Source organism: Hyperoodon ampullatus (assembly GCF_949752795.1).
Source record: "Hyperoodon ampullatus genome assembly, chromosome: 14".
Lineage (NCBI taxonomy): Eukaryota > Metazoa > Chordata > Mammalia > Artiodactyla > Ziphiidae > Hyperoodon > Hyperoodon ampullatus.
In genome coordinates this window covers 1,838,754-1,978,343 of record NC_136927.1, presented here as the reverse complement: position 1 = coordinate 1,978,343, position 139,590 = coordinate 1,838,754, and the positions used below count along the sequence as shown (strand labels likewise).

Below are 139,590 nucleotides of genomic sequence, written 5' to 3'. Positions count from 1 at the left end.
TGCTGGGCTTCCCCGTCGCACAGAAGGCCCTCCAGCACCACTGGAGTTAGACACACAAGTGGTTATTCTTTTCTTTTCTAGCCCAAGAGACACGTTGCAAAATTCCCACCATCACAAAACAAGCGGGACCTTGATGGCGTGGGGTGGAGGTGGGGTCATTTAATGGACAGTCTTGGTTTTGGGTAGAAAACACCACGACCCCTCTCCGGGATGTGTGGGCTGGTGGCACCCCAGACCCTGCAGAGTCCTGACCCTGACCTTACCTTGCAGACCCCAGAGCAGCCCACAGCTGCCCACCTCCCCATGTGCCCACACGGGCCCCCACCGCGTCCAGGTGGCCTCCGGCGGGCTCCACCTGCTCTGGCCTCAGTCTTCCACCGAGACTGTTCCCCGCACCCCCCGCGGCCGGCCGGCTCCCCACACAATGAGCGTGTACTAAATGTTTGTTGAATGAAGGATGGATGGATGGATGGATGGATGGATGGATGGATGGATGGACCTTGCGGACCGGGCTGGGGTCTTGCAGTAAAGGCCCTTTAATGTCAAGAAACCACCCCGCAGTTCCCACTTCCCAGAATTCCAGGCTGTGCCCTGGGGTGGGGAGGGCTGGGCTCCCTAGGCAGCCCCTCTCGGCCACAGGTTCTCCCCCGCCCCCGGGTGCCGGCCCACTGTGGCTCTCGCCTGCCCTGCTGCTCCTCGGGCTGGGGAATTCCACAGGTTCGGCTAGTGCTGGCCACGCTGCTCAGGGGACAGTTCCCAACCCCGGGTGACCCAGGGCAGGGGAAGCTTGCCAGCTGGGGGAGTGGGGAGCAAGTACGTGAAGGACACGGGGGACAGAGTCCTCGCCTGCCGCTCGCGTGCTGTGGTCCTCAGACAAGATACTCGGCCTCTCTGAGCCTCCGTCTCCCCCTGGGAAAATAGAGAGCCTAAGAGAGGATTCCTTCCGAGCCTCTGAGGCCCTGTGGAGCCCAACCCGGTCAGATGGGGTGCTGTGAGGGCCCCGCTCCTGACACCGATTATCCGTCCAACGCCCACCTTCTGCTCAGCTGCCCACCCAGCCAGACCTCATCTCAGGGGTGCAGCCCGCTCCCTCCTCTGGAGGCCCACCTGGCCCGCCCTTCTAAAGGGGCTGGGGGCTGCCCAGCCTGAGACGAGTGCTGGCCGGTGCCCCACGCTCCACGCATCGCCCCTGCCCCCTTCCCTGGCCCCGTTTCTCCATGCGCCTCTACTGGTCTCTGTCCATCTCATCTTCTCTCCCTGTCCCTCTCTCTCCCTCCCTGCCCCCCACCCGTGTCCCCATTCCCAGCCTCCACCCTGAACGGGGCTCTCAGCTTGGGGTTCTGAGACTCCGCCCCCCACAGATGTTCTGGAACTGGTGGGAGGTTATTTTGGGAGCTGGCGGCTCCCCTGGGCCCTTCCCAATGATCTTGGCGAGAGCGTTCGAGGGGGTCAGCCTGAGCGGGTGGGGGGCATGTGGCGGCTGGCCCGGAGGGGGCTGCAGCGAGCGTGGTGTGGGGACACAGTGACCACACTGACCTCCCGGTGTCCTGGGCGGGGGCATTGGCTGGGCCTCCCTGGCTGTGCTGGGCCAGAGCTGCCCCAGGAGGATTCTAGGGAGGGGGCAGACCCGGACCAGCTCATTCCCCACACTGTTGCCCCCAGCATTTAGGGGGACGCCAGAGGTTCCTCACGTGGTCCAGCCCCAGCCTGTCCCTCTCACAGGTGTAGCCTTAGCTCATCTCCACAATGTTACCTCACACCGCCCCAGCCCCCAACACCCCAGCCATGCCAGCCCCCTTGCTGCTCTGACCTCAGGGCCTTTGCACCTACAGTTCTCTCTGCCTGGGTCATTCTTTCTGGGTCTCCCAGGCTGGGTCTTTCTCAACGTGAGGTCTCAAGGCAGTGGTTACCTCCCCTGAGAGTCTCCTTCCTGCTCCAGCTGAAATAGCCCCCACCCCTCCCCTCCTACCATCTCAGCCTGCGCCATCCCAGAGAAGCAGAATGCTGGCACAGATGCAACTTAAAAATTTTCTAGTGGCCACGTTAAAAAAGAGTTTTTAAAACAGGTAGAGGGCTTCCCTGGTGGCGCAGTGGTTGAGAGTCCGCCTGCTGATGCAGGGGACACGGGTTCGTGCCCCGGTCCGGGAGGATCCCACATGCCGCGGAGCGGCTGGGCCCGTGAGCCATGGCCGCTGAGCCTGCGCGTCCGGGGCCTGTGCTCCGCAATGGGAGAGGCCACAACAGTGAGAGGCCCGCATAATGCAAAATAAATAAAAAAAAAAAAAAAATAAAACAGGTAGAATTGGGGCTTCCCTGGTGGCACAGTGGTTGGGAGTCCGCCTGCCGATGCAGGGGACACGGGTTCGTGCCCCGGTCTGGGAGGATCCTACATGCCGTGGAGCGGCTGGGCCCGTGAGCCATGGCCGCTGAGCCCGTGCGTCTGGAGCCTGTGCTCCGCAACGGGAGAGGCCACAACAGTGAGAGGCCCTCGTACTGCAAACAAAAACAAAAAACAGGTAGAATTAATTTTAATAGTATCTTATATATTTAACCCAGTATATACAAAATAGTATCATTTTAACAAGTAATCAATATGAGATTATTAATGAGATATTTTACATCATTTTTCTGCACTGTCTTGTAAATCTAGTGGGGTTTTTTGTTTTCTGGGGTTTTTTGGCCGTGCCGCACGGGTTGCCGGATCTCTGTTCCCCAACCAGGGACTGAAGCCCGGGCCATGACAGTGAAAGTCCGGAATCCTAACCACTAGGCCACCAGGGAACTCCCAATCTATTTTTTTTTTAACACTCACATCTCAATTCACACATCTCAGGTGCTCATCATCTAAGTGCAGTCAGGGGCTAGTGAACTGGATGGTACAGCTTTTTTTTTTTAATGCTACTGTCCTATTTTACTTTCTTCCTAGCACAAATCACCATCTAGAATATTCCACGTATAATATTTGTTGGGCTGTTTATCATCCGTCTCTCCCACCGCAATGCATGCTCTGTCGTTCTCCCCACAACTCCACGCAGCAGGCGCTCTGTAAATGTCTGGGAGCGAGTGATGGAGGGCTGCCTGGGGCTGGTTCCCCTCCTCTTACCTCACCCCTCACCGGGGACAGGTCATGGCCCCAGGTCACAGAGCAGCACATGGAGGCCCACTCTCTACAGAGTGGGGCCTGAACCCACGCCTGCTGTCCTGTGTCCCCACGTCTGGCCCGGTGCTGGGGGCGGGGCTCTCTGGGTCCTCGAGGCTCTGGCAGCCCCATCTTCAGGCCACCTCTAGGATCCCCCAGCCACCGTCTCATCTAATAGGATTCCCAGCCCCTCCGCCCTCAGATCCGGGCTGCTGCTGCATGTGTTTATAAACCTGGTGCAGGCTGCTTCCCTGGACGCTGCCGGAGCACAGAGCCCATCTGGAGGAACTCTTACAGTCTCCCCTCAAGGCCAGATGTCAGCCAGGCTGCTCCACCCTGCCCTGACCAGCCCGGCTGGCCCCCAGACCCTCTCATTGGCTGTTGTGCCCAGCCAGTGGCCCCCTTTCTGATAGGCCTGCCTGGGCTAGTTGAGCTTCCTCCACGATGGCTACCACCATGGGATAACTCATGGCTGGTACTGGCCCAAGGCCCGAGAGGTCCCACAGTCCATCCAGGTCCCAACCCACCAGGGCCATTAGGGAGCCCTCTCCCCCATCCCCCCCAGAGCAGCACCACCAAGGGCTTTTGGAGTCTCTCAAGCACATCCTTTTGAAGGGCTCCGAGTGACCCCTTGAGGGTCATTCACAGCAACGCCTCACCAGGGAAACTGGTGGTCACACTGCCCACAGTGGCCTCGGTCCCTCCATCTGTAAAGTGGGAAGGGAAGCCCTCACCCAGCAGGGCTACGAGCAGACATGAACTCACTTGGAGGACTGCAAAGGGAGGGGCTCTTGCTAACACATGCTGAGCCAAGGAGCGTAGCTGTGGGAGCTTGGAAATGACAGAGGGAAGCTGGGGGGCCTCTATCCTGCCCCCCAAACCCTGGCCCCACTTCTGCAGGGTTGTGACTAAGAACGGCAGCTCCACCAGCGACTGGCTGCCTGCACCTGGGCCAGCTCTAACTCCCCGTGAGCCTTGGTTGCCGCATCTATAACATGCCTGGTAAAATAGAATGGGGGTGGAGCGCTCCCCCTACCCAACCGGAGCTAAGGCCTGGCCCTGGGGTAGGTTCTGCACTCCCTCGGGGCTCCTGCCTCTGTCTGGGCAGGAGCCCCATTTGATGCCTTAGGCCCAGGCCTGCCAGGGAGGGAGAAACACCAGCCTTACCCCCACCTGCGTGGCATCTCCGTGGCCCGGTCCACCCAGAGCCCCATCTCCATGTCCCTCCTTTGGGCCAAGTCCAACTTTGCTTCTGTCCCCAGCTGAGCTCACAGGCAATGCCCATTGTCCCACTTGGCGACCTCAGAGGGAGAAACTGCAGCCCAGGGAGGGGCAAGGGTGCTCTGCCTGTCAGGGGCGGGTGGGCCTGCTCTGGTTTGCAGGGGCACGGAGGGAAAGGTGTAGAGCAGGGGGGGCAGCCCCAGAGGTGGGCCCTGCGGGGTCCGCGTGGGAGGGAGGCCAGGCCGACGCTGAGGGTCCTTTGGGCCGCCACTGGCCCCCCCTGCCTGGGAGGGGGGCGGCATCAGATCTGGCAGCACCTGCTTAGCACTGGCTCCAGTGAAATCTTATCAGCCCCCATGTGTCCCCAAGTGAGCAGATTCTCTGGATGATAAGAGATGCGGGGGCAGAAAGAATGAGACGCGGACAATGGCCAGGCATTGGGTGGGCAGCTTGGCCAGGAACAATGCCGGGCCAAATTAGGGAGGGGACGGTGGTGCCTGGCAGGGAAGGCCAGGAAGGGCTGGACTTCAGCCAGGCCTCAGAGGTCGGCTGGGGAGTTGTCTTTCCCATCCTGGCCTTTCCCTCCCCAGGGCCTTAGCACATGCTGTTTCCTTTGCCAGCAACACTCTTCCCCCCACCCCTTCTTCTGGCTAGTTCCTTCTCTTCTGGGCTCAGCTCCAATGTCACCTCCTCCAGGAAGTCTCCCCTGACCAGCTCATATCATATACAAGTCCCCCCCTGTACACGATCATCACTCCCCATATTTTCCCTTCAGAGCTTTTATCGTAATAATAACTCAGTAACGTGATGTTGGATTTGTCATTTAATGTTTGCTCCCTTCCTCAGACACTGGAAGCTCCATGAGTGCAAAGACTGTTTGTCTGTCTGTCTGTCTTGTGATCCATAGCACAGGGCCTGGCAGACAGCAGGATTCAGCTAACATTAGCTCCGTAACTGAACGGGCAGCTGGTTGTGATGTGGAGATGGTAACCCACCCAGCAGACGAATTCATGACAAGCACCTGGCATAGCACTGAGCACATAGTAGGGGCTCAGCTGATAAGTGGTAGCGATCGTGGCCAGGATGAGCTGAGTTCCCTTGGTCTTTCTGATATCTCCCTTCCCTGAGCCTGGGGCCTCTGTCTGCCCCAAGTGGCATGGTCATGGCATTTTCTTGAGCACCTACCGTGTGCCAGGAGCTGCATGGGCACCGGCAGGCGGGTGGGAGGAGGTGGGAGAGGAGGTGCCCCCATGTATCAGGCTCAGACCTGCCTCCTTCCCTATAGATCTCTGAGGGTCCGAGGCAGCTCCTGGCATGCAGTAGGGCCTCAGTGAATGGCTTGGATTGAAAATGACTTCTGTCCTGAGTGAGCGAGTGCAATTCAGAGGAGGGAGAGACCCAAGAAGCTTTTATGAGCAACTCAACTAAGCTTTGAGAGAATGGGACTGGGGACAGGTGGTGGCTGGGAAGCTGTTAGAGGATTCAGAGGGGACAGGGGAGGGAGCATCAGGAGTGCGGGACCTTGCTGCCCTCTCCCAGAAGCAGCCCTGGCAGCTCCAGCCTTTAACAGGCCTTACAGCCAAGGTCCTACGAGGGGCCTCAAAGGGGCAGCAGAGGCCAGAGCTCAGTGGCCCTGCTGCTGCCCAGGCTGCCTCTCAGCAGGCCCTCGCCTCCTGGGCCTCGGTTTCCCCACCTGTGTGGGACGGTGTTTTCAAACTGCCCTCACTCTCCCTGTTGACCCAGAGGGCACACTCACGCCGTGGCCCCAGCAGGGGGGAGAAGAGGTGAACCACTAAGTGCAAAGGCCACCAAGCACCCATCCAGGGGGAGAGCCGGCCCGAAGCTGTGTGTCCCGGGCCAGGCGTGGCCCCTGCCTGGAAGCTGCTGGTGCCTCCCTGCCAAGTGGGGGCTGGGAATCTCCATGCTGACCTGTCAGCAAGTGGTTCCAGATGTGGGCTGGGGACGGGGCGGGGGACCGGTCCTGGGAGGGTCTTGGAATCTGAAGAGGGCTCCTAGGGCAGCCTGGCCTGGCCTGAGACCCCCCAGACCTGGAATCGGTCATTGGTGGGCCAGGCTGGTCGCTCACGACAAGAGAGGATGGGGGCTGGGAGTCCGGAGGCGGCCCTCGCGTCCTGATGCTGCCACCCTTTGCCATGGGGCTCTGGGAAGGTTTCCCCTGTCTGTTTCCTCATTGCTCAAGTCGGCGCAATGACGCCTGACTCCACCAAGCCCATGAAAGCTGGGCTGGCCTCCCCAAAAGATGAGGCAGTCCTCGTCAAAGTGTCCTGGGGGACTTGTGCCCAAGGTCTGTGGGGCACTGAGGTGTGTGAGACCCTGCCTGGCGCTGACAGGCCTCCTGCACAGCCCTGCCTCCCGGTGCTCCGCTCTCACTCTTCACTACCACCTTCTAACTCTGACTCATTCTCTAAGACCCGCTTTAGCTGCCTCCTCCTCCAGGAAGCCAACCCTGATAACCTCCCATCCTGGTCTGGTGAAGGGCTTCACATCCAGGGGCAGACTGCTGGGTTCAAAATCTGGCTTTGTCACTCCATAGCTGTGTGACCTTGGGCAAGTTGCTTAACTTCTCTGTGCCCTTATATCCGGTGCAGGACATGTGATGCTGCACGTAAAGAGCTTAGCTGAGTGCCTGGCAGCGTGAGCCCCGGGTAGACGGTGGTTATCACTGTGCCATGGGGCAGGACTTCTCTTCCGGGTGTCTCTGAGCACCAGCCCCATGCCTGGCGCCACCTGGCGATGGTGGCCCCAGGGCTGAGGGCGGGCCTCTGAGCCCAGGCCGCCATTCTGGTGGAGATCCTCTGTGGAGCTGGGTGGAGACCCTGCTACCTCCTCTGGAGCCTATGGAAACCAACAGTCCAGGGCAAAATCGCACATCCGGGAGGAAGAGGGGCATGATCTGGCTGGGCAAGTCTGTTTGCTCCCAGGCCCCAAGCCATAGCACCCAGCCCTGGCTGGCCAGCTATTCCAGGTGGGGGCACTGCCCACTGCCCCCGCCTCAGGGGCCCCTGAGGACTGCCTGGGGTGTGCCTGCAGGGCTGGGCCAGCCACGAGCGGCCTAGGTGTCCCTCTCTCCATCCCCCCAGCCCCGCTGGGGCCTTCTGGGCCCTTGGCCATCCCCATTGCTGAGAGCTTCGGTTGCTCCTGGCTCCCGCCCCATGTAGGAGAGGTTCCAAAGCCACAGCCAGTGGGTGGTGAGACCACAGCCCTGGCCAGGTGTAGGCTCATGCCAGGCACAGGTGTCACGGGGTGGGCAGAGGCCCAGAGCTGCATCATCCCAGTTGGGCTTTCTGAGGTCTCCAGGCTGGAGTGAACAGGCAGGCTCACACACCGGCCCCCTTCAGGCCTAGTGGGCTACCTCAACACAGCTCCCATTGTCCCCCATTGATGGGGAGGCTGAGGCTTAGAGCGGGACAGGCCTGCCCAAATCAGGGGTCCTCGGGCTCCTCCCCCCAGGCCAGGGCCCGCCCCCGATGCCCAGCTGGGGCTGCAAGCCACTGACTCCCAAGGACTCTCCACCAGAACCCCTGCTGACCTCAAAGCCAGGAGACCACAGCCCAGGTTGCTGCATCCAGCCAGGGCTGTGGCCACCCCGGGCCACCCTCCCCTGCCCAGGAGACAGGCACAGGGAACAGAACCGCCGCGTGCAGCTGGGAGGACTGCGGCCCAGAGGCTCCAGGTCGCCCAGCCGGTCGGAGGCCTGCTCTGCTCTCTGACTGTGCCCTGCCCCTCACTGGGCCCTGGGCACCGGCCAGTGCTGTACCCAGAGTCCAGGCTCCACGTCCCCACCGAGCAGCGGGACAGGAGACGGTACAGGGAGGTGCAGAGGCAGCAAGGGGCCTCACCCTCCTGCTGGGCCACTGTGGCAGGGGCTCCCCTCTCTGTGATCCTTGGGGGGAGGCAGGGGGGAGGGGTCTGCAGCCTTCAGTCCCCAGGATGGCCACGCTGGGTTGGGACAGGGACGTGCACGCAGGCCGGCTGGTGTCTGAGGCTGGAAGCCATAGCAGGCAGCCTCACCTCCGCTGCCCAGGGCTGCCCCCTGCAGGTCCGGCCAGCCCTGTCCCGTGCCTGCCGGGGAGGACGAAACTGCCCTTCCCGGCCTTGGCCTTCGCATCACCCCCCTCATCAAAAATGACAGGCACACGCCTGTCACCAGCACAGGTGGAGAGGCCAGGCGGCACGCACCAGGGGCTGGAGGGAAGAATGGCCCGAGGGGAGTGGTGGGGTTACGCAGGGCTGGCAATCCTGGCCGAGCACCCCTCAGGCCCCGGGGGGCCAGATGCATGCCCACCCCGCCGAGGCTCGCTGGGCAGGGAAAGAGCAGTGGCACCTGCAGCGCACGCGCTTACCTCGGACGTGACCCCTCCCACGGCCGTGGGCGCGCTTCCCACACACCGCGTTTCCCCAGCCGCCCGGTCCCACGCTCACCAGCCCCGCGGCCCCCCGTCACCTGCACCCTTACACACTCACCCACCTGCTCACCGCACACGCTCGCCGCGCACAGCAGCCCCGGTGCTCCCTGAGCCGCCCTGGCTCCTCTCTGGGTCGGCCCCCCCGACAGTCCAGCCAAGAGGCCCCCACGGCTGCCCCCAAAGCCTGGGGAGACTCTGCCTGTCTCCGCCACACGCTCCCCGAGGGCCCCAGCCTGGCCCCCTCCCCCGCGCCGGGGCCCAGGAGCCAGGCCAGGAGAGAAGAGGGGCTGTGGGAAAGGCCCTCCCCCATCTTGTCCACCCGCCAGCGTCCTGGAATGCGCTGACCGCAGCGGCCCGGCCTAATCCCAGCTCTGCCCCTTGGGGCCAGCTGAGCCTCTAGAGCAGGGCAGCAGGGGGAGGCTGGGCTGCGCTGGGCCGGGGGCACAGGCTGGAGGCACCAGGTGGTCTGACAGCCCCGAAGGCCAGGCAGGCCTGGTAGGCCTCCCCCAACACCGCACCTCCTCGCTTGACCACATGGGAGGGCGTGGGTCCCTGAGATCCTGGAGGCGGGGGGGGGCTGCCTTGGCCACGCCCTTCCCTCAAGAATGGGGGAGAAGCTGCTTTCCCAGGTGCCTGAAGGATCCTAAGAAGTGAGGTGAACTTTGAGAGGCAGACAGGCCCCGAGGCAATGGGGGTGGGGAGGCGGCCACCCTGTCCCTGGAGCAAGAATGGAGGACCTGCTGGTGGGGGAGGGCGAGAGGCTGAGGATGGAGGGAGAGGTGGGGGCAGGGAAAGGCACGGTGACCTCATCAGCCACCCCTGGGGTGCGGCTCCCGAGCCCCCGCCCAGCCCGGCCCGCCTATATCCCCAGGCTCGTGCTGCTCCCAGCAGAAGCTGGAGAGATGGCGCTGCAGGTGGGTGAGACCCGGACTTGGGGAGGAGGGAGCGGGGCCAGCGAGGAGGGTCCCCCAGTCAGCTGTGCCCCTCCCCACAGAGCTGCCCTCCCACGAGACCCCCAGGCTGAGAGGGAATGCTGCTCAGAGGGCCAGGGTCCGGGCAAAGCGCGTGCACTTTGGGGGACTCCTGGGCAAGTGGGGAACCAGAGGGGGAGGACGCCACAGACACAGGGCCCTCTATCCGTCTTTTGCCTGCAGTTTGAAGCCTTCTATGCAGGGGGCCTGGCCCCGGGCTGGAACCTGCTAGTCCAGGGACACTCTGACTCTGGAGAGGACAAGTAAGGGACATCGCCCTCCCCAGGGTCCCCTCCTTGGCCTTGGGTGGGTGACCGCCCAGCTGTCTGCTGCTCTCACGAACCTCATGATGCCCCCAGGTTTGAGATCAACTTCCTGTCTGAGACAGGGGACATCGTCTTCCACATCAAGCCCCGGTTCTCCAGTGCCACCATCGTGGCCAACACCTTCCAGGGCGGCCACTGGGGCCAGGAGGAGGTGTCCAAAATCTTCCCGCTGGTGCTCGGGGAGCCCTTTGAGGTGACGGGAGTGGGGCAAGGCCCTTGGGGGAGGGGCAGGGAGGCGGGGGTTGGGGTGCCTGTGGACACATCAGGGCCACCTGCTGCTTTGTGGGAAGGATGCTGTGTAGCATCTAGGGCTCCCTGTATCCCTGGCTTCCAGCAGCACTGCTGTCCCCACCCGGAGCCCCTGGGGGAGGGGGCTTATTAGAGATGCTTACGGGTAAAAGGGCCAGTGCGGGAGTCTCACTGCTGGGCCTGGGGGGTGCCACAGGATGCCCACCCCCTGGCCGCCAGCCACCCCTCTGAGCAGAGAGGGAGGGACTCCCAGCTGGGGACTCAGAACTCCCAGGGGGCGGGCCTGCATGACGGGGGTTCCACGTGCTGAGGGAACCCTGGGCCCCCGGCTATGCTTCCTGGACTCAGAGCTCTTGGAGCTCAGTGCAGGGGCAGGTCGCAGGCCCAGTGGGCCGTGGGTCACTGGCCTCCCGCCCACAGATGGAGGTCAGCTCGGATGCGGAGCACTTCCACGTCCACGCCCAGGAGCACAAGGTGCTGCAGTTCTCCCACCGCCACAGGCCGCTGGCCGCCATCACCCGGGTGCAGGTGCTGAGTGACCACCGCCTGGCCCAGGTGGAGCTGGCCAGGAGAGGCCTGAGCTGGGGGTAATGTTCCCGCCCCACCCACAGAGCATCTTTATCCCGGGACCCCATTTGCCTGGGAGGGGGCTGTGGGCTTGCCCTGTCCCCATCTGCTGAGTCTGTGCAGGGGTGGGGCTGGAGCTGAGGCGGGTGTCTTGGATGCTTGCAGGGATGCGGGCTACTGAGCTGTGTCCGAAGTCCCAGGATCGAGCCTTGGCCATTGGCCATCCCACATGCAGTGAAACCCACGCTGGGGAAGCTGGGGGGAGGGCCCTGTGGTTCTGGGCCCCCCCACTCCAGCTCCACCTTCAATAAAATTTAAGCAGGCCGCAGGGGCTTGGCTACTTGGAGAGGGGGATGGGCTGGGGTGGGGTGGGGCCATTCGAAGCAGCCCTGGACACCCTCCCCAGGGCTAGGGGTCAGGGGCCCCTGAGACCTATGTCCTGGGGGTGGTCCAGCCCCTTACCTCACCCCCAAGACACTGAGGGTCTGGGGGGGTGCTGGGATGGACACAGGCTCGTGGGGAGGCCCCTATCTGGGGGTGGGGAGTGGTGATGAGATCCAAGGAGGGGAGGGCTCCTGGCCATGGGCCAGAAGGTCCCAACTGGTCCTCACCCAGGACACTCACACCCTCCGGCTCCGCCCTCAGCCCCCAGCCCAGGGCAGTCTACAGAGAGGTCCCAAAGCTTCCTCTTTGCCCTACTTCCCGTAGGGTGCACGGAAGGGTCCCTCCTGCAAGTCCTGTCCCTGCCCCCTTCTGCCCTGGAGAGTGAGCACAGCTGGGAGTCCCCCGGCCCCTGGCTCCGAGCCCAGCTCACCGATCCATCTCTCTGTCCATATCAATTAAAATACTGACGTCACAGTTTAGGATGAGGCTTAGCCGGTGTTCACCCTTTACAAGTGAATTATTTAAAGAAAAGTCGCAGGTCAGTGATATCACAGACAGAAGGGTGGGGTGTAGAACCGGCTGTCTGGGTCTGAGTTGCAGCTCTGCTGCCCCGATGTGCGGCCTTGGCCAAGTTCCTGAACTTCTCGGCACGAAGAGAGCCCTCGAGTCATCGGGAATGGTGAGGCTCCATGAGCTGATTCAGGAGAAGCACTAGAGAAATGGCTGGCACTCGTCATGACATCACCTGCTGTGGGAGTCCTGGCAGGACACAGATCTGCCCCAAGCATCTTGCCCTCTAAGCTTTACAGCTGGGGAAACTGAGGCGGGGTCCGGGAAGAAGTCAGCAGCAGGGTGGGGCCCACAGAGGGGAGGGCCCAGCGACCCAGTGCCCTCTGGAGCTGAGGAACCATCCAGAGTGGGCGGCAGCTGAGCAGGGCAGAGGGGAGACGGCAGTGCCCCCGCCCCCAGGTGAGACAATGGTGGCCCCAGACTCCAGCAGTGCAGCTTCCTTCCTGTCTCCGCTCACTTCCCCGTCTGTGTCCGTGGCCCAGCTGGCCCAGGAGCCCCTTCCCGCCCCCTCCTGCAGGAGGCCTGGCCTTTTGTGTCAACCGGGAGGGGCTGGGGGCTGGTGGGCTGGTGGATGGGTAGCCAACCAGGCCCTGGGAAGGACTGGGTTGGCAGGGAAGGGGCGAGGCTTCTCCTGCCCCTGGGGACGCCGAGCCCACCGACGGGGCTTCCCTGCTCATGGTGCAGGCCCCCTGCTTTGCGACCTGAGCTGGCTGCTCACCCTCTCTGGGCCCGGTCTCCCTGCAGACAAAAGGCTCCCCTTCTGGTGAAACTCCGCCTCCCCAATAGCAGTGCAAGGTGGGAGCGGGGGAAGGACAGAATACGCCAGGTTTTATCTTCTTCAGTTTGGGGCGGCTGCTGCTGAGCCTGCGGACAGCCTGGGCTCAGAGGCAGACACACGGACTCCGAATTTTGCTGGGCTCCACCCAAGGGCCAGGTCAACACCATCTCCCAAGAACTTAGCCAGGTATGGAGAGCCACGCTCCTTTTACCGATGTGAAACAGGCTTAGAGAGGTTAAGTGACTTGCCTAGCATTGCTCAGCAGATGAGGGACGGAGCTCAAATATCCAGATCTGACAGGCTTCAAGCACACACACACACACACACACACACACACACACACACACACACACACACCATCCCTTGACGTTGGCTCTGAGCTGAGTCAGCTTCGAATCAGCCCTTCTGTGGGGCAAATCAGACCTCAGGGGCCGCAGACCCACTGCGTCCTTGAGCCTCAGTCTCCCCAGCTACGAAATGGGGTTCAGGCAGCTACGGTCTCAGAAGGTCCTGCTGCAGGGGCTACGCACCATGTGGTAACCCTTCCGTGACCCCACTGCTCTCAGCGCACAGTGGAGGTGCCCATCTGTAACTGTGCCCCGTCTCAGCACCACAGCCCCTTGGACAGAACCATCGGCTCCTCCCTCGGCTCAGAGGACACCTTCTCTGGGAAGCCCTCCTTGACCTCTGCTTCCCTCTACCTCCTGCCCTCAGCACACTGCCTCTTCTGGAAGTCGGGGACCAGGTCTCACTCCAGCCCCCCGGCCCCAGCTGCTCCAGAGCACATCTAGCTCTGTAAATGTTTGCTGAATGAGTAAGTGAATAAATGAATGATTGACGTGGAAAAAACCACTTACAGCCTTGAACAAGTAAGCGATGGCCCTCCCAACAGGGGATGTGGACCGATAAGGCCTCTACTGCAGGCTCCCGTCTTGTTTAAGGTGGTCCCCACACTTGGGAGATGAGAACAAACCCAACCCCTCCCCTCCATGCCTGAAGGCCTCGCACCTCCGGCTCCGTCTCTCCCCGTTTGTCCGCCTCCTTCCAATCCTGGAACACACTGAGCCGTCTCTGCCCCAGGGCCTTTGCACTGGCACCTCCCCCAGACACTCTTCCCCAGCGCTCAGCCTGGCCGGTTCCTTCTCATTACACAGGCCTCTCTTCTAGATGCTGCCTCCTCAGAGGGACCTCTAGCATCTGGCTGAATTTATTCTCCATCGCTGTTGCATTTGCTCCCAAGCAGCAAATTATGGTTCACAGGTCTACCTGCTCACAGGTTTGCCAGCTGGACAGTCAGCTCCTGGACATGGGCCGGCCGGCCTATGTGCTCACCATTGGATTTCTCATGCCTGGAACAGAGCCTGGCACACTGGAGGCACCAATAAATATCTATTAAATTAATGGAACCACACCCTGCTTGAACCCTTCTAGGGACAGGCAGCTCACTACCTACCATAGTAGCCCATTTCCCTGCTGACTGGAAGCAAATTCTCCTCCTACCCCCATGCATTCCCATCCCTCCCCTGTGCCATGGCAGAGGCCCCTCGGAAGGAGCCCACACATTCCTTGACACCCTACAGAGATCCAAGGACATCATCAGGGTGCTGTGTTCTAGCAAAAGGAGCTGTAAGAGGTGAACCCAGGCAGCCCCTGCTCCTGGCAAGCCAAATAAAATCTCTCAGAGGACCTGTCCTTCCCTCAGTTCTCTGGGTGGTGTCTGTGAGGGGCAGATCCACTGGGCTGGGCCTGTCTGAGGAGACACAGCTGCCTTGGTGAGAAGGCTTGGGCCTTGGAGAGTTAGGTCTACAGGCTTCCAACACCACTGACTGGCCAAAGGAGCCAGGCTCTCTGATGGTCAAGGAGAGAGTTCAAATGCCCATGGGGCCACGTGACTAAATGAGGCAGATACGGCAATAGCGACTGGTGGGGCCTGTGGCTAATAGGAAAGGACTTACCCCATCGTGTTCAGCTCCTTACAATTACGCACAGGAAAACGTGGGTCCAGAGTGGGCAGATATTCTGATTTTTAAAAAACCTGAAGTTAAGTTGCTGTCCGATAACCTCTTGTTTCTAAATACTGGCCACTATGTATACTAAACAAGGTATCAACCTCCGAGCTGCCCTGGGGGTGACTAGTTCAACACTTTTGCCCTGTCTCGTCCCATCAGGACGGGGTTACGGGTCACCCTGGGTGGGGAGCTGCCTTCCTGCCGTCCCTCCGCACATTCTTAAGGTCTCTCCACCCCGTGAGGAACACACAGACCAGCAGAGGGCGCCAGGCATGGGTTTGCCTCAACCCCAGCTGCAGGTTGCAGAGTCCCACTTCCAGGGCCGGGACAGGGTGGGGTCTGCATTCCTGGGCTCAACGTTTGAGTTCCTGCAGAATGACAGCCTGGGCCCGAGGCCAGATGCTGAGACAGGGAGAATCAGGTCTGGCCAGGCCCTCCCTGTCCTATTGACTGTAGAACCCAGGCCCTGGTCCTGGGCTGAATGATGGACTTGAGCAAATTACAATTCCTCTGAGCCTCAGTTTCCAATTCTGCATAGTGGGTGGGGCCTCCCAAGTGCAGCAGGATGCGGTCAGCGTGGCCCCTGGCCCTCCCATGGAGGAGAACAGGGTCGGCTGGAGCTGCTCCCTGCCAGGGCCCGTGGACGTCTCCAGCCTGGCCTGGCACAGCTGAGGGCTCCTCCCACACCACACCCCAGAATTCCTGTACCTTGGCTCACCTGACTCCTGCTTCTGGCTGAGGAATGGCTGCCACGGCTCCTTCATGGCCACCATGAGCGCGGGGGCTGCCGGGAGAAGCTGACACTGAGCTCCAAGTGTGTCTCAGCCTGACCCAGGAGGGCTGGGGGCCACCAGGGCAATATGCTTAGGGGGCTACAGTGACACCCTTAGCGTGGCTCCTCTCTGCTTGGGGCAGAAGCCGAGCTTGAGTGGCAAAAGCTGTCACCACCTTGGACCCTCAGGGCAGCTCCCAGGAGGAGGGAAGTGACTCGTAGGTCCCAGTGGTGTGGGTGCTGCCTGTCACTGGGGGCCCTGCAGGCCTCTGTGGCCAGAGGTCCCACGCAGGGACTCGCCTACAGTGTGAGGGTCCCACGGGGTTCCTGGCTGCAGCAGTGAGGGGAGCAGCCCATATGCGGCAAGGTCTGCTCCACCAGTGAAACAAAAAGAATAGCTAAGTAGATGCTCGACATGCACTGACCGTCTCTGGAAGGATTTGGGAAACCTGGTTGCAGGTGACCGGGACCTGCTGGGCTGTAGTAGGCTGGAGCACCCGTCTTAAATATTCATTTTTAATTCCCCCCAACATTTTGTTGTGAAAATTTTCAAACGCGGGGAAAAGTTGAAATGATTTTCGGCAAACACCCAAGTACCCACTATCTGGAATCAACAGTTAACGTTTTGTTCCATGGCTCTATCGCATATGGATCCGTCCCGGATTCGCATACATTTCAAAGTAAGGGGTGACATCAGCCCTTCACCCCGGATACTTCAGCACGAACATCCTTAACTAAAGTTCACTACTTGTTTAGGGCTCTTCTCTTTTGAAGTCTCAGTTTTGCCTTCTGCAAAATGGGGTAACCCCCATCCCTGTATGCCTGTGGGGGCCCCAGGGCTGCTGGGCAGAGGACGCTTGGCCCGTGGAGAGCCGCGAAGCAGGGCCAGGTATTAACACTAGTGAGAGGCTGTGGTCAGACCTGTTGTTTGTCCCAGCTCCCCTCCCCACCCTGGCTGGGGCCCCTGGCGCCCTCAGTCCCCGTGTATCACAGCCTTGGGTAAGGGGCGTGTCCCTCCCGTGCTTGCCCCCTCCCCACCCCGTGGGCTGGAGCTGTCTTTTCAGTACCAAGGGCCCCTCGGCTCCAGCCCCCTGGGTGAGGGTCCCAGGCAAGGTCAAGCCCCCACCCCAGCCCCACGAGCAGCAGCCCTTCCTTGAAGGGTGTCCCATGAACGTCAGCTGACTCGTAGGAGGTGGGGCTCCTCAAGTGGGCATTGAGCCCACAGCTCTGTCTCCCGGGTCCACTGGTGCTCCTGTGGGAGGTTGAGCAGGTGCTGGTGTGGGTGCCTGACCCTGGGAGAGTCCACTCTGGCAGGTAGCCCGGCATGTCCTGGGGGCATGGCTTGTCCAGGCCTGGGAGGCCCATGGTGGGTGGGGTCCTACAGAGAAGGGGGCTCAGGCTCCCGTCTGGGTCGTGGCCTAGGTTTTGGGTGGCGGTCAGTGCCTCTGTTTTGCAGATGGGGGTCCTGCTGGCCCCAATGTGCTGCAGCCCTCACTCCGCAGCCCCATTTTCGGTGCCCGTGGGTAGGGAGATCAGATGGGAGGAAAGTCCCCTCCCCAGACCCCCCTGGCCCTCCGGCAGGGCCTGGGTCCCAGCCCTCCTCCCCAGGAGGGGCAAAGCAGCCCAGAGCACCTGGGTGGGGGGCTGAGAAGGCTCCAAGTAGAGGAGAGAACAGCTGGGAGCAGATAAACTGGGACAGGCAAGGGCCACCCCCCAACCCTCCCCCTGAGGCCCTCCCTCCCCCCTCCTCGGGGGCCCCTCCAGTGGGCAGGGTCCCATTCCCAGCTTGGGGGGGTGGGTAGCACCTCTGACAGTTACGTCCTCTCCCTGGGGGAGGGGCAGCTCTCCTCCAGAGTCTGGGCCACTCTCCCAACCCCCACACTCTTTCCCTCTCTGTTCACTGTCCCTCCCCACTTGGGGTCTTAGCGATGATTTCAGGGGTTAAAGGAAGCCCAGCTCTGGGGGCTCACCTTGCTGAGAGGGGGCTCACTCATGAAAAATATGAGAACTGTGCAGGTTGGGTCATGGGGCCAGGCCTCCAGGGACTCAGCAGAGCAGATGTTCTTTCTAAACGCTTAGAGGTTGACCTCTCTTATCTTCACAAGAGCCCTATCAGGTTGGTCCCATTGTTGATTTTGATAGATGAGGGATCTCAGACACAGAGAGGGGAAGACATCGGCCTGAGGTCACACAGCATGTCCTTGGCAGAGCTGGGATTTGAACCCAGGCAATCTGGTCCCCGAGTCTTTTAGATATTTGTGTGGGCGTGGTTGGGAAAAATATATATATATATTCAGTGCTATTTGTATTGCTTTTCTCCTTACTCCTTTTTTAAAAATGAGGCCTCGAGTTTGCAAACGTGGGTTTTGTAAACACAGTTTGGGGAGGGTGACTCTGACCACACACTCATGCCCAGTTCCTGCCAGGCTGAGAGGGGAGCCACTGGGACAGGCAGGTAGTGGGAAGCGGGCAGAGCCAGTGGCCGTGACGCATCCAGGCTGTGAAGGCGCCCAGGGGAAGGCTGGAGGGGACCCTGCGTACTCTGGCCAGCTGCCTGGCACATCCCGGAATTTGGAGAAGGGGGCAGCCTCCTTCCGGGGGCACCAGGCTCTGTGCCTGTGGAGGGGGCAGCACAGAGGGTGGCGGCGGGGGAGGGGTGGAGGTGTTCCTGGGGCCTGTGGGAAGGCACTGCCCGCAGCACGGTGACCCGGCCGTGCTCCGACCTGAACCTGGCTGTGGTCTCAGGACCCTGGAGGCAGCTCAGCTACCCTCACCTCAAGCCCAACCCTCTCTCCAGCCAAGAGCTTCGTTCCCTGCAGTAAGCATTGCCCTCCCTGACAGCCAGCTATTCAGAGCCTGCTAGCCGGGACCAGTTCCAGCCTGTGGGACAAAGCGGTAACCAGGGCCACAGGCCCGGCTGACCCTGGACGGGCAGTTGGCTCTGCTGCTTGGCAGGGCCCTTGCCATGGTTACGGCCCACCCATGGCTCTGCTCAGAGGCTGGCATTGTTTGGGAGTCAGAGTGTGGCGAGCACGCAAGGGCCAGGGCTGGCACAATGACAAGTGCTTTCCCACGCTGCCGCCTCTCAGCAGCCCTGCGGCGGTGAGCGGGCCCTGGCTTTGGTAGACGGGGAGACTGAGGCCTGGAGAAGAAGGGCACTGGGGAGTCAGGGCCGGCCTTGGCTGAGGCTCTGAGTCAGGGCTTGAGGCAATCAGACACTGCGCGGGGTGCCCCGGCTTTGCAAGGGAGCGTCAGCAAAATGACGGTATTACCATGACTTGGACCACGAACACATCCAAGCCAACGCCGGCGGCTTCACCAGTTCCTGTTCCCCGGCGGACAGGAGTACGCGCTGCTCACACATCCTCAAGTCTCCAAGCTTGTGCTCCCACTGACCACTCTGCCTAAATGTCCTTCTACCAGTTCTATCCCTCGGCACAAATCTTCCCTGTAAGTTGTCGCCTTCCTTAACTCCTGCTTGTGCAGCGGGAAGGGACAAAGCTTCACTAGTCCCTTTCCAAACACACACCAACTTCTCTTTGGAGGCTTGTCCCTCCCCTTTGCAATGTGGTCTTGGGGTGCAGAAGATCCCACCTCAGAGGCTGAAGGTATCTCGAGGGTCTTCTGGCTGGACCCCTCTCCATCCCTTGGATCAGCCAAGGATGGGCCATTTGGCACTGTCCGCTGGGACTTGGGTCTTGAACGAAGGATGCGAGGACGGGTCTGCTGCTTGCACTGGCCATCCTGTGGTGGCCACAAGGTTAAATCAAACACAAAGAGAAAAATAGGAAAGCAGGGAGTTCCCTGGCGGTCCAGTGGTTAAGACTCTGAGCTTCTACTGCAGGGGGCACGGGTTGGGTCCCTGGTCAGGGAACTAAGATGCCACATGCTGTGTGGTGTGGCCCAAAAATAAAATAAAATAAAAATAAAATCCAATGTCTAATTGTTTTTTAAAAATCTTTAAAAAAGATATGAAAGCAGCAAGAGAAAAACAACTCTTGCATATACAGGAGCAACAGCAGGATGATGGCTCACTGCTTAACAGAAACAAGGGAAGCCAGTGGAAGGACATGTTCAAAGTGGTAAAAGGAAAAGAAATCAACCCAGAATCCTATATCCAGCAAAACAATAAAAAATGAAGGTGCAATAAAAACATTTCTAGGTTTAAAAAGCCTTAGGAAAAGCATTGCTAGCAGACCTGTCTTACAATAAATACTAAAAGAAGTCCTTCAGGGTGAGAAGAAATGACAAAAGATGGTAACTCGAATCTATAGAAATAAATGAAAAGCACTGGGATGGTAAATATGTGTATTAAGGTAAAAGACCATGTAAATATATTTTGATTTCTTAACTTATTTAAAAGACATAAGATTGTATAACTAAATAAGTATAACGCTATTTTTTAATATAATAAATAATTTTATCACTGTACTTATGACGTATATAGATGTAACACATATGACAATAATAGCACAAAAAATGGGGCAAGATAGAGTTATAAGTTTTATGGAATTAAGTCTGTATTAATCAGAAGGAGATGCTGATAAGATGCATATGTAATCCCTAGGGCAACCACTAAGAAAATAACTAAACATCTAGTTTAAAAAAATCAACAGGGCTTCCCTGGTGGCGCAGTGGTTGAGAGTCCGCCTGCCGATGCAGGGGATACGGGTGGGTTCGTGCCCTGGTCCGGGAAGATCCCACATGCCGCAGAGCAGCTGGGCCTGTGAGCCATGGCCGCTGAGCCTGCGCGTCTGGAACGGGAGAGGCCACAACAGTGAGAGGCCCGCGTACCGCAAAAAAAAAAAAAAAAAAAAAAAAAAATCAACAGAGAAATTAAAGTGGTGCACTAAAAGAATATTTATTTAACATAAAAGAAGTTAATAAGGGAGGAACCGAAGAAGAAAAAAGTCAGGAAAATATAGAAAATAAATAGCAAAATTAAAAATGTAAACCTAATTGTAGAATACTAAAACACAAACTTGTTTTGTGTCCCTGGTTCCTGGCACTGAGCTCCTAAAACCCTCGGAATTTCCTGAGTGTTAAGGGTGCCTTTTGTTATTCATAATAAGCTCTCTGGGGCCAGATCTGAGTTTATGCTAATGAGGTGGATCTTGATGGGGCGGCGCCCTGGACAGCTCCAGGATGGGGGCTGGGCGCCCAAGGAACCAACCGCATGACCAGAGAGCTGGAACTTTCAGCCGCCTCCCCACAACCTCCAGGGAGGGGAAAAGAGCCGCAGATTGAGTTCAGTCACTGATGGCCAATGATTTAATCAACCACGCCTAGGTAATGGAACACCATCTAAAAAGCCCAAACAGCAGGGTTTGGGAGCTTGCAGGCTGGTGAGCACACCGGTGTGCCCGGAGGACGGTGCACCCAGAGAAGGCATGAAGCTCCGCACCCCCATCCCCACTCTTTTTGTATGTTGTCCTGTGTATCCTTCCATCTGGCTGTTCCTGAGTTGCAGCCTCTGTAGTATAACCGTAATCCTCAGTGTTGTACTTTTTTGAGTACTGTGAGTCATTCTCGTGAATTACTGAGCCTGAGACAGGGGTTGTGGGAACCTCTGAACGTGCAGCTAAGTCAGACGGAAGTGAGGGCAGCCTGGGGACCCAGAGCTTGCAACTGGTGTCTGAAGTGGGGGCAGCCTCATGGGATGGAGTCTGCTTCACCTCTGGGTCTGTGACTCCAGGTGGTTTGGGTCAGGATCGAACTGAATTTGGTACACCCAATTGGAGTAGGAGAATCAGAGAATTAGGTTGATAGATACTAAATATGTCAATAATTACATTAAATGTGAATTTGGGTCTAAACACCCCAATCAAAAGGCAGATGCTTCCCCCTCCCCATATCCTCAAGTCCATAAAGACATAAGATGTCTTTATTCCCATCTTACCCCTAGGTTCTTCATGACCTTTTTTTTTTTTTTTAATTCCATATATATGTGTTAGCATACGGTATTTGTCTTTCTCTTTCTGACTTACTTCACTCTGTATGACAGACTCTAGGTCCATCCACCTCACTACAAATAACTCAATTTCGTTTCTTTTTATGGCTCAGTAATATTCCATTGTATATATGTGCCACATCTTCTTTATCCATTCATCTGATGATGGACACTTAGGTTGCTTCCATCTCCTGGCTATTGTAAATAGAGCTGCAATGAACATTTTGGTACATGACTCTTCTTGAATTATGGTTTTCTCAGGGTATATGCCCAGTAGTGGGATTGCTGGGTCGTATGGTAGTTCTATTTGTAGTTGAGGGTAAGCTGGGGCAAAGTGAGAGAGTGGCATGGACATATATACACTACCAAACATAAAATAGATAGCTAGTGGGAAGCAGCCGCATAGCACAGGGAGATCAGCTCGGTGCTTTGTGACCACCTAGAGGGGTGGGATAGAGAGTGTGGGAGGGAAGGAGACGCAAGAGAGAAGAGATATGGGAACATATGTATATGTATAACTGATTCACTTTGTTACAAAGCAGAAACTAACACACCATTGTAAAGCAATTATACTCCAGTAAAGGTGTTAAAAATAAAAAAATTAAAAAATTAAAAAAGGCAGATGCTTTCAGGGACTTCCCTGGTGGTCCAGTGGCTAAGACTCCGCACTCCCAATGCAGGGGGCCCGGGTTCGATCCCTGGTCAGGGAACTAGATCCCACACGCCACAACTAAAGGTCCCACATGCCACGACTAAAGGTCCCACATGTCAAAACTAAGACCTGGCTCAGCCAAATAAATAATTTTTTAAAAGGCAGATGTTTTCAGACTGTATTACAAAAAAAAGTTTTTTTAAATCAAGATTCAACCCTATGCTGTCTAAACCTTAGATTCACAGACACAAATAGATGAAAGAAAATGGACAGAAAAAGGTACACACGCAAACTTCTGGCCATAAAAGAGCTGGGGTGGCTGTATTAATATCAGACAAAATAGACATTAAGATAAGACATACTACTAGAGACATTTCATAATAATATAGCAATTAAAAGTGCATGCATCTCTAACACAAGAGCCTCAAAATTCATGAAGCCAAAACTGACAGAACGGGAAGGAAAAAATTAAAACAATGCAGTTGGAGATTTCAATACCCTACACTTGATAACCGATAGAACAACTAGTCAGAAAATCAGGAAGGGCGGAGAAGACTTGAACAACACGGCAGCCAACTAGACCTGACACGTACAGACACTCCACCCAGCAATGGCAGAAGCACATCTCTCCCAAGAACACCTGGAACAGTCTCAGGATAGACTATGTGCTTGGCCACAAATCAAGTCTCAATATACTTAAGAGGAGTGAAAACACACAAAGCGTATTCTCCAGCCACAGTGGAATTAAGTTAGAAACAAACAACAGAAAACAATCTGGGAAATCCTCAAATATTTGGAAAATAAACAACATGTTTCAAGAAAACATAGTCAAAGAAGAAATCGCTAGAGAAAACAGGGAATATTTTAAACCGAATATCAACCACTGCAACTAAAGCAGTGCTTAGAGGGAAATTATAGCTCTGAACACCTAGATCAGAAAACACCTTAAAAGCTGGAGAGAGAAGAGTAAATTAAACCCAAAGTAAAAGCAGAAGAAAGGAAATAATAAAGACTAATGCAGAAATCAATGATAGAAAGCAGAAAAACAGAAGAGAAAATCAATGAAGGGACTTCCCTGGTGGTCCATTGGTTGAGAATCCACCTTCCAATGCAGGGGACGCGGGTTCGATCCCTGGTTAAGGAACTGAGATCCCACATGCCGCGGGGCAACTAAGCCCGCGCCCCGCAACTACTGACCCCTCACGCCACAGCTAGAGAGAAGCCCACGCGCCACAACTGGACAGCCTGCACACCACAACTAGAGAGAAGCCCGCACACCACAACGGAAGATCCCGTGTGCCACAACTAAGACCTGACACAGCCATAAATAAATAAACAAATAAACAAACAAATAAATAAATAAATATTTAAAAAAAAAATTTTTTTAAAAAAGAAAAGCAATGAAGCCAAAATTGATTCTTTGAAAATATCAATTAAAAAAATAAACCTCCAGCTGGACTGACCAAAAAAAAGGACAGAAGACATAAACTATCAAATTCAGGAATAAAAGAGGAGATATCACCAATCCTACAGAAATACAGGCTTATCAGAGAATATTATGAACAACTTTATGATAACAAAATAAACAACTTAATGAAATGGACAAATTCTCATAAAGGCTAGAAATTTTTAAACTGACAAGAATAAACTGAAAATTGGAAAAGACCTGCAGCAAGGAAATTGAATTAGTAACTTAAAATCTTCCCACAAATAAAAGTCCATCCCAGATGGCCTTACTGATAAATTCTACCAAACATTTAAAGAAGAAATAAAACCAAATCTTTCACAATATAAAGAAGGAGCAAACATTTTCCAACTCATTCTATGAGGACAGCATTACCCTATACCAAAGCAAAGGCATCACAAGAAAACTACAGACCGATATCCTCATGGACACAGATGCAAAAATTCTTAACAAAATATTGCAAACTGAATACAGTGCCATGTAAAAAGGATCATGCACCACGACCAAGTGGGATTTATTCCAGGAATGCAAAGTTGGTTTAACATTCACAAATCAATTAATGTAATATACCACATTAACAGAATAAAAGACAAAAACCACAGGATGGCCTCAATAGATACAGGAAAAGCATTTGACAGAGTCTAACATCTAACATAAAAACTCACAACAGACTAGAAATAGAAGGGAATTTCCTCAAACTGATAAAGGCATCTATGAAAAGCTACAGCTAATACCATGCTTAATGATGAAAGACTACATTTCCCCTCTAACGCCGAGAACAAAAGAAGGATATCTGCTCTTGCCACTGTTATTCAACATTACACTGAAGGCTCTAGCCAGTGGAATAAGCAAAAATAAAATGAGATAAAACAAAAGAAATAAATGAAAGGCATTCAGGTTGCAAAGGAAGAAGCAAAACTATCATTGTTCACAGATGACAGAGTCCTATATGTATAAAATCCTAAGGAATCTCCCTCCAAAGCTATTAGAACTAATAACTGAGTTTAGTAAGGTAGCAGGATTTAAGATACAAAAATCAGTTGTAGTTCTATATACTAGCAATGAACACACTGAAAATGAAATTCAGAAAACAATTCCATTCACAGTAGCATAAAGAATAACAAAATGCTTAAGAATATATGTAACAAAAGAAGTGCAAGGCTTGTATATTGAAAATGACAAAACATTGTTGAGACAAATTAAAGAAGATTTAAGTAAATGGAGAGACAGTCCACGTTCAACTCTACCCAAATTGATCTGTGTATTCAATACAATCTCTATCAAAATCCCGGTAGGCTCTTTTGGGTAGAAATTGACAGTCCCAAATTTATATGGAAAGTCAAAGGACCTAGAATAGCCAAAACAGTTTTGAAAGAGAAGAACAAAAGAACATATACGACCCAATTTCAAACTTACTATAAAGCCACAGTAATTAAGACAGTGGCATATAGGAATAGAGATCAACGGAACAGAACTGAGAATCCAGAAATCAGCATTGTGTTTATGGTCGAATGATTTTCAATGAAAGTACAAAGACAGTTCAATGGTGAAGGGATAGTCTTCAACAAATGGTGCTAGGACAATTGGATTTTGCAAAAATGAACAAACAATAAAACCTCACACCATGTATTGCGCTGGCCAAAAACCTCGTTTGGTTTTAAGTAAAAATAAAAGATATTTTTCGTTTTCACCAAGAACTGTATTGAACAAGGTATTCACTAACTGAACGAACTTTTTGGCCAACCCAATACAAAAATCAACTCAAAATGCATCAGAGGACTCTCTGTAACAGCTAAAACTATAAGAAAACATAGGAGAAAATCCCTGTGATCTTGGGTTAGATATGACACCAAAAGCACAATCCATAACAGAAAAATTGAAAACTGGACTTCATCATAAATAAAAACTTCTCTTCAAAAGACACCATTAAGGGCTTCCCTGGTGGCACAGTGGTTGGGAGTCCGCCTGCTGATGCGGGGGATGCGGGTTCGTGCCCCGGTCCGGGAGGATCCCGCGTGCCGCGGAGCGGCTGGGCCCGTGAGCCATGGCCGCTGAGCCTGCGCGGCCAGAGCCTGTGCTCCGCAACGGGAGAGGCCGCAGCGGTGAGAGGCCCGTGTACCGCAAAAAAAAAAAAAGACACCATTAAGAAAACGAGAAGACAAGCCATAGACTGGGAAAAAAGTATTTGCAGAGCGTATATCTGATAAAGGTCGAGTATCCAGAATATATAACAAACACAATTCAATAAGAAGACAACCTAATTTTAAAATGGACAAAAGATCTGCATAGACAGTTCATCAAAGATATATGAATTGATAATAGGTACATAAAAGGTTGCTCAACATCATTAGTCATTAGGAAAATGCAAATTAAAGCCACACTGAGATACCATTTCACACCTACTAGGCTGGCTAGAATCAGAAAGACAACAACAAGTGTAGGTGAGGATGCGGGGAAATTGAAACCCTCATGCATAGCTGCAGACAATGCAAAATGGTGCAGCCACTTTGTAAAACAGTCTGGCAGTTTCTTTAAAAAGTTTAAACATAAACTCCCATACGACCCAGAATTTTCACTCTCAGGAATCTACCCAAGAGAAATGAAAACATATGTCCACACACAGAGGTCCATCAATGTTCAGAGCAGTATCTCCATTATAGTCTCCAACTGGAAACCATCTAAATGTCCAGCAGCTGGGGAATGGCTAAGCAAGACGAGGTCCATCCAGACAATGGAATAAAAGAACGAATCTCAAAAACATGATGCTAAGTGGAGCCGGACACACAGGACTACATACTGCATGATTTCGTCTATGTAAGTGTTCAGAAAAGGTAGATGAATAGAGAGAGAAAGCGGGCCAGTAGTTAGTTGCCTGGGGCTCCAGTGGAAGCAGGGATTGGCTAAATGGGCTCGAGGGAACTTTTGGCATGATGGAAATGTTCTAAAATTGGATTGCGGTGATGGTGGCATAACCCTGTAAATTTACTAGAAATCACTTATAAAGGGTAAATTTTTCTGCAATGTTAATTTTACTTCATCAACAAAGCTGTTTTTAAAGAAAAAACATTTATTATTTTTGTGGTATTATTGTATCTGTGTTTGTTGTATTATTTTATTGTGTTAAAAACACAATACCACTTATAATCACTAAAAACAAAAAAATCTAGGTGCAAATCAACAAAACATGTATGGGACTTTTATACTGCAAACTACAAAACGCCAAAGAAAGAAATCAAAGACTTAAATAATGGAGAGATAGACCTTGTTCGTGGATTATAAACCTCAACATAGTAAAGATGTCATTTCTCCCCAAACTGATATACAAACTTAATCCAATTCCTGTAAAAATCCCAGCAATATTTTTTGTAGAAATAGACAAGATTATGCTAAAATTTATGTGGAAAGACAAACTCAAATTTTAAAGAAGAATAAAGCGAGAAGAATTACTCACTAATTTTGAAGAATAAAAAACAATTTTAAGAAGAATAAAGTGAGAAGAATTACTCTGCTCAGTTTCAAGCCTTATTAGACAGCAACAGTGATCAGTGCTATAGGGTGTGGGCGTAGGGTAGACACACAGATTGAGGGAGCTACAGAGAACTTGGAAAAAGCCCTGCCTGAGAACCGCCAGCTTTGACAAGAGTGCAAAAGCAATTCAGTGGAAGAAAGATCGCCTTTTCAATAAACAACGTTGGAACAATTGAATATCCACAGGCAAAAAAGTAAACTTCAATCTAAACGTCACAACTTATTTATTTATTTATTTATTTTGCGGAACACGGGCCTCTCACTGTTGTGGCCTCTCCCGTTGCGGGGCACAGGCTCTGGACGCGCAGGCTCAGCGGCCATGGCTCACGGGCCCAGCCGCTCCACGGCATGTGGGATCTTCCCGGACCGGGGCACGAACCCGTGTCCCCCTGCATCGGCAGGCGGACTCTCAACCACTGCGCCACCAGGGAAGCCCCCACAACGTATTTTTTTAAATCAACTCAAAATTAATCATGGATTTAAATGTAAAATACAAAACTTTTAGAAGATAGTTTAGGAGAAAATCTTCGGGACCCAGGGCTTGGTGAAGAGTTCTTAGACTGGACACCAAAGTCATGGTCTCTAAAAGCAAAAAAATCAGTAAGTTGAATCTCATCAAAATAAAGAAACTTCTGCTCTGTAAAAGACCCTCTTAAAGGACAAAAAGACAAGCTGCAGAATAGGAGCAAATATTTGCAAACCACATATCTGACAAAGGACTCATGTCTAGAGTGTGCAAGAACTCTCAAAGCTCTACGTGAAAAAATCTACTTAGAAGTTGGGCAAAAGACACAAAGAGATGCTTCTCTTGAGGCCCCACAAGTGGACAAGTGTGTGCTGGAGGATGGCCCCAGTCCCCCAACCCAGGGTGGGATGGAGCCCCGTCCTGCCCCACCCCGGCAGCATCGTGTACATGTGCGCACGTCTGTATTCTGGGTCACCCCTAGAATAGAGGAGGCCCAAGGACAGGCTTGGGCCTGGTGGTCCTGGGGACATGTCAGGCCAAGCCACACATCTCCAGGATCCCCGAAGAGGGGCCCAGGGTGAGGAGTGACCTTCCTCAGAGAGACAAGTAATGGAGCTGAACGTGAACTTGGGCCTGGTGAGGGCCACCCCACCCTCCAGCCAGCCTGGGGGAGGCCACCTCCTGCCAGCTTCTGCTCTGGGTGTGGGGGACCCCGGAGCATCCACCGTGAAGATGGGGGATGTATGGGCATCAGAGGCCTGGGCGACTAGCCCCCTACCCCTCAATGGGGCCACTGGATCCCTGCGGGCTTTCGTGGCAAAGCCAGCCAGGGCTCTTAGCTTCCTGTGCCCACTACCGGCCAGTTCCTTACCCGGCTTCTGGGCAGGGCACATCCCACCCACCCCTGATAGAGACTTGGCCAATCAGAGGACTTCAAGATCGTCTGCTCATCCCGGGCGGCCTAAGGCCTGGGCACATCACTGCAGGAAGATTGACCAGGCCGTGGAATTGCCCATGCCCTTTGACCAGTGAGTCCTGGGCACAGACAGCTTGTGGAAAGGCCCTAGGATTCCCGAGCAAAGGCCCCGCCCATAGGCGGTATTCCTGACCCGAGGCTGCCCCCTGGTGGGAGGCGCCGAGCACCAGGCAAGACCAGCCCCGTGCTGACCCTCCGGGAACCCCAGCTGCCTTGGCTGCTGCCCCGAGTTAGAACTGGACCCCTCCCCAGAGGGCATCTTCCTTGTGCCCATGGCAGCGGGACAGGGGGCACCAGCCCGGTCCCCACCCCAGGGGCAGGGAAAGCACTGGGGGCCACTCCCAGGGCTGCAGGGCAGGCTCAGCATCCGGCCCCAAATCAAAGGGGCCAGGACAGTGCCCCTGGGAAGGCCCCTGCCTGGGACAGAGCCAAGATCCTGGAGTAGGTGCTGGGCAAAGTCCTCGAGGACGTGCGACCTTGGTCAAACCTCTCTCTAGCCTGTTTCCTTATCTGAAAAAGTAAAACTGGAATAGCTACGGAACCCACTCCTCAAAGTTATGTGGCCCATTATGGCGGCCACTGGCCAATTGTGGCTATTTGAGCACTGGAAAGGTGGCTAGTCGGAACTGGGATGTGCTGTAAGTGTAAAATATACCCTGGAGGGCTTCCCTGGTGGCGCAGTGGTTGAGAGCCCGCCTGCCGATGCAGCGGACACGGGTTCGTGCCTCGGTCTGCGAGGATCCCACATGCCGCGGAGCGGCTGGGCCCGTGAGCCATGGCCGCTGAGCCTGCGCGTCCGGAGCCTGTGCTCCGCAACGGGAGAGGCCACAAATGTGAGAGGCCCGCGCACCGCAAAAAAAAAAAAAAAAAAAAAAAAAAACCCACTGGATTTTGAAGTCTTAGTACAAAAAAAAGAAAACCCAAAAAAACAAACACCCAGTCACTCAGACTGTAAAGTATCTTACAAGTAATTTTTATATGATTCACAAGTTGAAATGATAATATTTTGGATATATTGAGTCAAACATATTATTAAAATTAATTAAATAAATTAAAATTAATTTCATTTCTTATTTGTTTAGTTTTTAGGGAGGTTACCAGAAAATTTTAAATTAACATGAGGCCCAAAGGGTTGTTGGGAAGATTCAACGAGATGGCACCTGGTGACCAGTAAACCTTGATAAAAGGTGGCCAATCCTGTTCCTATTAGCACAGAGTAGCCGCTAAAAGGAGGAATTTCTTCAAAATCTTGTGTTTTACCTGAAAAACTCAGAGTAACTCTGAATTCTATTCTTGTGCTTCTTTTCATGAAAACGTTTTTTTAACAAAACTTGAATCAAAGTCACCAGTTGAGGAAGATGTGCCTCTTTTTGTCCTGTGAGTCAGCGGGGCTCTGTGCTCCCAGGCCCAGCGGCAGGGATTGTGCCCAAGGGAAGCAGGGAGGGCTGGGCACACCTCACGGCCACACCGCCTCCGAGAGCAGGAGGCCCAGCCCCACTGCGCTCACAGCCCACCTGTCCAGCCCCATCCTGCTGGCCCTGTGCTCTGGGTAACACAAAAAGAGAAAGAACCGTATGCTGCTTTCATTCCTCAGAGGGGCTGGAGGAGACTGAGCCACACATCTCCTGGAATCGCCCAAGAGGGGCCAGAGCAGGGAGTGACCTTCCTCACAGGCAGAAAGTAAGTGATGGAGCCCCATGAGAACCTGGGCCTGGGTGAGTTCTGGAACTGTCCATCACGGGGGCAGGTAAGCCACAGGTGGAAGTTGAAGTCGGGGAGGAGTGGAGGTCAAGAGTGGGGAGATTCGAGGAAAGGTGAGGTCCCAGCTGTCAGGGGAATAGGGAGAGAAACCAGGGGAGGCTTCTAGGAGGAAGTGGTGCCATCTTGAAGGCCAGGATCTAGAGAAGGCCAGGGCAGCTCCCAGACCCCTTCCCCGCAGCAGGTTTCAGCAGCAGTCTCCCATATCCCAGCTCTGTCACTCAAACTCTTGGGAGCTGATGCCAGTTGCGGGGAGAGCTTGGCTACCCCGGGGGGTTGGGGGGGCAGAGTTGCTCCAGGCGGACACAACCTTGCACTAGAGGTGTCCCCTCCCAGAAGGCGTTAGAGCCACAGTTCCCCTTGTGCCAGCAAAGCCTTTCCCCTCCTCCCTCCCGCTAGGGATTTGGGCCGTGCTGTGATGGCCAGCTCGCGAGTGAAGAAGCTGGGGCTTGAGAGTCTCCTCACATGAGACCACAGAGTCTGCCGGGGGCCAAGCCAGTGCTAGAGAGGAAGCCTGTGTTCCGTGGCAGCGCTCACCCTACCCCCCGGGCACACGCTTAGCCTCGTTGTACACGGCAGTGCGAGTACAGCCAGCCTGGTGACAACGTCCTGGAGAGTGTGGGCGGCACTGGGCCCCCAGGTTGAATTACTGGAGGCAGGTGTGGGGACGAAGCCCGCCTCAGAGCCCCCCGCCGGCTCCCTGCCAGCCTCCACAGACACTCCAGAGCAGGGCTGGGCACAGGCGAAGCCAGAGACAAACCTCCTCCCCAACCGCTGAGGGCTGAGCTGTGGGGGGCAGGAAGCCCACCTCTCCTGAGCCCTGGATGCCAGGCTGCTGGGCTCAGCACCCGTGGATCCACCAGCTGCGTCTTACATTCCCACTGACCGCTCACCACGGGTCCGACTTCGCCACATCCTCGCCGACACTGCTGTCGTGACGACGGCCATCTGACTGGGTGTGAGATGGCACCTCACCGTGGTCTTGGTTTGCATGTCCCTGACGCTTAGTGATGTTGAGCAGCTTTCATGTGCTTATTGGCCATTCCTATGTCTTCTCTGGAGAAATGGCAGTTCAAGTCATTTGCCCACTTTTGAATGAGATCACTTTTTTGGTGTTGAATTTTAGTTCTCTATATATTCTGTATATTATTCCCTCATCAGATATATGATTTGCAATGTTTTCTCGCATTCCGTGGGCTGCCTTTTCACTCAGCTGACAGTGTCTCTTGATGCTCCGCGCTCACCTTTGCACATGGACTCCCCAAGCCTCTGTCCACATACCTGAGGAAAGGATCTGCTTGCTCTCTCCCTGCTTCCCTGACCACAACCAGCGTAAGGCGCCGGCTGCCATCTGGAGTGGCTCAGCCGAGTCCTAGGAACCCTGGGGAGGTAGGCCCAGTGCCGAGCCCCAGACCCGCAGCACGTGGGGCTGCGGCAGGGAGGCTCTGTGGGGACCCTCTTGACCCCATGGCTGAAGCCTTGAGGAACTCGGGAAGTCCATGTCTCTGGGCTTTCTTAGCGGCACGACTCAAGGCTTGCATTTCACCTCTACCTGGCACCTGGGCCCGTCTCCACGCCAGGCCAGGTAACTACCATGCCACGTGGGTCCATCAGCCAGGCTGGAAGAAGTTCAGCTCGGAGAGGGGAGGGCTGGGGATGGAGAGTCTGGGCGGCCTGGTTTCTCATCGGCTGTGGGCACAGGGTCCCACTTCCCAGGAGGATGTAAGGGTGTAGCGGACATGGTGGGGCACCTACTGTTCCCTTGGTTGGCATTGCCCAAAGATCTTTGTACTGGAGTGTCTTCCTGTTTTTTTTGCGGTACGCGGGCCTCTCATTGCTGTGGCCTCTCCCGTTGCAGAGCACAGGCTCCGGACACGCAGGCTCAGCGGCCATGGTTCACGGGCCCAGCCGCTCCGCGGCATGTGGGATCTTCCCGGACCGGGGCATGAACCCGTGTCCCCTGCAACGGCAGGCGGACTCTCAACCACTGCGCCACCAGGGAAGCCCTGGAGTGCCTTCCTTCTGATTATGCCCTTGAGGTCTGTCCCTCAGGGGCATCAGAACTGGCTCTGGGGGGAGCTCACGGCCACAGGTAGAGCCGGAGGCCTCGGACATCCCCGTCATCTCGGCAGATAAGGAACCAGCAACACTGAGCACAGCGTGCCTGGCTCTCCCTGGCTGCCACCTAAGTGGCGTGAGCTCTGCTGGAAGGGAAGGGGCTCCAAAATTAATTAACACATTTCAAGCAAGACTTTCTGGGCTCCCCAGACAGGCGCTGCTGCACAGGGTGGGGCCGCTTCGCTGGATTTTTCCTCTCCTCCCCTCTGCTCTGGGCCTCTCTGCCAACCCTCAGTAGCCCACATCACTCCACCACCAGGATCTGCGGCTGGCTGTCAGCTATGTGCCCTTTCCACCCACTCCCCACTCTTCCATCGTCACCAGTCTGAGGGCCAAGGCACCCCGAGGCCCTGCCTGTCACCTTCCTTCCAGCCATTGTCTCATCCTAGGTTGGCTTTCTCTACAAGGCTGGGCCTGACACCAAAGCCCCCAAGGCCTGCTGGACTGACACATGGCTGATGCAGACCGGACAAGTGGGGGAGGGCCTGGGCCAAGTGCCTCAGTGGCAGGCAGCACTCCTAAGCAGTGCGCTGAAAGGCTGGGCTCAGCAGGGCCTTAGGGGCACAACACCTGGGCTCTTGAGAACTGTGGGACCTGAACAGGTCATCACAGCCTCGCTGGGTCCCCATTTCCCCATCTGGAAAGTGATGCCAATAATCCATATGATTATGGATTCTGGTTCAGCCCACGACTTTACAAGACCCTTGCACGAAGCCCCAGCACTTCCAGCAATATGGCTTTTCCCAAATTAGTCCTCCTTCCTTGGAAAGTCTAGTCTCACGGCAGCTTTCTCCTTGGAGTGTGATGCCCATGGACCATCTGAGGTCAGGATGAAAGAGGGCCGCTCACAAAGAGACACGCACTCATTAGCAGAGTGCCCTGCAGGGGACAGCTGGAGGAAAAATGACACACAGGGGCGGATTTCTGAGCCAGACATGAGACCAGGGATGCCCAGCCCCTTCTACCACCTGACTGAGGGCTGAGCAACAGAACTTCCCAAGGCCGGGATGGCCCTGCTCACCCTGGTCCACCCACCATGATGCCCCACTACAGTCCCCATTCCACACCCCTGCCTCCTCCCAAAGCGCTGTGAGAGCTCTGTGCTCTGGGAAACATTTTTGGAAGATTTTAGAACCAAAACATTTTTCAAGCAAACCTTTTAGAAACCCAGACCACTTTCAAAGCCAACCTACTTTGAAACCCGACACTTTAAATCCACTTTTCGAATCTGTGCCCCAAAGTTTTGAAACCAAAATATTCTGGAAACCTCCTGGAAGCAAGATACTCTGGAAGAAAACCCATTGAAAATGGCAAAAACGGTTGCACCTGGATTGTTTTTAAGCCCCCAGTTTTTGTAAACTGCTTTGAAGTAAAAGCGGTTTTGTCAAAGCCAGAGTTTCCGCTAGAATTTTCCTGGGAAGAAGCTCAGATGTTTAAACTGAGTTCACAGCAGTGCTTGCTTGTTCCTTAAGGATACACATCAAGTTGTAAACAGGGGCTGTGTCCGGATCTTGGGAGGAGTCTTGGATCTTCTGCTTTACCCACTTCTCTCTCCAACTCTCCACCCAGCAATCTACTGCCCAATACTGCTGTCCTCTAGTGATTGGGGCGGAAAAACCCATCCCGGAACCACGCATCAGAATCTATCTCGACGAGCCCGCGGCTTGTCCTTTCTGGTGTCCCAGTGGGCTGTTCAGCCTCGGTGCCAGATGAAGGGGCACAAAGTACCAGAACTCAGTGACCACGGGTCCCAGGTGGGCAAGGCGGGGACTATGCAGAGATGAGTAGTAGAAATCCTATCTCCCCACACTTGAAACTGTCACTTGATTTCTCATCTTCACCGTTTTCATTTCTCCGACAGGCCCAGTGAACACCACTGTGTCCTGGGTCTGGGGGGACTGCATTTTCCACTCTTTGCTGCCACCACTCCCCCGGCTCACGGTACCGAGGCAGATGTAGAGTGAGGAGCAGTGAAGGACACACAGAAGTACGGGGGCCGCATGGGAGCCCTGGTTAGCAAGGGGAGAGGTCTGCGGTCCGAGGGTCGTCGCCATCCTGGGTTTTAAATTACACTACTTTCCTTATGGTTTTCATCGGGATGGAGTTGACCGTCCGTCAGTGTTCCCACGGCGCCTGTTTTCTCTCAGGGTGGAGTGACTTCCCGGTTCTGCCAGGAGACCACCGGTGTCCCAGGTACTCCCAGCCTGGTGGCAGCATCACCCAGGTCGGGTCTCCCAAGCCATCTGTGCATCAGGAGTGGCCTCTCCCCCATGAGGCAGCAAAGGCGCCATCTTCAGAGGAGACATACAGCCTGCAGTTTGATGGGTAAGAGACGAGACCTCTGCACGAACCACCAGAAGCCACCCTGGTTTGGGCCATGAGACTGGTGTTCCACTCACAGCGCCACACCTGCCCGCCTGCCAGGCAGTGAACAGGGGGGCCGCCCCATCAGAGCTAACGCAAGGCCGGCGGCAGTGGCTCTGCCTTAATTACCGTAATTTTACATGGACTTAAGGAAGCAAACCCAACTGTGGAGTACCTACTATGTGCTACTCCCATGTATTATCATCTGTAAACATTTTTGGCAATAAAAAGAATTGAAATGCAGTTCTATAAGAAATTAAATACAGATTTGCCATTTCTGGATCTACACTCCAAAGAATTAAAAGCAGGACTCAAACAGCTATTTGCACAACTACATTCATAGCCGCATTACTCATGGTAGCCAAAAGGTAGAAGCAACTCAAGTTTCCATGGACAAATGATGGACAAAATGTGGTCCAGCCATACAATGAAATATGATTCAGCCTTGTGAAGGAAGGAAATTCTGACACGTGGATGAACCTGGAGGACATGCTGCTCAGTGAAATAAGCCTGACACAGAAGGACAGACACTGTAGGATTCTGCTCATATGGGGTCCCTGGAGGAGCCAGATTCATAGAGACAGAAAGTAGAAGGGTGGGTGCCTGGGGCTGGGGGAGGGGGTCAGCGTTTAATGGGGACAGAGTCTCAGTTTGGGAAGATGAAATGTGTTCTGGAGATGATGGTGGTGACGGCTGCACAACAATATGAACGAACTTAATGCCCCTGAACTGGACACTTAAAAGTGGTTTTAAAAAGTAAATACTATGTGTATTTTACCACAATTTTTAAAAGATTTTAACACCAGTTGAAACCATCACATCAACACCCCAATTCATCCAAGAAAATGTATTCACAACTTTTTTTTTTTTTTTTTTTTTGGCGACACGCAGGCCTTTCACTGTTGTGGCCTCTCCCGTTGCGGAGCACAGGCTCCGGACGCACAGACTCAGCGGCCATGGCTCACGGGCCCAGCCGCTCTGCGGCATGTGGGATCCTCCCGGACCGGGGCACGAACCCGTGTCCCCTGCATCGGCAGGCGGACTCTCAACCACTGCGCCACCAGGGAAGCCCTCTCTTTTCTTTTGAGAAACCCATTTTCCTAAATAGGATGGCCAGCCATCTAATGATAAAATAAACAGCTTTATTATCATCATTATTATTTTACTGGGTGAAAAAAGCATTTTAAAGGTTCCTACTCCAAATCTGCTTAAAAGATGTACTCTGGCCCAGGGCAGAAGCCCTAAGACTGAAAGTCCCTGCCAGCCCCCTCGCTGGCCCCCTGGACATGGCTTCTGGGTCCTGCAGGGCTGGGACTTGAGCTCGGCCGCGAGGGTGAGCATGCTAGCCATGGCAGCTATCCTGCCTCTCGCATCTGGAAAGGTCTGGATGCTGACCCAGCCATCACACGCTCTTCACCTCCTGCTCTGGTCTTCCCTCTGGGCCTGTGGGAATTCTTGAGATGAGCACGGCCAGCGGCCTCCGCTGACCCAGCCCAGGGCACCCACTGAGCACAGGCCCTCACCCTTGGAAGCTCTTGAGACACAAGCAGAATATTGCCCGAGAATCCAAGAAGGGCAGCCATGTCTCTGCTAACCAACCTCACGTTTTGGATGGTGCTTAGAGAGGGCAAGAGGTGGAGCCTCACCTTCTTTCATGCAAGGATTCAGAGCAGTTTAGACTCACTACCACTTCAGAGGTTAGTAGTTTCACACGATAGCAGCAATGAAAGCACAAAATGTATTGTTAGCTCCCCTGGCCCAAGACAAAGCCACAAAGAGACACAGAACTGCAGCACAGTCCCCAGGCCTCTGTCAAATGGCATATTCTATCAGATCTACCTGAGCGGCAGTGGTCTTCTTTTGCATTTTGATTATACAAAAACTTTCTATTTGTGTGTTGATATGTCACCACACACAAGAAAAGGACTATAAGAAGTCCGCTTGCAGACCAGTTTGCAGATCCCTTTGCTCCAGGCACCTCCGCTGACCATCAGGGCCAGCACGTCCCCTTGCCCCTCCGAGGAAGCTTTCTTCCCTTCAACGGTCAGCACCATCCCGCTCAAACCTGCACCCAGCCGAAGTGTGCTCAGTCCCCGAAGTAGCATGAAAGTTCTGGATGCCCAGGCTCTGAGTTGGGTCAAGCACTCCCCAAAGATCTGAGCTATACATTTCAGATCCAGCACACATGCCACCGTCCTGCCAGCCTCCAACCAGGACTGCAAGCTCGCACACTCAAAATCTGTCAGGTGTAGACGCAGTAAGACAGGGCATGTTCATTCATCACCGACAAAGTCACCCAACAGATCCTTGTCCGCCAGCGTGATGGTGCCATAACCGTGCGCAAATACCCTCCAGATGGTGACCAGGACAGCCAAGTTGAATCATTTCGGGCAGGCCCGAGGGATGACATTTGGTTTACATCTCAAGTACCCAAGGGCAAAGGCAGAGATGAGTTCAAAGCAGGTGTCTTCCTCATTAGCTTCCCTCTGGATGATGCATGATGAAATAATTCCCCAAAGAAAAAATAACCCGCAGTCCCTTAATCTCTCTGCTGGTTTGAACTGGCATCCCAGGGGGGCCCTTTGCCAGCCACTGGGACTTGGTAGAGTAAGGGAGTGTCTAGAAAGTTTCGTGATGCTGATAAACTGTTCACACCTACATGAACCACAGCCAGTATGCTCAGAAGGTCAATGGTTTCTCTTCACTAACGGGCCCTCTCTAACCCTAGTTTGTCGGATCCAGGGTAGAGGTTAAATAGCAAGTCAGGATCCCGTATGTTAAATGCCAGAAATCCGGCTCAAATGAGCTTAAGCGAGCGGAAACGACTGGCCCCCAACACCTGCAAAGCGCAGGTGGACCAGCTTCAGGGCACGTCCCCCAGGCCGTCCGCACTCCTCCCAGCCCTGTGCCCTCACCGTGAGCCCTGTGCCCTCACCGTATGGTCTGAGTCTCGGTGCAGCTCTTCTAGGAGTGGCTTCTGTCCCTCCAGTCTGGTAAAGACCCCACCCAGAGGTTTCCAGCAGAGGGCACTGGGACGGATGGGTCCAGAATGCACTGGCAGCCTAGCCAGCGCTAAGGCATGGGTGGGGGTGGCCTTGCTCAAGTCTCCTGGGCTGAGTGAGAGAGACAGTGATGGGCTCTTTGACCAGAAGGAGGAACCTGTGTCGGCAAAAAACAACAGACGTCGACCAGAAAGTCCTTCCAAACTTCCCTTTGGGAGAAGCACTTCACACTTTTAGATGAATTATGCCTGTGTTATCCAAGTTTTACCTGTTCATATTTTTAGGTTTTGGAGTGTGGGGTGGGCAGAAAACGAAGTGTAGTTGATCAATAGATAGGCAATAATTACCCCCGGATAATTTGCTCGGGTGAGTTGAGCCCCTCAGGTCTACATGATACCTGGGAGCCTGTTACTCTGCAGGATGGGGCCGTTGAGGAGAACAGACCATCCTGGACCTTCTGTCAAGAGCATTACGCCACCCCTCTGAGACGCTCTCCTGTCCAAGTGGGGAGGGCACAGGCTGAGAAGCAAATCCCACCAGAAACCGAACTTCTTCCAGAGAAACTTAAGAAGGCGGCTCTGGGGATGTCAGCACATCCCCTGAAATCCTGCTGCTGGGAATCCATCTGGTGCCACGTTTAATAAACAGGGCCGGCACAGCTGGTCCAGAGCTAGGTCCCCCCGACAAAGGTGCAGCCAAGGCAGCAGATGTCTGGGGACACGTGCCTGTTGGGGAAGGAAACAGCATGTTCACAGACTGCACGCTTCACCTGTGGGGCCTTGGAACCACAAGAGGGAGACATCCATGAGCTCCCAGCCACCGCCAGGGGCGGACCGCCTCCTTCTCTCCTCCACTCTGGTCTCCAGCCCACGAAGGCTCTCGAGGTGACAAGGGGGTGGGGGGTGAGGGGCAGGGAAGGGACAGGGTAGCCTGGCCGGCTCCTAATGGACACAGGCCTCCCTCAGCAGAGCGCCGTGGGAGCCAAGCATGGAATACAGCAATCCTCGTTCTCTCTGAGAGGAAAAGGCAAGCGACAGCATCCTCCAAAAGGAAGAGAGAATGCAGGAAGGGAATACAAACGCATGATTATTCTCTGAAACAGAGGTGAACACTTAGTTCCCCAGAAATAGTGCAAGTTGTCCTCATGAGCCCCACAGACAACACGGTGCTTAGAAAGTGCCAGAAGTCACAGGGAGTGAGCTCTAAGCCCACTCAGGGTCAGTCACCGAACCTCCACCAGCCTTGGCCACCTTATTATTGAACACGTGGGGAGAATGACGGCAGCCGTCCTGGCTCACAGCCCAGAATGAGGCTCAAACAGCATCATTCATCTCCTCACTCACTCAATGAACAGTTACCGTGTGCCCACAGAGTGCCAGGCCCTGCTCTAGGCACGGGATGAATGGGAAGGAGACTCAAACTGCGATAGGGGTTATCAGTGTCCACGTTTGAGTGCAGAGATTCGCCTCTAATAAAACCCAGGAAAGCACAGTCCTGGAAACCTCAGGTGGGCTGCGTGTGCTTCAGAAGGGAGCTTCCCAGGGCAGGCAGGTCACACAGGCATGCTTCTCACAGCTTCTGCTCTGCTCTGGCCCCAAAACGCCCGGCCTTCTTCCCTTAGGCTCCTGTCCCATCCCAAGGATGGGAATGCCTGCCCTGCCCCTTCCAGCCCTGTGCCCCCTGCTCACCAGCTCAAGGGCAGCCCCTGCAGTGGGGAGGCCAGGGCAGCCCGTCTCACTGCCCATGAGCGGCAGAGTCGGGTTAAAGTCCCACCTTCACCAAAGTATGGATGCAGGTGCACACTGACTGCACTGGGGAGAGAAGTGAGATCCCGGCCCTTGCTGAAAAACAAGCTTAAAATTCTCCAAATAGTAGAAATTCCTTAAAAATAGATGGTAAAAGCAATACAGCAGAACACTGCCTAAATATTCATTAGAAGCCACAAGTGGATACGCCGTATCAATGCGCGAAAAAGTGTACCAGACACCTTTAGAGGAAAGAGGACCAACAGTATCTCTCTCTCACAGACCCTCCCCGCACCGCCCCCGCCCCCCCCCCCACAACAAGTGTGCTAAACACCTGGGTGAGGTGGAAAATGCACAGCACCAGGGTCAGGAGGCCCAAGTCCAGGGCAGGCTCGGACGCCCACAGCCTTGCGTGTTGGCCGAGTCTCTCCTGCGTCCTCTCCCTGACTGTAAACAGGCACAGTGCTCTGGAGGCTCAGAGATGACACGAGAGAAGATTTTGTACCACAAACCACAGCATTATTAGGACTGTGGTTAAATGTGTTGATGAGGGTTGGAAGACGGAGGCAAAATAAAGAATTTTAAGTTTATGGAATTGTTTGGTTAAATTGTCTAATTGTACAGCATCTATTTAAAAATTTTTATAGTATCTTAGCCAAAAAAAACATGGAGCCGAATTCCTCTACAAGATACTACTGTGTGGGTCAGGGAAATGGCACAGAACAAAAGGAATGAGTTCTCAGGCTCACGCCCCAGAAAGAGGCGAGGTGCGGGCTTCCCCTCCCTTCCTGGAGCCTGTCTCACCCCCCCACACACCCAGACCAGGAGGACCTTCTCTGCCATCACATCCTGAGTCGTCCCTCCGGCGCAGGCAGCAGCTGGGGCCCTGGCACAGGAATCTGGGTGGCTGTGTGGATGCAGCTGGCATCGACTCCAACAGTCCCTGGGCCTCAACATCCCTGCAAACATGCCTCCGACACCCAGAGAAACCGACCTACTGGGTAATTATGCAAAGAACCAGGAATATAGAAAGAAGGAGATGTGGCCCTGTCCTTAAAAAGCTCACAGCCCAATGAGTTTTGACATCTGTCTGAATATTCTCGAAATGAACACACTTCAGTGAAAAACTCCCAACAGAGGCAGGTGCCTCTTCAGACAATACTCTGAAACTGGACTCCTCAAGTTTGTGTACCGGCTGCCAACTGTCTTACGGAAAGAAGGGAAGCTTCCAAAGGAAGTGGTGGTTTCTAATACTTGCAGCTCCAAGCTGCAAGGTGAGCACCGGAGGCCCGGGCTCCAGCCACACACAGCACCACCTCGCAGCTGGGAAAAGCAGGGCCACCACCCGCCAAGGACACCCGGGGGAGGCCTTCCACGTGTTCTGCCAGCTCTTCAGGAACTGGGCGTCTAGGACCAAACGCTACAGATTAAGAAGACACGGTCGAATGTGATGCCCAAACGCCACGAGATGACTGCACGCTTCTCACCAATTACGGGTCCAGAGCAAAACCTGCAAAGGAATGTGAACCAGATGTTCAAACAGAGCCTTCCTGGACTAGCAGACACCTTCACCAAGGCAGGGCCACCGAACATGAAGATCCCTGTGTCAGTCACGTCCTCGAGGGAACGTCCCTGAAGCTGAATCAAACCAGCCAGCTTGGCAATGAGACTCCCACATGAGCCTCGCCCTGCTGATGCTGGGGACGCATTCTAGGGATAAACTCCTACCACACCGTCCCTGCTACTGCAAATCCTTACGTCCGTGACTGACAAATTAAAGGAGGCAGGTGGAGTTAAAATCCAGCCTCTGTGACAGTGACCTGGATGTACGATTTACCTTTGATATGATCTCAAGTATGAAACCCTTATTAACAGCCTTCCCTTTTCACATGTATCACCTAATAAGAGAGCTTTCACTTTTGAAGGATTTGTCTGCTACCCTTGCACAAACACAGTAACGCCTGATCTCAAATTCAAGTTCCTCCTTTTTGCTGAAGACAACCATGAACCCTCCCTTCCTGAAATCAAGACTCTTGAGGCCTAAGCGTCAGCCATTATGTCTCTTGGAGCCCCTTAATGAGCATCTGTCGCTCCAACGAAATAACCACAAGCGCAGGCAGAAGGAGCAGAGGTAACTTTTTACTCCACCGTTTCCTTCTCCACGTTTCATATTAAATATCTGAAATATATTAATCTTAAAAAACAGTATTAACACAGTACTCAATGAATATAGGGAGGGAGTAGACAGCAAGTCTAGACTGCAAACTCGAAGGGTATTTGACAAACTAGAGTGTGGGTGTGGTCAATTCCAGGTGTTTCCAGCTGACTCGCCAACAGGAGCACTGTGGAATTCTGCGATGCGTCACACCAGGAGAGAAACAAAGCCACATAAAAATATATGCGGCAACGCATTGCTCCATCCTCCGGGAGATGGTCGCGGTACCACAGGCCCTTCATTCAGGTTTAAAGTAACAACACAAGCACTTTTTTTTTTTTGGTGTTCAGGATTTTCCCCTAACGCCTTCAGTCTCTAAGTAGATTTTCAGGCTTGGGGTAGCCAAAGAGGACAAAATCTGCTTCGTAGAGTTTGTAAAGCTGCTGCCTCCAGGCCAGGGGAATTTTGGCAAACCAGCCTTCCTCCCAGCTGCTGGCAGTTCTGTTCCGGTAGCTCGGGGGGAACTGGAGCAGCTTGTCCACCTTGAGAAGCCGGAGCAGCTGGGGGGCATCCTGGTCCAGGGTCTCCAGTTTCCCCACGAAGTCGTAGTCTATCTGGCAGGGGTGGCAGAGGCGGTGCACCTGCCTCCAGTGCTCGTTGAAGGGCGCCAGCTTCTCGGTGTGAGGGTCCAGCAGGTACTGGATGAAGTTGGCGAAGGACACCCTGAGGCCTGCACTGAAGGCCTCGCTGACCGACTTGGGCAGGCTGGTGTGGTTGGAGTACATCTTCAGCATGGGGATGGCGAACTTCTGGTAGAACTCCTCATTCTCCAGCTCGAACTTGCTGCGGAAGGCCGAGATGAGGCGGACGAAGGGGTCCCGCACGAACAGGAACTTGGTGTACTTTTTCAGCTTAACCTTCATGAGGTGGCGGGAGAACTTCCCGTAGCGGCGCCAAAACTTGTTGAAAGTCAGGTGGGTGCTGGAGTTGTGGACGTACTCCCGGGGGATGTCCAGAGGGTCACGGTAGGGCGTGCCCTGGTCCGAGAGGCTCTGGCTCAGGACGATCATCACGCGCTTCCAGTTGGTGCAGGCCACCTTGGGCACATAGCAGTAGATGACCCCGTGGCGGTCGTCCACGATGAGGTGGTTCAGCTCGTAGTTGGGAATGTCATCGAAAGAGCGCTCCTTGGTGGGGAACACAAAGCTGGCATTGGCGCAGAACCCCCTCAGCACGCTCCTCCGTTCGGCCTGCCGCCTGTCCGGGTCCGGGCTCTGCTGGGCGTCGTGGCTGGACCAGTCGTAGCCCCTCACACTCTCTTCCATGTTGCTGAGCACAGGCTTGCTGGAGGCCAGCAGGGAGGGCTGCTCCACCTTTTTACCCAGAAGGATGTTCTGCTTCGCATGAGCGCTGAGGAGCTTCTCCAAAATCTCCTCGATGCTGGCGGTGAAATACTTGTTGTCCCCTGGCTTGGGGCTGGGGAAGGGCTGCAGGATATGAGGTCTGGAGAGGGAAGTGTGCAGGTAGAAGTGGGCGGGGCCCATGTTGTCCCAGTACACGATGATCAGGAGGATCATGAAGACGGACCCCAAGACCAGCCACAGGCGGAAGAACCGGCTTTTGGTCATTGTGTCCATGGATGCGGGGGCCTCTTCCCCGGATCCTTTCACTTCAGCTTCCTGTAGAGACGGGACGCTGCCCTCTGAGGAAGCTGGAAGGCAACAGAAACCTAGTTAAAGGTTAAGGTCCTCTCGCAGCCTGCGGTCCTGAGAGGATGGTGCCTGCTGCCATCTCAGACCCAGTGGCCCTGCTTTTCCCTCCCTCCTCCACCCTCCGTGAGGTGGACTTTGGGGGGCTGCCTGATGGGGAGCTTCAGCTTCTCCAGGTGCTGTGACCCATGAGGCTCAGGAAGGCCCAGAGGGTGAGTGTGACTGGAGAGGTGACTGGAGATCTCTTACCACTGCACAGAAAGGGGGAGGCCGGACCCAGACCATCCCCCGGGCGGGAACGCAGACCCTCGTGAAGAGTGGGTGTGAAAATGAAAGGAGAGGCGCAGCGAAACAAAACACGGTAACAAGCAAGTTAAAGCTCAGTGCAATGCTGAACTCACCCCTTCTCCCGCCCAAACCCCTTCTTCTGTGCACACGTCATCCAACCAAACACTTGAGACGGGCCCCCGTGTGAGGCCGACAGCGTGCTGTGAGCGGTGCAGGCTTCTGCCGGCTCTCAGCCTCCTGGTCCACAGCGCCTGTACGAGGAGGGGCTGTGCAGGCTGGAAGTGAGATTCGTGTCGGGGCTTCAGCTATCTGGAGGGCTGTCACATGGGAGAGAGAGCAGCTTCAGAAGATACAACTCAGAAACTGAGTCGAGCCTAAGGAAAGAACACTAATAATTATAAGTGGGCCAAAACCCAGAATGGGCTGTTTTCTAAGCCATACTAGGACTTCTATCACTGCAGGCATCGGGGCACAGACAGACGGAGCACGTCTTGGGGTGTTCTAGGGGAGGGTCCCGCATTGTGCACCCTCTGGGACATCTCCCAGTGTACACTTCTGAGTCTATATTCCTCGTATACATTCGACTATGTACGTGGTATCTAACACATTTTCAAAAAATGAACCTAAAAGTTCATTAGGCAGAAATTTGGGTGCAGTCTCTATCCACCTCTGCAGCTGTTGTTTACTCTTAATTAACTTTTTTTAAATGGAAAAAGTAATACATATTTATGGTAAACAGGTCAGCAGACAAAGGGTGGTGTGGGCTTTTACACAAAAGGAGCTGAAATGACCATCTGACAGAGAAGAGTACATTCTCCGGTCATCGTCCCCTTCATGTACTGTTTCCTGAGCCCTAAGAGCTCGTCGTGTGCTCCCACAGAAAAAGGAAGAGCAGAAAAATCTGGTGACCCCTACCCTGAGGGGTGGTGGTCACACCTCCTCTCACCCACTCAGGGCTGTCGGCCATGTGCTAGAGTCACACAGCTAGATATTTATTATATGTTATATATTTATTATATAATTATTACACATTATAAAGGTAATAACCACACTACAAACAACATGAAACAGGAAACAGGATTACAGGTGAAATACCTTGCTGTCTCTTGCACAACTGCTGCTGGTACTTTAGCTCATTCCCTTCGAGTGGGTCACAGGTATGAGTGGAATAAGAACAAGCAACACTGCAACAGCTTTTAATACGCTTTTAATGGTAATGGTTAGGATCACACAATTTTACAGCCTATTTTTTTTTTTTTTTTTTTAAAGTTAATTAATTTATTTATTTTTGGTTGTGTTGGGTATTTGTTGCTGCACGAGGGCTTTCTCTGGTTGCCACAAGCAGGGGCTACTCTTCGTTGAGGCACGCAGGCTCAGTAGTGTGGCCTGTGGGCTCTAGAGCACAGGCTCAGTAGTTATGGCACGCAGGCTTAGCTGCTCCACGGCATGTGGGATCTTCCCAGACCAGGGCTCAAACCCGTGTCACCTGCATTGGCAGGCAGAGTCTTAACCGCTGCACCACCAGGGAAGTCCCTACAGCCTATTTTTAAAACTAGATCATAAGCACCCATGTCATTAAAGTTTTCAAGACCATCCCTTCTCAAGGATGTGCAAGGGCGAACAGTTTATAAAGATGAAGGTGAAACCATATTAAAAAAAAAAAAAGTTTGCCAAAGGCTGAGAAAGCAGCAAAGGGAAAAAGTAACTTAAAATGTCAAGTGATTTAAGAGATCAGTTTTCAATTTTAAGATCAAGACTCAAACAGAGTAGAGATGATGCAGCATCACAGTTACATCTTGTGGATACAGGCATAGCCACAGATCAAGGATCGTGCTATTGGCCACATACTTATAATGCTAAGTACCAGAACTACCTGGCCTGATAACCTAAATACTTTGACTTATTTTTCAGCCAAGAAGTAGTATATGCACATTAATAAATGCCAGTGCCTACAACATTTTGTAAAAACTCTGACTCTCTTTACTAATAATTTAGTAAGACTTCAATTTAATTGCAAGGAAAAGACATAGTCAAATATTTTTTGGATAATTACTATATATTGATAATATCTTCTTAATAGCAGCTGCCATTTATTGACCTCTTACTGTGTGTCAGGCACTAAGATGCGCATTTTACACACGTATGTTACTGCAGGCCCTCTGCACACAATCTGGGGCGGGGGTGAAGCATAATCCTCTTACAGTTGAGAAACTGAGGCCAATCAGCACATGAAAGATGCTCAATGTCACTAATCATTAGAAAAATGCAAATCAAGACCACAGGAGACACCACCTCACACCCACCAAGATGGCTACTGAAAACAAAAACAAAAACAAAAACAAAAAAACCCAAACCAGAAAATAACAAGTACTGGTGAGGACGAGAAGAAGGTGAAACCCTTGTACACTGTTAATGGGAATGTAAAATGGTGCAGTCACTGCATAAATAGTATAGAGGTTCCTCAAAAAATCAGAAATAGAATTGCCACATAAAGTTACCATGTGATCCAGCAATTCCACTTCTGGGTCTGTACCCACAAGAATTGAAAGCAGGGTCTTGAAGAGATATTTATACACCCATGTTCACAGCAGCATTACTCACAGTAGCCAAAAGGTGGAAGCAACCCATGCCCATCGATGGGTGAATGGATAAACTAAATGTGGTCCATCCATACAATAGATTATTATTCAGACTTAAAAAGGAAGGAAATTCTGATGCCTGCTACAACATAGATGAACCTTGAAGACATGATGCTCAGTGAAATAAGCCAGTCACAGAAAAGGACAAATACTGTGTGATTCCACTTATATGAGGTCCCTGGAGGAGTCAAATTCATAGAGACAGAAAGTAGAAGGTGGGGGCCAGGGGCTGTGGAGGGGGATGGGGAGTTAGTGTTTAATGGGGACAGTCTCAGTTTGGGAAGATAAAATGAGTTCTGGAAATGGATGATGGTGATGGTTGCACAACAATATGAATATGCTTGATGTCACTGAACTGTACACTTAAAAACAGTTAAGGTGGTAAATTTTATGTTACGTGTAGTTTACCACAATAAAAACAAACTGGAGGGAAAAAAATGAATTAGAGCTGTAACAGTGGACTTGGAGGAATTTCCAAGAGGTACTGTTGAATGAGTAAGGCGAAATGTAGGACAGTGTGTAAAAAATAAACAAAGCTAAATATGGTAGAGAGCTGTAACAGAGCCTAAACTTGGAGCCTGCTGCTGAAGCCACAAGCTACCCTTACAACCTTGTGCAAAAGCTCCACAAGCCGACTTTACCTGCAATTTGCTTATTAAGCAAACAAAGTTTTAAAAATTTATAATTGGGGGGCTGTTGCACAAAAGCAAGACAGGTCTTCCCCTGGGACAGCCAAAAACCTGTCTGGTTATTCAGTGGGGAGACTGGTCCCAAGAGCCTTGTCTTGCCCTGGAGTCCTGCCACGTCACAGCCCCTTCCAGGCCTTTCTAAATCAAGGGGATGAGCGCCTACACACCAAGCTGAGGCAGCGTTTACCGATGAAGCTGAGGCCATGGTTCATTTTTAACATCAAGGAACAGGGCAGTCCCTTGTGTTGTCATTTCTAACCTCAAACATGCCACAAAAACAGCATGGAAACAAGACTGTCTGAGAGTATTAAATGGCCTGTGAGAGTAGTCCTTTGAGAAGAAAGGACTGTGGCTACTTTAAAATATTCATGGAGCACAAATTCCCAGTTTCTCGCAAGAGTGGAGAATAGAGTCAAGACTACCACACAGCATCACCACCACCAAGTTTTACTTTTTAAAAGGGAGCAGGACATCTAGGAATTTCTGGCCCAGGTGCCTGGGCAGCTCAAGCTGGACAATCTGGGTAACACTTCCTTGTCTTCTGGGGGTGCGAGCAGCACAGTGGGGAAAGCCAGGCTGAGAACCGAAGACTGCTTCAAAAACATGTCAGGGAACAACGATGACCTTATGAAGTAATTTTTCATTCAAAAATAAGGGCATTGGGCTTCCCTGGTGGCGCAGTGGTTGAGAGTCCGCCTGCCGATGCAGGGGACACGGGTTCGTGCCCCGGTCTGGGAGGATCCCACATGCCGCGGAGCGGCTGGGCCCGTGAGCCATGGCCACTGAGCCTGCGCGTCCGGAGCCTGTGCTCCGCGACGGGACAGGCCACAGCAGTGAGAGGCCCGCTTACCAAAAATAAATAAATAAATAAATAAATAATAAGGGCATTGTTTCCGAACATAAATCTCCCACTATTTGAAGACGCAGTCAACAAAAAGCCCCACAAGTTTTGAAGAAGCAGAGCAAGAAGAATCTTCACAGAGGAAGTGATCTACGATTGGCTGCTGCATACTAGTCTCAGGCTTCTGCCCGCAGCAATACAACTGACAGCAAAGTCTGTCTAGAAGTTTCATCTTTGGGAGGCTGGTTTTCTACAAGGGTTTTGTCAAAAGCCCTTGTAAACACTACTGATGAAAGAATTAGGTTGGGTTTAAACCAAAACACTGTGGCTAGGCAGAGCTGTTTCTTAGCTCAAGGTGGGGTTAAACATTTCTTCTCACACATGGCAGGGTATGATGCCAGGGGTAACTTGGCAGCCCCAGGAAGCAAGCACCCCGTGCTGGCCGCCCACATAAGGCTGCTGGTCTCAAGGAGCCTTCACACCAATAGTAGGCAAGAATGCGGGAAGATGGGGTGGTGTGCAGCAGAAAGCTAAGGGCTGACCTCCCTCACACTCAGATGTGTGTCATCCTGACATATCTAGAACAGAGGGCCACAAGGCCAGACCCATACTAAGACACGTATAAGGGCACTTCCCAAAATTTGATAGCAGAACTGACAACTACAGTACAAAAAGGTCAGGTGGTATATGCTGGTTAGTTTTACGTGTCAACTTGACTGAGCTATGGCTGCCCAGGTAGTTGGTCACACATTCTGGGTATGTCTGTGAGGGTGTTTCTGGAGGAGATTAATGTTTGAATCGGTAGGCTGAGTAAAGCAGATGGCCCTCCCCAGTGTGGGATAGCCTCATCCAATTTGTTGAAAGCCTGAATAGAACAAAAAGGCAGAGGAAGAGAGAATTCCCTCTCTCCACCTGACTGCCTTTGAGCTGGGACACTGGTCTCATGCCTTCAGACTTGGACGAGTACTAGAACTCTCACCAGCAGTCTTCCTGGTTCTCAGGCCTTCAGACTCAGACTGGAGCACACCATCAGCTCTCCTGGGTCTGAACTGCTCAGCTTCCATAACCCTGTGAGCCAGTTCCTCATGATAAATCCCTTTATACACACACACATACCTTATTGGTTCTGTTTCCTTGGAGAACCCTCACTAATATACCACTATTTATTTTGTCATATGGACTGGGGTTTGTGTGTGTGTGTGTGTGTGTGTGTGTGTGTATATGTGTGTATTTACTACATATTATAGATACAAGTGATCAAACCAGTGAGAATTAAACAGTGGGTGGTAATAAATGGAAATTAATGTATCTGCCATGGTGGAAAGGAATGTTAAATGCAGAGGGGCTTCCCTGGTGGCGCAGTGGTTGACAGTCCGCCTGCCGATGCAGGGTACATGGGTTTGTGCCCCGGTCCGGGAAGATCCCACATGCCGCGGAGCGGCTGGGCCCGTGAGCCATGGCCACTGAGCCTGCGCGTCCGGAGCCTGTGCTCCGCAATGGGAGAGACCACGGCAGTGAGAGGCCCGCGTACCGCAAAAAAAAAAAAAAAAAAAAAAAAATGCAGAGGATTTCAGCCACTATCCAATACAAGTATTCCAGAGGGAGAGGTTGAGATTCATTTTTTTCCCATAGAGATATCCTGTTATTCCAGCACCATTTGTTTAAAAGACGGTTCTTTCCTGATTAAATCACTTTAGCACCTCGCTTTTTTTCCTTTTTAAGTCAGGTTTATTGAGGTATGATTTATACACAATAAAAGGCACTCTTTTTAACTGTACAGTCTGATGAGTCTGGGCAAATGTACACTGTAATTAAGATACAGAACATCTTCATCATCCCCAGAGTTCCCTTATCCTCCCCCAACACCCAGCTCCAGGCAGCTACCAATCTGTTCTATAGTTCTGCCCTTTCTAGAATGTCACATAAATGGAATTATACAGGAAGTAGCCTCTTGTATTTGGCTTCCTTCACTTAGGAAGATGCTTTTGAGATTTGTCCAAGTTGTTGCTTGTGTCACTGCTGGGCAGTACCCCACTATATGGATATGCCACTATCTGTTTATCCATTTACCAACTGATGAAATTTGGAGTTAGCTCTCTTTTTTGGCTATTATGAAAAAAATTAATGTCAACTTTTTTTGCATACAGACTAGTTTTTTTTTATGCTGAGACTTTCAAAAAGTCAAAAAGATGCTATTAAAAAATATCAAGCAGATTTTTAACCTCCTGGAAGGTTCTGTAAGATCCATAACAGTAGATGTTCTGTAATAAAGCTTAGGGACTCTATTTAAAGACCAAACTGACCATCAAAATATGATATACAAATCTTAGATTATCAGTACTTTTTCAATTATAAAATTTTACGGGCTCAAGTGATTATAGCAAGTTTGCAGGACACAAGGTTAATAAACAAAAGTCAACCACTTTCCTACATATCAGCAATGAACAAGTGGAATTTGAAATTAAAACATAATTCCATTTATTAGCACCCCCCAAAAGTAAAACACTTAGTATAAATCTAACAAAATATGTACAAGATCTATATGAGGAAAACTACAAAATTCTGATGAATGGAATCATCAGAAGAACTAAGGAAATGAAGAGATATTCCATGTTCAAAGTGCTAAAGGATAGGAAGACTCAATATTGTCAAGATACCTGTTCTTCCCAACTTAATCTATAGATTAATCTCAACCAAAATCCCAGCAAGTTATTTTGTGGATATCAACAAACTGTTTCTAAAGTTTATATGTAGGAGCCAAAGACCCAGAATAGCCAACACAATACTGAAGGAGAAGAACAAAGCTGGAAGATTGATGCTGCCTGACTTCAAGATTTACCATAAAGCTACAGTAATCAAAATGGTGTGGTATTGGCAAAAGCATGGAGAAGTAGATCACGGGAACCAAACAGATAGCTCAGAAATAGACCCCCATATAGTCAACTGATTTTTAACAAAGGAGCAAAGGCAATACAAGGGAGCAAAGACAGTCTGTTTCTGCAACAAATGGTACTGGAACAATTGGATATCATGTGTTAAAAAAAAAAATTAAAAGAAAAGAATCTAGACACAGACCTTCAAAAAAACTAACTCAAAATGGATAATAGACCTAAACGTAAAATGCAAAACTATAGAACTCCTAGAAGGAGATAACCTAAATGACCTTGCGTATTGTGATGCCTTTTAGATACAACATCAAAGACGGTATCCATGAATGAAGTAACTGTCCACACAAAGATCTGTACAAGAATGTTCATTGTGGCTTTACTCAAAATAGCTACAAACTGAAAAGAACCCAGAGGCCCGTCAACCAGTAAATGAATAAACAAGCTGTGGTGTACTCATTCAGCGGAAAACTACTCAACAATAAAAAAGAGTGAACCACGGACTCACACATCAATACATGCAACAACATGGATGAATCCTGCAGATATTACACTAAACAAAAGTACCCAGACACAAAAGAGTACATACCACATGATTTCATTTATACAAAGGTTATAAAAGGCAAAAATAGTGACAGAAATCATAGACTGCAAAGGGACAGGAGGAAATCTGGGTGATGGAAATGTTCTATTATATTGTTTGTAGTGGCAGTTACACGGGTAGATATATCTGTCCACGTTCATCGAACTTTACACTTAAAATGTGTGCATTTTATTGCATGTAAATTATACCTCGATACATTTGATTTCAAGAGGAAGGATATGTGAGCAGTCTTATTAAGTCAATCACCAGAAGCTAAAACTTTTCTCTTCAGCACAAACACTATGAACCAGCTGTCACTGATTTCTACAACACAGGATAAAAACACCAGCACTGAAGTCCTACACAGACATTTGGAGATCGGGAAGAAAAGGAAAGGAATTCTGAGGCCAAGTCCAGTCTCTGCTGAGTGGCCTGGGATATCTCTTTAAGTGTGAGTTTCAATTCTTCACCTATAAAACAAGAACAATCAAGGTCTTTCTGCTAACCGGAGCTACTGAGAGGACGAAAATGAGAACATATCAGCTAAGTGTTTTGTAAAATAGTAAAGCATGTTCTTTAGACTATACCATTGGCCTTATTTATCTTTCTGTTTCATCTGGCCCTCAAATATTTGTATCATATAAATATAACATTATTTTTATTATTACTCATGCTTTCTACCAATAGCCAGTTATCAGCAAAGAATGTTATGATTTCAATTAATTTTATAATAATAACAATAGCTAATATGTTTTCCAAAGTGCTGTTATAGGCCTTGCATATCTAAACTTATTTAATCCTCACAGTAATTGTGATAAATTTAGGGCAAAACAGCCAGGCAACTTACCCAAGTGTACACAGCTACAACTGTTCAGAGCTGGCATTTGAACAACTGATTTGAGAGCCTACCTTCCCAAACACTACAGTCTACCAGCCTCTACAGTAAATATTTAATGCAGAATTGGTTGGTTTTTCTAGACACTCAAATTTTTATTACCTTTATTTCTGAGAAAATTTGCTTTTCCTTGTCCAAATAACCAACTTCTGAGCATTAAATCAAGTGACATGACCTTCACTAAGAAGTCCAAGAATGTTTCAAGTTTTATTCATTTATGCTACTGGCAAAGAGACCAGAAACTACCTACTTCTTTTCCAGCTTTGCAAAGGCAAATAATTCACTGAGGGTCTCATCACTGTAGTCAACAGAAATTTGGAAAGTTTGTTAGTGGTCTCAACATTTACTCTCTGCACCCTGTATGGCCCAGCCCTGCAACTGATGCTTTGGTGTTGGATTAAAACCCCCATTGTATGGTGTATTTTCACTTCCGTGCCACTAGCACTGGGGGTTTATTTGCTTATAAAATTACTTCACTTGTATTCGGTTAACACTGAGAACTAAATCTGACAGTGTATCCAAATAAAAAAAGTAATAAATGGGCACACTGATGAGAATGAAAGGTTGATGTCCATCCCAGAAGACCTGAATGAAAACTGAGCCCAAACTTGGCCTCTGAAATAAAGTAACTTCCCACAGAGGTGGCCCACAGCACACTTGGCTATCTGCTCATATTGGTGTCTTCGTCCTTGGTCTCTAAGCCCCATCGGTACTTCACAAGTAGGCAGGGTATTAGTGTAGGCACACCAGTCCCATATTCCCAAACTAGATTTCAAGTTCTTAGGAGACAGGCATCATGTCTACCATATCTTCTATATTCTTCGCAACACTCAAATATTTGTTGCATGGTATTTGACTCCGGAATCCAAATAACTCATTTCCCAGAGTTAAGTCAATTCAAAGAAATTATTTCAAGGGAAAATAGATAATAAATTTCACTATGATTAGCTTAAGAACCTGATTAGGGCTTTACCTTCAAATATATGCAGACCCTAACCCCTCTACTGCCCCACCTCCTCTGTGCACCCCGCTCCCCAGGCCACCACCAGCTCTCACCTGCGTTACTGCAACAGCATCCAACTTGTTCTCCTGCCTCCGCTCTCCTGCCCATACTATCCTCTTTAAACCCAGTAGCCATGGTTATTCTGCTAAAAGTCAGATCATGTCATGGCTCTGCTCAAAACCCTCCAATCTTTGGAGTCCAACAGCTTCCCATTTCCAGTCCTTACAATGGCCCATGACAAGCCCTATATGACTGGGATCCCACACTCTCATCCCCTTTACTCCCCGTCACTGGCCCCACTCTAGCCACAACGGCCTCCTTGCTGTTCATCATCTACACCAACCAGGCTCCCACTCTCTGGCCTGCACACACCCAGGGAATCCTGTGGCTCAACCTGGCACCTCCTTCTGATCTACAGCTGAAGCTCACCTCATCAGTGAGGGCTTCCCTGATCACTCCCCACCCTGCATGCCCCATCCTCCGTACCTATTTTTTCTCCATGTCATTTGTCATTACCTCCAATATTATATATTCACTGGCTTATTTGCTTATGGTCTATCTGTACTAGAATATAAACTTTAGAAGGGAGGTACTTGACCCTTCAAAGTTTGTCATAGTTGTAGCCTCAAGGCTATGAATAGTGCTTGGCGTACAGTAGGTACTCAATAAAGAGTTGTTATGCTAACAAAAAGATAAACATGACTGACCCTGATTTCATAATTTCTGAAACTGGGTGACAGGTAAAGAAGAGTTCATAAAACTATTATCTCTACTTTTAAAATATATTATTTATTTATTTATTTTTGGTTGTGTTGGGTCTTTGTTGCTGTGCGCAGGTTTTCTCTAGTTGCGGCGAGCAGGGGCTACTCTTTGTCGCGGTGCGCGGGCTTCTCATTGCGGTGGCTTCTCTCGTTGCGGAGCACGGGCTCTAGGCGCGCAGGCTTCGGTAGTTGTGGTTCTCTGGCTCTAGAGAGCAGGCTCAGTAGCTGTGGCGCACGGGCTTAGCTGCTCCGTGGCATGTGGGATTTTTTTTCTTGCGGTACGCGGGCCTCTCACTGCCGTGGCCTCTCCCGCTGCGGAGCACAGGCTCCGGACGCGCAGGCCCAGCGGCCATGGCTCACGGGCCCAGCCGCTCCGCGGCACCCAGGGCCCTCCCAGACCGGGGCACGAACCCGCGTCCCCTGCATCAGCAGGCGGACTCCCAACCACTGCACCACCAGGGAAGCCCGGCAGGTGGATTCTTAACCACTGCGCCACCAGAGAAGTCCCTATTATCTCTACTTTTGGATATGTTTTACAATTCCTTTATAACAAGTTAAAAGAAAAGAAAAAAGCTAAAGAAAGCATCAAATCTCCGATATGTGACCACAGGCAAGAGACAGGATACAGAGAACAATGACAATAATGGAGAGGAAATAAGAACAAGTAAACTCTCCCTGACAAGAAAGACAGCCTGGTGAGTGACCCAGCTGCACACAAAGCAGGCAAGAGTCCGGCCTCTTCTTTCATCAGAGTTGGAAGCTTACTGCTTTGCCTTTATTTTGATCAACATTATGCATGTATGCTAAAGGATTAAATTGTCCCAGGAGTTTACTACACACACAGTCCCCAGTCCCTTTCTTTCTCATTACCCACCTCCATCTTTCTCTCTCATTCTTATTAGCTGAATCTTTTGGTGTCACCACCTACCTCTAAGCAATAGCCCTGGGCGATAACCGATGGTTCAGCTTGAGCATCATCTACTGACTTCCCCAAACAGTGGCAGGCAGCTGGCAGAAAGGTAGTCTCTCTTTCTTCCCCTGGGCCCTCCAAACAACCATGCCCTTCTCATCTCCACGCCTCCTCCAGACAGGCATATCATCATTTTAATTAGAGCAATATTCGATGTTTCCATAAATTATTATCATTGCACAAAGGCTATTCACAGCTGAGCCTTGCAGTACACCGTAATTATCTTTCTTTCCTGCACAACGGCTTATTTTCCCTGGAACTAGTTAACAGTCTTGTGTTTTCGCTTGCTCTGCTTTCTGTGTACTTAATCACCAATACAGCCCCAACTCTGCCAACTGTCTAAATCTCCTCTCCAGATGTTCCAGAGCATCAGGTGCCCCATCAATTTCACATTCCCCAAAAAATCTCTTTGAGGAAACTTCGAGGCTCAGGTCACAAGATACCTGCTCTCACGCCTGGTGCCTGGCCTGGCTGGCATCCTAGCCTCTCCATTTCATCCAGCAGATTCTTTTCACCTCTCCTCTGAGGCTAACCCTGTCTCCTCTAGCCTGTCTTTCCAGATTCACCACCTCATTTTGGGAGAGTATGCCTGCCAGTCACTTCTTTAAAATACATGAGACAAATCTTTGGAGGATTTGTGAAAATATCTTTATTATATCCTCCTTTGCCTGAGTTTAGAATTCAAGGTGGAAGATATTTTCCTTCAGAATTTTGAAAGTAATGCTCTCTTGTCTCCCAGCTTCCAATGTTCCTATAGATGGGTTTGGAGCCATTCTGCTTCATCCCGTGATGACCTGTTGGCGGCCTGTCTTTATTCTTTCTCAGAAGCTAGCGTGATCTTCTTTGTCCAGAGTTCTGAAATTTCACAACAACGTGTCTTGGAGTGAGTGTGCACGTCTCTCTCTCCATGCGAACTCTCACTATGCAAATTCTGAAACAGCTCCAGATGCACTTCCAAATATACCTGCCTCCCAAACTCTTACTAGTCACTGTCAGAAACTCGGTATCCCTCCCTATACAAACTTGCTCCCCACACTCTGAATATCCAAATTGGGAACTGAACAGACAGGTGAGTGAAGGATACCTGCATTTTCATCCATGGTGCCGGTCACTCAGTGGGCCCCTTCAATGCAGAAAGTTTTGGTTCTAGGATTTCCCTTATCATTTTGTGGATGATTTTATCCCATTTTATTTCTTGCTGAAACTGTTATTATTCAGCTGTCAATTGCCTAATCTGATGCTTTAATTTTCTTTTTTCTCTCATTTTCCATCTCTTTGTTTTTCTGTTCTATTTCCTGAGTTCTCAACCTTTTCATCTACTGAGTTTTTTTATTTCTTCCACTGTATTTTTTATATCCATGAGTTATCTTTTTGGATTTCTGAATGCTCCTTTAAAAAAAAAAAAGAGCATCCTGTTCTTGTCTCTTGCATGCAATATTTTCTATCTCCATGTGTGTATCAGTGACAGTATGCTTTTTAAGTGTGCTTCCTGCACACTCTCTATTGCTTCCAAGTGTGTGTTATGATCTCTATCTTCCAAATCAGAGGTTTCTTCACTTGTCTTTGGTTATCTATTCCTATTTAAGGGGTAGGGGATTAAAAGAACTGGAAGTTCTGGACCCTAGAAAGGGGTTATTAATTATGAGCTTCATTAGTGAGTGATCCAACCGGGCCTCCTTACTGTAGACCCCCTGATGTCACTATTTTTAGGTCCTTTCTCAGACTACTCACTTTCCCCAAAGACTCTCCCATTCTCCTGTCTGGAAGGAAAAGTACCAACTGAGAATGTTCTGGGAGCCAAGCAGGCTCCATTCGCTTCATCCTCTTGGGTTTAGTACAGCAGTCCAGCCCCTCTGCCCCACTCAGCTGCACCCGGGGCTTCCTATTCCTCTCTGAAATACTTTTAAAGTTCTCTAAACAGTTACAGAAACCACCACCTTGGTTAACTACAGGAAGTATTGAGTTACTGAGTCAGTTATCATTAAGCACATGTGTTGGCAAATGACTGGAGAACCATCAGCCCTGGCTGAAGCCACAGACCCACTAAGTAAGCGTGAAACTAACCACTACTTTCTGAAGAAAAACATAAAGAAACAATCTAAAACTTGAAACTAAAGATGTAAGTTTAAAAAAAATTATAAACTAGCAGCATTTGTTTCAGTATTATCAATAACCAGTCTCTTATCCAGCAATGGCACTTCAGCCTTGAGACCCTTCTAGAATGGAATCACCCACTAGCCTTGGTGACTGTATGGTAATGACAGTAAACTGCATTCCCACTGCCAGCCATCCAACATGCTTCTCTTCTGCCATCTATCCCTTTCAGGCTGGATTCCCCAGGATTCCATCCCCGGACACATTCTTTCTCTCCAAGAGCACATCTCATCCAGGATGGCCCCCAGATACTGCAAATTCTACAAGTCTAAAAATCAAGTGCATTTTAGCCTCTTCCTTCTCCAAACCTGTTCCAGTGTTCCTTATCTCAGGTACCAGCCCCGTCCTCAGCACCCAAGTGAGAAACCTTGGTTACTTCTGCCTTTTTCCTTTCCCTTTTCACCACATCCCACAGGGTGCCATCGCACTGTGGATTCTCCTGCTTGTTTCAAGCTGACACCCTTCTCAACTCTCAGCCACTGTCCTGACCCACACCCTCTTCCAATGTACCCAACTCAGTCTCCATCTCCTGACACCCTGGGTCTATCCTCTGTTCTCACTAGTGTTGCTCTTCTAAAACGCAGCTCTCACATCCCACCCAAAACCCTGACTACTCCTCACCAAAAGGATAAAAGTCCAAACTCCCTGGCACAGCAGTCAAGGCCCTTCGGTCAGAAACCTCTTTCTGGTCTTAGCCTCCATTTCAATCCTCAAACCCCATCCCACAATGAACACAGGGACTCACTGCTCCCTCCCCCCAAACGCCCCATTCACTTCCACGCCTCCACATACCCTGCTGCCTCCACTTGGAATGTTCTCCCCAGACTTCACTGGTCTCTCAAGGTCCAACTCATACGTCATCTCCACCATGGGAAACTTCTACAACACCAAGAAACAAGTTTAGCTGCTCCCTCTTTCTTCACACTTTGTAAACACCTCGATGACAGCACTAATCACACGGTATTACAGTCAGGTTAATCATATTACCAGCATCTAGCCCAACGTGGCATCTTACAAATGATGAGAGGCTCAATGTTTGCTCAGATAATGATGTAGGTGCACAGTGAGTGAGTCAGAGTGAACAGTACTGCTGGCCTGAAAATAACAGCCCAAAGTCTTATAAACCATCTGGCAAGAAAAATAAACATCCATGCATGTCCATGCAGGCATTCTCTAAGTTCTCAGTAGTGTTACGTTCAGGTAACACTTTCCTTGGTGTCAGCTGACACTTTGGAGGTAATCATGTTGCAATATATGTGTATCAAATCAACACTTTGCACATCTTAAACTTATACAACGCTAATCAATTATACTTCAGTTTTTTAAAGTTTTCCCGGACTTCCCTGGTGGCGCACTGGTTAAGAAGCCTCCGGCCAATGCAGGGGACACGGGTTCGAGCCCTGGTCGGGGAAGATCCCACATGCTGCGGAGCAACTAAGTCCGTGCGCCACAACTACTGAGCCTGCGCTCTAGGGCCCGCGAGCCACGACTACTGAGCCCACGTGCCACAACTACTGAAGCCCATGCACCACAACTACTGAAGCCCATGCGCCACAACTACTGAAGCCTGCACGCCTAGAGCCCGTGCTCCACAACTAGAGAAGCCACCGCAATGAGAAGCCCGCGCACCGCAGTGAAGAGTGCTCGCTGCAACCAGACTAAGCCCGCACGCAGTAACGAAGGCCCAAGGCAGACAAATAAATAAATAAAATTGCCGCCTCTCAAACCACTAAAAAAAAAAAAAAAGTTTTCCTAATATTTCCTTTTTCACACTGACACCGGCCCTGAGTCACCTTCCCAAAGCCAGGTGTTCACAGAGAAGGGCTAAACTGTGTCCTGGTTTGGGGGCAGGTGAGGATCAGCTGAGCTGTTTCCCAGCTGCCCCCTGCCCGGACCCACACGTGTGGGGACAGTACCCTTAAAGATGCGCTTGCATCCGCTCTGCCCCCAACCCACATTGTCATTCATCCCGGGTCTCCTGAGTCTCTCTGGCGTCGAATTATAACATAAATAATTCAATAATCACGGGAACACTACGGCTTGTTGTGCTCCGCGCCAACGGAACCTCGGCTCCAGCCAACGGCTTGCGGGACATGTCTTGGTGGCTAGGAGCCCAAATGGAAGATATAAGTCCTACTGTTAGCGACTAATACATAGCTTCCTTTCGCTGCTTCTGGAGCAAAGGGTCATCTGAGTGGTACTCTTCCAGGACGCGCCCGCATCCGCCGGGTCTGCAGTCACAGGTCCGCGGTCAGCGGGACGGGGAAGTGCCCACGGCCTCGGGCAAACCAGGGCACCGGGGCGGGGGCTCCCCCCCTGCACGAGGCTGGTGGAGGGACCCGTGCGCCCGGGCGTCCACTCTCGGTCCCCGCGCACGGAGACCCCCGAAGGGCTCCCTGGAACCCCGCGCGCCTGCTCCTCCCTCCACACTCCCGACCAGCAAGGGGGAAGCTGACAAGCGCGCAAGGAGGATTCCCCCCCCCCCCCCCGCCGCCCCCCCTGCAGGGCAGATGCCGGGCGGCCAGAAACGGGCGGGGACCAGCCCCGACGGCGGCAGCTGACCACAGCCGCGAGCCCCACCGCGGATGGGCGGCGCGCCGGGCGCCCCACGCCCCGTCCAGGTCTCCCTCATCCCCACAGGACCGGGGCTCAGAGACGGTGCGAGCTCGGCCAAGGTCACACAGCGACGGCGCGGGGACTCGGCCCGGAGCCGCGCCGGACCCGCCCAGGCGGCTGAGGGGGCAGGACCCGCCGCGCCGCCGGGACCCCCGCCCCGCGCCCCTCACCTCACCTCACCTCACCTCACCGCGCGCCCCTCATCTCGCCCCGCGTCCCTCGCCTCACCTCGCGTGCCCCTCGCCTCACCTCCCCTCACCTCACCTCGCGCCGCCGCTCGCGGCTCCACCGCCTCGGGAACGGAGGACCCTCTCGAGGCCGCCCCTCCACCGGCCCCGCCCCCCGCCCCTCTTCTCGCGAGAAATCGCGGCCCACGGAGAGGCCACGGAGGCCGAGGATCACCCCCTCAGTGCGCCTGCGCCCTCCGCACCGCCCCAGGCCTCCCCAGCCAGTGCCATGTGGCGCCGTATTTACGGCCGGGAGCGGCCCCGCCCCCGGCCGCGGGGAGCCCCGCCCCCTCCCAGCGGCCAATCCTGTGCTGCCCGGCGCCCGAGGCCAGCGAGGCGTTGCAGCCTTTCGGGTCCGGCGGGCCATCACTTAGGCAGCACCTGCTGTCTACAGGACCCGTTTGCGAGCACCGACTGCCTGCTGAGGATCCTGCTGCCGGGCCCTGTGTGGCCTTGGGCAAGTGACTGAACCTCTCTGAGGTTGTCCATCAGTAGGGTCGTGACTTCAGCCTGCAGGGAGCTAGTGACACGAGATGAGAGGGTGCGTATAAAGCGCTGAGCAAGATGCCTGATGCATCGTCAGCGCTCCCATCGTGGCTCTTACTGATATTTTAAATTGTGGTAAAATACCCATAACATATTGCCATCTTAACCATTTTTAAGTGTGCCGAGGGGCATTAAGTACATTCACATTTTGTGCAGCCGTTTCCACTGTTTGTCCACAGAACTTTTTCTGTCAGTGAAGTTGTGCATGGTTCCTCCCAGTGGGGGTGGGCTGCCTTCTGAGGGGAAGCTAACAAGGGCCATGAGGAAATTTCAGTTGTGATTGAACTGTTCTGTATCTTGATTGTGGTGTTGGTGGTGGTTACATGACTGTATATGTTTGTCAAAACTCCCAAAACTCTACACTCAAAAGGATGCATTTTGCTTATATATAAATTATACCTCCATTAAAAAAAGACTTTTAAAATGTAATTTCCTCCAGCCAAGATTTTGCTAATTATGAAGAAGTGGTGCATGATGAAGATGAACTCATTTACCCAGAGGACTGCATTCAGAGGCGCTCAATTAATGTTTCCACTAGGCCAGCAATTCCCAACGTATCCCCTGAAATGGGGGCCTGCAGAGAAGGTTCTGGGTGCCCCCTTCATAAGATGAATGGGTTCTCTGGTCAAATAAGAGCACGGCACAGGAAATAAAGTTGGTTTTTTTTTTTGTTTTTTTTTTTTTTTTTTTGCGGTACGCGGGCCTCTCACTGTTGTGGCCCCTCCCGTTGCGGAGCACAGGCTCCGGACGCGCAGGCTCAGCGGCCATGGCTCACGGGCCCAGCCGCTCCGCGGCATGTGGGATCCTCCCTGACTGGGGCACGAACCCGCGTCCCCTGCATCGGCAGGCAGACCCCCAACCACTGCGCCACCAGGGAAGCCCCGGGAAATAAAGTTTTAAATGCTTAATCGCAGCCAGACTTCTCAGACCCTTTGCCAGGATAAAGCATGTTGTGAATTGTAATGAATTTCCCCGTGAATTCCCCAGGCCCAGCCCCTGGGGGTGTTGGTAAAGGTTTCTTTGAACTGAGTAGATGTTCAGGTGCCCCGAAGCCAGAATCTCGCACTGCAGAAGGCTTCTTGGGAACGTGAACGGAGCACCACGGTTGTTTGGGTGTGTGCCAGGACTCCGGGTCAGGAAGCCGGGTGAGGGTCTCAGCTGACTGGACCGGAAGCTGAGATAAATACCACCCTTCCCTGGGAGTGGGGAGAAGGAAGGCAGAGCAAGTTCACCATGGGGCCAGGCCCCCTTTTGGGGTGATGAAACGTTTTGGAACCAGATAGAGTTGGTGGTTGCACAACAGCGCGAACGTACTAAATGCCACTGAAGTGTTCACTTTAAAAGGGTTGGTTTGATCGTAAGTCAATTTCACCTCCATTAAAAGAAAAACCAGTTCTTACATTAACAACCTACATTTTTACTTACCCTCTCTGAAATAGCTACATATTACCACCTCATTTACCTAGAGGGTAGCCTAGGCTCAGTGCAGTTAACCAACTAGCCAAAGACACACAGCTGCGTAAGTGACAGAGTCGGGACTGGAAGCCAGATTTGGGGCTCCAGAGCCAGAGCTCCACTGCACCCCAGTGACCTCCTTGACGAAAGGGCACCTGCTGTGAGGGGTTTGTGAGCAGACCAGCTCCCGTCCACTGTGACTTTCGTCTCCCCTCTTCCAGTCCCTGAGCTGCTTCACGCTGGTGGACCCCAGCTGGCCATCTTTCCCCACAGCAACGTCGTTGACTGTGGCCCACCTTCAGGACCCCTGGGCCCCTTTGCAAAGGCAACCGCCTCCCAAGGGCTGACTACAGCCTGGCCCAGTCTCCATGATTTAGTTTATCATGATGTCCCGTACCGACTACAACTATTTCTGCTTTCATCAGCAGTTTTGCAACGGAAGAAGACAGACGTAACTGTGGCTCGGGCCAGGAAATGCCAGCCGCCCCCATTAGAGGCACAGCTGGGAGATTCTGATGACTTGTGGGCGCTGAATGCTTGTGAGCGTCAACAGGGTAAAGGGAAAGAAGAAGAAGAGGTATGAGAAGTGCAAATTCCACTCAGCTTCTTTGCAGGTGATGAGATAATCCAGGAGGACAGACAGGTGCTCCTTCCTGATGAATCTAAGCTCATGCACCCTCAGCCCCATCCCAGCCTCACTGCCGTGTTTCTGTTTCAGACGTCTTGTGGGTGGACGTCTTGTGGGTGGTGTGGAGTAATGCAGAAGTGGTCGGAACCCACCCCAGATGCTAAGGCGATTACAACGCAGCAGTGTGAATGTGGCAGGTCTCCCAGCCTCTCGTGAGCTTCAGTTCCCCTATCGGTATAAGGCGTGAAATAATGACGCCCGTTTCCCACAGCATTTACACATAATGAGAGAAATGGTGTGTGCAGAGTGCTGGTCCCTAACGGCATTTCTGCTGGGAGACCAGCTGGGAAGCACTGCGGTGGTCTCGACGTGGATGATGGTGCCTCAGGCTCAGATGGTGGTAGGAGAGGAGATGGGGGAAAGGGATGATCGAGGAGACTTGGGACAGGGGGGACAGAACGGACAGGGTAGGCTGATGGGGGAGGGGTCGAGGGCGAGGCCCGACTTCTAGGTGGGCATTTGAGTGGGTGGTGGTGCCACTATACCCAGAGGAGAACAGTTTGGGGAGCGAATTTTGTGAACCTGGTATTCTGCATGCAGAGTGACAGCACACCCATCAGGGAAACAGTTGGATGTTTGCATCTTGAACTCAGGAAAAGGGGTGCAGGCTGGAGGTGTGAGCGTCCGAGGTGCTGTAAGTGGGTACCCTCACCCCAGGGGTCCACCACCTTGAGTCCCTGCACCTCCCGCCACCCCCCAATCCTGGCAAACCCTCTCTGCCACCTTCTGCTTTACCGTCCTGGCTGCTGGCATGGCCAGTAGGGCCCAGATGCCACAGAGGCTACATTTCACTCTGGGGGCAGCAAGAGCCCCCAAAGGGAAGGGAGAGGGGACCCTGGTCTGGCTTGAGAAGCTGGAGGAGCAAAACCCAGCCCCCAAATCGACGTGCTCAAGGCTCCCCTGGGGGTACGGACAGGAAGACTGGGGACCCCTGGAGAGGAAGCCACTGGCTGAGTCCGGATGATCCACACACAGGATGATCTATGCAAAACCAGAAAGGACGAGCCTCCTCGCAGAATTACAGTGAGCTGTTCTCAGGAAGGAGCCTGGGAGATGTTAAACCTCCTGCCACCTGGTGGCATCTGTCACCAACAAGATGCTCTTAACGAGGGGGCTCATCCTGCTTGCACACCTCCAAGTTGGGGAGCTCACTCCCTACACTTGGCCACCCAGACCTTCTGCCTCTCCTCCCCGGGGAGACTCGCCTCGTCCTCTCCACCGTTTGCCAAAGGGCTCTGCTTCCTTGCCCATCTCTCTCCTCTTGCAACGAAGCCTCAGAACAACCACAGTGATAATCACAGGGCATTCCCAGTGGAGTCACCTCGTTTGCACGTTCAGCCTCTACCCTGTACAAGATGCCAGGACCTGGAGGAGGTCCCAGGATAGGGTCCACGCCACAGGCGTGAGGGGCAGTTCAAAGGTCATCACACGTCCTCCGTCAAAGCACCAGTCCCCGATAGCACCTGCTGGTTCTCTTACAGTTGCTGGAACACCCACACCGCCTCTGCTGCCTTCCTGAGTCACGTTTGCTGCGTTACCTTAAAGGGCCGGCCTTTCAAGCAAAATGAGTGCGGCGCCATGTAGGTGATGTGAGAGGTTTTCAAGGGTAATGTCGAGCCCCCCTGACTTTGTCCTACGTATAAGGCAAGCATGGAATGCAGCTCTGCCACGTTGCAGGGCTCGGTCTCAACCACGTCCCCATTGTACAGCTGAAAAAAACTGAAACTCAGAGAGCAGTGCGAGGGGCTCCAGAGCTGCAGCCGTGGGCACAGCCCCCAGCGCAGAGTGGTGCGGCCACACCAAGGAGGCTGCCCATCCAGGCACCCATCGTGTGCTGGACGAGGGAGGAGGAGGCTCCGGGTGGGGCCGTTGAAGGCAATTTGATGCCACAAATTTGGTCAAGAGAATTAACAGCTCCAAAATGCGTGCATGGCATGGTGGGCCCAGGTCTGCAAGTGTTGGTAATTGGGGAAAGACAAGTTTGCAACTTCTAATGCATGGGCCACTCCACAGCCTCACAGTGAAGACCCTACCCGTGAGATCCACCAGCTCTCTTTCTTGGCCAACTTTCTCACCTGACTGAAGACAGAGTGTAGAAAGACTGGCCTTGCGCCACCACGCTGCCATCTCTAATCGCCCGTGGTCACTCCACAGAAGCACCAGGATCTTCTCCAGCCATGACTTGCCAACTGCCTGAGCTTCCCCTTATGTGTCACTTGGGATGAGGGGCACCAATCACAGTGGCTTTGGATGGATGTTTATTTCTCTCTCAGGTTAAAGTCTGGTGGTAGGATGTAATAACAATGCGGAGAGACATCTCTGCTCCCTGAGGACCCCGTCTCCTTCCAACTTCCCACTCCATCCTCTGTAGGGTGTGGCCTCTGTCCTCATGGCCCCAAGGTGGTGGCTAGAATTCCAACCATCACATTCAAATTCCAGGCAGCAGGATTGAGGAAGTGAGGAAGAAAAGAGGTAAGAGGAACATGCTTATTATCCTTTATGATAAAGAGGCCTGGAAGCAGCCATTTCTGGTTTATATCCCATTGATCAGAACTTAGTCATGGGGCCATACACAGCTGCAAAGGAAGCTGGGAGACAGTATTTTGGGAGCTGTGGCCAGCTAAAAGTTGGGGTTCTATTATCACGGAAGAAAGAGAGCAGATAAAAGGGAGCAATCAGCAATTTCTGCCCTTCCCAGGCTCTGGGGCCAGGACAGGAAAGCAGAAGGCATCCCTCCCCGCTGTGGCCTCGGCGCTTCCCTCCAGGTGAGGGAAGTGGGCAATGGACGGTGCCCACACAGCAGATCTGCAGAAAGCAGCCGGCAGAGGCCCTGAAGTTAAATGGGACCCACGTTTCCACCTCCACACACTCCTCCAGAGGGGAAAACATGGCTTTGAGGAAGCCCGTAACAGCAGGCCTCACGAGGAGGTGGCCAGGCCACGGGCTTCTGGGTGCAGTTCACACACTCGTGGGGTGCCTGCCACGTGCCAGGCACACACAAGGGCCAAGACGCCCCACCTCCCACTAGCGCCACGAGTCGTGAAGGCCGCCACCTCCCTTCCGTGACGTGCTCTGCCCAGGGTGGCTCCTGCCACCAGGCGGTGTGGCTGATCCCCACGACCTCTAAACAAGGCGGCTCCTGAAAGTGAGGGAAGAGGCCACCAGTTTGAAAACTGCCTCAAGTGCCAAAAGCACAACCAAAGAAGGTGATGAGCCAGCTCACACAGGGTGGCACTTTTCTGGTTTTGTGTTTTGTTTTTTTTCTGTCTTGAAAAAATGACTGAAGCTTATTCAATCCTAATGCAAATGGAACCTCTACTTTTGGGTTCCCCATTTACGTGGCTGGTTTCATGTACCCTGACAATTCTGTCTTGTTACCAACAATTAGCAACACTTTCCTCTCTGCATTCCTGGGGTGTTGAGAGGGACCTGAGATCGCAGTGGGGGATGGGAGAGCGTTCTGGTGTTTCCCTGGGAGCCCCTGTGTGCAGTGACCAGGGTCCCTCTTCAGGCTGGCCAGGGCTTGTGAAGCAAGAGCGTTAATTGTGCACATCAACCCGGCCAGGCCCACGGTATCCAGGTGTTTAGTCAGACGCCAGTCTGGGTGTTGCTGGGAAGGTATTTTGTAGATGAGATCAACTTTTAAATCAGTAGACTTGGAGGGCAGCAGATGACCCTCCATGATGTGGGTGGGCCTCACGCAATCAGCTGAATGTGGAAAGAGGAACAAGCCCGAGGTCCCCTGGGGGAGCCCCTGAAGAGGGAAGTCTGCGCAGCTGGCCTTCGTACTCCAGGCTGCGGCGTCAGCTCTCCCCTGGGTCTCCCGCCAGCCCTGCAGATTTCAGACCTGCCTCCTCCTATGACCACGTGAGCTGGTTTCCTCAGGTGCATCTCAGTCTCTCTCTCTCTCTTTCCCTCCCTGTTTTGTTTCCACGCACACACGCACACGCACACGCACACACACACACACTCACACACCCCTTTGGTTCTCTTTCTCTGGAGAACCACAGCTGTTACCTGGGGGTTGGGCCAGTCTTCCCTGCCTCTCACCAGCAGCCATTCCGGTAACCCCAGTGGCTTCCGCACGCAGCCTGAGCCTGACCTGCGGGGCGATACCCTGGTGTCCCAGCCCGTAGAGAATGTGCTCCCAGAGCAGAAACCATGGTGTGGGGTGATCCTGGGAAGAGCGCTGCCCACGCCCCGGCAACCTTCTGGGCCCCGTGGGACTTCACCTCCCCAACCTGGGGCCTTGCTTCTGAGTCTGTCCTGGCCTTTGCTCCTCTCCTAACACCAGGCCTGTCCCCCAGGACCCCTTCAGCCAAGGTCTCCACTGTGGTGAACACATGCCGTTAGGACGAGGGAATCCTTGAGGAATATTTCCCATCGCTCACGTTTAAAGAAACATTGTTTAAATCAACTATGCACAATTGGCTGATACTCACCCTACTCTGGTCTGGGACCTTCTGGCCACAACCTTTGTAAACACCTTTGACACCGTTTTCCCAAGAACCCTTAAAGAGAAGGGCATAAAATGGGAGACTCTTAACCTTTTCTGAAACAGTAACATAAAGGCATGGCTTAAAGGTACAGCAAGAGGGACCAGGGTTAGACATAAGGAAGGACTTCCCGCACAGGGCCAGCAGTTCCTGGCGGTCTTCAAGCCAAATGTTGATTTATACACATCCTTACAGACAACTTGGTTGTATGCTGGGTCAGTAGTGAGAAAATGGTGCCACGATGTCAGAGGGAGTTTTCTATTCTCAGAAAGGATTCAGGCAACACGGGCCTCATAAGGTGGGGTGAGGATGACATGAACGTGGGTGCTAATGTGACTTAAACCATCACTGGGATTGATCAGATACCCAGACACATGGGTGTTGTTGCTTCAAGATACAAAAACAAGACAATAAAAGAAGGGAAGAGGAAGAAATGGAGGGCCATTGACACAGTGACAAACATGTGTCTCGTGTTTTAAGGTTAACACGCAGGACACCCAATATTATGGTCAACTCATAATTTCATGATAGGGCTAGCGAATTTGGAAAATTACAGATCTGCTAGGAAGAGGTTTGGCTAGAAGTTAAATAAAACAAACATACCTGCTTTTCAGTGAAGGAACAAGGGTGCATGATTTTCATCAGGTTCTAGACCTGTGCCGTCCACTTAAGTAGTCAGTGGCCAAAAAGGCTACTGAGGCAAGCTAAGTCATGTGGGAGGTACACGCACTGCTGTCTCTCCGGTGACAGACGAGGGGATGTGCGACGGGCACTCGTGTCTGAGAAACACGGGGACTGCAGTCGTAGCCTCCTCGGCGGAAGGGGTGTGCGGTATCGCTCGACTCTGAGTTACAGGTGCGTGTGCCGTACACCACCTCAGGCGAGGAGACGTGTGGTGGACTGGCACGTCTGAAGGACGCGTGCCCTGCTGTCACAGCTCCACCGTTGACGGGAGTGTGGTGAGCAGTTCGCTGTGAGCTCCACGGGCATACTATGCAGCCTCCACAAGTGAGGAGACATGCGGTGACTGGTCGTGACGAAGGGGCACGTGCACTGATAACAGACTCGCAGTTTAAGGGGAGTGTGTGGTATCAGACAATTCTGAGGTAAAGGTGCACGCTGTCACGGCCTCCTCAGATGAGGAGACACCTGGTGACTGGGCATATTTGAGGGATGTGTGCACGGCTCTCACAGCCTCCTCGGGTGCAAAGCCTTCTGTATCGGTCAGGTCACAGGTAGAGGTGCGCGGTGCCACGGCCTCCCTAAGTGAGGAGACACTGGTGACTCGTCACGTGTTATCTGCACAGGCGGTGCTGTAACAGCTTCCTCAGGTGAGGAGACTTATGTTGACTGGTCATGTCTGAGACCCGTGTGCAGTGATGTAACAGCCTCATCAAGTGAGGAAGCTTTTGATATCGGTCACATCTGAGGTAAATGTGCATGTTGTTCACAGCCTCCTCAGGTGAGGAGACACGTGGTGACGGGCCATGTGTGAGGAACACATACAATTCAGTTAACGGCCTCCTCAGCTGAGGGGACTCGTCTGAACTGTCGTGTCTGAGGCACTCGTGCGCCGCTGTCACTGCTTCTCTGGTGAGGGACGTGTGGTGAGCACGCGTGTCTTAGCGGCCGGAGCCTCGAGAGAGAGGACGCACGTGGTGCCCGGCTACGCCTAAGGGGCACGCGCACTGCTGTCGCAGCCTCCCCGCTGGGAGGTGTGCGTGGCCTCGGTCACGTGAGGTGCACGCGCACGCTGTCTCGCCGCCTCAGGTGAGGGGCCGCTGCTGAACTGTCACGTCTGAGGCGCTCATGCACCTCTGTCACAGCTCCACCGGCGTGGCGGCGTGTGACATCAGCTATAACTAGGGTATACGTGGCGACTCATGCCGTCTGAGGGACGCTGCGCCTCCTACAGTCTCCTCAGGGGTCGAAGTTGTTGTTTTTTGTTTTTTTTCCGGTACGCGGGCCTCTCACTGTTGTGGCCTCTCCCGTTGCGGAGCGCAGGCTCCGGACGCGCAGGCTCAGCGGCCATGGCTCACGGGCCCAGCCGCTCCGTGGCATGTGGGATCCTCCCGGACCAGGGCACGAACCCACGTCCCCTGCACCGGCAGGCGGACTCTCAACCACTGCGCCACCAGGGAAGCCCGAGGAAGCTTTTGAAACCTGTCACCTCTGAGGTAAATGTACATGTTGTTCACAGCCTCCTCAGGTGAGGGAACCTGTGGTATCAGTCCGTCTAAGGTAAATGTACAAGCTGTGTCAGTCTCCTCAAGTGAGGAGACACGAGGTGACTGATTACGTGTGAGGACTCAGTAGTGACCTCCTCAGCTAAGGGGACCTGTGTTGAGTGGGCGCGTTTGAGGGATGTGTGCGCTGCTCTGACTGCCTCCTCAGGTGAAAAGCCTTTCATGGCGGTCAGATCTGAGGTAGAGGTGCGTGCTGCCACAGCCTCCTTAAGTGAGGAGACGTGGTGATTTGCCAGGTCTGAGGTAAGTGTGCAAGCTCTGTCAGCTTGCTCGAGTGAGGACACACGCGGTGACTGGTCACGTGTGAGGAACACGTGCAATTCAGTTACAGCCTCCTCAGGTGAGGAGACCCGTGGTATTGGTCGCATCTGAGGGAAAGGTGCCTGCCGTGACAGACTCCTCAGGTGAAGAAGCCGTTTATATCTCTGAGGTCTGGGGTAACCGTGCACACGGTCACAGCCTTCTCAGGTGAGGGGACCTGTGGTAACAGTAATGTTTGAGGTAAACGTGCATATGCTGGCACAGAATCCAGAGGTGAGGAGGAGTGTGGTGACTGGTCAGTTCTGAGGTGAATGTGCACTGTTCTCACAGCCTCCTCACGTGAAAAGCCTTCTATATCAGTTAGGTATGAGGTAACTGTGCACGCTGTCTCAGGTCCTCCTGTGAGGAGATACGGGGTGACTGGGCACATCTGAGGGATGTGTGCACGGCTCTCACAACCGTCTCAGGTGAAAAGCAGCCTTTTATAACAGTGAGGTCTGAGGTAAAAGTGCGTGCTGCCACAGCCTCGTTCAGTGAGGAGACACTGGTGGCTCGTCACGTGTTTTCTGCACAGGCGGTGCTGTAACAGCCTCCTCAGGTGAGGAGACTTATGTTGACTGGTCATGTCTGAGACCCGTGTGCAGTGATGTAACAGCCTCATCAGGTGAGGAAGCTTTTGATATCGGTCACATCTGAGGTAAATGTGCATGTTGTTCACAGCCTCCTCAGGTGAGGAGACACGTGGTGACGGGTCACCTGTGAGGAACACATACAATTCAGTTAACGGCCTCCTCAGCTGAGGGGACTCGTCTGAACTGTCGTGTCTGAGGCGCTCGTGCGCCGCTGTCACTGCTCCTCTGGTGAGGGACGTGTGGTGAGCACGCGTGTCTTAGCGGCCGGAGCCTCGAGAGAGAGGACGCACGTGGTGCCCGGCTACGCCTAAGGGGCACGCGCACTGCTGTCGCAGCCTCCCCGCTGGGAGGTGTGCGTGGCCTCGGTCACGTGAGGTGCACGCGCACGCTGTCTCGCCGCCTCAGGTGAGGGGCCGCTGCTGAACTGTCACGTCTGAGGCGCTCATGCACCTCTGTCACAGCTCCACCGGCGTGGCGGCGTGTGACATCAGCCATAACTAGGGTATACGTGGCGACTCATGCCGTCTGAGGGACGCTGCGCCTCCTACAGTCTCCTCAGGGGTCGAAGTTGTTTTTTGTTTTTGTTTTTGTTTTTTTTGCGGTACGTGGGCCTCTCACTGTTGTGGCCTCTCCCGTTGCGGAGCACAGGCTCCGAACGCGCAGGCTCAGCGGCCATGGCTCACGGGCCCAGCCGCTCAGCGGCACGTGGGATCCTCCCGGACCAGGGGCACGAACCCGCGTCCCCTGCATCAGCAGGCGGACTCCCAACCACTGCACCACCAGGGAAGCCCGAGGAAGATTTTGATACCCGTCACTTCTGAGGTAAATGTGCATGTTGTTCACAGCCTCCTCAGGTGAGGAGACACGTGGTGACAGGTCACGTGTGAGGAACACATACAATTCAGTTAACGGCCTCCTCAAGCAGGAGACACAGCTGACTCGTCATGTGCGAGCTACTCCTGCAACACCATAACAGCCGTGTCAGGTGAGGAGACGTACGGTGACTGGTCACGTCTGAGAGTCACTTGCGATGCTGTAGCAGCTTCGTCAGGTGAAGAAGCGTTTGACGTCGGTCACGTCTGTGGTACCCATGGCTGCCGTCACCCCTCCTCAAATGAGGAAACACGTGGTGACTGGTCACTTCGGAAGGACATGTGCATATGCTGTCACAGCCTCCTTAGGTGACGGGCCCTGTGGTGTCGGCCACATCTGAGCTACGACTGCACTCCGTCCCAGCCTTTCCAGGTGAGAAGACTTTTGTTAAGGGGCCACGTCTGTGGGCACATTCGCTGCTGTCACTGCCTTCACAGGTGAAGGTCTGTGTCGCATCCGTCACATCTGGTGGACGGGTGTCGGGTGTCACACCACCTTAGCTGAGGGGACTCTTGGGAACTGTCATGTCTGAGGCGCTCGTGCGCCGCTGTCACTGCTCCTCTGGTGAGGGACGTGTGGTGAGCACGCATGTCTTAGCGGCCACAGCCTCCTCGAGAGAGGACGCACGTGGTGCCCGGCTACGCCTAAGGGACAGGAGCACTGCTCTCACGCCGCCTCAGATGAGGGAACGCTGCTGAACCGTCACGTCTGAGGTGCTCGTGCACCGCTGTCGCAGCTCCACTGGCGTGGCGGCGTTTGCTGTCCGTCATAACTAGGGTATTCGTGGCGACTGATCACGTCTGAGGGACGCTGCGCCTCCTACAGTCTCCTCAGGGGTCGAAGTGTTTGCTATCGGCCGTGTCTGAGGTACATGTGCGCTGCTGTCTGAGCCTCCTCAGGTGAGGGGCCTGTGGCATCAGTGGCGTGTGAGGTGCACAGGCGTCTCCTCAGCGGACGGAGCGGGTGCTGCAGTGTCACAGCTGCACCGCTGACGGGGCGTGTGGTGACGCTCAGGTCTGAGGCGCTCATGCCCAGCTTTCACTGCCCTGACAGGTGAGGGCACGTGTGTCTGGGGGCGGCCAGCACTGGCCTCCGACGTGCCAGGGCAGGGGGGGCGCCCCGCTCGGGCCGGGCTGCTGTGCCTGGCGGCACTGAGGAAGGCACAGCTGGCGTCCGGCACGCGCAGCATGCGTCCATCTCGACAGCGAGCCGGACAGGAGAGAGTATTATTATGTCCAGGGACCACCCAGGGAACCCTGGAAATAAACGAGATAATGAGTGTTTGACGCACCACGTTCGGACCTACTACGTGCCGGCTCTTTACTGAAGTTGTCCCTTTGTTCTCCCTCAGCCCTGGGAGGGGTTATGTCTCCTGTGAACTCCTGAGCTCGGGCCTTTCTGGAACGTTCCGCCTCTGGCTTTTGGCCCCTCTCCCGTCTCCTCAACCATGCTCTTCCCTCCTCCTTCCTCTTAGGGGGCCTTGACGTGGCAGTGAGAGGGTCTTCTGGGTTCCCTGGACAGTTTAATCACATGTCACCACCAACAGGAAGGAAGCGGGGGGTGGGGGGCGGGGAGAGGAGGGGGTCTCTGCCGGGGTCGGGTCAGGTGCCCACTTCCCCAGGTCTCTGCTCAGGGTCACTCCCACCCATTCATTCATCCGTCCACTCGACTGCTATTTCCTGGGCGTCTGCTGCAATTATTGGGCACAAAGCAGCGGCTGAGACCAACAAACACCCCTGCGCTCACCGACCTATAGACCCACGCGGTGGGGGGAAGACGATGAACAAAACCATAAGCTCAGGCCGCAGTCCCTTCGTTGGGGATACGCCCCACGGTCGCAGCTTGAAATGGTGCGGCGGGCGGAGGCCTTGCTGAGTCGGGACCTGAAGGTGCGAGGAGGAGCCATCTGAGTACACGCTTGTGCTTTATTTCACATGATCTTAGGATGTGCTCCTGGTCAGCCAGGCTCCCCCCAGCTCAGGGCGCTGGGTTTGGTCTGTGACTTGCCCGTCTGTAATCTCTGCTTTAGGAATGAAAATTCTAAGCCGCTCTAGATGTTAATTCAGTTGCTCTTATATAATTGGGGTGAAAAGAGTTCCTCAGGCAGAGGCATCGAACCTCTCTTCGGAAGGGTTTTAGAACATTTCCCCTCCCCACACGAGCTGGGTGGACCTTAGGGGAGACCTGCCTCGTGCTTGGCCCAGGACGGGAGCCAGAGCGAAGGTACAGGAGCTCCTGGGGCGTCAGCGCCGAGGGCCCGGCCAGGCGGCCCCCAGAGGCGTGCGCGTGGCCCGCGAGCTCCGTCCTCCTCTCTGCTCCGTGTTTATCCTCCTGTGAAATGGGCACCTATTCGGTAGGGTTGTCGAGGATGATAAATGAGGCAACATACGTGCCCCTCCCCAGCATCCACTGGCTGCTCCGCCCTCTCTCAGATGCACCCAGGCCGCGGCTCATCTCTGCACCCCCAGACGCGATACCCCCCGGGGCGAGGATGCGGGACCCACCACACCGTGACCCTAACTGTAAACAAGCCATCAGATCGGAACCCCAGGGTCTCTGCCCAGGGAGCCCAGGCCTCTGTGCAGACACCGTGAGCGCGTGATTCTCGGACTCCCCCGGGGAGGCCCGTTTTCACACAGACCTGCAGGCCCCACTGCATACCTGCCAAGTCCAAACGTGTTCTTTCTCCTAACAGAGGTGGCGGGCTCAGGGAGAGGGACATGCGGGCCACCCATCCCGGCTGTGCCATCACCACACACTGTGACCGCCGAGACGTCACCTCCCCTCTCTGGGCCTCAGTTTATCCGTCTGAACCAGCTGGGCTGTGGATCTGGAAGGACCATCGACTTTTCCATCACAGGAACACACAGTTGTGGAGCTGAGAACTCTGCCCGCCACGGGGCAGACAGAGGGAAGGGGGTCTCACCAAGGAAGGCTCGGCAACTGCCAGGGGCCAGGGCTCAGCCTGGTCCCAGTGAAGACGTGTACCCTCTCCTGCCAACTGAGAGGGCCAGTTACAGACTGATTACTCTCATCGAAAAAGGCTGATTTCTTCTGTACGTGGATGGGACATCGGATGATACTAGGGAATTGCCTTAATGTTTCTAGCTGTGACATGTAACAAATACTCTACTATCCCTTAGGGAGAGCTCTTGAAATATTTATGGGTGAAATGACACAATCTGGGATTTTCTTGAAACACCTCCAGGAAAACCAATAACAAGTGACCAAATGAGAATGTGCAGAGACCACAAAACAAAACTGCCAGAGTATCTCAGGGGATGGCGGTGGCCTCGGAGGCCTCGATGCTAACTCTGCTTCTGCGTGTCAGGAATTTTATAACAAAATGCAGAGGAAAGCAAACTCCTTTTAAAATCATCAATACAAACACATTCCATGGGGCTTATCTCTAGAGGAGATAGAAGTATCGACTTCAGTGATTGGAGTTAGGGAGGGGTGATCACAGCAGACTTAACCTCCTGGTTAAGCAGCGGTAACAAGTCCTCTCTCTCGGCACCACACCTGTTACTTCGCTGCCTAATAAAACCCGAAATTCACTCACACCAAGGAGCAGAAAACTGGTAACAGCCCAGACTGTCACACCTTCCAAGGATTTACATTTGAGAGGAGGGGCAGAGTGTTAAGATACAGAAAAACCTCAACTTGCTGTTTTCCTTCATCGATCCTGTACCTGCATGGAGACTGAGGCTGGGTGTCATCTTAGAGGCTGAAGGGATGGCAGGGAGAAAGCTCTTTCCCAGCAACTTTGACAGCTGAAGGAGCGCAGGGAGCGGCTGGCGCTCAGTCACGTGCTCCACGCAGGGTGGCTGAGGTTTTTCTGTTGACTGCAGGGAAAACTCATAGGTCATGGGGAGCAGGTAGGCAAGGAAGGAAAAGTCAAGGTCATTCTGAGCTGCAGCCATGCACTGATTAAACACCTACTGTGTGCCAGGTACATGGGTACCTCAGTGAATACCATGGGCAGAACCACTGCTAACGTTCTCCTTCAACCCCCAAAGAAGAATGAATGAATGAATGAATGATGCTCTTCTGGGTTTTTGTCCCCCCACTTTTCCCTTCTCAACCACCCGCCCCCATGGAGGGAGTTCTCATCTAAACCCACTGTGATGGTTACCGTTTAAATCCATAGACCGAGTAAAGCAGATTGCCCTCTCTAGTGGAGTGGGCCTCATCCAATCAGTTGATGGCCTGAATAGAACAAAAAGGCTGACTCTCCCGTTGAGTCAGAGAGACTCCCCCTGCTGACTGCCTTTAGCTGGGGCATCAGCTTTTTTCCTGCCTTTGGACTTGAACTGAAACTTCAGCTCTGCTGGCTGGCATGTGTGTGTGTGTGTGTGTGTGTGTGTGTGTACGTAGATACACACATATTCTTTTGGTCCTGTTTCTCGGGAGACCCCCGACCAGTACACCCACCTTCTGCTCCCTGGTACTGTCCCACCTTTGGTTCCACTGAGGGATCCCCAGAGTCATTTCTATTTGAATCAGCAAATGCCCACTTTGTGTCCAGTAAGGCTCGGGGTGTGGCCAGCAGAGGCAGAGTGGAGCTCTGTCAGCCCCCTGGCCACCAGCCAACGTGCCCAGGAGTAGCCTGCTCCCTTACTCTCAGTTTATTTAACCAAGCAGACAGTGAGAACGAAACCCTTCCCAGCGAAGACCATCTCCATCCAAAACTGCCCCCCCCCGCCAAGGTGAACATCATTCCACACCGTTGTGGTCACTTTTACTCCCTGCCACGCGCTCTCTGCTTTTGCATAATCCTATTTTGTTGAGACTTTTCCACAGGTTGACACTGTCTAATATCCCAAGAAAGTAACTCAAAATGAAAACTGTTCCCACAGAGATGCGTGAGCATCGTGTGTGATAGTCAAAAATGAAAGATAACCTACGTGGCCATTTAACGGGAAACAGAAACCCACAAAGTGGCCACGAATGGGATCACGTGTGTCGGGTCATCCCTCTGCAGATATGAGGAGGGCCCAGTGCCAGATGTGGGGAGGAAAGGCACATCTCGTGGTCGTCAGTGCTTAACTCACCTCTCACACAACTATTATTTAGCTGATATGTTTCAGAATCAAGTAATGTGCCTTTTTTGAAGTTAAAATGCAAATACTATGTAGGTGCATGAATATTTATGAAATAATGTTAAGGGAAAAGACCCAGATCACAAAACTGTATTTCTCCTGGGATGGTGACCACGCACAGTGTGCACACGTGTGGCTTCAGGTCAGAAGGCGGGGGAAGTGGACACAGTGAAGGTGCGGGGGGGGCCCTGGCTCTCTTCTCTCTCCCTTGCATCCTGGGTCTTCCCGCACCCACCATAACTTTGTTGAGGTCAGTCCCGGACCTCCCCCCTCTGCTGCTCTGGCTGGACCCCTGGGACCAGAGCACCCACCAGCTGGACGCTCCAGGTGAGGGAGAGTGACCGCTTCCCCCGGCCTTCCTCTCCATGGAGTGGTCCTTGCCCGGGCTGGCGTGCGGCCACCTCCTGGCTGCTGGGCTGGCCTCCGGGGTGACGCTGGGTTTGGGGTCCCTGAAGTCCGGGGCCACGTCCTCCGGATGGTGGAGGGAGGAGTGGCCGCTGCTGCCCTCATGGTGCTGTGCCTTGGAGCACCGGGCGGCCGCAGTGAGGGCAATGCTCTTGGTGCTGCTTGAGGGCCTGGGCGCTCAGCTCGGCCTCTGCTGCCATCCTCGGGTGGGAGTGCCTAGCTCCAGGCTGGCCGGGGAGCACAGCTGGGGGACCAGATTCTTCACACTCAGGGAGCTCGGCTTCTGTGGGAAAGTGGCAGCAGCGGACGGTCAGATGTCCCTGGGCCACCCCTGCGGCCCCAGGTTGAGCCCCAGAAGCGGACCCAGTTGTAGGGGTCATGGTGCGACCACCTGGCTTCTATGAGTCTCATTTCCTGTTTATAACTCGAGGGTAACAAGCACCCCTGCCCATGCGTGGCTGGGGGAGTGTCTGTAGTGGGGTGAATGGTGTCCCCAAATCACTGGGAACTGCCTGCCTCCTGCAGAAAACCGGCTGGGGGGCCTTTGAGGTCTGCCTGGGACCCTTTACCTTACTCTGTGGGTCAATCAGGGCTCTGGAGAAACAGAACCAATAGGAGAGAGAAACACATACATATATCTATTTATCCATGTTTATGTACATGTGTTTATATATGTTTATGTGTATATAAACACATATATACACATTAATGTATATGTGTGCATGTATATGTATATATACATGTATATATATACACACACACATACATACACTCACACACAGATTTACTTTAAAGAATTGGGGCTGGTGAGTCTAAAATTCGTCAGGCAGGCCAGCAGGCTGGAAACTCAGGCAGGAGCTGATGCCAGTCTTGAGGCAGAATTTTCTCTTCTCTGGGAAACCTGAGTTTTTGCTGGTAAGGCCTTTCAACTGACTGGATGAGGCCCAGCCACACTATCCCGGATAATCTTTACTTACCGTCAACTGATTGTAGATGTTCATCTCACCTACCAAATACCTTCACAGCAGCACCTAGATGAGCATTTCATGGAATCACTGGGTACAATGGCCTGGCCAAGCTGACACCTAAAATCGCCACCACACCATGTAACTCCATCTAGGCCCCCAGATAGTAACGCCTGGGGCTGCAGCTGCCGACATCCCTTCCCCCAAATCACGGTCCCTGGAAGCAGGTCGGATAACAGCCCCCAGTGCAGCCCAAGAGGGCGTGCTCCAGCCTTTTGCATCTTCATCCTCTGGGACCAAGAAGGGACCACTTTGTTTTTTTGTGTGTGGGTTTTGTTTTTTTCTAAATTCATATATTTTATTTATTTTTGGCTGTGTTGGGTCTTTGTTGCTGCACGCGGGCTTTCTCTAGTTGCGGCGAGTGGAGGCTACTCTTTGTTGTGGTGCGCGGGCTTCTCATTGCAGTGGCCTCTCTTGTTGTGGAGCATGGGGTCTAGGCACGCAGGCTTCAGCAGTTGTGGCACACGGGCTCAGTAGTTGTGGCTCGCGGGCTCTAGAGCACAGGCTAAGTAGTTGTGGTGCATGGGCTTAGTTGCTCTGTGGCATGTGGGATCCTTCCGGACCAGGGCTCGAACCCGTGTCCTCTGCATTGGCAGGCAGATTCCTAACCACTGCGCCACCAGGGAAGGCTGAGGGGACCACTTTGGGCGGAGCTGGCTCAGCTCCCCTAGCAAGATCCTCCTCTCCTCCCTGAAGTCCTACCAGACCCCCCGGCCGAATCAACAGCCCCCTCCGCCAGCTCCCCAGCACCCTGTTGCTATGTCTATTATCCTGCTATCATACTGGGTTGTACATAGTTGTTTGTGTCTCTTCCCAGTAGATTGACAGCTTAAGTCTTAGAGAGTATCTTGTTCATCTTTATGTCCTCAGGGCCTGGCACTGAGCTGGACACTTAAAACATTGATTTGTTATTGACTGATTGATCAACTAATTAATTCACTAATAGACTCACACTTACACGCTACAGCTCAATGTCTATACTTGGCTCTCAAGGCCATACTCTCTGCCGATGCACATTATCTCTTTAAGAAAAAGGCGTTTTTCTTACTTTCAAATGTTGGAAGACTTTTGCAGTGAGATCATGTAATCTCCAAATTGCTACAGGCAGATACAATAATGTTAAGAGGTTCTTGGTTTGGCAAATAGCCTTTAAGTGAAATAAACGCTGCCTGTTTTAGCAACATGACATCATCAGATGTTTTCTCCACTTGCCTGAAAATACACCTGCTAACATTTAACTAATGGGGTGAAATAGTAGCCAGCTTCACTGGCGTTTTCCCCAAAGTCTCCATCAAGCTCCAGTTCTGTCATTTTTCTGAAGTGAGACTATTAGATAACCAGCTATTATATAAATAGCTCATATAAATAGCCAGCTCTTCTCAGAAGACAGGAATGTGAGAAGAGCTCTTTCTCCAGAGAGGAGCCCGGAGTCTGGGCTTTCTCTGACCATGCTTCTTGTCCCTGTGCCGTGCGCCTGAGACCAGACTCAGGGAGACTGAGGGGACGCCGATGGAGAGCCGTGCAGGGCTAAAGTGGTCCCCACACGGCAGCCACTGCAGGCGCCCACAGACAGGCAGGGGGTCTCGGTAGACCCCACGCCAACACTCGTGCCCCATTTCCGCGGCCCCCTGCACCCCCCCAGTGTAGCCATAAGTCTAACTCAAAGGGGCACGGACTTCGGAGTCAGGCTCAGGTCGGGTCCTGCTCTCTGGGGATTGGGGACAATTTCTCTCGTCTCTGAGCCTCAGTTTTCACATCTATAGAATGGTCGCGATTGGCCCTGCTCCGGGGGAATAGTGTAGGAGGCCCTGGTGCACCGGCTGCCATCAGCAAGCGTTAGCAGCTCTCAGCAGCGCTGCTGTGACCGTGGCGCGCCTGGTCCCTCCCGCACCTTGAGGGCCTTGGTTTTCCGCTGCTCGGCCAGAAGCATGTGGGCCTCCCCTCTGGCCAGGGCCACCTTGTGTGGCTCCGCAGCCCTGCCCGAGTCCCCATCCCCGTCGGCCTCCACCGGCTCCTTGTCCCTCTCAGGGGGCCTGTCCCTGTGCGCGAGGTGGTGGGTCTTCTCCCACTCCCAGCTGCAGCCACAACAGAGGGGTTAGGGGTCAGAGCGCAGGCCACGCCAGGGGAGCCTGGGGAGCCCTGGCATCCTCCTGTCTCAGAGTCCCTATCGGTCCCAGCTCGTCTACTGGCAGGCGTGGGCGTGAAAACGGGGCAGAATTGGGTCTGCTATCTGATGCCTTCTATGCTTATGAAGAACAAGAGGTCATGAGCAAAACTGGAAGGAAGTAAAGAATTGGTAAACATTTGTGGCAGGATGGCCAAGTGACAAAGTGCCTGCCCTGCCTCCAATCCCAGACCCACCCAGGACCGTCTGGGTGACGTGGGCCGCCTGCCGTGTAAACGCTCCTTGGTCCCCTCAGCTGTAAACCTTGGAGACAGCAGCACAGCCGGGGCTCCATGAGGACGGGCTGGGAGGACCCAGCTCAGGACAGCACCTCCAAAGGTGCATGCAGGGCACCCAACCAAACCTAAACTATAACGAGGGTCATGTGGAAACTGCAAGGAAGGAGGACCCAGAGGGAGCGAGGGCTGGGAGCAGCGGATGGGATGGAGGGAGCACTTCCTTTATTAGAATTCCTCTAGTGCGGTGCCCTGCTGTTTGCGTGATTAAGAAAATAAGCAGGAAGGAAGGGGGCGGGGGAGAAATGGGGGAGGACTGGCGAAGAAATGGACTCAAGTCACAGCGCTGCGGCCTGTAAGCGGAGAGGACACGTGTCCTAGGTTGTCCACTGGCATCCCAGCATGGTTGTTAACAGCGCCCCCTCACCCTGTGGTGCTCCTGGTCTGGTTGACAAAGCGCACGGCCAGCTCCTCTGCAGGCAGTCAGTCACTCACAGTAGGTGTGAACCGCAAGTGCGCATGGAATGGTAGAAAGACCCTGGCCGAGTGGATGCACAACCTCGGGCAAACCCACATCCCCTCTGACCTCAACATCCTCGCTGTAAAATGGGGTTGACCCTAACCTGCCAGGGCTGGCCCTGGACTCCACCTGTAGAAGGAGGTCGAAGGGGCCTGGGAGCCTCTCCCACTGGCCCAGATTAGCCACAGGCCAGGAGAGCAGGGCAGTGAGGGTGCCCTCGGCTGAAGTCCCCTTGGGGACCCACCGGCAGTAGAGGGAGGCTGGACAGTAGCAGAAAAAGGAGCTCCCCACCCCCAGGGTCCCCAGGTCCTGCTGGCCTCCCCGGCCCATCCCTGGGAGGGTGGGCGCACTCACTCTGCCATGCTCAGCAGGTAGTGGGACACGTCCACGTGCAGCTCGATGCTGGTGGTCTCCAGCTCCACCAGGCTGCGTCACATCTCCAGCTGCTCCTTGAAGCCCCCGATGAGCTGCGCCCAGATCTCGTTCATCTGCAGGCGGCTGTCCTCCTCTGTGTCAGGCGGAGGGATGGCGGCTGGGGGCAGGAAGAGAGCAAGCTGTACCGGGAGCAGTGCCACCTAGGCCAGGGTTCAATCCATGCTTGCCTGGCCGCACAGGATCGGGCCCAAGGACAGGCTTTATATACAGTGTATGGATGGGTGGGTAATGGATGGAGGATGGATGGATGGGTGGGTAATGGATGGATGGATGGATGGATGGATGGGTGGGTGGATGGCTGGATGGGCAGGTGAATGGATGGATGAATGGGTGTGGATGATGGATGGAGGGATGGGTGGGTGGGTGGATGGATGGATGGGTGGGTGGATGGATGGATGGATGTGTGGATGGATGGATGAATGGGTGGATGATGGATGGATGGATGGGTGGATGGATGGATGGATGGATGGATGAGTGAGTGGGTGGGTGGGTGGATGGATGGGTGGGCAGATGAATGGATGGATGGATGGATGGATGGATGGATGAGTGAGTGGGTGGGTGGGTGGGTGGATGGGTGGGTGGATGGATGAGTGAGTGGCTGGATGGATGAGTGGGTGGATGGGTGGATGGATGGGTGGGTGGATGGGTGGATGGCTGGGTGGATGGATGGCTGGATGGGCAGGTGAATGGATGGGTGAATGGGTGGATGATAGATGGATGGATGGGTGGATGTGTGGATACTTGGATGGTTAATTTAGAGGGATTCAGACTCTCTGTTTGCCTGTTTTGGGGTTGGGTTGCATGGATTTTAGTCTCAGGAATCCAAGGAGGAATGGGGCTGGGCTATTAGCTGTCTCAGCTCTGACCTCACTTCCTCAGGGGAGCCTTCCTAGACTCTCAATCTGGGTCCATCTGCCACTTGCTCTGGAAACATCCTACCTTCACCTTGGCAGTCTTCTTCATATCGATAACTTGGTAACATTTCGTGGTAAATGTTCAACACCTGACTTTCCTGCTGGAATATAAGTTCCACGAATATATGTCTTTTTGTTTCCCGTGATCAGTTCCCACCTAACAGCTATCCAGTGATTAATCGATGGTTTTCCCTGCCTGTCCCAGTAGATATCTCCACTCTGGTCACATGCAGCTGGTTCCCCTGACTTTGAGGGCAGTGGTCAAGGGATTCCTTTTCCCTAAACATCAAGCCATCTGGGATTGGTTAAATAAATTATGATGCATCCAGATGACCAAATGATTGCAGTCATTAAAAAAAGCTTTTGGGGAACACATGATATCCTAGGAAGTGCTCATAAAGGAATGATCCTGGCAGAGCCATGGACACAAGCTGCCCACTGCTGCCCTAGGCTTGCCATAGCAGGACCCAAGGGAAGCCCCTCATGCCCTCAGGGCTCACCATGAGACTCTCATCCCCTCCATGATGCTGCCCACCTCCTCAACCACCAAGGCCAGTCCCAATAATTAATAGGCCAGCAGGATGAGAGCCATTATGGCATGCATCCCTGTTGACCCCTGACCCCAAAGAAGCCCAAGCTTCCTGGTCATCACCTAGCTTTCTAGATGCTCTACAACGCCATCTTCCACCCCCACCAGCCCCTGAAGCCCTCTGCTGGCCCCATGGGACTCAGTGTGTCATCACCAACAACCACTCTTCTTTGAAATTTTCCTTCACCCTCTTGCTCCAGCAGAAACCTGAGCCCCAGATCTACCAAAGAGAAATGGGCACCCATGTGTGCAAGGAGGTTATGTGACTGGAAAGCCCCAAAGTGCCCATCAGAGGGGACAGGATAAGCAGACTCCAGTATGGACATCCTATGGAACACTCTGCAGCTGTTACAGAGATGAGGGAGCCCTGTCTATGCAGATGGACGGCCTCCAAGACACATCGATGGCCGAGAAAAACAAGTTACAGAATAACAGCTAAAGTCTGAAGTCGTTTATACAAAAACCCAGAGCCACCCCCCATACACATACACACACACCACCTACCTCTCTGGATACATTTATGTCTACAGCACTGCACAGAAAAAGATCCAAGAAGGAATACTTCAGAATGATAGCAGTGACCTCAAGGAACTAGAAAAAGAAGAACACACTAAACCCAAAGCCGGCAGAAGGAAGGTGATAGATAACAAAGATGAGAACAGAAATCCATGAAAACAACGGAAAAGATCAATACAATTAAGATCAACAAAATTAAGGGCTGGTTTTTTGAAAAGAGAAACAAAATTGACAAACCTTTAGCTAGACTTACTAAGAAAAAAAAAAGAAAATGCAAATAAATAAAATTATAAATGACAGAGTAAGACGCGGAGATCACCTTCCTCCCCACAGATACACCAGAAATACAGCTACATGTGGAACAACTCCTACAGAACACCTACTGAACGCTGGCAGAAGACCTCAGACCTCCCAAAAGGCAAGAAACTCCCCACGTACCTGGGTAGGGCAAAGCGGAGAGATTCCCGCACAGAGGATCGGTGCCGACTGGCACTCACCAGCCCGAGAGGCTTGTCTGCTCGCCCACCGGGGCGGGTGGGGCTGGGAGCTGAGGCTCCGGCTTCGGTCAGAGCGCAGGGAGAGGACTGGGGCTGGCGGCAAGAACTCAGCCTGAAGGGGGCTAATGGCCACAGCTAGCCGGGAGGGAGCCCGGGAAAACTCTGGAGCTGCCGAAGAGGCAAGAGACTTTTTCTTCCCTCTTTGTTTCCCGGTGCGCGAGGAGAGGGGATTAAGAGCGCCGCTTAAAGGAGTTCCACAGACGGGCGCGAGCCGGCTGAAAGCGCGGACCCCAGAGACGGGCGTGGGACGCTGGGGCTGCTGCTGCCGCCGCCGCCAAGGGGCCTGTGTGTGAGTGCAGGTCACTGTCCACGCCCCCCTTCCGGGGAGCCTGTGCTGCCTGCCACTGCCGGGGTCCCGGGATCCAGGGACGGCTTCCCTGGGAGAATACACGGCGCGCCTCGGGCTGGTGCAACGTCACGCCGGCCTCTGCCGCTGCAGGCTCGCCCCGCACTCCGTGCCTCTCCCTCCCCCACGGCCTGAGCGAGCCAGAGTCCCCGAAGCGGCTGCTCCTTTAACCCTGTCCTGTCTGAGCGAAGAACAGACGCCCTCCGGCGACCTACATGGAGAGGCGGGGCCAAATCCAAAGCTGAGACCCGGGAGCTGTGAGAACAAAGAAGAGAAAGGGAAATCTCTCCCAGCAGCCTCAGAAGCAGCGGATTAAAGCTCCACAATCAACTTGATGTACCCTGCATATGTGGAATACATGAATAGACAACAAATCATCCCAAATTGAGGAGCCAGGAGTCAGTGCTCTGCCTCTGAGGTGGGAGAGCCAACTTCAGGACACTGGTCCACAAGAGACCTCCCAGCTCCGCATAATATCAAATGGCGAAAATCTTCCAGAGATCTCCATCTCAACACCAGCACCCAGCTTCACTCAACGACCAGCAAGCTACAGTGCTGGACACCCTATGCCAAACAACTAGCAAGACAGGAACACAACGCCACCCATTAGCAGAGAGGCTGCCTAAAATCATAAAAAGTCCACAGACACCCCAAAACACACCACCAGACGTGGACATGCCCACCAGAAAGACAAGATCCAGCCTCATCCACCAGAACACAGGCACTAGTCCCTTCCACCAGGAAGCCTACACAACCCACTGAACCAACCTTAGCCACTGGGGACAGACACCAAAAACAACGGGAACTACGAACCTGCAGCCTGCAAAAAGGAGACCCCAAACACACTAAGATAAGCAAAATGAGAAGACAGAAAAACACACAGCAGGAGAAGGAACAAGATAAAAACCCACCAGACCTAACAAATGAAGAGGAAATAGGCAGTCTACCTGAAAAAGAATTCAGAATAATGATAGTAAAGATGATCCAAAATCTTGGAAATAGAATAGACAAAATGCAAGAAACAGTTAACAAAGACCTAGAAGAACTAAAGATGAATCAAGCAATGATTAAAAACACAATAAGTGAAATGAAAAATACTCTAGATGGGATCAATAGCAGAATAACTGAGGCAGAAGAACGGATAAGTGACGTGGAAGATAAAATAGTGGAAATAACTACTGCAGAGCAGGAGAAAGAAAAAAGAATGAAAAGAACTGAGGACAGTCTCAGAGACCTCTGGGACAACATTAAATGCACCAACATTTGAATTATAGGGGTTCCAGAAAAAGAAGAGAAAAAGAAAGGGACTGAGAAAATATTTGAAGAGATTATAGTTGAAAACTTCCCTAATATGGGAAAGGAAATAGTGAAGTCCAGGAGGCACAGAGAGTCCCATACAGGATAAATCCAAGGAGAAATACGCCAAGACACATATTAATCAAACTGTCAAAAATTAAATACAAAGAAAACATATTAAAAGCAGCAAGGGAAAAACAACAAATAACACACAAGGGAATCCCCATAAGGTTAACAGCCGACCTTTCAGCAGAAACTCTGCAAGCCAGAAGGGACTGGCAGGACATATTTAAAGTGATGAAGGAGAAAAACCTGCAACCAAGATTACCCAGCAAGGATCTCATTCAGATTTGATGGAGAAATTAAAACGTTTATAGGCAAGCAAAAGCTGAGAGAGTTCAGCACCACCAAACCAGCTTTACAACAAATGCTAAAGGAACTTCTCTAGGCAAGAAACACAACAGAAGGAAAAGACCTACAGTAACGAACCCCAAACAATTAAGAAAATGGGAATAGGAACATACATATCGATAATTACCTTAACTGTAAATGGACTAAATGCTCCCACCAAAAGACACAGATTGGCTGAATGGATACAAAAACAAGACCCATATATATGCCGTCTACAAGAGACCCACTTCAGACCTAGAGACACATACAGACTGAAAGTAAGGGGATGGAAAAAGATATTCCATGCAAATGGAAACCAAAAGAAAGCTGGAGTAGCAATTCTCATATCAGACAAAATAGACTTTAAAATAAAGACTACTAGAAGAGACACAGAAGGACACTACATAATGATCAAGGGATCGATCCAAGAAGAAGATATAACAATTGTAAATATTTATGCACCCAACATAGGAGCACCTGAATACATAAGGCAAATACTAACAGCCATAAAAGGAGAAATCGACAGTAACACATTCATAGTAGGGGACTTTAACACCCCACTTTCACCAATGGACAGATCATCCAAAATGAAAATAAATAAGGAAACACAAGCTTTAAATGATACATTAAACAAGATGGACTTAATTGATATTTATAGGACATTCCATCCAAAAACAACAGAATACACATTTTTCTCAAGTGCTCATGGAACATTCTCCAGGATAGATCATATCTTGGATCACAAATCAAGCCTTGGTAAATTTAAGAAAATTGAAATTGTATCAAGTATCTTTTCCAACCACAATGCTATGAGACTAGATATCAATTACAGGAAAAGATCTGTAAAAAATACAAACACATGGAGGCTAAACAATACACTACTTAATAATGAAGTGATCACTGAAGAAATCAAAGAGGAAATTTAAAAATACCTAGAAACAAATGACAATGGAGACACGATGACCCAAAACCTATGGGATGCAGCAAAAGCAGTTCTAAGAGGGAATTTTATAGCAATACAATCCCACCTTAAGAAACAGGAAACATCTCGAATAAACAACCTAACCTTGCACCTAAAGCAATTAGAGAAAGAAGAACAAAAACATCCCAAAGTTAGCAGAAGGAAAGAAATCATAAAAATCAGATCAGAAATAAATGAAAAAGAAATGAAGGAAACGATAGCAAAGATCAATAAAACTAAAAGCTGGTTCTTTGAGAAGATAAACAAAATTGATAAACCATTAGCCAGACTCATCAAGAAAAAAAGGGAGAAGACTCAAATCAATAGAATTTGAAATGAAAAAGGAGAAGTAACAACTGACACTGCAGAAATACAAAAGATCATGAGAGATTACTACAAGCAACTCTATGCCAATAAAATGGACAACCTGGAAGAAACAGACAAATTCTTAGAAATACACAACCTGCCAAGACTGAATCAGGAAGAAATAGAAAATATGAACAGACCAATCACAAGCACTGAAATTGAAACTGTGATTAAAAATCTTCCAACAAACAAAAGCCCAGGACCAGATGGCTTCACAGGCGAATTCTATCAAACATTTAGAGAAGAGTTAACACCTATCCTTCTCAAACTCTTCCAAAATATAGCAGAGGGAGGAACACTCCCAAACTCATTCTACGAGGCCACCATCACCTTGATACCAGAACCAGGCAAGGATGTCACAAAGAAAGAAAACTACAGGCCAATATCACTGATGAACATAGATGCAAAAATCCTCAACAAAATACTAGCAAACAGAATCCAACAGCACATTAAAAGGATCATACACCATGATCAAGTGGGGTTTATTCCAGGAATGCAAGGATTCTTCAATATATGCAAATCAATCAACGTGATACACCATATTAACAAATTGAAGGAGAAAAACCATATGATAATCTCAATAGATGCAGAGAAAGCTTTTGACAAAATTCAACACCAATTTATGATAAAAACCCTGCAGACGGTAGGCATAGAGGGAACTTTCCTCAACATAATAAAGGCCATATATGACAAACCCACAGCCAGCATCGTCCTCAATGGTGAAAAACTGAAACCATTTCCACTAAGATCAGGAACAAGACAAGGCTGCCCACTCTCACCACTCTTATTCAACCTAGTTTTGGAAGTTTTAGCCACAGCAATCAGAGAAGAAAAGGAAATAAAAGGAATCCAAATCGGAAAGAAGAAGTAAAGCTGTCACTGTTTGCAGATGACATGATACTATACATAGAGAATCCTAAAGATGCTACCAGAAAACTACTAGAGCTAATCAATGAATTTGGTAAAGTAGCAGGATACAAAATTAATGCACAGAAATCTTTGGCATTCCTATATACTAATGATGAAAAATCTGAAAGTGAAATCAAGGAAACACTCCCATTTACCATTGCAACAAAAAGAATAAAATATCTAGGAATAAACCTACCTAAGGAGACAAAAGACCTGTATGCAGAAAATTATAAGACACTGATGAAAGAAATTAAAGATGATACAAATAGATGGAGAGATATACCATGTTCTTGGATTGGAAGAATCAACATTGTGAAAATGACTCTACTACCCAAAGCAATCTACAGATTCAATGCAATCCCTATCAAACTACCACTGGCATTTTTCACAGAACTAGAACAAAAAATTTCACAATTTGTATGGAAACACAAAAGACCCTGAATAGCCAAAGCAATCTTGAGAACGAAAAATGGAGCTGGAGGAATCAGGCTCCCTGACTTCAGACTATACTACAAAGCTACAGTAATCAAGACAGTGTGGTACTGGCACAAAAACAGAAAGATAGATCAATGGAACAGGATAGAAAGCCCAGAGATAAACCCACGCACATATGGTCACCTTATCTTTGATAAAGGAGGCAGGAATGTACAGTGGAGAAAGGACAGTCTCTTCAATAAGTGGTGCTGGGAAAACGGGACATGGACATGTAAAAGTATGAGATTAGATCACTCCCTAACACCATACACAAAAATAAGCTCAAAATGGATTAAAGACCTAAATGTAAGGCCAGACACTATCAAACTCTTAGAGGAAAACATAGGCAGAACACTCTATGACATAAATCACAGCAAGATCCTTTTTGACCCACCTCCTAGAGAAATGGAAATAAGGACAAAAATAAACACATGGGACCTAATGAAACTTAAAAGCTTTTGCACAGCAAAGGAAACCATAAACAAGACCAAAAGACAACCCTTAGAATGGGAGAAAATATTTGCAAATGAAGCAACTGACAAAGGATTAATCTCCAAAATTTATAAGCAGCTCATGCAGCTCAATAACAAAAAAACAAACAACCCAATCCAAAAATGGGCAGAAGACCTAAATAGACATTTCTCCACAGAAGATATACAGACTGCCAACAAACACATGAAAGGATGCTCAACATCTTTACTCATTAGAGAAATGCAAATCAAAACTACAATGAGATATCATCTCACACCAGTCAGAATGGCCATCATCAAAAAATCTAGAAACAATAAATGCTGGAGAGGGTGTGGAAAAAAGGGAACACACTTGCACTGCTGGTGGGAATGTGAATTGGTACAGCCACTATGGAGAACAGTATGGAGGTTCCTTAAGAAACTACAAATAGAACTACCATATGACCCAGCAATCCCACTACTGGGCATATACCCTGAGAAAACCATAATTCAAAAAGAGTCATGTACCAAAATGTTCATAGCAGCCCTATTTACAATAGCCCAGAGATGGAAACAACCTAAGTGTCCATCATCGGATGAATGGATAAAGAAGATGTGGCATATATATACAATGGAATATTACTGAGCCATAAAAAGAAACGAAATTGAGCTATTTGTAATGAGGTGGATAGACCTAGAGTCTATCATACAGAGTGAAGTAAGTCAGAAAGAGAAAGACAAATACTGTATGCTGACACATATATATGGAATTTAAGGAAAAAAATGTCATGAAGAACATAGGGGTAAGACAGGAATAAAGACACAGACCTACTAGAGAATGGACTTGAGGATATGGGGAGGGGGAAGGGTAAGCTGTGACAAAGCGAAAGAGAGGCATGGACATATATACACTACCAAACGTAAGGTAGATAGCTAGCGGGAAGCAGCCGCATAGCACAGGGAGATCAGCTCGGTGCTTTGTGGCCACCTAGAGGGGTGGGATAGGGAGGGTGGGAGGGAGACGCAAAACGTAGGGGATATGGGAACATATGTATATGTATAACTGATTAAATTTGTTATAAAGCAGAAACTAACACACCATTGTTAAGAAATTATACTCCAATAAAGATGTAAAAAAAAAAAAAAAAAGAACACCAATGCTTACTCACAACCAAATTATTTCCAAAAGGTTCTAAACTTAAACATAAATCCCCAAACTATAAAACTTTTACAAGAAAATACAGGAGAAAATTCATGCAACTTTTGCATCACAAAACTTCTTAGGACACAAAAATATAAAGTACAAAAAATTTTGGTAAATTGGATCTTATCAAAATTAAAAACTTCTGATCTTCAAAAGACATTGTTAATAAAATGACAAGGAGGCAAAAAAATAAATAAATGACAGAGGAGACATTACAACTGGTACCACAGAAATACAAAGGCTCATAAGATTAGTATGATCAATTATATGCCAACAAATCAGTTAATCTAGAAGAAATGGATAAATTACTAGAAACAAACGACCTACCAAGCCTTTATCATGAAGAAACAGAAAATCTAAGCAGACCAATAATGAGTAAGCAGACCAATTAAATCAATAATCGAAGCCCTCCCAACAAAGAAAAGCACAGGGGTGAATTCCACCAAACGTTCAAAGAAGAATTAACACCAATCCTCAGACTCTTCCAAAAAATTGAAGAGAAGGGAACACTCCCAAACTCGTTTCATGAGGCCAGCATTACCCTGATACCAAAGCCAGACAAGGACACTACGAGAAAAGAAAACTACAGGTCAATATCCCTGTTGAACATAGATGAAAATATTCTCATTAAAATACTAGCAACCCAAAATCCATGGCACATTGAAAGCTCATACACCACGATCAAGTGGAATTTATCTCTGGGATGCAAGGATGGTTCCACATATGCAAATCAGTAATTGTGGTACACCATACTAATATTATGAAAGACAAAAATCATATGATCATCTCAATAATACAGGAAAAGTATTTGGCAAAATCCAACATCTTTCATGGTAAAAAATTAACAGTAATGTGTTTGTATCGCCAGAGAGCCAATAGGTGTTCAACTTTCCAACAATCTCAGCGACGTCATAAATCTCTTTTGTTTTGGGGTTTTTTTTTTTGCAGTACGCGGGTCTCTCACTGCTGTGGCCTCTCCCGTTGCAGAGCACAGGCTCCGGACGTGCAGGCTCAGCGGCCACGGCTCACGGGCCCAGCCGCTCTGCGGCATGTGGGATCTTCCCGGACCGGGGCACGAACCCGTGTTCCCTGTATCGGCAGGCGGACTCTCAACCTCTGCGCCACCAGGGAAGCCCTGTTAATATTTTTTAAGGTGTGGAAATGATACTGTAGTTATGTGTTTGTAAAGAGCCTCTATTTTTTAGGGATTATAGGCTGAAATATTTATGAATGAAATAATACGATGACTGAAATTTGCTTCAAGATAATAGGCTGAGGGAAGTGCGTGGGAAGAAAAAAGGCCAGGAAGTGGGTAACGAGGGCTCACTTTACTGTTCTTTCTCCTTCTGTGAGTACTGGAAAATCCTCATAACAAAAGTGTGAGCACTTTCTACTTCCCTCCTCTACGTGGTGTTCACAGTTGACCACTGTGGTCACTCCTGGCCTCCTCCTCAACTGCTGTCATGGTCTCCACACAAAACCCCAGCCGTGGAGAATCCCCCACCTGCCCTGTGAGTAGTTTCACTTCCAGTTCTTGAATACGCAGCTCAAGGGGGCTCCTGGCACACTGCTGTCCTGCTCAAGGTCTCCTTGGCTTCCCGTTACAGTCAGGATAAACCCAGGCCCCTGTTCAATGTCTTCCAGCCTCAGCTCCCACCATGCACCTCTCCTCAGGTGCTAGCCACGTGGGCGGCCCTCTGCCCCCTGAACTCATCAAGCCCACTCCCACCCCAGGGCCTTTGCACATGCAGTTCCTCTGCTGGATGACTCTGAACCAGGTCTGTGTATGGCTCGTTCCCTCCCTGCATCCCCAACACTGATATGCACCTGTTACATAGTAGGTACTCATTAAATGTGTGACATTGCCTGATCCCAACTCCCAATTTTTTTTTTAAATTTATTTTTGGCTGTGTTGGGTCTTCGTTGCTGCGTGCAGGCTTTCTCTAGTTGTGGAGAGTGGGGGCTACTCTTCATTGCGGTGTGTGGGCTTCTCATTGCAGTGGCTTCTCTTGTTGTGGAGCACGGGCTCTAGGCACATGGGCTTCAGTACTTGTGGTGCGTGGGCTCAGTAGTTGTGGCTCGTGGGTTCTGGAGTGCAGGCTCAGTAGTTGTGACGCATGGGCTTAGTTGCTCCGCGGTATGTGGATTCTCCAGGGCTCGAACCTGTGTCCCCTGCATTGGCAGGTGGATTCTTTTTTTTTTTTTTTTTTGCGGTACGCGGGCCTCTCACTGTTGTGGCCTCTCCCGTTGCGGAGCACAGGCTCCAGACACGCAGGCTCAGAGGCCATGACTCACGGGCCCAGCCTCTCCGCGGCATGTGGGATCTTCCTGGACCGGGGCACGAACCCGTGTCCCCTGCATCGGCAGGCAGACTCTCAACCACTGCGCCACCAGGGAAGCCCTGGAGGGTGGATTCTTAACTACCGCGCCACCAGGGAAGTCCCCCCAGCTCCCAATTTTGCTGTGCATGTGTGTACGGATTTATTTAAGAGACTGGAAGGAAATAGCTAAATCTAACAATGGTATCTCCAAGTTGTGGGATTATGAGTGAGTTCTATTTTCTTCTTACACTTTGCAGTATACTCCAAGTTTTGAATGATAAACACATATTACTATAACAATCAGGAAACGTTTTAAATATGATGTATTTACACATCTAATACAGGAACATGTTTTTGTGATAAAAATTTGAATAATACATCAAGACTTGATCATCTATCTGATTGCCCTCCCCCCAACCTCAGTCCCCCACCCACAGGAAACCACTGCTATCATTTTGGTATGTGCCCTTCCGGATCTTTTTCTGTGCAGTTTTGTACATATATTTGTATCTAATGAGATATATGGGTTTTCTGGTGGGTAAATTATATCAGGCTATGGCTGTTATTCTTTAACTTGCTATTCTCATCTAGCAATGGTCTTGGAGGCTGTCCATCTGCACAGATGGGTCTGCCCCATTCTCTGTAGCACCTGCAGGGTGATCCGTAGGAGGGACCCACCAGTTAGCTTGTCCCATCCCCTTTGATGGACATGTGAGCGCATGTGTCTCCTTGGTAGATTTGGGGGAAGTTGCTGGGCACAGAACACTACACTTAAAGTTTGAAAAGATGCAGGTAAAACAGCCTCCAAAGAGAAGTGTTAATTTAGACTGCCAATAATAGTGGTTAAGGCTGCCTTCCATACTTTATTTCATATTATCCATTTAATACTACTTGACATTTTAATTTTAGCCAGTCCAATAAGTGAAAATTGTTTCAATTTGTATCTCTGTTTCCTAATGCAATTGAGAATCTTTTCCTATGTTTATGGCCACTAGAAACTCTCTGAATTGCCTATTCATTTCCTCACCCTCATTTTTTAATTGGGCTGTTGGTTCTTTCTTATTGATTTTCAAAAATCCTTTATTTACTATGCCAAAACTTAATAAGCCAAAAGAACATGTGTGTGTGTGTGTGTGTGTGTACATATGTTTACTTGACTTCATTACAAGTATTTTTTATGGGCACCTTTTAAACTTACTGATTAATTTTAGGGTAAAACTATGGTGTGCTCTACCCCAAAAGGAGGCCTAGATCAAACCGATTTGGGGAGAAGGGAGGGATGGAGAGAAGCTGCCTAGTGGGCATGGGTTTCAGTTTGGGGTGGAAACGTTTCAGCACGAGAAACAGAAACAGACACAGAAACAGCGGCTGCCCAACATGGTGGATGTGCTGAACGGAGTGTTTGCTTTAAGATGGTGAATTTTATGTTGTGTGAGTTTTGCCTCAATGCACTTTTTTGGAAGACCCTAGACGGTAACGTTAGGGGAAGCTGGGAACTCTGTAGTATCTTTGCAAATTTTTTGTAAATTTAAAATTATTCCAAAATGAAAAAATTTTAAAAAAAAACTGATTTGGGAGGAAAAAATAAAAGGCAGCAAGAAGAAAAGCTGAAGAAAAATAAGAAGGAAGAGATTAGAAGAGAGCAGAGAGACGGCTGCTCCCTGAGGCCGCGGGGGACTTCCCTGGTGGCCAGTGGTTAAGGATCCACCTTCCAATGCAGGGTACGCAGGTTCGATCCCTGGTCGGGGAACTAGGATCCCACGGGGCAACTAAACCCATGCGCCACATCTACTGAGCCTGCACTCTACAACTAGAGAGAAGCCTGTGTGCTACAATGAAAGATCCCACGTGCGGCAACTAAGACCCAACGCAGCCAAATAAATAAATAAATAAATAAAAAATATTTTTTAAAAAGGCCTGGCCGGGCTCGGCGGTCACCCCGTGTGGGGTGCTCGGTGCAGACACCGCTCCAGGAAGGGCAGGAGGACACAGTGGGCCTCTGGTGTCCCGGACGGCCCAGCAGCAGGAGGCTCTGGGTGCATGTACGGCCCTACCTTGAGCATCTCGGCCGCCGGGATGCTTCTCTTCTCCTTCCCCTGCTTCTCCACCTTGGCCTTGGGGTGCTTGATCTGCCTGCCCAGGTTGGAGATGATGTCCACGTACTGCACGATGTGGTAGGACACGGTCAGCAGGTTGTGCTTGACCTGGTGGCGGGACGCGGCCAAGGTCAGGGCCAGCTGGCTGCCCCACGAAGGACACCTGTCACCCAATGGATTTATGCCAGAAAGATGCAAGCACGTTTTGTCAGGAAAATTTAAATCAGTACTATTCTGTCTTAAAAGGGAAGGAGATTCTGACACCTGCTGCAACATGGTTGGACATGATGAAAAATGAAATAAGCCAGATGCAGAAGGACAAACACCATAGGATCCACATGTGTGGTCCCTGGGAGAGTCAGGGTCACAGAGACAGAAAGTAGAGGGTGGGGCCAGGAGTGGGGGAGGGGAGGGAGTCGGTGTTTAATCGGGGCAGAGTCTCAGTTTGGGAAGATGAACGTTCTGGAGACGGACAGTGGGGATGGTCACACAAAAATGTGAATGTGCTTAATGCCACCGAACTGGGCCGTTTAAAATGGTTCGAGGGGTGAATTTTATGTTATGTATATTTTGCCACAAAAAAAACAAAATTCAAACAATCCATGAAGAGGTTTTTGTAACCCTCCCCATGGGTAACCACTGCTACCATTTTGGTGTGTGCCCTTCCGAATCTTTCTCTGTGCAGTTTTATACATATATCTAGAGAGATACACATGGGGAGTTTTTGGGGGGTAGGTTCAGCTTTGGGGGGTTTACGTAAATTATATCAGACTGTAGCTGCTGTTCTTTAACTTGCTTTTCTGGTCCAACGATGTGTCTTAGAGGCTGTCCGTCTGCACAGATGGGTCTACCCCATTCTTTGTAACAGCTGCAGAGTGGGCTGGAACAGGGACACAGCAGGCAGCTGTCCCCTCCTCTTCAACGGGCACTTTGGGGCTTTCCTGTGACACAACTTCCCTGAGCATGTGGGTCTGAGTTTCTCTTTGGTAGATGTGGAAGGTGACATTGCTGGCCGCAGGGCGCACTCACTTGAAGTTTCACCAGATGTGCACACTGGCCCTCAGTCTGCACAGACACGCTCTCTTTAGCGCTCGGGGCTCAGGTCCCTTGCAGGAGCCAGTCCCCCTTGGTGGAAGACCCCTCTAAACTCAGCCTTCTCTGTGATTCTTCCTTGCGGCACCCTGTGGCTTTCGTTTAGAGCACTTGCCACAGTTGGAAATGAAACACTCATCTGTGTGGGTTCTTGTCTCATAGCTGCCTTCTCCTCTGCTAAGCTCAGGGTTCGTGTGGGAGCAGAAGCTCTGGTAATGCTTATGATGGGTTTATGGTGGCGCCTCGCTCAGAGCTGGACATTGGGAAGGGCTCATCCCTTGTCTGTTGACAAATGGTAATAATGATAATAAAATAACACCTAGCCCATGTTGGCCACTACTCACTCCTGTGCTAAGTCGCTAATGTGCATTATCTCATTGACTGTCACACAGCCTTAAGAGATGAATCCTTGGGCTTCCCTGGTGGCGCAGTGGTTGAGAGTCCGCCTGTCGATGCAGGGGACACGGGTTCGTGCCCCGGTCCGGGAGGATCCCACATGCCGCGGAGCGGCTGGGCCCGTGAGCCATGGCCGCTGAGCCTGTGCGTCTGGAGCCTGTGCTCCGTAACGGGAGAGGTCACAACAGTGAGAGGCCCGAGTACCGCAAAAAAAAAAAAAAGAGAGATGAATCCTTTACATTGAGTACAGCAGTGTAGACAGAACAGCACAGCAGTGTGAGGCATGGACTCTGGAGCCAGGCTCCCTGGGCCCCAACACCAGCTCTGCCCCAGCTGTGGTAGGTTAGAGAAGTTGCTTTATCTCTCTGTGCTTCAGCTGCCCACTCCGTAAGATGGGATAATAATAGGACCCACCTCCTAGGGAGCAAGTTGTGGAGAATTAAGTAAATCAGATCACAATGAGAGCTTACAGGATGCCAGGCACAGAGATAACTCCATTCCCTGAAAGCTGTGAATGTGGCCTTATTTGGAATAAAGGGTCTTTGCAGATGTAATTAAGGATTTGAGATGAAATCATCCCAGATTAGGGAGGGCCCTAAAATCAAGGCCAACTGCCCTCATAGAAGAGGAGAAGGGGAGGAGCAAAGGGAGGAGGGGAAGGCCCCGTAAAGGAGGAGCAGAGACTGGAGGGATGTGGCCACAAGCCAAGCGCCAGGAGCCATGCGAGATGGAGGGGACCCTCCCCTAGAGCATCTGGAGGGAGAGCTGTAGAACTCAGTGAACAGGCGGGAGAGTAACACAGAGGGAGCGGGTGAGGGAAGGTGGGAGGGAGCGGCTCAGCCTCCTCTTGATGTTCTTGGCTCGGTAAGGGTATAGCAGGGTGGTCCGCGCCTCCCTGCTCAGTACGTGTAGAGCAGGGTGGTCTGCACCTCTCTGAAGTGCATGGTGGCTGGGCTGATGTGGGCAATCATCACCGTCCGTCCGGCTGTTCCCTCCCAGGGCATCCTGCTCAGTGGAAGGCACGAGCTGGGGGTGGTGGGAACCGGGGTTCCCGCCTGCCTGGGGCGCCATCCCTCCCCTACCCGTCCCGGGCTCCTCTGGACCAGCCCATCTGGGGTTCCTGCTCCAAACCCTGAGAAGGGCGGCTGAGGCTGGACCAAGGGGTCAATGCTCAGGGAGGTGACGCTCAGGCTGAGATGGACCTGCTGAAGGCCCACCCCATCTGACTTCCACTCTGATGCAGGTAGATTAGACCAAGAGGCCAAACTTACAGAACCATTTATTTGTTGCTTTGCCTATCTGTTTACCTACACCCTGCCTTGCTGTAGAATAGAGGTGACAGCATTCAGCTCAGTATGAAGAGGAATTTTTCTCAGACCGTCTGTGATGAGACAGGCAGCCTTGGTGAGGTAGTGAGCTCCCTGTCCCTGGGAGTGTGCAAGCATGGGCTGGACCACACTCAGAGGGATGGAGGGGGGATTCAAGCAGTGACTAGAGATGATTTCTCCAGATAAAGCAGAGATTTTCCTGCTTTCAGGGGTTCCTGGAAGGGCCCTTAGGCCCAGGTAAATCCTGAAAAATGCAGTCAGATGCTGCAGCCACGCCTGTCTCTGGCCTGGGGCTCATACCTTCAGCAGGTGCGCGTGAGTCTGCTGTCCCGTAAGTTCACATATTGCGCCTGGCTGCCGCCCTTCTCGCTGAGTGTGTTGATGCAGTTGCCCAGCACCAGCAGGGAGCAGTTGATGGGGGTGCCCTCCTTCATCCTCTTGCCTCGGTTCTGGGTCTGAGTGAGAAGAAGCCAGCTGGCGCGGAGGTGGTCCTCCCCGCCCCAACCCCGCCATCTCCCCACCCCAGGCCCCAGGGTGAGGGGACTGAGGTCCAGAGGATGCGATAACCCCACCCCACCCTGGGAGGCTCAGAGTGGATGCACTGACTACACTCCCACAGCCCAGGGACTGGAAACAAAAACGACACCAGATTCTGCGGTGGAATACCACACAGCCAGAAAAGGGGGTAAGGTAGAGCCGTTTACCAATGTTGAAAAGATACTCTCTGTGAAATGAGATAAAAAAGGGCTCAGAGGGCTTCCCTGGTGGCGCAGTGGTTGGGAGTCCGCCTGCCGATGCAGGGGACGCGGGTTCGTGCCCCGGTCCAGGAAGATCCCACATGCCGCGGAGCGGCTAGGCCCGTGAGCCATGGCCGCTGGGACTGCGCGTCCGGAGCCTGTGCTCCACAACGGGAGGGGCCGCAGCAGTGAGAGGCCCGCGTACCGCATAAAAAAACCCCAAAAACAGTCCCCTTTTTATGATAAAAATACAAATGCGTGTGTTTTCGTGAGAAAGTCCCCCCATGCCGAAGCTTTCTCGTTCTCCCAGTCTCAGCCTAGTGGTCCTCCTGCGGGAGTGCCCACCCCCCCTCACTCCTCGGGGGTACCATGCTACCCTGTATATTTCCTTCAAATTGCTTAGCTCTCTCGGCAATTATCTTGCTCTTTTATGCGTTTGTTATTTCCCTAACTGCTCCCCACAGAACATAAGCTCCATGATGGAGCTGTCACCTTGGTTGGCCATCTGTCCCCAGAGCCTGGACACCGGCAGGCATCTGGCCCACAGTGTGGCTGGATGTCTGAGCACTGAACAAATGTATAAAGATGCCTGAAGGGGCCTTAGGAGGACACATGCCAAACTGCCACCGGGATGATTGCCTCTCAGTGCAGCCATTGTGGGGACTTTAATTTTCTTCCTTTGGCTTAACCATATTTTCCATATTTTCTGCACTGATTTGGTTACATTTGAAATCAGAAAGGAAAATAACATTTTCTCTTTAAGGGACATGGGTTTTAGAGCCAGTTTGGAGCACGGCTTGAGAACGGCTTAAATGACATCTCAGACAGGTCTCCCAGCCTGTCTCAGTCTCCTTATTTGTCAAAAGAGGCAGTTGCTCTGGTCATGGTGAGGATTTGATGGGCAACGTGTGTAAGAGGCCAGCTCAGAGATGGGCCCACAGAAGCGAGCAGTAAACATGAGCTGCTACTTTCACTGAGTGGGAGCTGCCAGCATGACCCAGGCCATGGCAGCTGCTCACGTGTCACGTGTCTGTGCCACAGAATTCGGGGGTTTTCTCAGAGACCTTGTGCCGTGGAACAAACTCTTTTGTGAGTGATTTTCTATGAAGAAATGACAGACTGTGATAGCCAACCAGACCTGAAGACAGCCCACTAGGCCACCTGAGTATACAGCTTAAAAACCAAGGCCCAGGGCTTCCCTGGTGGTGCAGTGGTTGAGAGTCCGCCTGCCGATGCAGGGGACACGGGTTCGTGCCCTGGTCCGGGAAGATCCCATGTGCCGCGGAGCGGCTAGGCCCGTGAGCCATGGCCGATGAGCCTGCGCGTCCAGAGCCTGTGCTCCACAATGGGAGAGGCCACAACAGTGAGAGGCCCACATACCGCAAAAAAAAACAACAAAAAAAAACCAAGGCCCAGGGGCTTCCCTGGTGGTGCAGTGGTTGAGAGTCTGCCTGCTAATGCAGGGGACACGGGTTCGAGCTCTGGTATGGGATGATCCCACGTGCCGCGGAGCAACTAAGCCCGTGAGCCACAACTACTGAGCCTGCGCGTCTGGAGCCTGTGCTCCGCAACAAGAGAGGCCGCGATAGTGAGAAGCCCGTGCACCGCGATGAAGAGTGGTCCCCGCTTGCCACAACTAGAGAAAGCCCTCACACAGAAACGAAGACCCAACACAGCAAAAATAAATAAATTAATTAATAAAACTAAAAAAACAAACAAACAAAAAAAACCCAAGGCCCAGAGAGGGACAGGGGCCTGACCAAAGGCACACAGCTATTTGGAGCAGAGGGAGAACAAGAACCTAGGGCCTGAACCGCTGTCCAATGGCCTCTCCAAGAGCTAAGATCTGAGGAGGCTGGTCTCCACCTTGCCCCCTGAGCACATGGCCAAGTCCAGCTGGCCCGGGCAGACTCCCAGGGCTCCATCACACTCGGCTTGTCTGTACCCACATCTGTCTCTGTAGGAACCATGTCTTTTATTTTCTGTATCCTAATGTTTTGCCATCTTGGGGCCCTGCTGCACCTCCCAGGGTTGCCAGTTCCTTCTGATAACAAACAAGTCACCCGTGAGCACACCTTTCAAAAGCAAACCAGCCAACCCAGAGCCCTCACCCCACCCCCCTCCTCCATGGGGCTCCCACACTCTGGGCCACTGTCTACCTGCCCTCATCACGCAGGGCAGGTACCAGACAACCAAAGGCATCCTCTGCCCCAGAGCCTGCTGGAATTATTCAAACTGGCCAGTGCTCAGCCTGCCTTCCCATGGAAGTCACGAGCGAGGCTCTGGCCCGTGTTTTCCCCTTGTTCCCTCTGCCTCCAGACCAACCCTGGTGCTTCCCCGTGTGGCCCGGCCTGGCTTCTCCTGCGCCCTCCTCTTGGAAACTGTGAGTAGCAAACTCTCTCTTCAAAGGCAGTCATCTCCTCATCTGTTGGCCTTACTGTACCTCAAATTTCACACCACATTAATACAATACATGGAACCTGTCGGCCTCTGGGCCAGCTGGCCAGGCTCCGCTCCTTTCAGCAGCCCAGGCACCAAGGGCAGGGCCAGGTGCAGGGCAGGTGAATGAAAGAGTGACGGAATGAAGCAATGCAATGACAAACCCCAAGGACTTGGAGCACAGCCTGCAAAGTGGAGGACAGATATCATCAGTGAAAGGCACGGATCGGGGCCAGATCCCTCCAGGTCCAAAGGCTGGATCCACCGGATACCTTTGTGCAGGCGAAGTCACACCACCCCGAGTCTCAGCCGTGCATTTGTAAACCAGGCACGAGGCCGCCTACCCTACAGGTGTCGGGGGATTAGGTGGATGATGAACGCTAACTGCCTGGTGCATTAGAGGGACGTGAGAATGTCCCTTGTTGACAATATTACTGTTGTTCTGACTTGGCCTCCATTAGGCACCTTCTCTGTTCCTGGCGCTGGGCTGGGTCCTGTCTGCAAAGATGGCTCCGGCCCCTGGGGCAACGGTGAGCACAACCCTCACTCCCAGCAACAGGTGCCAAACAATGGCGAGCCAGGGGCGTGGGCGCAGGAGGCAGGTCCTTGGAGGGCATCCCGACAGCCGCCCCCGCCACGCTGCTCCCTCCACCCACCAAACTCCTGATGACCTTTCAGGCTCAGCCCTGAGGCCCCACCCTCCTCTGGGCTCCACAGCCTCTGTGTGACCCCGAATCTCAAGGCACAGGCCTCCCCGTGCTGTAATTACCAGCTACACATCTATCTCCCGCCCGCCCCCAGAGGCTCTGAGCTCCCTGAGGGTGAGGGTCTGGGGGTCGCTCATCTTCATGTCTCTGGTGCCCGGGAGAGCCTGCCACACAGGGAGCCCTCCATAAATACTGGCTCCGCGGGAGTGACCCCCAACACCTGCTGAGAATTCATTCACTCAGCAAACGTGGAGCGGGCACCTCCCCTCGGCCGGGTGCTGTCCTAGGTGCTGGGGACGGTGTTCCACGAGGACGGCAGGGTCCTGCTCCCAGAGTAAAGGGCAGGTGGACACAGGCGGGTAACGGGGATGAAGGGGACAGGAGCCTGAGGCGCCAGGTCCACCACGGGGAGCCTCCCAGTGTGCAGCTCCCCTGCCATGTCTGTGCCGTGGCTGCGCTGGTGCACGGTGACCTGCAGCCCGGCGTGGGAGCGGGATGACATTTTGCTGGTGGCGGTGGACTCCTGTGTGCGCTGCCAGTTGCCTCTGGTGAGGAGCTGCATGGTCTGAGGACAGAGGCAGAAGCGGGCGGACGGTCAAGGGCCCCCGAGTGGCCACACGCTCCCTGCAGAACAAGAGAAGGAGAAGTGCCCTCCCGAGCTCCTTCGGGCAGCTCTTCCCCGGCTGGGACGCTGATGGCAGAACCGCATCCAGTGGAAGCAATTTCTGGTTTGTGGCATGAAGAGATTAACTAATCGAGTCAACGAATCCAGCAGGAATGGCAGACTGCTGACACTTGTATCACCACTTCTGCCTCCTCTACCCATGGCAGACATCACCAATGGATTACCCATCTCTTCCCCACAGAGCCCTTTTCCATATGGAACTCCAGGCAGTTGTACAGATTTGCTGGAGTTGGCGGGTGGCCTGAAACCCACTTGTGCGCAAGCAGCTGTGGAAATCAAGCCAGTGAGCCTCTGCTGGGCACCTACTGTGTGCCAGGCATGTTAGGACCGCAGAGCATTGTGGAGAGAGACTCATATGGTTGCTGTTATTAAAGAATAGGCAAGAGGTCTCCCCTCCTGCACCTGGAACCCACGAGGGACGGTGCTGAGGGCAGGTGGCCTCATGCCTACACCAGCATGGCTGGAGCACACGGTTATCCAGGGCCTGGGGGCCGAGGAGTCCATGCTGGTCAGAGGCAATTGGGAGCCTCTGAAATGTTCTGAGCAGACGGGAGGCCCACCCCAAGGGCTGCACAGAGAGAGACTGGAGGGAGAGAGAAAGACAGAGGGCTGTAGAAATGTTTACAGCTTGCTCTCGTTATGGGAGCCAGACTTAGGATCAAGATGGCAAACAGGTTTCAGACCTGAAGCCGACTCTGACTGCGACTGCCTGGAGTGCTGCAAAAAAAGAATCCCCACCTGCATCTGGATGCAGAGGGAAGAGTGCGTAATCCATTGGTGATGTCTGCCCTGAGCACAGGTGAAGAGAGTGGGGATGTGGTGCAGAAGTTTGCTGTTCCTTTAGCTCGAAAGCAGCTTTGGAGCTGTGTGTCTGGCTCTGCTCTGTGAGCACTGGTGAGCGTGGCTGCCATGGAGGAGCCACATGTCCCTCCGTGGGCCCCCGTGACCCTCACCTCCTGGGTGTTTGAGGTGGAGACCTCCATGATGCCTGCGATCTGGATGCTGCCCCTAGAATCTTTCCGCGGGTCCAGAAACCCTGAGGACGGGTTCAGGAGGTCCCAGATCACTTCGTTATAAATCTGGGATGAGACAGAAACGCTGGAAGCAGTAGGTCTGATGCAAAAGAAGCACAGGGGCTTATCTATCACTGGGGCTTTGCATCTCCAAAGAAGTCTGGGATGCCCTGAGGTTTCCCACAGGCTGGGGGGCCCTTGGGGTAACACATGGGGTTTTGCACTCATGATCAGGCCCATTTTGCAGACAGGGCAGCCGAGGGTGTAGGCGGCTCACCTCGAGGTAAGACATGGACACGCCGCAGTCCGTGCTCTCACGGGTATCGTCGATGGCCTGGAAGAGGTCAGCGAGCATCTGCAGGTAGATGCCGGGCCCCGCATCCATGCGCAGCATCGTGTGGGTCTTGCTGGCACCTGCGGGAGGCATGGGATGCCCACCAAGGCCGGGCTCCTGGTCTGGGCTCGGGCCCCCCCGGAGTCTGGTCACACCTGCCGCCTGTACTGTGCAAACCGCCCTGGCTGCTCTGACCTGCTCAGTTTCCATTTTGGAAACAAGAACAAAAGAACCCGTCTGAACAGCCTGATGGCTGCTCTGGGGAAGAAAGCCTGGGCAGGGAAAGTGGGAGGATACAAAGCGAAGACGCTGACAGTGTCAGAGGAGGGAGGCCCAAGAGACGTCTGTACTTCTCTCCAAATTCGCTCTAAGGTGTTCGTGTTGTTCTCATAATAGGAGGATTAACGTACGTGTTAAGCTTTCTAAGCAGTCCCTCTTCATGGGGTCCTCACCTCCTCCTTACCCGTTCGCCCTGTAGGAAGGACCAGATGGCCCTCCTCCTTTGCTAGAGCGTAGCGCATAGCAGGTGCTCCCTGATGTTCGTTGAATGAAAGAAAGAATGAATGAATGCCATAAACAAGCTGTGACTTCGGACCAGGCTTCTCAGGGCCTCAGTTTCCCCACCTGCATAGGGAGGGGATTAAGGTCCGTCCAGCTCTGACCCTCTGTGACTCTAGTTTTCAGGCGGAGAGGTAGCTTAGCTTCGCGAGTGTTTGCCGACCCCAACTTGTACCTGCAGAGGAGAAATCTGCGGTTCTCATGGGCAGAAAAGTGTAGGCTTGGGTTGAGCTCCACACTCACTCCTACCAGCTGTGTAACCTTGGGGAAGTCCCTTTACCTCTCTGAGGCTCAGTTTTCTCATCTGTGACAGGGGGATCGTTCTACCTGCCTTTCAGGGCTGTTGAAAGAACCAAAGGAGGCCACAGATGCAGAGGGACCAGTGCAAGGCCAGCACATACGAGGTGCTTGTGCTGTTAGGAAGAGCTCCGCTGCCACCAACCTCATTCCCTCCGGGGGACACCGGCCTTTGGCAGCACCTGAGGGGCCGTGGGCAAACACCATCACATTGTATCCAGAAATGACACCTTCCACTAGTGCTGGGGGGGTGGCAAGGTACACGTCTTCCTGCGGACAGACGGAAGGAAGACAGGCAAATGCACACTCCGACAAAAGTCGGGCACCTGGCTGTCTGGAGAGGACAGGTGTGTGGCGCCTGCAAATGCCCTGCTCCCCCTGGACACGGACAGGGACCTCCACAGTGGCCGCCGGCCCAGCCACGGCGTGAGCCCCACCCCAGTTCTGCAGCCGCCTGGACCACGCCGAGCCCCACAGTGAGACCACGGTGAGGGAGGATCGCACGAGAATGTAAGTGATAACCCCCACCATGAGGCCTGACAGGTTTGGTACCAGACAGGTACGAGTCCTTTCCAGGGCTTCTGCATGAACTGAGAGAAATCAAAGAGAATGCAAAGGACTGGAAAGTAGTGACGGGCTTGGGAAATCCGGGAAGGGCATTATGACTCCTCTTATGGGACAAAACTAGGACCAGGGAGTGAAAGTTTGGGGCTGGCAGAATTTCATTTAGGGCAGCAGTACGTAGCGGTAGGAGTGTGTGGGTAGTGAGCTCCCTGTCCACAGGGGTATTCAAGGAAGGACACCTCCAGGGCTGGTGTCTGGGGGCGTGGGCGTTCGGCTGGACTAGAGAGAAAGGACGGTCCCCCTTCCTCTGCCTTCCCTGAACCCCCTCTGGGCCTGCTCTTCATCTCACTTAACTGTTCCAACAGCCCTGGCTGGTGACACGAGTCAGAAGCATCTGAGCCCTGGTTGGACAGACTCCAAAGCTGGTGCTGCTTTCCTCCAGCCTTGGACTTACACTGTCTGGGACCTTGTCCTGGCTCTGCAGCTCTCTAGCTGTGTGACCTCAGGCCAGTTGCTGACCTCCTTAAGCCAGCACCTCACCTGTAAAGTGGGGATAATATCACCGTGTATTTTACAGAGTTGCTGTGACGCTTGGAAGACAAGGTGTGTCAAGCACTTAAGCACAGCACTTGGCATGCAATAGCTACTCAGTAATTGACAATGACCTGGTCCTTCTACTTCCGACGCCATTAAGGTCTCGGCAATAGAAGAAACCTGTCTGCTCAGAGAGCTGGGCCTGTTTCCCTGGCTGGGGTGTGAGCCCCTGTGGGCAGGGAGTGTGTTCTAGCCCCGTGGCGGACAGGACACGGCTTTGTTGGATGGATGGGTGGGTGGACAGACGGACACATGGACACACGGAGGAATAAATGAGAATGCGTGTAAAGCCCGGGCACCTGGCGGCCCCCGGCATCCGTGGAAGGGGTCTGCTACTTGTCCCTGGAGTGACCCAGAGCACCAACTTCCTCGTTCATCAGGGAGACCCCATGAGACATCACGGATGAGGTCACCTGGCCGCCAAGTCCTCCCACATGAGGACACCCTTGGCGGGCCTGGCCCAGCGGGGCCGTGGGGTGGTGGGTAGGGCCGGGCACCTGGGAGGTGTGCTGGTCGAACACAGTGTCGAAGATGAAGGTCTTCTCCCGGGACTGGTGTGTGTGCAGTGTGTCCTCAGGGTCCTCGCCGGGGTCCATGAGCACCACCATCTAGGAACAGTGAGAAGCAGGGGTCGGAGGAGGGGCCGCTCACAGAATCAGGGTGGAGGGAGGACCCCAGGCCTGGCCTCTACCCTCAGTGGCATCCAGGGGCTTGGCCCAGATCTGGGAAGGGCTGCAGGCCTCTGCACTCACCCCCAGGCAGCCTCTCCACTTCCATCTGAGGGTGCAGCATCTCCTGGCTGCTGCACCCCCAAAGCCATGACTGTGAGCCCCCAGGCCTGCTGGGCTCTGCTTCCAGTCCTCACATACCAGCGCTCAACCAATGCCGAATCCCTTGGGCCCCGCCTGGACGGCAGCCCAGACGCCCATGAACAGCCGGCCTGGGCGCTGAGGGCTCGGTGAAGAGCCCCGCCAGCCACAGCGCCCTGAGTAGCACCTGCAGGTGAGCAAGGGGCTTTGCGGATGGTAAAGCACCCAGCCAGAGGCCTTGCTACTGCGATATCTGCACGCAGCCCTAGGGATATGCCTTCCCCACCCGACTACCTCTTGCTCATGGGGCCGCGCCACCCAAAGGAAAGGGGAGAATGGAGGAGGGGGGCCGCAGATGCCTGGAGGGGACAGGACCCATCCAGCTCTGCAGCTCCGCGCTATCTCTCTGAGCGCCTTGGGTGCCCCCTCCCCAGGGCCTTTCTCACATAAATATGTAATTATACAGTAAGGTGTACGAGCGCCTCTGGGGACCGGGAGGTTCAGAAGAGCCTTTCCCAGGGGGCAGGGGCAGGGCAGCTGGAGACCAGTGGAGCTGTTTACTCTGATGCGGGGCCGGGGTTCACCAGGGAGTCTTAGGGGCAGGACTGGGCCCAGCAAGAGCCCTACCACCTGGCCACCCGCCCATTCCACCCAGGGCTGCCAGAGCTCCCTGGGAGGAGGTCAGCCCCCACCCCACGATGGGCGACGTGCCAAGATTTGGGGACTGATGAGACGACTTTGAGAGCCGCTATGGATTCCAGCAAATTATTTGCCTTAACAGTTATTCCAAGGGCACTGCCTGCTTCCTCTAACTTGTGTCGTTTTAATGAGTGAGGTGCACACAGTTTCAAGACTTGTCAGCCTGTGGGACAGCAGCCCCTGCCCCGCCCCTGCTGCCCGACTCTTGTGGCTGATGTTCGGGCTGTCACCATCCTGTTGGGCCACGCCCCTACGTCCCCGGCCCCTACGTCCCGCCTCCCAGTGCAGTCATGTCATAAATTTAGTTAGAGCCACGCCGTCTCCATGTTAAGACTATCTATGTAAACGCTCTTCAAAGCTCAGCCAAATCCCTTCCTGCAAAACTTTGTCCCCCTCAGTATAACAACCGTCCTAACGGGTTTTACTCGCTTAGGTCTCCAAGAACTCAGCACTAATCCACACCAGCCTCTTTGCCCACCCCCCTCCACACGTTTACACACCCCAGACGTCCTGTCCACTCATCATCCTGCAGTGTCACCCCCGAGCTCCTCCCCTGGCGCCCCCATCCCCCGACCCGGGGTCCTTTGCCCTGGAGTGCAAACGCACATCCTGGGTAAATCTGCCTCCCTAGTGACAAATGGGGAAATGCAATTCAATTTTCCTTTACCCCAAATTTGGCATTTATATTGGCAAGTGACGACCACGGGCACCGACACTTCTGCGCTGAGAGCTCAGCTTCTGAGCCGGTTCCCAAGGAGCAGGAACCCTTGGCGACGTGACGGCGTGACGTCGGGTCCTGCAGGGGCCGCTCCCAGCTGCACACCTAGCCCCCACCTGCTGGAGCGCCGCCCGCCCCTCCCGCCCTGTCCCGGCTCCCGCTCCCCAACCGGCCCCGCCCACGCCCGCGCCCCCTCCCGCTCCGGCACGAGGGCCTGGAGCGGCCTCCGGACCTCCCCTCCCTAGAGACCGCCGACCCCACCCCCACCCCTGCCCAGGCTGCTCAAACGAGTCGTCAGTGACCGCCTCTGTCCGCTCCATTCTTCTCCGTGCACTCAGTTCCCCGACATTATACTTTCTCTCTTGCTCGAAGCCTACACTCCACCCCACCCCCACCAGGAAGGGAGCTGGGGCCGTGGGGGGCAGGCCCTTGAGTCCCCCCTCCCCCCGGCTCCAGCCCAGTGTCTGGAACGTGCCGGCCACTGTGAGCACTGATGTTAAGTTTTCCGCAAGGAAGGGAGGGAGGGAGGGAGGCGATCACACGCGGGCGAGCTCCGCGACCGATGACACAGCCCCACCCGGTCCCCGCCTTGTGGGCGATGACGGAGGCCCCTTCCTCGCGGTCTGCGTCGCTGAGCGGGCGGGTTCGAAGCGCCACCTGCTGGCAGCACACCGCGGCAGCTGCCTCCCAGTCCTCCCAGGGCACGGACACCCCGGCCCAACCTCCCGCTCACCTCCCAAAAGCCTCCCACTCCTGGTGAAGCAGTTAAGGCCGCTGAACCCCCAGGCCCCACCGGGTGCTGACTTCCCGTTCACAGCTCATGATGGTGCTGAGAGGAGCACTGTGATCAGGTCACGCTCCTTAGTCTGAACTGGGGAGACGGAGGCACAGAGAGGTGAAGTAACTTGCCCAAGGTCACACAGCGGCTAAGGAGTCCTACCACCTCACTCCAGCTTCTTTACCCCACCACCGGAGGGACCCAAACCTTCACGCAGGCTGTGAGCACTTTCAGAGCAAAAGGTGGTTTTCTGAGTAGAAAATCCCTGAGCTCTGCTTCCCGTCATTCTCTGCCCCACCTCCAGCCCAGTTCGAAGGGAGTCCCACAGGAGGCCCTCTGGGATCGCGCCGACCCAGGCCTCGAATCCTCCTTAGTCACTATGAGCTGTGAGCCGCCAGCAAGCCAGCACAATGCTTCCGGGCCTCTGCTTTCTCGTCTGTAAGATGGGAAAGTTCCTCCTGGTAGAAACGGTAGCTTATAGTTGTCCCTGAACGGGGACGGGGATACGACAGGGTCTCTCTGTAACCAGCCTACAGGTCAGGGGCAAGTCCCTAGCCTCTGCTCACCCCAGTCTAATGGGCTGAGCTTCTATGTCACCCAGGAGACAGGCCTCGGGGGTACTGATGGGGCCGGGTTAGGGGGCGTCTACACCACTCCATCTGGGGGTTGTGGCCCAGGCCCTGAGCTCCCTGGGGAGTGAGATTCAGAGGGCAGGGGTGAAGGAACATCTGGAGGCGGGGAGCAGGGGGTCGCCAGGTCCCCTGAGGGAAGGCTAAGTAGAGCAGGGGCAGAGCCCTGGACGGGGACCCGGGCTGACGAGACCTGACCTGTAACAAGCAGGCACCTGAGGCAGCGGGTCAGGCAGCCCGAGACACGCAGCCGGAGCGCTGGCCAGGCACGCGGAGGAGGACCTCCCCATGAGCAGCTGGCCCTTGGGCTCCACCTCCCTCGTGGCTGGGCTGCCCTGGGCCGGGGAGAGGCTGGCAGTGGGGCGGGAGGGCTGGCTGGCTGGCTGGAGACACGAGCTCCTTGCTCCCTGCTATATTGGCAGGAGAGACCTGGCTGCCTGTCAGCCCCACCCTGCCCCGCTGACATCAGCAGGGCCCCAGGAGCCCAGCTGGTCCTTAAGGGTCTCAGCAACTCAGGAACTGCTCACGTGGTTCGGGTGGGCCCCCTCGCCGAACGCCATGGCAACCCCAGGGTTCCTACGTGCCTCACCCGGTCTGCAGGTGCGCCTGCCTGAGATCTGCACCCACCAGGCTTGGCCCTTGGCCCTGGAGGCTTGTCCCCACCGAAGGCGGACACATGCCACCAGCGAACATTTGATGAAATAATCCCCTAGGAATACTTCTCCCCAAAGACACATTTCTAAAGCAAACTTGAAATGACCTGCGGGTTTTCTTGATTTTTAGGACATAGCTTTTAAGCCCCTTTCCCACGCTGCCAGTCTGCACCACAACCCAGGGCCCAACTCCCATTAACCATCAGGCGTATTTACTGCTTAAATGCTGCGCTCAACTTTTCCATCGCAGTCTCCAGGGAAGTCACTGCACTGTGAACCAAACAGGCTGCACCTGCCCAGTCACGCAGCTCACCAGCATGCCAGGTGACAGCAGCACTGTTCCCGCCTACGAGAGCCAGGGTGGGTGTAGGTGCAGTAAGTTGCTGCTGCATTTTCATATAAATCAGAGAGACCAGATCCATGAAGTTTGGATCTGAGAAACACAACTTAATCGTTCGAGCTACAGAGGACCCAGAGGCCCATTCACCCCAGCCATGGCTCTCAGTCAGGCCAGCCCAGCAGCAGGGAACGGCCACAACCGGTCACTTGGTCCATGGGCAGGAGTGTGCTGGTCGCGTCCAGGTCAGTGCTGGGCTCCAGGACCTCTTGGCCACACGAACGAGGCCGGGGAAGGGGCGCCCCTTTAACATCCATGCTCCCCCCAAAGGCCAGGCCTCTGACCCAGCAGGAACTTGCTGGAGAGCCCGTGTCACCAGGTTCTGACACAAGGGCAGGTCCCTCACATCCTGAGTGCTCTGAACACGATGGAGAACAGGCCCGCGTGGGTGGCCAGGAGCCCAGCGCCCACCCCGAGGCCCGAGCTGGGGACACTCTGCCCGCCCCCCCCCAGGGTGGGTGGGGAAATTCTTCTACAGAGGGCCGGCCCTGGGACACCCAGTTCACAGAAAAAGAGAGGTAAAGCAACCACGATTGCTTAAGAAATTTTTATTCACAAACTATGTAAAAGTTACAACTAGCCAGTTTAAAACAGTGAAAAGTTAATCTTTCAAAAGCTCTGTTAAAAATCTGTTAATGGGATAGAACCATGTGCCTTTTCCTTCTTACTGCCATGAAATTAGAAAAAACTAGGTCTCGACACAGTGAAGTTTAACGAACGTGAAAGGAAACAGGAATTGCTGTGACGCCGAGGGGGCGTGAGGATGCGCTACACGGCAGGACGAGGGGCCGCCGAGAAAGCCCAGGCCCCAGAGAGGAAGAGCACGAAGCGCCGGCTCACACGGGAGGCCAGGTAGTGGGGACGCTGCGGTTGGGGGCCGCTTCGCACCAGCCGGCCGAGCTGCAGGGGCAGACATTTGCCTGTCTCCTGCCCCACAAGGTCGTCTTAGGTCTGTCCACTGTACACAGAGGTCACAGCTGTGAGCTCCAAGTGCACCTGTTCCGTGCTTCGCTGCTTTTTTAAACTAAGCTTCAGATTCCAGGAGAGAAAGAGGTGGAAGAAGCTGCCGTTTCACAAGGCACCGAGGGCAGCAGGACACTGCAGGTGAAAACGAGCCGAGTTACCTGGATCTGCTCACCCCCTCCTCCGCGGGGGAAAGAGTTAAATATTCAGACAGGACCACCTACTGGTGGCTAAAGTGACAACTGTCAATGTAAGTCTTCAAACCTGTGTAACTGAGGAAAAGGCTAAAGGGTTCTTTCTCATCAGGTGAACCGACAAGCACAGGAAACAAAAAATTGAAAAAGAAGAAACTGTGTTTGGGCTGACGCATCACTTTTCAAAGCTCAGCTGCCAAGCAGAAGGAAACCCCGAGGGAAGCTGACGGCCCCTCTGTGCCTCTCGAGCGCAGCGCAGGACGCACTGAGCCCAGCGGCGGCTGCTACTGTGGCAGACGGGAGAAGCATGAAGGTCAAGGCCGCTATCTACGTTCAAAGACAGGAGAAAGACAGCTTTTTCATATAGGTTTGCTTTTATTTCCACTTTCAGCCTGTTGAGAGAACCTGTCACAACCTGAATGGCGGGGGACGCGCCGGCGCCCCAAGCGGCTTCCCTGCTGGCGGCCGGGGAGCCCTGGAGGGACCCTGCGCGGCTGTGGACGGCGCTGGCCGTGTGAGGCAGGGCCCAGTCTTCGGTGCGATTAGAAACCCAGCGAGAGAAAACTGAGAGCAGCGCCGGCAAACCCCCCCCACCCTGGGGACCAGGGGCTGAAAGGCACAGCGACGTGTGGAGACGGCGAGTCCCAGGCGCGGCCACAGCCCGGGCGAGAGAAAGCGCAGGTGAAAAGTCAGGAGTGGGCAGGCTTTCCGCAACAGGATGACCTCGGTTCCAGCACAACACACGGCGACGCTGCAACAAGGGGACACAGTCCACTCGCTGTCCTGTAAGAAGGGAACTACATCAGGTCGGTCAGCAGCGGCCCTGGCCCGAGGCGAGCACGCGTGGTGAGTGCGCGGCACACGTCCTTAGGAAGCAGGAGGGAGCACGCCGGCCCGACGCCTGCAGATGAGCAGCAGGAGCCTGGATGGGGAGCCACCAGCCCTGCTCTCCCTGCCGTGGAGGCAGCACGGCCTGACACCGAGGCACACGGAGCCCCAGACCTCCTCTCCCCCCAACACACGTCCGCTCTGAGGTCCAGGGCCAACACGTCTTTTCTGTTATTGAAGCCTGTGTTCTGCTGCACCTGATGGGGTTTTGGAGGCTCCTGTCTCAGACCAACCAGGGACGGACCAGAACAGGTGCTGTGGCTGGTGAGGCCCACCTTCATGCTGGACACCCCGAGGCCTTCTCCCAGCAAAGCCCCCCTCCTCTTCCCCAGGCATCAACCACCAGTGCCTGCCCCGGCCCTCCTCTCACCCATGGCCAAGGCTTGCTGGATTTTACGGGAGCCCGAGGCCCAGAGCTCTCAGATGCAAGGCTCCGGACACCCAGGGTCTGCACTGGACCCCTCACAGCTCACAGGCAAGGACGTGGCTAACCCTGAGTACCGGAAACTGGGCTTCACTCAGCGCCTTACACGAGCTGCCTTCTGACTTGCGGAGAGCAGGACAGGAAGGAAGCGCAAACAGGACACTGCGTGCACCCTGTCTCAAGGCTCACCACAGTGCTCCCGGATCACTCCTGGTTTCCAAGAGGAATAATTTCTTCGGTGACAAAAAACTCGATGGTCTCCTCCTCCCAGTCGTCCACGTTGCTGTCCAGCTCGTCAGTGTCCACACCTGCAGGGGGCGGCGGCGGTGCGTGTCACACCGTGTGCAGATGTGGGGCGAAAACTTGTGCAACACACACACACACACACACACACACACGTGCGTGCGCGCATCCCGCACCCGCCAAGAGGCCAATGTGTACACAGCAAGGTCCCCTGCAAAGAAAGGACTATGGCCTTGACCTACAGGCGGCAAGAAACTCTCAGTTCTTTTCAAGAGTCTTTTAGAGATTCTCTTTAAGATACTTTTAAAGAGAGAACTCCCAGGCGTCCAGTGTTCAGGACTCGGTGCCCTCACTGCCAGGGCCTGGGTTCGATCCCTGGGGAGGGAACTAAGATACCGCAAGCCACAGTCTTCTTTGAAAGATTCTTTTTAAGAATCTTTAGGCAACACTTGGATGTTTTCTGAAAACTCTGGGAAATTAAGATGAAAAAAAGGAAAAACACTTTAACCATACGCTTTGAAAAGTGTATCTTTGGCTAACAAAGTTACCTCCTCGCAATTCTAGCCGTGCGTTTTTCTGCTCCATATAGAGTTCTTGAGCCATTTTCCGGTATTTTCGGAAATCTTCCATCATGGTTCGTCTTCTCTCCACTAATTCCTGTGGGTAGAGTTGCGGAGAACTTACAGAACTAACAACTCTCATCACTGTCGTAATTTTGCTCAACCCAAGTGAAAATGAAAACACGGTCAGCAGTAGGCCCACCTGACAGGATGACGTAAGGACTCTATATGACACTCTTTTGGGCAGGAAAGGTGGGACCTTTGCTCGCCGCCTTCTGCCTCTAACGTGGCCCGTACCACCCGCCTTCCGTGTCTGAACAGCCAGCCACCTGAGGGCCACAGTCGGGCCCCAGCGGCACAGAGCCGCCCCCGCCAGTCTGTCCCCATGGCCTGGCGCTGGCCTTCTCTGCCATGAGGGGACGGTCCTTGGCACCTCCCTCAGGCCTGGGGACAAGGCTAACCTTTGAGGCTTTGGATTGGCTCAAACGGTCCTTCTGTTCAAAGATCTTGGAGTATTTCTTCAGATCCTTTTTAATTTGCTGAAACAAAGACAAGTCACTCAGGATTTACACATTCAAAGCAAGAACCACAAATGTAATCCTCAGAGCTGCCAACGTGGAACGACTTCCTCAATGATGAGCAAGGCACGGCCTCCGAGAGCGCTCAAACGCAGCGTCCGTACGTCAGCGGCCTGTCCTCCTTCCCTGGGATTTACACGCGCCCTCAGCTCTGTCCTGATACCTCAGCGTGTTTCTCCATAACTATGTAAATCCCAGCAGGACTTTTTATTGCCCCTGCCACCTTGTTCATCCCCCCCCAATTCGTGCAAACTCCCTGGAATGGTACCGACGTGGCCTTAACCTGAACATCTAAGTTTCCGCTCTGAAACGCCTCTTTTCCCTTCGGCTCTTGAGCTGTTCTGCGCCTCCTCACAGGGTCCCCCGTACTCGTTATCACCCTAACGGTAACAGGAAGCAGCAGCTGCTTCTTTCAGTGTCAGTCGCTCCCACGTCCCTACACCTGATGAGGACAACCGGACCTTGACCTGATCCTGGCTCAGGAGGGTGGGGGGCCGAGGCCTCCATAGCAGCTGGCAGAAGCGGTCTTTGCTGTTCTTCTGCAGAAGGCGGCCTTGGAAAGTCCACAGCCAGTAGGCATTGTCCACCTGGAAGAGAGCAGAGGCCTCACTGAGCCGGCCCCTCGCCAGGTCACACCAGGAGGCAGAGGCCCCGGAATCCTTAGTGTGGACAGAAGTGACAGAATTAACCATTACGTGTTCAACAACCGTTCGAGAGCTGGTAATTTGCCAAACAACGTCGTTGGTACTTGGGAGACGCCTGAAATCATGTACCTGACTGGAGGGTGCAGCCTGTGCAGCAGCTAGGAACAGGGCTAACAAAGCACGTGTGCCAGAGCAGAAAGCAACCACGTCACCAAACACGGTTCAGCTGGATAAAGGAAGCAGTGCCACAATCTACACTCTGCTGAACTCCTGTTGCAGACCAGCACCCAGGGAACAGTTAACACCGCGTGGTCAGCCGTCTAAAAGCATTGTAAAGTGTCAGGGTAGGCCTCACTGAGGTGACCTCTGAACAGACTAGACACGGGCATGGTCAACATGTCCTGATCCGAATGCAAGGATTATTACTCAAGACACTGTTTCCAGTGACATTTGCAAAGCCCGTGTTCCTAAAGCTTCATCACTTTGTTAAACAGAATTGCCCTAATTGGTCTGTAAACATGCACCAGCTGGTTCAACTGTCAATACCTCAATCAATAAAAATAGTCAGTAAAGACAAAGCAGGGTCCTCGGCAAGTTTCACCACCAGTGTGAGAATACTGAACTTGTGAACAAGACACTACAGAGCGTGATTTGTACGGACACAAATTCTGAGCTCCACAAATTTCTCAGGCTATGGATCTCTCCTGAGACCCAGAGGAAATGGGTCCTCTCCCCAGAAAAGTGCCTGTGTACAGACACAGCTTCATGCCCTTTCAGGGAGGCCCCAGGCCGAGAAGCCCGCTCACTGGCGGTGCCACACCTGCTCCTGCGATCACAGAATCCTGTTTCTACCTCCACTGACACACCCTCAAATCTTTTGCTAAAGACAGAGATGATCATCTTTTCAAGAAGTTAAAAACAGAAACGGCAAACGTTTTCTCACAGCCCAATTCAGATAGCAAGTCCTGACTGAAGGCCGAGCAGTTTAGATGCTGGGAACACAGCTCAGAACAGGAGAAAAGGCCCTTGTCCTTGCAAAGTTCCATGCCAGCAGGAAAAGGGGACAAGGAACTCGTAACAACGGCTAAGGTGAGCGCGTATCGCTGAGCACCATGAAAACATACAGCGGGGTGAGAGGACGCAGGGACCAGGTGGGGAGGGGAGCCTCTGCGGATGCGCGCTTGGCGACACCTGAATGGCAGGAAGCACAGCGCCCATATGAACGATATTCCAGGGAGGGGATGCACGCAAAGGCCACGAGGCGGGAGCGAGCACGGGCGCTTGGGGTCAGCGGGGCCTCTGCTCGGGAAACGTGCACAGCCAAAGGCTGTGCTGTCAGAGGCCGCTGCACAGAGGACCTAACGGGCTGGGCGACCAAGTCCTGACGTTCCGAAGCAGGAACCCCTCAAGAGGGAAATGCTGTGCTGGGAAAACATGTGCAAACCAGAAGAGACCCGCCCTCCACTGGGGAGCCGCGCGGTGAGCAGCTGGTTTGGTCCCGCAGTGCAGTGGGTGAGTGCTGAGTCAGGAAGCTGGACCACCTGATTCCCTCTACAAGCCCTCTGGCTGCAGCGGCAGATGCGGGCGGCCAGGGCTCCGACTGGAGCGACTGAGACGCGCTCTAACTTAGGAAGAGAGATGAAGCAGTGCCACCCTGTTCGTGGAGAAGGCTGGCTGCCCTCGGGGCTCTGGGGAGAGGGACTCTGGGTGGCCTGGGCCGGGCCCAGGAGCTCAAGCGGATAAACCGCATCGCCCGCTGGGACGAGACGCAGGAGGGGAGGTGATGCGATGCCACACTCCGTGTGCTCCCCCACGGCGGAAGAGGGCCCCCCACGGCCCAGCCCACATGGCACCGAGGCTCCCCGGATCCCCGTACCTTGTGGCTCCACCAGGACACGGAGGTGATGACATAGCGCCCGGTCGGATCCCACTCAACGTCGGAGGCCATGTAGTGTTCCGCGATATTCATGACCGTACAGTCCGAAGTGTCAACGAAGGCCAAGGCGCCGTTCATACTGGGGAACAGACAGCACGGTGGGCCTTCTCCAGGAGCCATGTGTGTGCCCACCCCCAGCTCCAGGGTGAGGGTACAGGCCAGACTCGGGAGCCTGGGGTCCCCTAACCACCACCTCATCACCGACGTGGAAATAATCACAGCGATGACCTCGCAAGGAGGCTGTGACTGAAGATGTACAGGGCACACGAGCACCGTAGTGTCTGCTGTGATTATCTCAGAGGGAAGGCCCTCAGAGGCCAAGCCTCCAAAGCCACAGCAAGACGCACCTATGGTGAGACGGGGTGTCCTGCCGGCTCGGAGGCAGGCACTGCACACGTCCTGCTGAAAACAGCAACTAAGGGGGGAGTGAGCGAGGGTAACGCCCAGGTCCTCGTGGTCACACCAACCAGAGGACACGATGGGCTCACGGCCTGACTGAACACCCTGCCTCCAAGGAGACACGGATCTTACAACATGGAAACGGGATCGCCAGCAAGAGGTCCTGCATAACCATGCAGACCTGTCCTCCAGGCCCGCGGTGAAAGCGCCTGTGGGCAGGCTGTTTTAATCTGCCTGGTCTTGGCCTGCGTCTGGGGAGCAGGATGGAGACGCCACACGCTTCACCCAAACTGGGCAGACCCTTTTGTGGGAGAACCTGTCCACTGCATCTGTGCAGAGCCAGCATCGCTACCCTCAGAACCAGGGTGCGGGCCCGGGGTCAGGGTCTCTGCACAGCCCACAGCCAAAGCCCACAGCATCAGACAGAAACCCACCTCCGCAGACCAGCCAACACAACGAACTGTCCTTGGGGGCTCCAGAAGATGGTGTTGGCCTGCTGTTTATCAAACATCTCTGAAAGGAAAGAAAGTGTCAGAGGTCAGCCTGCAGCAGAGACGGAAGGACCAGCAGTGGGCGCTCGCTGCCCCCCACAGGTGTATACACCACAGCTCTACGGAGGTACCACACCTGTTTGCTACCTGTGAAAACAAGGTCAGAAAATCACCAGAAGTACACCTCAAATTATGACCCAGGTAAAAAAAAGAGGGGGCAGGGGGGATTCTGAAGCTGCAATACTATCTTAAATAACATTTTACGTTCAAAACAACGTACTTGACAATGTAACTGAATGAAAGACTCCACTTACGGTTAGTGTTATTACAGGGACCCAACACCAGGGTGAGGAATCCATAGTTTTCATCAGATTCTCAAAGAGATGTGCGACCCGAAAAGCCTAAAACTCCACTCTTCTAGTGACTCACACACCTTTTTAACTAACAGAAACTAACTCCGTCATCTCTCCAAGCCACTCACTTCCTGAAGAGCTAGGGCCAGGTCCTCGCCCTGGGGGTCTCTTCACTCAGGAGGGAGAAGCAGGGCGCGGAGGGGGGACAGGCTGGCGAGGCAGCGTCACCCTGGGCGGGGGCGGCAGGACCAAGACAAAGGAAAGAGAACGCCGTTGGCAGGTGTGCTCTACAGCCCCCACCACGAGGGAGGAGGCCGGGAGTGCGCGCGGCGACCCCGACACGGACCCTTCACGGGGGGCGGGGGGGCGGGGCACTCGGAAGGCAGCGGTGCTCGTGTACTCGCTCTGCTATAACCTACTTGGTAACGGGGGACCGTGACGGCTTCAGCTGCCCCATCTCCCTTTCATAACGAAGGGAATTAATAACACAGCCAATTTTGTGACAGGCAGCCAACTGGTAACACCACGCAATGATTCTACCACAAATACTGCTCAACTTCAGGAAGTGAGCCTGATTTCTTACAGAAACATCTCGGGAAGAGCTCTTCCCAGGGCACAGCAGTCCCTGTCAGGTACCGGGACGACCCCCTGCCTTTGTGGCAAGAAGCCCTGGGTGAGCTTCGGGAAGCGTGGGGCGAGCACAGCCTGAGGGCGCCTCACCCTGGAGGCGGGTGCAAGGGGTCTCCCACCTCAGTCCTCACAGAGAGAAACGCTGAAGCAGCGAACGAGGACCCACCTCGTGCTTGGCACTAAGGCCGCAGGACACGAGAGCGAGGAGCGGGGGCCCCGGTGGCGTCCAGGCTGGGCCAGGAGCCTGTCCTGGGGGGACAGGGCTTCCAGGCGGAGCAGACCGAGGGCGGGCATGTGACCCCAGGCCCAGAGCGGGCAGGACTTCGGAACAGCGAGGTACAGGGCCCCGCGGGGGCGCGGAGAAGGTCCATCCTTTGCACTGACTGCCTCGGGGGCCGTCAGCACCGCCACCAGCCCACGTGACCTCCGTGCCTGTCCCGCCGAGCGCCCTCCGCGGAGCAACGACCGAGCTCCGTCCCGAGAGCCAGGGCGCGAGCCGCCTACTTACTGATGAGCTCGATCTTGCCGTTGCTCTTCACGTGGTAGAAAGACACCGATATCCGAGGAGCCTCCCCGTGCAGCACAGCGAACTTACTCCCGTTCGGCTCCCAGGCGAAGGCTATGATGGTTTCTAAGACCGGAAGAAGGGTGAGCTCCTTTTGGTCACTTAGGAACAGAACATTCCTAACCAGTTAATATTCAACCAGAGAAATGCCCCAAATTCTTAAATTCATTCAAAGGACCAGAGAGCAGCACAGAAGCAAAGGCAGCACACTGCACCTGTGTGGAGCCGCCCGGCCAGCAGGGATACCACCTTGCGTCCCCCGTCACGTCCTGCCGCAGCGGCGGGGAGCGGCAGGCCAGGTGCAGTGAAGCCTGTGGACGAACCCTCCTCACCGTCCTCGCAGTGGCCCCGGACGCAAGGGCTCACGCGCCTCTACCCAGGCAGCGCGGCCACTTCACCCCCTTCCCCGCCTCCTCTCCCCAGCAAAACAGAAAATACACGCTAAATTTTCCACCTAAAGACAGAAACATAGCATCTGAAGTTTCCATGAGTCCAAAGAAACCCACCCAAAAGACAAAACATCTCTATTAAACTGAGAACTTCCACACGTAAGAGCACAAGTCCTCCGGCTGCCGTCACCAGGCATGTGATGGAAGCCTGCCCTTCACACGCTCTCCCAAGTGTGGAGAATGGTGAGAACCCCTGTTCCTCTGCCATATAAGCAGATCGCGTGGTGTGGAAAAACAGGAGCCATCACTTCACTTGGCAACTGGAGAAGCTAAGAGACTGAAGATGGAAAGGACAAAGAACACCCTAAACACACGCATGCTTTGTAACCCAGAGCCAGGTGCTGTTCACTGTGAATTAGGGTTCCGAGCCTCGGCCATTCTACCTGGGCCATGAATTCACACAGAAGCTTTAAGGGTACGTGTGACAGCACACAGGTGAACTCAACCACAGGACAATGACAATGGGACTTGCCTTTCATTTCGACCACATCGACGGGCACCTGTTTTTCTCTCATTCGGAAAATTTCAAAATTTGTGACAACACCCTGTGTAAAAAAAAAGAAAAGGAGAGGGGTAACATTCTGGAAACTGAAAGCATGAGGAAGACAAAAAGGACAATTTAAGAATTTAATGAAAGATTAAACATATACACCTGGCAAAGACATATCAATATCCATAGTGATTAAAATGATGAAACAAGAATTCTCAAAAGCTGACGGAGGGGGACTTCCCTGGTGGCACAGTGGTTAAGAATCGGCCTGCACAGGTTCGAGCCCTGGTCCAGAAAGATCCCACATGCCGCGGAGCAACTAAGCCCGTGCGCCACAACTACTGAGCCTGTGCTCTGGAACCCGTGAGCCACAACTACTGAGGCTGCGTGCCGCAACTACTAAAGCCTACATGTCTAGAGCCTATGCTCTGCAACAAGAGAAGCCACCGCAATGAGAAGCCTGCGCACCGCAACAAAGAGTAGCCCCCGCTCACCACAACTAGAGAAAGCCTGTGCGCAGCAATGAAGACCCAACGCAGCCTAAATAAATAAATTTATTAAAAAAAAAAAAAAAAGCTGACGGAGGTAGAAACTGGTACAGTCTCTGGAGAACAAATGGATCCCACCGCCCCCAACCCAGATTCTGTTCAAGACGTGCCCTAAAGGTCATCTCAAGCACAGATAGGTCCAAGAATACACATTGCAGCTGTAGTGCCATAAAGGTCCACTGACTAGGACTGATCCAACTATTTCAAAACAGCAGAACATCCTGCAGCGCGTTTCAAGATGCACTCATGTAAAAAGTGGGTGCTGTGTTATTCACAACAGCCAAATGGTGGAAACTACCCAAGTGTCCATCAACAGCTAAATGGACAAACATGATACAATTCAATGAACGCTGCTCAGCCACAAATACAATGAGGGACGGGTACATGGTACAACCTGGATGAGCCTTGAACAAATGTTCAGTGAAGGAAGCCAGATACAAAAGGCCATAGAGTGTATGACTCCATTCATATGAAATGTCCAGAATAGGGAAATCCAGAGAGACAGGAAGCAAGAAAGCAGATTAGAGGATGTCAGGAATGGCGGTGACTGCTGATGGGTGTGGAGTTCCTTTTGGGGGTGACGGAAATGTTCTGGAATTAAGACAGCGGTAACTTGTACAACTGTGTGAATGCAATAAAGTCCAGTAACTGTACAGTTAAGAGAACTTTTTTTTTTGGTAAAAGGAAGAGGAATATTTCCATTAGAAGGAAAAAATCACGCCATTTTTTGGATAAGTTAAATATTAACTGATGCAAACCAACAGAAAGTCTGGATGCAGAACTGTGTCAAGCATGCTACCCTGTGTTTAAAAGAAAACAACCTACTCATTTTAACTCCTTCAGAGAAGGAAGGTGGGTGCCTAGAGATTTCCCTGTGTTCTCCTGTGAACGCTAACCTACGTAAACTCTAGACTACATGAATGTTATCACCCACTCAAAGTTTTATAGAAAAACATTACACTCCTCAGCTGGAATATGACACCTCTAGCTATGACACAACAGCTAACTTTCGGTGTCAAGTGGGTGTGAAAATAAGTCATGAGTTTGAACCAAAAAATCCATTAACACCCCCAGAACAGAACTGAGCTGTAGAAGGAATGACCCCTGCCCCCTGCCCACTGGCATCCACTTACCTGGGTACCTTTTGGAGTCCTATCTACTTTAACACACAAGTAATCTCCATTTTTCTGCCAATGTAGCTTGCAATCCACAACATTAAATAGATTCCTAACTCTGATCTCTTGTCTGGTAGGAAGCTGCATCAGGGTTACCCTGGCTGGAATATCCTTATCTTCAGGCACCCAAAAGGCTATTATGTTACCACCGGGAGACCAGGAGAAGTCTCTGCAGAACAAAGAAAATGAAATGCTTACAAGGACTGGCTAAGAAATGATGAGAGCAGAGAACAAGAGACCTCATTCTCTGTGTAAAAGCTCAGCGGTGGCGCATGTACCCCAAGAACACTAGTAGCAGCCAGCGCTCACTACCGTGGGCTCCGTCCCCAGAACAACTCGGGGGCTTTGCTAGACACACTGTGCCATCGAGGAGAGGGAGAGGTGCTGATAATACCACCCACTGTTGCACAGGGGTCACAAGATTCAATCCCCAAGCTCTGAAACCCCACTCAAACTCTTAACCACAAGGCAAGTAAAATAAACTTTAGGCTGATGGACCCAGCTACCTGATTTCTGAAGATTCATTAAGGGGCTAAAGGGGGAAAACCCCAAATCAAAAAATATAAGAGGATTAAAGAAGAATTAGGGCAATTCTCTCTACTGCAAAAATTACCCTAAAAAGTGCTGTAACGAACAATCCATGATTTCCTATCTGTGAAGAGTACCTTTACTTTTGCATTTTTACTGAGAATTAATTACCAGTTTTAATTATAAGCCATCGTTTTGTCCAACAATGTAAACATAAAAATAATAAGAAGCGTGAATGTCCTTGCACTGCTGATACTTCACTGCCCCCAGAGATTTCAGGTAAATAAAAACGTGCCTCCTCATTGACAGAGAAAACCAGCTGCAGTTCACTGAGGCCACGCAAACCCCATGGCACAGACCACCAGAGAGACACAGAGACTTTCAACTAAGTGGAGACCCCTCTTCCTCAAAGACTGCGCCCCCAAGTCTCTGGTTCCAAGGCAGAAACACGAAAGGAAGCAGACCCTCAAGATGCCCCTACGTGCAGGAACGGGGAATGCTGACGGGGGCCACTAACACACAGTGCGCGGTGGCAGGCACAGCCTGCTGTGACACCCTGGTGCTAGGGTGACAAGCACCAGCATTTTCTCCAACTGTGTAGGAGCCAAGTGCTACAGGAGGGAGGCAAAAACCACATGCTAAGAGATTCGCTTACTTTATGCCAGAGATCTTCAAGCTCTTCTTGTCCAAAAGACCCATGGACTGTGGAAAAACAAGGTTACAGTGGAGTTAAACCATGCCAATGTCTCAGTGGTACATACGATCTTTTACAATGTGAGCTTGCCGAGGGAGCAGTGTAAGCAGAGGGTGACAGATCCACAATGGAACAATTCACCCATAGCAGCAAAGTACACATTTCCAGAGCCCATTTCACCAACTCCCATCCTTAACCCCCTGCAGCAGCAGAAGTGGGGGCTGGGGCTTCCCTGGGGGCGCAGTGGTTGAGAGTCCACCTGCCGATGCAGGGGACGTGGGTTCGTGCCCTGGTCCGGGAGGATCCCACATGCCGCGGAGCGGCTGGACCCCTGAGGCTGGGACCGTGAGCCATGGTCGCTAAGCCTGCGCGTCCGGAGCCTGTGCTCCGCAACGGGAGAGGCCACAACAGTGAGAGGCCCGCGTATCGCAAAAAAAAAAAAAAAAAAAAAAAAAAAAAAAAAAGAAGTGGGGGCTGGCAGATTAAAGACCCAAATCCAGGACCCGAGCAACTGAAAGGCACAGAACTAGTCTCTTTCCCTTCTGGCTGCACCACAAATTAAGGGAAAGCACTGTATCCTCCAGCAGCTACTGGAGCTGACAAGCAACTGACGGGGCAGCTCACGTTCAGATAATCAAATAAATCACTTACAGGAGTTTCATAGATACTGAGAGTATCGAGTGTCATTCTGGCAAAGAATTTACCATCATGGCTCCACCTACAAAGAAGAAAAGTGCCAAACTCATCGATGAAGAAAAGGCCACAAAGAGGGCACCACTGGCTACCATGGGTCCACTTACTTAAAAATAGGCCAATGGGCTGAGCTTTCACAGTGAAAACCTCTCTTCTTCTGCCCGGTAAGGATGTCCCAGATGATGATGGCCTGAGGGTCATCCTGAGTGTCCATCAGGGGGCTAAAAGTCACCAGGTACCTGCAACAGAGGGGACACCTACTCATCTCCTGCACGCTTCCACCTCCTCTCACGTGAAGGTCGCAGTTGTGTGGGTGTGGCAAGGACCTGTCCACGCTGCAGTGGACGTGGCCGAGCTTCCGCTCCAGAAGGCGACTCCAGGCACAAGCGAGGCTGCCAGAACAGCAGCCAAGACCCGTATAAGCAGCACCTTCTCCAAACTCCAGGCTCCCCTGACCATGTCCTCCCGCCTGGACACCCCACTCGAAACACGGAGCAGAACCACTGTGGCACAGACCACTCAGTCCCGCTCGGCACCAGGGTGCTCCAAGGGTTACCTCAAAATGTTTCCCTGAGTAAAGCAATTATATTCCAATAAAGGTGTTAAAAAAAAAAAAGTTTCCCTGATAAAATCAGGACAAGGAATGATCCAACAGATTCCAAACAAAAGTTGGCTGCGTGCACGAGCGGAATGAGAGATGTGGAATTCTCATACTTTCTCTTCCTTGGATTTCAATTAAGACAACAAGGTAAAGAGAACAGATGGTCACGTGCAGTATCCACAGAGGACTGGTTCCAGGCCCCCCCGCGGTCGATACCAAAGTCAGCAGATACTCAAGTCCCTTATGCAAGATGATGTAGTTTATGTATATGTGTGGAGAAAGGAAACAATAAAGCAAATGCAACAAAATATTAACTGGAGAATCACGGTAAAGAGCACACGGGAGTCCTTTGGACTCTTCCTATAATGTTTCTATTTTAACTTTAAAATTACTGCAAAATTAAGCTTTAAAAAATTATCCATAGAAGGCTGGCATGACTCCATTTGAAGTTTTCGAACAGCTTACCTTTCACAAGGTGAGAAGTCGATAAGCTGAACCCCTTGGTGGCTGAATCTCTGAATTTGTTTGAATTTCTCTCCCCCCCAAAGAGCAATGCCTCGCTGATGAAAGGTCGCCAGGTAGGTGCCCTTAGGAGACCAACGCACATACGTCTCTGTCCATCTCTGTGGAAAAAATCAGTGCCGATGTTAACACAACAAAAAGCCGAACACAAAGAGCCCAAAGTCTACAACAAATATACTCCTCAAGCTTTTAGCTAAAAACACAAGAAGCCTATCCACTTCTTAGGGCGCCTTTCAAAGCTGGAAGAATAAAAGTTGTTCTCAGAGGCGTAACCTCAAAGCACGTGACACTCCACCTGCTCTTATACCAAGCTCCTCTTTTCTTTTGCAGTGCGGCTTTTGGGATCTTAGTTCCCTGACCAGGGATCCAACTCAGGCCCTTGGCAGTGAAAGCACGAGTCCTAACCACTGGACCGCCAGGGAATTCCCACCAAGCTCCTCTTCGTCAAGGAAACACGAGGTAAGTCCCCACACAGCAGCAAATACCCACCGCTCTCTCTTCAATGGAGACCGGATCCTTCACGTCATTCCAGAATATGGAAGTGCGGTCTCCACTCTCAAATATCACGCTGTACTGATCTCTGCATTCTGCCTCTTCAAGCCAATAACGTAAGTTTCCCTAGACACAGAACCAAAGGCAAGGGATATAATACATTTCATTAGTTTTAACCAAAGAATACTTATTCATAACTGTTGCTCTTAAGAGATTTGACCAGTTCAGTCAGCAGCTTTAACTCCTGAGGAATACATCACTTCAAGCCCAGAGACTAGCCACCATTTCTTCCAATTACGTACAGATTTTATACAACATACCAGGTCTTTGAAAGGTTGTTTCTCTGGAATATCCCATTCATCACTGATAGTCATGTACCTGGAAGAGGAGCAACACGATGCTGATTACCACAAGGCTGAGTGGTTCTCAACCCCAGGCAGTACTGCACCCCTGCGCCCCGCCCCACCCCGCGCGCAGAGGGAAAGGACAAGGTTTTGATGGGTCATAACCGGTGAGGGGATGCTGGTGGTCAGGGGGTGCTACTGGCCAGGGATGTGACAGGGTCCTGCAGTGGTCTGACGGGAGAATGCAGCTACCTAAAAGGCCACTAAGCACCCACTGCCCCCCGGGGCAGAAACGGCTGGCCATTCACACTCAGGAAAATGCCCAGGTTCTCCTGGGCTGAGTCAGAACTCACTTGTCAAAATCGGTGAAGAGGTTGACTCTGAATGTGTGCTGCTTGTCCAGCTTGTAGCCGTCGGCATTTTTCACAGCATCCAAAGCGTGGGCAGGGGATGCATATTCCAGGAAAATATACCTGAATTGAGAAAGAGGGCAACTTGCACAAGTGCAGACTTGAAGATCAGGCAGGGCACGCTCAACACACCCAGACCTCCATAGGGCTCGTATCCACTGTGAGTATCCAAGACCTGTCTTCCTGCCGTGTCCCGGAGGCAGTCAGATCCCTAGCAGAACAGTTCTAAACATGGACAAAATCCTAGCAAAGATCCAAAGTCTCTAAGTACACGATCAGAAATTATAGAAAAGCTAATTAACCAAAATGTTCATTACCTTGACTATGGTAATGGTTTTATGGGTGTATACATACACCAAAACTTATGAAATTGTACACTTTAGGACTCTCCAATTTTACTCTGTGTCAAGTACCTTTCAACAACACTGTTTAAAAAACATGGGTAGTCTAATACTATGTATTACAGGCAAAATTACAAAGGCTCTCAGGGGATGTTTCATCATAGCAAAAATAACACAAGCAACTGCTTAAAAAAAGGTTATCCTTCCACCTAGTTCCTGAAATAGAAAAAGTATGAAGCACTGCCTGCATGTGGTAATTTTTTAAGAAATTAAAACTATTCTAGGTAGTTTCCAAAATTTGAAATTAAAAAAAATTAAGTTTATACCACCTTCTCATTCCTGTCCCATAAAAGACAATTTTGCTTGTACCCAGAGGCTGATATTTTTATGAAATTTTAATGGTGAAGTCTGACAAGTTTGTGGAGCAACAAACAGAACTTTCATCACTGCTGGTCGAGTGTAAACTGGTAACGACACTCAGGCATAATCTGGGATTGGCCAGCGACACTGAAGAGGGACACTTCATGCAGCCCAAACCCTCTCTTGTGCTCAGAAGAGGACAGGCACTCGGCTGTTCCAAACACTGTCAATTAACAGGAAGGCAGACAAACTGTCATATGACATGACAGAGCACAGAACATTTACAAGGAAGGAACTAGAATTACACTTACCAACACAAAAAACCTAATATTGAACTTAAAAAGCAAACTGCAAGACACATACCTCATGCTACCATTTTTAAAACATACAGGGACTTCCCTGGTGGTGCATTGGTTAAGAATCCGCCTGCCAACGCGGAGGACATGGGTTCGAGCCCTGGTCCGGGAAGATCTCACATGCCGTGGAACGGCTAAGCCCGTGCGCCACAACTACTGAGACTGCGCTCTAGAGCCCATGAGCCACAACTCCTGAGCCCACGTGCCTAGAGCCCGTGCTATTCAACAAGAGAAGCCACCGCAATAAGAAGCCCGTGCACTGCAATGAAGAGTAGCCCCTGCTCACTGCAACTAGAGAAAGCCCGCGCGCAGCAACGAAGACCCAACGCAGCCAAAGATAAATAAAGAAATAAATAAATTTTAAAATAAACAAAAGATACAATATTTTAGGTGATGCCACAGAAAAGTTACTACGGAATGACACAATGTCCCCTAGATTCTAAGAAGTATCTCCATTTCAGAGATGATAAATGTGGGAAAAAAGCACATCTTAGAATCAATAAAATGTCATGTCAAATTTTCCTGAAATCTCGCCAACTTTCAGATCTGTTGGTCCCTTTACCCAGGATGTATATTGTGTCAATAACTGTTCAATGACGAAGAGATCAAGGTCTGATTTCTTAAAAGCATAGCAGCCACCTTACAATACCTAATTCAAGAACCACACTGCATCTCCTTCTCCCTCCCTCCAATGACCCCAAGGACTAAATCACTGCTCCACAGAGCAGTGGGCGGCCTGGATAAATGTGGCCAAAGTGAGGCCATGCTCCCGCATTCACAGTGAGCTCCTGAGCACACGACCATCTTCACGGTGTCTGTCAGCTACCAAGAAAACACAAGTGACACTTCCGTGCTGGAGAACATGACTCACCCTTTTGTCCTTCCATCCTCCTCTGGATAAAAATCATTTGTGATTTTCCCAAACTTGGAAAAGATCTTATGGATGACGTTTTTGAGTTTCTCCAGACGGTCAGGTCCCACTTGAGGAACATTGTCGACCACAATCACGGAATCGATTCCATCTGCTTCCTGTGGCCGATCTTTGAGTATATCTCCCAGTAATTCTGTACAAGTGAAAGATTTGTCGAATGACTTTTTTTGACCAAGTTAATGCACTAGGTTAGCACACTGAACAAGTTTCCAAAAAGCAAAGTGAATCATCTAAATGCTTTCACTGTGAGCAAAAGAAATCAAAGCCCTGGCTTGACTCAAAATTTAAACTTGAAGGAATTAGAAACATTGTAACTCTTTACACTCCCACTGACAGTCAAGATATGTCAACTGACTTCAGGCAATAATGGAAGATTTTAAATGAATTTTTTCAAAGAGGTTTTAATAATGAAGAAGGCAAAAAAGAGGACGGCCTTTCACCAGAAATCAGAAAAAACCCGAAGTAAGCTAGGGAATGGCCTTCTCTGACCCACCTCTATTACAAATTCACCACCAGGCACTGTCTTCAGTTTACAACAGAACAAACTCATCACCCTATATTCTTTACGTAAAACAGCCTCGTTTGCAAACAACACGGGACTGAGACTGGCACTTCGACCAGGTGACTACAGGCTAGAGAAACTCATGAAAGCGAGCAAACAGTGATGCATCTTACAGACGATAGTGTCTCCAGTTCGACGAAATACCTCACAGTACCACTGGGAGACGCCAGCCATTTAGACATTAAATTGTAAATGCTTAGAAAAGTGCTTGGAACACAATAAACAACATCAACTTATTCTCATAACTTCAGGCCAAAGCTCAAAACCTATTATGTCCATGCCACCCGCTTTTAAAATTAAGATCAAAGAACCCAAATCTTAAGTGTTCAAACTTCTCAGAATTGCTTCATTTCCATAAAATGGTCAGCAAGAGTAAGACAAAAAGAAGAAAAGATAGGTGTAAAACGAACTAGGAAAAAGAAACACAGAGGAATCAATGCAAACAGGTCTGGGAAGCCAACTGGAGGCCTACTGTTTTCCGGGCGATTCAATGTCATCTGGGGGCTGCCCGCTGCAATCTTATCCGAGGCCTGTCTCAGGCTTGGAGTCCTTTTGACCCTAACGCCCCAGCACCAACAGACATTCTGGACTGGCTGCTGCAGATGGGCTCTCGGAGGGCAAATGGAGTATCAGATGGAAAAAAGCAAATCCTCCTCTTTTTAATACAAATTCTGTACGAATCCTAATCCCAATTAGTTAGCCAGCTTGTCTAGAAAGCTATAAGGTTACAAGGCTCCGTGTTTGGAGCTAGAACAGAAAGCCATCTTTAAGGCTGCCATCAAAGCATACTCATCACACGAAACTACACTGGTAATACAGACCTTCCTGATTTACAATGGGGTTACTTCCTGATAAACCCACTTACATACCATTGTAACTCAAACCATCACAACTTGGGGACTGTCTGTACAGGCAAAATGAGTGTACAAGGTAATTTTTAAACAACAGCTGAAGAACAATGGCTTGTTACTCAGGTATCTATGTGTTCTGGAACCTAATTATCACTCTAATTTCTGCACTATACTCAAGTATTTCAACATGCTATATAGGACACATGTCAGAAAATATTCTTTGTTGTATTTCATTTTCAAAACTTAAGATGAATTTTCTTCACTTGTGTGTTAAAAAGGTTAATAGGTCTTCAAAAAAGAAAAAAAGTTCTTTAATTTCCAGAGGCAAGCCCTGTTATAAACTATCTCTAATTAAACTTCAACACCTTTAACGAATGATACTGAAAACGTTACCTTGGATAGAAGAATTGCCAGTTAAATTTCAATGAAGCTAAAATTGAAGCCAAGCAAAAAGGAAAAAGAAGAAAAGAGGCAGATAAGGTCATTGCATCTTCCCTACAGAGACTGATGTCAAATCCTTGGGTTACTTTTAAAGCTGACTTACCAAACAATTACAAGGCCTGTTAAGCCTGATCCAAATTTACAAACATAAAAAGCTCAGCTTTTATACAAACTGTATCTGGTTTATAAGAACCCACCCACACACACTTAAGGGAATAAGCATAGTAACTACACAAGAAGAAACACATTTCCTTCATCATTACCAGCCCACACAGTCAGGTTCCCACTCTGACTACAGGGAATAAAGAAAGAAACAGTTCTCAAGACTAAGTAGCAAAGAAGACACAGTTAAAACCATTATCACATATTTGCTTGGCCAAGCACCAAAGGCAGTTGAAAAATTAAACTGATTAAGGTGCAGCTGAGCAGGCTTCCCTGGTGGCGCAGAGGTTGAGAATCCACCTGACAATGCAGGGGACACAGGTTCAAGCCCTAGTCCGGGAAGATCCCACATGCCGCGGAGCCACTAAGCCTGTGCACCACAACTACTGAGCCTGCGCTCTAGAACCCGTGAGCCACAACTACTGAGCCCGCGTGCCACAACTACTGAAGCCTGTGCACCTAGAGCCCGTGCTCCGCAACAAGAGGAGCCACCGCAATGAGAAGCCCGCGCACTGCAACGAAGAGCAGCCCCCGCTCGCCAAACTAGAGAAAGCCCGCACGCAGCAACGAAGACCCAACGCAGCCAAAAATAAAATAAAATAATTTAAAAAAAAAGGATGCAACTGTGTGAGAGTTCACCTGTCCCAAAGAGGAAGGAGGCAAGACAACGGCACTGGGGCTGTGGCACCTACGAGAGGGCTCGTCATGAGACTCAGGCCATTTTCAAAAGAACCAGCATCTTGAACATCACTTTCTGACCCTACAGGGCAGTTCTCATGTACCAGAAAACATATGTGAGCTACTAGCCTCAAGAAAACTGACAGCTTGCTCAGTTTTTGTTCCTTAGGACCAGGAGCCTCACAGGTCACTCTGGCAAAATATCAGGATCACAAGGGCTTCCAAAGGCCCTCCCAGCAGTCACCTAGCCTGGATGGCCTGTGCTAATGTCAGTATCCCCTGTCACACATCAGAAGTCACATACTAGAAATCTTGTGTAAATTAGGTGTGCTCAAATAATGCTTAAAAAAAAATCAGTTGTGAATAAATACCTAAGGGCTCAAAATAGGCTTTAAAATCAAAACTCAAATTTTAAAATAGAAGATAAACTGGTGTGGTAAGAAGAACACTGGTCTAGGCTGCGGGGTAGGGGAAAGGGCACGGTGAGCCCAGAAACACAATCTCTCTGTCAATTCCCAGCAACCTACTCCACAAGGAACACATTTTCTTACAGGTGAAGGACTTTGACTGGATCAGTGGCTCCCAAGTCCTCAATAGCTTGTGGAGCCTTTCCTGCTTTTCATGCTGAAATGTTTTTTGTCTCATGAAATAAAGTATAAGACAACAGTGACGATAACAGGTAGCCCTTTAAAATTATGTTTCAAATAAGTCAAATCATTATGCAGTACACTTCAAACTTATACAGTGCTGTACATCAATTACACCTCAGTAAAACTGGAAGGAAAAAAAACCAAAAGTATTTGATAAAAATTTTAAAAATAAATAAAATTATCTTTCAAAGTCAAACAACTCTGTGTTGGTTCTTTAAACCTTCTTTTTCATTTTATGTGATATCCTTTATCATTCTGACTCATTCTCAGAGTGATCAGACACATCTCCAAAAAAACTAACTTTAAGTGGTAACATCTTATTTTCCTGTTGTATAGTTGGCTACCTCTATGGTGTCTAATTCATTTTTCCCATTTTATTATAAGGTGGTCAATATGCAGAGGAATCCACTTATGTGCTCCCAGCCTGGAAAAATAAAATGGCTAAAAAGAAACATAAAAACAAATGAGATCAGCCATCATCAGAAGTCACCTTAGGAGACAGGCTCTCTCAGGCAAAAAGCAGAAATAATGCATGTAAGTCGAACCAAGGCAAAAAGTAAGGCAAAGTAAGATAAAGTAAGCGATAATCAATCCTACAACTCGAGAAAATTATTTGCCAACAGAAGGATGATGGTATGCCTACAGTCTTAGGAAAAGAGAGACGCAAACAGGAAACGGGCAGAGCCGGCCTCAAACTGTCCTCCTAAGAAACTCTCTGGGGGTAGACGCTGCTGTGGGACAGCGGGGGCAAAGGAACCCAGCTTGGCCACCCTGTTCTCTCCACTCCCGAGGAACAGCGTCCATCCACCCCTAAGGAGTCGGCACCGAGTCAGTCTCAGGCCTCTGACAAGTCTGGCGGGTCACTCGGGGCACCCAGACTGCAGACGAAGAACTGTCACCCGAGACCGTGCAGCACATGGAGTGTCCAGCTCGGCTCGACCCTAATGGCCACACCGCTGCACACTCGAACACGGCTCCCGCGTGCACGCCGTCCAGGCTGCAGTGCCAGTGGCTGGTTCCCCAAGTTGTCTCCACCCTGCCCTCCTCTTGTTTTGGAGAAAACAAGATCCAGGCGCTCACGGAAACCTTCCCTACGTGGGGGCGACAGGCAGAGAGCAAGCACCCCTCCCGCGTTCGAGGATCGGGAACTTCGGCGCAGACCGGCCCCGCCACCTCACCTTCCTCGCTCACGTCCTCCACAAAGTCCTCGGGGTCGCTGAAGGAGGGCTCGTCCGCGCCGCCGTTCTCCGCCGCGCCTCCCGGCTCCCCGCCCGATCCCTCGGACCCGGTCTCGGACGCAGCGTCCCGCGCCTGCCCCGCCGGGGCCTCGCCCGCGGCCGGGGTGGGGGGATCCTCGGGTGGCGGAGGGGACACGCCGTGGGTCGAGTCGGCCTTCTCCTCCCCGTCCGCCGCAGGCTCGGCCGGCACATCAGGCCCCGGCCCAGCCTCCTCGTCCTCGCCGTCCGACGCCTCCTGCGCGCCGGGCCGCGCCGGCTCCTCCCCCGGCGGCGGCTCGGCGGTCGGCTGCTGCTGCCCGGTCTCGGCCCGCTGCTCGGCCGCCTCTGGCGCCGCCACGTTCTCCGCGTCCTGCATGGCCCTTCGCTACCGCCTCGCCGGGCCTCGCCGCGCTTCCGACTCTCCGGGGCCGCACCGCGCGCCTACAGCCGGGCCATGTGCGTGCGGCGGGGCGCCCAAAGGGATAGGGGGGCGCCCGCGCCTTGCTGCAGCCCCGCGCGCCCAGAAAAGCTCACAGGGCAGAAGTGTGCCCACCAGCGATTCCGACAGCGCCCCTGTGACAAGTGCGTGCTCCACTCTAATCTCCGCACTTGCTTCGATCAATCTACAAACTGTTTAGGAACTAGGCCACCCTATCTAAAGTAACAGATGGTTCCTCCAACATGGCAGCCACTCCCTTCCTTCTCCCGTCGGGCCCCGCGGTAAAGGAATAAACTATTTGTGAAGCCGCAGGGAGGTACCAGAAATCGTCTCAGTACACGGAAGTGCGTGAAAATATCATTTACTTAAAAATTGATACTAGAGGAAACTGTAAGTTCAACAAACTATTTTGGTTAGGGTATCTTAGCCTTTCACCAAATATTTCAACTTACGTTACTAAGTTCCCCCTCCACATGTCGGCTTTTAGACTCCTCTACTGACTGGGCAAAAGAATGGGCGATTCCAAAACACAAACGGAATTCCTGGAGAGCCGGAGGAGGCTAAGGCTACTAGAGGGACGACTGCCTGGCGCAATACAAAAATGAATGAGAGTTGCTTTAATCACTTACGCCCAAGCTCACCGCGGCGGCTGTTATTCCGCCTTTCCCCATTCTGATGGTCACGGTGGTTCGGCCCGCGCGGGCTTCCGCCCCGAGACGCGCGAGCATGCCGGTCACGGGGGCGGGGGGGCGGGGCCAGCCGCGGGCGCGTGGAGTGGGGTGTGACCAGCCACGGGGGCAGGGCGGGAAGGCGTGGCCGGCGTGGCCCGCGCTCACAGGTGCGGCAGTACCTGAGCCGCAGGGGCGCAGCGACTCTGGCTTGGCTTTGCTCCCTCCGGAAGGTATTCGGTGTTTGTATTTCGTTTTTTGCCGAGCATGAGGGCCACCGCTCAGTGTAAATGCTTTAATCTTTCTAAAAAGGAACGCAGTGGCTGCTGGGGGAGGGGGAATGGGAGTTAGGATATGGGGACAGAGTTTCGGTTTGGGAAGACGGATAGTGGGTGACGGTTGCACAACACTGTGAATGTACTTAATGCCTCTGGACTCTACACTGAAAAATGGATAAAGTTGTAAATGGAATGTTGGGTATATTTTACCACAGTGGAAAGGAAAAAAGAAAAGAACCAGGGTTCTTAGGTTGCCTACCTCTAGGTTTGAATCCTCCCCGTCTTCCTTTCACCTTTGTAACTGTGGGCAGGCCCCTTGGTCTCTCTGCCTCAGTTTCCCCACTTGTAAAATGAGGGGTAGCCCGTTTTATGTGCGTGGCCCGTGGACCAGCTTCCCAAAGGCAAACTAATTTTCCTGGCTGTCAAAGTTATCCTTCTAATTTCTAGCTTCACCTGCAGATTTCATAGATCGTTGGGCTCTGCCAGCCGTTTTCTTCTAGAAGGTGCTATTGGTGACAACGAATAAGAAGTGGATATTGGGCTTCCCTGGTGGCACAGTGGTTGAGAATCTGCCTGCCAATGCAGGGGACACGGGTTCGAGCCCTGCTCTGGGAAGATCCCACATGCCGCGGAGCAGCTGGGCCCGTGAGCCACAACTACTGAGCCTGCGCGTCTGGAGCCTGTGTTCCGCAACGAGAGGCCGCGACAGTGAGAGGCCCGCGCAGCGCGATGAAGAGTGGCCCCCGCTTGCCACAACTAGAGAAAGCCCTCGCACAGAAATGAAAACCCAACACAGCCTAAAATAAATAAATAAATAAATAAATTTATTAAAAAAAAAAAAAAGAAGTGGATATTCACAGAAAAGCTTGAAAACAGCTGACTTGAGTCTGGCAGCTACATGTTTCTTAGGGAAGACTTCTCCAGCATGCAGATGTTGTAAATAGTAGCCACTCATTACTGTTTCCCAGAGAAGGGACTTGTCATATCCTGTTCTGCAGGTAAAATTATGAATGTGCTCACGATGCAAAAAAAAATGTATATTTTCAAAGTACGTCTCACAGGTGTTCTAGCGAGAGCACCAAGACCATCAGCAGTTCTTCCACTCTCCAAAGTCTGAGGAGTGCTATGATTAAAGTTCAGAGTATGTCAGGGCCTGAGTAAGAGGCTCTTGTGTGGGGAGGGATACAGTGGTGCAGAAGGAATTATGATTCTTACTGTCTTAGAATTGCATACAGTGCGGTGGGAACAACTTTCAGGGATCAGAACGTCACAGAAGTGAGGGTAAAAGTACATTTGGGATAGGTTCATAAATCCTTCAACACTCCTTTCAAAAGGAAAGCCAAACCCTGCCCCCCATGAGAGGGGGTGCACTTGATCACTCATTTCTAACGAACAGGATGTGGCAGAAGTGATGCTGTGTGACTTCCAAGTGTAGGTCCAAGAAACAGTAAGCTTCCACCTGGCTCTCTCTCTCGGATCACTGGCTCTGAAAGGAACTAGCCACCATGTCCTGAGGACGCTCAAGCTTGTGTAGGGGCCCCTTGTGTGGAGGAACTGAGGTTCCTGGCCAACATCAGCACCAAGTTGCCAGACACCTGAAATGGAAACAGGTCCTCCAGTCCCAGTCTTTAGGTAGCTGTAGCCCCGGCCCGTGTCTTGAGAGAGGCCTCAGGAGAAACCAAACCTGCCAACACCTTGATCTTGGACTTCTGGCCTCCAGAACTGTGAGAAATAAATGTGTGTTGTTTTAAGCCTCCCAGTCTGTGATATTTTGTTATGGCAGCTGGAGCTGACTAATACATTAAGGAAATATGTGAAATACATAGAAAAAGGCCTAGAAGGATACACATTAAACTGAAAAGAGTTTGATGAAAGTAAGTAGTATTGGTGGTGTTGGTCAGAGAAAAATGTTGACTGTGAAATCTAGGTGGTGGGTTTATAACTGTTCACTGGAAAATTCTTTTCAGCATTTCTTTTTTTTTTTTGCGGTACGCGGACCTCTCACTGCTGTGGCCTCTCCTGCCGCAGAGCACAGGCTCCGGACGCGCAAGCCCAGCAGCCATGGCTCACGGGCCTAGCTGCTCCGTGGCATGCGGGATCCTCCCGGACCAGGGCACGAACCTGTGTCCCCTGCATCGGCAGGCGGACCCCCAACCACTGCGCCACCAGGGAAGCCCTCTTTTCAGCATTTCTGTATGTTGGCAAATTTTTATGATAAGTTGTTTGGGGTGGGGAGAACTTCAAGAGGCCCCCTACTGGAACAGTTTGAGCCTCAAAAGGAATAAAAAGCTGTATATGATTGATATGTTTGAATTCATTTCTTCATAATGCTATTTTTGGAAATCCTGTTGATCACAGGTGAATATTGCTGGGGCATTGTCTCATTCTGAAAATAGATAAAAGACTCAAGCAAAACAATTAGTCTTGCCTTTCTTATTTTACCCTTACATTTCAAGATAACCAAATAGTTGATGAGTGAAAGCACTTATTTATAAAAAGAATTCTAGCCAGTACATGCAGAAGGGTCAATAAAATTAGAGAAGCAACATTTTGCAAACCTTATGAAATAAGCTTCTAAGCAATGATCCTGAAATCATTGGTGAGAGGTTGGTAGGGAACTGTGTAATAGAGGGACAAGGATGACAGCATCTGAATTTAAGGCTATAATTTTCCCTCTAAGCACTACTTTAGTTACATCCCACAAATTATAATATGTTATGTTTTCTATTGAAAATGTTTTCAATTTCCATTATGATTTCTTCTCAGACCTATAGTTTATTTGGAAATGTGGTCTTAATTTACAAATATTTGAGGATTTTCCAGATATGTTTCCAAAATTAGTTTCAGGTTTAATTATGTTGTGAGCAGAGAACATACTTTGTTTTTTTGTGGTTTTTTTGGCCACACCACTTATAGGATCTTAGTTCCCCAACCAGGGATAGAACCTGGGCCCTCTGCAGTGAGAGTGCAGAGTCCTAACCACTGGATCACCAGGAAATTCCCCAGAGAACATACTTTGTGTGATTTCTGTGCTTTTTAAAATTTATTGAGATTTGTTGCCGAGAATGTGGACTCCCTTGGTGCATGTTCCTTGAACTGCTGCTGTGGGTGAAGTGTTCAGGAAATGTCAGTGAGGTCCAGTGGGTTGATGACATTGCTCTAATCTTCTAAAACCTTTCTGATTTTCTGTTCCTGTGTTCTATCAATTGCTGAGAGAGAAATGTTGGAAACTTCCAGCTCTTATGATGGATTTGACAATTTCTCCTTTCCATTTTATCACTTCTTTCATGTACGTTGAAATTCTGTATTAGGTACATGTACATTTAGCGTTGCTTTGTCTTTTTGATGAATTGGCCCCGTTGCCATTTTAAATATTTCTTTTTATTCCTGATAATATTCCTGGCTCTTGAGTCTACTTTGTCTGATACTAATTTGGCTAACTTCCGGCTTTCTTTTGATTAGTGTGTGCATGGCATTGTGTCCCCTAAAAGGGAGGAAATCAGTAGAGAAAATCAGTGAAAATGAAATCTGGTTCTTTAATAAGATCAATAAAATTGATAAACCTCTAGCTTTGATAGCCAAGAAAAAAAAAGAGAGAAGACACAAACTACTAATATCAGAAATGGGGCTTCCCTGGTGGCGCAGTGGTTGAGAGTCCGCCTGCTGATGCAGGGGACACGGGTTCGTGCCCTGGTCCGGGAAGATCCCACATGCCGCGGAGCGGCTGGGCCCTTGAGCCATGGCCACTGAGCCTGCGCTTCGGGAGCCTGTGCTCCGCAACGGGAGAGGCCACAGCAGTGAGAGGCCCGCGTACCGCAAAAAAAAAAAAAGAAAAAAAAAAAAAGAAATGTAGTAAGGGTCGTCAGTACTGATCCTATAGATATTAAAAGGATAACAAAGGAATATTATGAACAGCTCTATGCCCACAAATTTGATAACTAAGATGAATTGGATCAATTGTTCAAAAACACTAACAAAAGACACACAAGGAGAAGTAGATAATCTGAATAGGCCTATGTCTGTTGAAGTAACTGAATCACTAATTAGTCATCTTTCAAAAGAGAAAGCACCAGGCACTGATGGTTTCACTGGTAAATTCTATCAAACAGTTAAGAAAGAAATGATGCTGGGGACTTCCCTGGTGGAGCAGTGGTTAAGAATCCCCCTGCCAATGAAGGGGACATGGGTTTGAGCCCTGGTCCGGGAAGATCCTACATGCCGCGGAGCAACTAAGCCTGTGCGCCACAACTACTGAGCCTGCTCTGTAGAGCCCACGAGCCACAACTACTGAACCTGCATGCCACAACTACTAAGCCAGTGCACCTAGAGCCTGTGCTCCATTACAAGAGAAGCCACCACAATGAGAAGCCCGCGCACTGCAATAAAGAGTAGCCCCCGCTTGCCACAAGTAGAGAAGGCCCGTGCGCAGCAACGAAAACCCAACGTAGCCATAAAAAAATAAATAAATAAAAATTGTAAAAAAAAAAAAATGCTGATTTGCTACAATCTCTTCAAGAAAATAGAAGCAGAGGGAACACTGCCTAACTCATTCTATGAGGCCAGCATTTCCCTAATACAAAAACCTGGTAAGCATATTATGAGAAAGGAGAACTACAGGTCAACATCTCATGAATATAGATGCAAAAATCCTCAACAAAATATGAGCAAATTGAAGCCAGTAATGCATAAAGAGATTATATAGCATAACCAAGTAGGATTTATTCCAGGTATGCAGCCTGCTTCAACATTTGAAAATCAATTACTGAAATCTACAACATCAGCTGACTAAAGAAGAAAAATCTTATATCAATAGCTGCAGAAAAAACAAATGAAAAAATCCAATTTTTAAAAAAATTTTTGGCTGTGTTGGGTCTTTGTTGCTGTGCATGGGCTTTCTCTAGTTGTGGTGAGTGGGCTTTTAAAAATATTTTTATTTTTATTTATTTAATAATTTTATTTATTTGTTTATTTGGCTGCACTGGGTCTTCATTGCTATGTGCGGGCTTTCTCTAGTTGTGGCGAGCAGGGGCTACTCTTCGTTGCAGTGTGTGGGCTTCTCATTGTGGTGGCTTCTCGTTGCAGAGCATGGGCTCTAGGTGCGCGGGCTTCAGTAGTTGTGGCACAGAGGCTCAGTAGTTGTGGCTTGTGGGCTCTAGAGCGCAGGCTCAGTAGCTGTGGCGCACCGGCTTAGTTGCTCTGCAGCATGTGGGATCTTCCCAGACCAGGGCTTGAACCCGTGTCCCCTGCATTGGCAGGTGGATTCTTAACCACTGCACCACCAGGGAAGTCCAACAAGGGCTTCTCCTTTTGGTGGCTTCTGTTGTTGTGGAGCACGGGCTCTAGGTGTGCGAGCTTCAGTAGTTGCAGCATTTGGGCTCAGTAGTTGTGGCTCACGAGCTTAGTTGCTCCATGGCATGTGGAATCTTCCCAGATCAGGTATTGAACCTGTGTCCCCTGCATTGGCAGGCGTATTCTCAACCACTGCACCACCAGGGAAGTCCTCCAATATCTTTTAATTAAAAAACAAAACAAAACTGGGAATTCCCTGGCAGTCCAGTGGTTACAACTCTGCACTTTCACTGCGGGGGGTGCAGGTTCAATCCCTGGTCTGGGAACTAAGATCCCACAAGCCGCGCAGAGTGGCCAAGAAAAACAAAAAACAGAAAAACAAACCCCAACAACTTCCCACAGGAAAACTTCCTCGACTTGATAAAGAGCATCTACAAAACACCTGCAGCTAACATCGCACTTCACAGGGAGAAACTAGGTGCTTTCTGCCTAAATCATGAACAAGGAAGGATGCCCGTTCTGACCACTTCTGATCAACATTGTACTGGAAGTCCTAGCTAATAATGAGGCAAGAAAAGGAGATAAAAGCTATACAGGCTGGGAAGGAAGAAATAAAATTGTTGCTTGCAGATGACATAATGGTCTATGAAGAAAATCCCCAAAGAATCAACAGCAGCAACAACAACGAAAACTCCTGGAACTAGTAAGTAAGTATAGCAGGGTTGCAGGATACAATTTTTATATATAAAAGTCCTTTGACTCTCTATATACCAACAGTGAACATTGGAATTTGAAATTAAAA

General features: G+C 51.8%; 3 protein-coding genes and 1 pseudogene across 4 annotated transcripts; 1 reads left to right on the top strand and 3 right to left on the bottom strand.

Moving 5' to 3' along the window:
• Positions 1–9,515: 9,515 nt before the first annotated feature.
• On the top strand, positions 9,516–11,217 carry GRIFIN (galectin-related inter-fiber protein; the record flags this gene model as incomplete). The annotated part of the gene is made up of 5 exons (XM_079718308.1): positions 9,516–9,701; positions 9,942–10,021; positions 10,118–10,277; positions 10,754–10,920; positions 11,066–11,217. 5 exons carry the CDS (start codon positions 9,516–9,518, stop codon positions 11,079–11,081), a joined length of 609 nt encoding a protein of 202 aa, XP_079574434.1. The 3' UTR covers positions 11,082–11,217.
• A 30,743-nt stretch (positions 11,218–41,960) lies between these two features.
• CHST12 (carbohydrate sulfotransferase 12) lies at positions 41,961–43,229 on the bottom strand (the record flags this gene model as incomplete). Its single annotated transcript, XM_079719765.1, has 1 exon — positions 41,961–43,229. The coding sequence occupies one exon, from the start codon at positions 43,227–43,229 to the stop codon at positions 41,961–41,963; it is 1,269 nt and encodes a 422-aa protein (XP_079575891.1).
• Positions 43,230–80,932: 37,703 nt separating this feature from the next.
• On the bottom strand, positions 80,933–109,261 carry LOC307062573 (kinesin-like protein KIF19; annotated as a pseudogene). Its single transcript has 13 exons — positions 109,229–109,261; positions 108,917–109,036; positions 107,872–107,987; positions 105,566–105,676; positions 104,093–104,180; positions 102,999–103,135; positions 102,662–102,787; positions 101,388–101,588; positions 97,441–97,595; positions 96,742–96,817; positions 96,653–96,703; positions 94,283–94,432; positions 80,933–81,033 (listed from the first exon to the last, which is right to left on the bottom strand). The product of its transcript is annotated as a kinesin-like protein KIF19 (transcript).
• A 2,002-nt stretch (positions 109,262–111,263) lies between these two features.
• Positions 111,264–132,490, bottom strand: EIF3B (eukaryotic translation initiation factor 3 subunit B; the record flags this gene model as incomplete). The annotated part of the gene is made up of 19 exons (XM_079719241.1): positions 111,264–111,691; positions 112,410–112,528; positions 113,012–113,120; positions 113,485–113,562; positions 114,063–114,188; positions 116,122–116,260; positions 117,015–117,093; positions 118,563–118,685; positions 119,541–119,613; positions 121,240–121,450; positions 122,465–122,511; positions 123,155–123,221; positions 123,304–123,435; positions 124,263–124,420; positions 124,809–124,937; positions 125,132–125,189; positions 125,509–125,628; positions 127,494–127,686; positions 132,076–132,490. The coding sequence occupies 18 exons, from the start codon at positions 132,488–132,490 to the stop codon at positions 112,425–112,427; spliced, it is 2,361 nt and encodes a 786-aa protein (XP_079575367.1). The 3' UTR covers positions 111,264–111,691; positions 112,410–112,424.
• Between the last annotated feature and the right edge of the window lie 7,100 nt (positions 132,491–139,590).